At 36.4% G+C, this 144,179-nt stretch overlaps 3 protein-coding genes across 3 annotated transcripts; 2 read left to right on the plus strand and 1 right to left on the minus strand.

Annotated features, from left to right (window-relative positions):
- Positions 1-7,558: 7,558 nt before the first annotated feature.
- Positions 7,559-26,808, plus strand: LOC137404380 (rho GTPase-activating protein 20-like). The gene is made up of 8 exons (XM_068090579.1): positions 7,559-7,782; positions 11,270-11,333; positions 14,316-14,477; positions 18,122-18,231; positions 21,206-21,346; positions 23,746-23,930; positions 24,908-25,014; positions 26,113-26,808. The coding sequence occupies exons 1-8, from the start codon at positions 7,661-7,663 to the stop codon at positions 26,284-26,286; spliced, it is 1,065 nt and encodes a 354-aa protein (XP_067946680.1). The 5' UTR covers positions 7,559-7,660; the 3' UTR covers positions 26,287-26,808.
- A 5,341-nt stretch (positions 26,809-32,149) lies between these two features.
- Positions 32,150-60,161, plus strand: LOC137404954 (tubulin--tyrosine ligase-like protein 12). Its single transcript, XM_068091180.1, has 12 exons — positions 32,150-32,281; positions 35,929-36,047; positions 39,447-39,648; positions 40,916-41,075; positions 43,322-43,461; positions 45,213-45,403; positions 47,175-47,369; positions 49,570-49,727; positions 51,458-51,563; positions 55,340-55,490; positions 57,725-57,863; positions 59,745-60,161. Exons 1-12 carry the CDS (start codon positions 32,150-32,152, stop codon positions 59,897-59,899), a joined length of 1,848 nt encoding a protein of 615 aa, XP_067947281.1. The 3' UTR covers positions 59,900-60,161.
- Positions 60,162-60,923: 762 nt separating this feature from the next.
- On the minus strand, positions 60,924-104,709 carry LOC137404955 (sodium- and chloride-dependent neutral and basic amino acid transporter B(0+)-like). Its single transcript, XM_068091182.1, has 14 exons — positions 104,574-104,709; positions 101,057-101,188; positions 100,296-100,445; positions 88,794-88,958; positions 82,229-82,442; positions 77,016-77,149; positions 75,668-75,771; positions 75,082-75,346; positions 74,446-74,558; positions 72,202-72,430; positions 69,388-69,551; positions 67,460-67,636; positions 61,983-62,082; positions 60,924-61,268 (listed from the first exon to the last, which is right to left on the minus strand). The coding sequence occupies exons 1-14, from the start codon at positions 104,707-104,709 to the stop codon at positions 60,943-60,945; spliced, it is 2,409 nt and encodes an 802-aa protein (XP_067947283.1). The 3' UTR covers positions 60,924-60,942.
- Between the last annotated feature and the right edge of the window lie 39,470 nt (positions 104,710-144,179).

Consider the following 144,179-nt stretch of genomic DNA (forward strand, 5'->3'; position numbering starts at 1 on the left):
ACTACTACATATATCAACTAGCAATTTATAACTACTACATAGATCAACTAGCAATCTATAACTACTACATAGATCAACTAGCAATTTATAACTACTACATAGATCAACTAGCAATTTATAACTACTACATATATCAACTAGCAATTTATAACTACTACATAGATCAACTAGCAATTTATAACTACTACATAGATCAACTAGCAATTTATAACTACTACATAGATCAACTAGCAATTTATAACTACTACATAGATCAACTAGCAATTTATAACTACTACATATATCAACTAGCAATTTATAACTACTACATAGATCAACTAGCAATTTATAACTACTACATATATCAACTAGCAATTTATAACTACTACATAGATCAACTAGCAATTTATAACTACTACATAGATCAACTAGCAATTTATAACTACTACATAGATCAACTAGCAATCTATAACTACTACATAGATCAACTAGCAATTTATAACTACTACATAGATCAACTAGCAATTTATAACTACTACATAGATCAACTAGCAATCTATAACTACTACATAGATTAACTAGCAATTTATAACTACTACATAGATCAACTAGCAATTTATAACTACTACATAGATCAACTAGCAATTTATAACTACTACATAGATCAACTAGCAATTTATAACTACTACATAGATCAACTAGCAATTTATAACTACTACATAGATCAACTAGCAATTTATAACTACTACATAGATCAACTAGCAATCTATAACTATTACATAGATCAACTAGCAATCTATAACTACTACATAGATCAACTAGCAATTTATAACTACTACATAGATCAACTAGCAATTTATAACTACTACATAGATCAACTAGCAATTTATAACTACTACATAGATCAACTAGCAATTTATAACTACTACATAGATCAACTAGCAATCTATAACTACTACATAGATCAACTAGCAATCTATAACTACTACATATATCAACTAGCAATTTATAACTACTACATAGATCAACTAGCAATTTATAACTACTACATAGATCAACTAGCAATTTATAACTAGTACATAGATCAACTAGCAATTTATAACTACTACATAGATCAACTAGCGATTTATAACTACTACATATATCAACTAGCAATTTATAACTACTACATAGATTAACTAGCAATTTATAACTACTACATAGATCAACTAGCAATTTATAACTACTACATATATCAACTAGCAATTTATAACTACTACATAGATCAACTAGCAATTTATAACTACTACATAGATCAACTAGCAATTTATAACTACTACATAGATCAACTAGCAATTTATAACTACTACATAGATTAACTAGCAATTTATAACTACTACATAGATCAACTAGCAATTTATAACTACTACATAGATCAACTAGCAATTTATAACTACTACATAGATCAACTAGCAATTTATAACTACTACATAGATCAACTAGCAATTTATAACTACTACATATATCAACTAGCAATTTATAACTACTACATAGATTAACTAGCAATTTATAACTACTACATAGATCAACTAGCAATTTATAACTACTACATAGATCAACTAGCAATTTATAACTACTACATAGATCAACTAGCAATTTATAACTACTACATATATCAACTAGCAATTTATAACTATTACATAGATCAACTAGCGATTTATAACTACTACATAGATCAACTAGCAATTTATAACTACTACATAGATCAACTAGCAATTTATAACTACTACATAGATCAACTAGCAATTTATAACTACTACATAGATCAACTAGCAATCTATAACTACTACATAGATCAACTAGCAATTTATAACTACTACATAGATCAACTAGCAATTTATAACTACTACATATATCAACTAGCAATTTATAACTACTACATAGATCAACTAGCAATTTATAACTACTACATAGATCAACTAGCAATTTATAACTACTACATAGATCAACTAGAAACCCTCATAAAATATAAAATAGGCAAACTTGATGATCAGTTACTTACTCATAAACTGAAACATTGAGTTACCTAATTTGAAATTATTTACTGTCTCAAAGCTGTTTAAGGAAAGAAAACAAGACACTGAGAATCTTACTTACAACAGGAAGTAGCACGAAGGAGACATTGTACTATGGGAATGACCTAGTATGCATCAACGCTTATGTGGCGAGGTACTCAACTTTATTGATCAGAATCTGCCTGAATTGTTTAGTAGAAGTCTTTAAATAGCATTACGTAATCAGTAGTGAGTCGTCTGTGTGAATTCTTCTCTGCATCAACTTTAACATTTTTGCTGCTTAGAACAGATGAAGCAAATTTTCCGACAGTATTTTGCTGTAAAGAGAGTCAATGTATTACCACCGGTGAGGTTAAGTTACTAACTTATAAGCTGGGTCAAAAAATTACTTGTTAAACTGTTACATGTTAAACTGTATTAGAATATAACAACCTGTAAGTTTATGACATGTTACACTTTGTTAGAATATAAAAACCTGTGAGGTTATGACATGTTACGCTTTGTTAGAATATAACAATCTGTGAGGTTATGACATGTCACACTATGTTAGAATATAACTTTCTGTGAGGTTATGACATATTACACTATGTTACAATATAACAACCTATGAGGTTATGACATGTTACATTATGTTAGAATATAACAACCTGTGAGGTTATGACACGTTACACTATGTTACAACTACAATATAACAACCTGTGAGGTTATGACATGTTACACTATGTTAGAATATAACACCCTGTGAGGTTATGACCTGTTACACTATGTTACAATATAACAACCTGTGAGGTTATGACCTGTTACACTATGTTACAATATAACAACCAGTGAGGTTATGACCTGTTACACCATGTTAGAATATAACAACCTGTGAGGTTATGACCTGTTACACTATGTTACAATATAACAACCTGTGAGGTTATGACCTGTTACACTATGTTACAATATAACAACCTGTGAGGTTATGACCTGTTACACTCATTTAGAATATAACAACCTGTGAGATTATGACCTGTTACACTATGTTATATTATTACCATTTGTGAGGTCGTCACTTCTAGATAAAGAGGTTTATACACGATGGAGTGTTACAAGACCATTTCACTGATATCTGGTCAGTTTATTCTACTAAAATTCTGGAATACCACTCTGTCCGTCACCCATGATGAACCAACTCCAAATTTTTAAGGATCATAACAGCTATGATTAATTATGATCAGTTGAAGTACTCCAATGCCATTGTTATTGCAGCCAGCCTGCGTTCTGTCAAATATATTAGCCATTAACCTGATTGAGGCAATGCATGCGTAGACCAAATTAGCAATTGGCACGAACTATCGGCCAAAATTACGTCTACGTACACATGAGGTCGGCTATTCCCATAATTGGCAGATGATCCGAAATGCCATGACTAAACATTAACATTTTTATCTAGCAGAATATCAAAACAAGAGATATTTGTGACTCGCCAACAATGCCAAACAAAAATCTGACTAATAACTACAAAATGCTATTCTGCTCTTTGTCAATGACTTCCTTCTGTAAGAGACTCGGGCTACACATCTAAGATACTCGGGCTACTCATGTAATATATGACTCCGGGCTACACATGTAAGATACAATTCGGGCTACAAATACAGAAAATAAATTTAGTTTATTTGAATTTATTATTAAATGAATATACTTAGGAATCCAACATTGGCAAGAATAGGGTTAGAAACCTTCTACATATAAGGCAGAAACAAGAATGATTGTTATTACTCTGTTTGGTGTTTCTACTCAGAGCTTCATGTACAGCTGGCTACTTGTGCTCGCGATCTGGATTGCTAGACTTGACAGAGTGAGAGAGCTGATGAAATAAATCACAAAGGAATATAACAATAGAGTTAAACTGATAGTGAACTCATATACACTGTATGTGATCAATACGAGGGCGATGACTCTGCTCAAATACTTGGCAGCAGATCTTGATGGGGCATAAGCTGAATTGAGAGTTACGAATAGGCAGACAGTTAAGGAAGGGGCTGACAATGAACAGAACATTGCACAGACACTATATTGTTAACATTATTATTGTTATAGTATTAGCATTAATATTAGTACTATTATTATCATCTACAAGCACTATATTAAAGGTAAGGCATAGAGGTAAAAGACTAACCATAAACACACCATGCAGAGGGTCTTATGGTAGACAGAAGACACTACACAATGGTTGAATATAGCAGACTGGATAAACACACCATGCAGAGGGTCTTATGGTAGACAGAAGACACTACACAATGGTTGAATATAGCAGACTGGATAAACACACCATGCAGAGGGTCTTATGGTAGACAGAAGACACTACACAATGGTTGAATATAGCAGACTGGATAAACACACCATGCAGAGGGTCTTATGGTAGACAGAAGACACTACACAATGGTTGAATATAGCAGACTGGATAAACACACCATGCAGAGGGTCTTATGGTAGACAGAAGACACTACACAATGGTTGAATATAGCAGACTGGATAAACACACCATGCAGAGGGTCTTATGGTAGACAGAAGACACTACACAATGGTTGAATATAGCAGACTGGATAAACACACCATGCAGAGGGTCTTATGGTAGACAGAAGACACTACACAATGGTTGAATATAGCAGACTGGATAAACACACCATGCAGAGGGTCTTATGGTAGACAGAAGACACTACACAATGGTTGAATATAGCAGACTAGATAAACAGACCATGCAGAGGGTCTTATGGTAGACAGAAGACACTGCACAATGGTTGAATATAGCAGACTGGATAAACACACCATGCAGAGGGTCTTATGGTAGACAGAAGACACTACACAATGGTTGAATATAGCAGACTGGATAAACACACCATGCAGAGGGTCTTATGGTAGACAGAAGACACTACACAATGGTTGAATATAGCAGACTGGATAAACACACCATGCAGAGGGTCTTATGGTAGACAGAAGACACTACACAATGGTTGAATATAGCAGACTGGCAGAAGGAGACGGATAACAGTATAAAATGATTGGTACAATTCGGTAAACATCTTGGTTTACATTGGTAAATATATTAAAGCGGTATGAACTCTGCTGGGTAAAGAAGCGGTATTATAATAAATCCAAGAACGCTGTAGAAAATTATGAAGCAGAAATATTACGATTATTCAAACAGATCATGTGGCTTATGCCAGATAGATAAAGGGCTCGACAAAGCTGGTTATAGGAAAGCCAGGAACATGGAGTTAGAAATATTTCGTCGTTACTGCAAGAGGATTAAGTAAACTGCAGAAACCCCCATAAATGTAATAATATAATAATATAATGCCTATAATTAATAATTAGAAAATGTTGTGTTGGAAAATAAGAATGTGAAGATCAGGGTTTCAACGTACACACTGACAGGGTCATAGAGGCTAGGAGACCTGAAGTTGTGGTAGTGGACAAGCTGAGACCAGAAACACCGATTGTAGGTATTTCCGAGTGAGGGAGGAGTTGAAAATGATTGGGAAATATCAGGACCTGGTATTGGAGGTAACCCGGATGTGGAAAACAACAGCGCAAGTCATCCCATCTTAGTGGGAACTCTCGGTGTCAAACATTGGATTACTGATTGGATGGTTCTACTGAAAGTTAATGCGAGGAAATCCACCTTGCTACACCAGACATCCGTGGTAGAATCGGCTAACATTCTTAGAAAGGTTTTATCCATCCCAGCCTAATGGAACTAGGTTGATGACAATAAATAACACCAGCTTAAACTGTGATAAAACCAGTAATAATAATAATAATGAAAGTGAAGCTGCTATGGGACTTCAATGTGCAGACAGACAAGGTTATTGAAGCTAGAAGACCAGACCTGATGCTAATAAATAAAGAAACCAAACAGTGTCAGGTCATAGACATAGCAATACCTGGAGACACAAGGGTAGTACAGAAGGAAGATGAGAAGATTGGTAAATACAAAGAGCTTGGACTCGAGATAAACAGACTGTGGAAGGTGAAGACCGATGTGATACCAATAGTAATTGGTGCACTCGGAACAATATCAATGAGGCATATATCATACTTGGCGGAGGCGGGAGTGAACATGTCTTTTGAGACTATACAGAAGACGGCCATCTTAGGAACAGCTCACATTTTGAGGAAGGTCCTCTCTTAGTGGAATTAAGGAAGATGTTGGATCCTTTGGCCTTTTGTTAAGACCCGGACTCAATATGGACTACAACCCGTCATCTACCACCACACGACTGTGAAGAAAAACTTTTATAATAATAATAATGCAGTGTCTAGGAAACTGTAAGAAGTGTGAAATTCAACTGAATAAATTAGACATTGAGCAGAGGATCAAGAACATACAATTTCCCACACTTTCGTAATGTTATCAACAATATTATTATTTTCTATTATTTTACCATTATTGCGTTGTAAATCACTTTTGTGTTAATTTTCAACATTATAGCCACACAGATAAATTATTTATGAATTTTCTTAAAACGAGTAAAAATGGACTTGCCAATATCATAGTATTATGATTGTACAATTATTGATGAGCTCATTAATGACAGGTTTGTGAGTTTCGCTTAGGTCATTCTTATACCCTTAGTTTACATCTACAGTAGTGCACGCTGTATCACAGTATGTTGGAGTTGTCCTCTCACCGAATATTCATAGACCCCTGGGCACTGTAGACTGATGGCATCACCGAGGCAACGCAGACATTACAGTTGTCAAACTTTTTTGATATTTCACAGTGTATCCACAGCAGTCTGTACAATGTGCAGCACTTTGGCGATGGTGATTGGCTGTCGCAAATTGCGTGACCTATATTTCCCCTCACGATGGTTGCTGCGGGACTAGTATTTCAACAATCGCTACATATAATAAGCACACTGGGTCACAGACTACTCATTGATGTGAACACAGAAGGGTTTGTGATAGTGTAGACAATAGTATCATAGCCGATCACCAATGCATTGTAGTATTATGGCTGATAATACCGAAATGTGAGATTATGGCCGATATTACCGATATGTGGGATTATGGCCGATACAGTGTGTACCAGACCTAAGTCTCAAACCTGTATATCATGATTACAAATACATAGGATATATGAACAACACTCCCATTACAACTTTATCATTGCGCGTTCGGGCTGCCAACTCAATCTGGAATCTTTTAAGATAGAGCCGAGGAGATTGGATAGATAGGCTTAGCAACTTTATTTATGAGATTCAATTAATATAGCCGTACATATATATATTTAATGGATGCATTGCCATAACGCCAAGGGATGGAATGTAAATGAGGAAAGGTTGTATGCGTAGGCACATAAGCATAACCTGAGTCCCACCTATGCCTGGATGCAGTGATTTGCGCTTCCAGCCTCACACAAGCGCCCGCTTCGTTTTACTGACTAATTAGGAGTCAGCATTTACTCTCAATAATCCCGAGTTCTGTCTGGCTTCATTTATTGACTGCCTGACAGATGAGCTGCATCTAGCGGGCCATCTTCACGAGGCGGAGAATAGTTTTCAGCTGTGAAGTACCGTCGAACAAAATCATCAAAAGATGGGCTCTGTGACACACTCAGACTGATTAGCAGATGTTTGATGATGACAAGACGGAATCGATCACGTTCTCTGACAACTAACATGCCTAGTTTGAGAGACATCGCGGTAGATAGCAGCTTGGTCATGCTCGCCTTTCTCAACAATGATCAGCACAAAGATAGGTAAGTTGTGACTGTGAAAACTTGATAAAATCAAACGCAAACAGCTTTTATTAATTGGATAGTTAGGTTTCTGTCAAGAGCACTTCCAATCCGTGTTGAAGTGTGACAAGGAAGTTGGCCTATGTGTGATTCTATGTCGACATCTCGTATTCAGTTTGAGATGCCAACATAACGTGATGGAAAGCTATCTGACTGTATCTCTATCAAAATTATTAATGCTCAAAATCTTATGCTATCTTTCAAATGGATAAGATCTGCCAGTTTGAACACGTGACAGCAGGAGCAGAGAAAATGTATCCACCCTTTCAGTCGTTGTTAATAACAAAACTTTTCATTGCTTTTGCCTGTGAATTGCTCTTGAAAGATTACATGAAAATTGTTAAATTGTTTTCAACAGTTGTAAGTTTCTGCAGAAACTTTTAAACTTTTCAAAAGTTTAAAAAAGAGTGAAGTTGAACATTTAACTATGTATAAGTTAGATATATGAGTTACGGGATATTGTTTTAGTTTTTCAATCCAAATGCATTAATTTCATGAAAGCTTGCAAGATCATCTCAAACTAAATACAAAATTTTCTTCATTTTTTCGATGAATTTTTTAGTTTTATAATTGTTATATTCAGAATTTAGATGTAGATTGATGATTCGCTAAAATAAACCTCTACAAGTGCTACGAGTCGACGTTGAAAGCTGAGATGGAAAATGCTTTCCTCACAAAACGGTTGTCTATTAATCAGCAACTGACATTCGCTTGAAGGCCACCCAAGTTTTTACTATAATAAAAGGCTTATCTGGCCGTCTGTCCGTTCGGAGCTGCACTTCAAGTTTAAAAAAGACTGCTTTCAGTGGGATTCAAACTCATGACTTTGAGCTTGATAAACGAACACTTTACCACGTGTATTGATGAACCACCTTACAGCATTTTGGAATAATTGTGTTGTTAGTTGATACATGTGATGATCTCACACGGCAGACTAGATTGCCAGAGTACTATTCTTTACCACAACAAGGGCGGGGTCTATTCCAAGCCACAATAAGAGTGTTAGGAAGGATTGAACCGTATAGAAATCAAACCCGGATATTCAAATGCTGCCATCTGCGGCACTCGACCATCCTGCTGCATCCTGGAATAATTATGTGCATAGTTACAACACAAGATGATCTCTCACAGCACACTAGACTGCCAATGCTAATTTTTACTATAATAGGAGTCGTGTCTATCTGCCTGCCCAAAGCAACGATTAAAAAAATATAATTGTTTTCAAAAGGATTCAAACTCATGACTTTCAGTTTAGTAAACAGTTACCCCATACCTACATCAACCACTTTGCTACCCCATGCCTACATCAATCACCTGTTACTCCATGCCTACATCAACCACCTGCTACCCCATGCCTACACCAACCACCTTGCTGCCTCATGCCTACATCAACCATCTTGCTACCCCATGCCTGCATCAACCACCTGCTACCCCATGCCTACATCAACCATCTTGCTACCCCATGCCTACATCAACCACCTTGCTACCCCATGTCTACATCAACCATCTTGCTACCCCATGCCTACATCAACCACCTTGCTACCCCATGCCTACATCAACCACCTTGCTACCCCATGCCTACATCAACCACCTTGCTACCCCATGCCCACATCAACCACCTTGCTACCCCATGCCTACATCAACCACCTTGCTACCCCATGCCTACATCAACCACCTTGCTACCCCATGCCTACATCAACTACCTTGCTACTATCTGGTATAATTGTGGAGTTACTTATCACACTTGACGATCTCTCACAAGACTACTAGGGTACTAATAACACTAGTACGCAATACTGCTACAATTAGAATCCTGGCCAGCTACCGCATAACATCTACACGTAAAAGTAGTTGGAATAGTCAGCGTCTGACAGCGCTATGAAAGGGTTAATCACTCCATGGTCAAGTAACTGAATGACTCCACGACCATTGTCATTATAGCTGCCGGTTTTAACTAGCCATTAGCTACCAGTGCTGACGTATCATCCATAGAAAAAAGCATTAACTGAGATATTATAGTAATGGCGCCGTCTAGCATCTGCCAATTCGAACGTATCAATTTCGGGTTCATCTGGTTTATTAACTCATTAAATGTTACATTTTGCGTATTGAAAGAGATTGTTCTTTATTAAATAGGCTTGTGGTAGATACTCTAGCCGCTTGCCAACTGCTAAACAACTGTAAAAACGCAAAAGATGCTGCAGTTGATGCTCAGATTTTGGCAACAAATCACTCAGACAGATGCTGCCGGATGGCATTACATAAAGCTTACAATTATGAAGAATATTCCTTATATTATAATGATGATAATATATAATATGATAGAGACATAGATCTTGTTATCAAGTACATACACTATAATAACATGTTATTCGACCGAGGTTTTGGCAGATGAAATATTGAATTCTGGAATCCTGCAAAAGAGATCTTCACACATTTGAAGACTATTATGCAAACATCGAGAGGCGGCTCTCTCCATAAGTGTTTATACTAGGGAGCTTATCTGCCGAGCAATTGCGTGAGTGAGGGCATGTACATGACTTGGAGCGGTTATTTGTGTCTAATGTATAGCCCAGTAGAGAGCCTTTAGGACTTAGAGAAATATGACATTAACCGTATTTTCATTATAAACAATAAAAAAGACTTTATTTACACATATTTCATAATGATAGGAAAACTCTAAAAATATAGTTTATTGATATTCTCCGAGTGTTGGAGAGCTGATCACAAGCGAGCATAGCTCAAATCACCAACATTTCACTAAAGAGGGATATAGCTCTATGATTATATCTATTATCTCATTAGGCTTTAGGGATGATTTATGCTTGGTTCTCTAAGCAAAGGTAACGCCCACTATTAAAAGACTTGATAGGGATTACTGCACAACCTGTGGTGGTATCAGACGATAAAATGACCAAGAAGATCAATTTATGGACAGAGTTGCTAGAGTCTACTGACTCAGAGTGTCCGGCTGTGACTAGCAGACTAGTTTAAACCCCGGGGAAAGCCACGCGTGGTAGCAGACAATGCATCTTTTATGACACCACAGAGCAAAACTTTTCCTTTTTTATTTATTCTTTTGTGATATCATATAAAAAATATAAAAAAAATATCCACGGAATGCCAAACAAAAGAATATATATAATACATATATTACAATGTATAAATTAAAAAATTAAATGTATTATAATATAATACATATTATGTTATATAATATATTTAACATAATATATTATAGGTATATTATATATAGTATATTATGTTAAATGTAATATGTATAATCTAATACATAAAGTGTAATATTATAATATTACATATAATAATACATGATAAATATAATATATTATATCTAACCTTATTGTATCAACAAATGTGATTAATTTACTGCCTATAATAGGAATAGGTTACATGATAACGAGGAGGAAGTCTTATTTATGAACTGTTGTAGACTGTGCTTTGGTGAACCTCTGAGCCTATCCTTTAAAGGTGATACAATACCAACACAACTATTGGTGAGTAACTTAATTTTATATTTGAACATTCTAGAATAGTTTGTATTCTTGAATTTTGTGAGAAATCTTTGAGGATGCATTACTTGGTGGGTTGGGGTTAGCCTGGGCAAGGCTCTCTCCCACCCCCCAAGAGAACCATACCCAGGCTAGGTTAGGTTGGTTTTGTGAAAACCAAGTCACGCCTCTGGGAACCAAGGCTAATCTTGTTAGTCATGATATTTATGATAGGAATACGATGAAGGTTTAATAGCCATGTTTTATGCTGTCTATAGGATTAGTTATTCCTTTGCTTCCAAAATTAGGAATTACACAAACATGTGTAATACGTTTGATGAACTTGACATTTTTATGCGATGAGTTGAGTCGTCTAATCCAAGCTATATTAGTACATAAGTAATAGTGCATTGCGAGGATGGCAAATGAGGCCCGGCTTGATCTGATCTATAAATAGGCAGCAGTGATTAGCCCAACTGCTGCCTCGCTGACTTGCTGCCTCGCTGACCCGCTACTCTTCAAGCATGATTATCCCGTCTGTACTGATAATTGTCTGTTGAGACTGTTAGACAGTCTAGTCGGTAGTGCGAGGCATCCCGTGCGTCTGTCTGTCTGTCCCGTGCGTCTGTCTGCCGAGTCTACCAGTGCACTTCTCAAGCCTAACAGAATGGATTAAAACCAACAAAACAATTTGCTGCTTTGCTTTCATTTTAGCTTTGGTTTCCATGTCGTAACTCAACCTTAGACATAGATTCTACCCTCACATACACAAGTGTCAAACACACATAGACTCATAGACACATGTTTTAAACTGAAGATATGCAAAACCTTGTCAACGCATGTCTATTGCAAAGACTTATACTAAAAGTATAGATATGTATAAATAAAATGAGAAATAAAAGTATATATCTACTTTAAATATATATTTAAATTTATATATTTAAATATATATATATAAAGCTAGATGATTTTTATCACTAAGTTTTATCATAATTAACCTACTTTTAAATGACATATACATGTATATATAATATATATTGTGGCGGACGTTGCATTTACTTTATTTACTTCTATATGCCTTATACTCTCTTGTCCTTTTAAATATCGTGATTCGTCTCCCCTGTCTGTTGTATATGCTTATTTCTTATTACTCTGTACTTTTTTAATCGGCGATGCCAATAATTATTTAATCATACTTATACTTCTTTTTATATTTTTATTATATTCAGTTTCGACCGTGTGCCATGTTTTTACTTGTTTTTGTACATATCCACCTTCCTTTTATATGGTAGTAAATTGGGTGACTTGGCAAGATGGGCCAGGCTCCCAGTGGAGTTGTGAATGCCTCTGTTGTACATTGATTGTGGTGCTTACAGTCAAATACAAACTTATTCACTTTGAACTCATACAAACTTTCTCTGCCTGAAACAGGGATGGATTGCAGTAGCCAGTTAAGGGAAGGCGCTTGACCTTAACAATATTATATGTATATTATATATACAAATAATATATATATACAATATATATGCTGATTATATGTAGTATATGTTGTTTACACTGTAAAATAAAGGGCTCAATAAATGAGTCAATCAGAGCTGTGTATAAAGTTTATTAAAAGCTACAGATTAAAATCATTACTACTAATAGTTTCATGCAATTGCATGAAACTATTAGTGGTAATGATTTACAGAGCAGATTATATGTATATATACTGCTCTGTTGTAAGCCTGATCATAAAAGCAGCGCATTTTAAGTGGGGTTGCGCTATTGTTTTAATATTTTAGCCCACGAAACAACAGTGAAGTGATGTTTTGTGTGCATAGATTACAAGCATCATGAGCTACAACATGTACATCTCAACTGAAGTCAGCAACACTTAAAACTGCTGCCGCAGCACTCAAAACTGCTGCCACAACACTCAAAACTGCGCCGACAGCGTGTTACCTGTTTCTGATTCACAATTATTTTGATCATGTTACTTTTGAAGTTACAATCAGACATTAGACTTAGTTTCTGCTCACCAAAGGTGAATACTAGTAGCTTTTAGGAAAAGATATAACGTGACAGGAAGTTGTACGTGTTGCAGCATAGCTATGGGCAGTAACTGGTGGCGGATGCGTACTTTATTGATTGTAATATTCCAGACCTGATTAGAAACACAGTTAATCTAATACATGTCCAGATTATTGCCTACAGAATAAGATATACTGTTGTTTTAGAGCCAGTCTTCAAATGCCTTGAGGTTTATCGTCAAGCTCTGCCCACAACATTTCAGACAATAAAAATTTATGGATACTTTCAGAGTTTCTTTAAGCTCTGCCAGAGCGTAATATCAAAATACTTAATAAAATTACAATATTTTAGAGATCTAAGAGACTTAAAAGAAATGTTATACGTGTGTCGTTACTACTGTACATTTCAGAGATACATACATATACATGTGACATACATGTATACCTATTTTTTAATATCTTGTTGTGGTACCATACGTAAAAGATTTTTTAAAAAATTATTATGAATGAAGGTATATGTAGTTAGTTATCCTACGTCATGTTCACAAGGAATTCTATGGCTAAACATAAATTTTATAGATATATAAATATATTATATATATTTATCTAGATATATTATACATTATATATTTATTATATATATTGGTGATAGTAGTTAGTTATCCTACATCATGTTCACTAGTAATTATATGACTAAACATAAATGATATAAAGTACAATTCAAAGCTACAAAAACTCTACACTCTCTGCAATGAGTGGAGTAGTTGCTTAGACTAGAATTCATTTTTCATCAATGCAAATCTGTTTTATGGTGTCCCCCCTGTGCTATGTGGTGGTATGTACGTACCGTACATGTATATACATGTATATGTACAGGTACATGTATATATATGTATGTATATATTTTGTAAAATGAATTTATACTTTTTTTTTGTCTTTCCCGAGTCGATTCGGTAAATCTACCATGTTTGTACAGAGCTTACTGAGATACATGAATGACAACGGCGTCGACATCCCTGATGTCTTCCGACGTCCTGGCAACACAGTCGAACAGAAAAGGCTTATAAAAAAGCTTTCCGAAGGCAAACAAGTGAACTTCTCTGACTACAACTTCTACACAATTGCTTCAGTTTTGAAGGTGGGTCGTAACTTAAAGCACCCGAAACTTTCGTATTAGCTCTAGATTTTTAATAGTCTAGTTCAAAGTCAAGGTGCTTCTTGCTTCAGTATAAGTTGATTGTCTAAATATTTCTGTTAGGAGTTACGACTAGAATGAAATGAAAGTTGATATTCTGCTGAACCGGCCAATTACTACAACAAAAAAACAGGAGATAGAATCAAAAATTTTATAGATTAATCCAGGAAGTGTAGACCAACACAGCATTTTAATACCTTTTTCTATCACATAACAATACAATTTACAAAACTATGTTCTTTAGTTGCTGTGGTTGTTCTGTTATGCTGTCGTTCTAAGCCATGCCCTGATATCTACCAGAGCTTTATATGCGGCAGCAAAAAGCAGGAAGAAGAAATGCTATAATTAACAGAACTGTAAAATATAAATCAAGGCTGAAGTAATCTTAAATATTTTGCTCAGAAAGTATTCGTATGTTTCTATCATTTGCGATTGTTTTTGATGTTTAAGGTGATCTAATATTCAAGATTAAAATCGACAAAACTTCATGGCGATTAAAGCGCTCAGATAAAGTTAAAGTGTGATTATGATAGCTATATATAGTTGCAAAGAGACTGACAACAAAGATGCGTAACGTTGCAACGTGAACACAATAACCGATATCAACCATCGCAACAATAACAACAAATGACGCTATTTTTCACATATTTTTCTTCTGAGTGTTTTACTCGCGATCAAGTTTTATCGATTTTTATTTAGACACATTTTAGCAATCAGGTCACCTTAAACACTTAACAAATTGCAGATGATAGCAAAATATCGATACTTTCTGAAAAAATTTATAAAAAAATTGTCTAAGTTCTGATTGAACATGTACTTTAGGATTTATGATTACTTGCACCTATGACCGCGTCTAACCATAGTTTATTATGAATTAACTGTATGGCTCTATGTATAACAAAGAAAGGGATAATTCACTAAAAACTTTTCGCACCAGATCCTACACCGAGTAAGCTTGGCTGCTAAGTTTCGTTTTTTTTAACTTTCAGTTTACGTAGAATAACAAAACTTTGGTGGCTTTGTGGGTGATAAACTTTTAGTATAATTTCAACGTCTCATGTTGGTTGGACTACTAATTTTTGAGATATCGTCAAAATACTGACGGCATTTCTAACCGATCGAAAAATAAAAAATGGCTGCTACCAGAACATTAGTTTCGAATGACACATGTATTAAAATTTTTAGTAATGAAGGATAAAAAATAGACAAAGCTAGAAAGCTTCTTATCATCAAGAGCTTTATACTTGAACATATTGTTTGTCTACTCATAACAAATATACACACTCTATCAGACTCAGTGTACTACAATCATTATCCTTCTTCAGCTATCTCTAGAATATCAGTTCTTTGAAAGAATGCAAAATAAATTATTTACTCCGTTTGATTTCAGTTTTTTTGTATTGAGTTTGGAAAGCTAAGAGACAAGCTTTGATACTCCATCTAGTACAGTGGTTCCCAAATGGTGGGGAATTCCCCCCAAAGGAGGAAATTTTCATTTTAAGGGAAAATTCTGGCCTTTATTTATAAATTTTTGCAGATACAATGTATTTGCAAAGCTGTGCATTATAGTTACATGCTGCATATTGTTGTTTGTTGTTAATAAACTGGGTGTTTAGTACATTGTGTACTGTCTTTTCATTCATAGTTTCATCATACTTTCTATAACTTTGGGGATTTTCCTTTTCTTTGTCACCAATAATATGCTGACCAGACCTTTATAAAGATAGTTAAACTACTAAATGCTGTGATACTTAATATTTGGTGCTGTGGAATACAGAAATGACAAAGTTTGAAGAAGTATGCAGATTGAAAGCAATACGAAGCCTGATAGAACAGGGGGAATAAAGTTTCCGTAGTCTGGAAAGGGGGAATCCAGCGAACCTAATTGGGAACCCCTGATCTAGTGCAATCGAGTTAACTATAGTTCACATTATAGTTCACGTCTCTTATTATAGTAAAGACTAGTACTCTATTAGTTTAGTTTACCGTAGAGATTGTCAGGTGTAATAACTGTACGTACAATCAATCAAATACGACAGTTGGTGGTCGGCTGGCACATTTGTTATAATGTCGGGCCACCATGCTAAAAGTCGGCGGTTCGAATCCTTAATAATGCAATCTGGTTATTCCAACTTTCAAAAATGGCTTCGAACAGCCAAACATGGCTCTTGTTAGTCATTATAGTAAAGACCCTGTAGGCTTTGATAAACAACAGAAATGTTTGGTCACAAGTCCAGCTTGTAGTCTCATAGCTTGCTTTTTATAAGTTTGAAGTATTGTTGAATTAATGTCGGGTTCACCCCCCCCCCCCTTACGTGTCATGTAAGATAAAACAGTAGGTATTGAGACATTCACTATGCACTGAGGTGCTGACAGTAAGTTTCATACTAGTGAGGAAGTAGTGATCAGTACAAGACTGTAAAACTAGATTAAAATACTAAAAGTCTGGGTAAACTTGATAAGTAGCCAGGTTACCTCAACATATAAGAAAAAGTGGCTTAGGAATGCATGAAATAGATACCATGTGTCTTTATGCATCGAGTTATTCATTGCAAACATATTAACTTATGAGCTGTTTGTCGGAACTCACATACGGTGCTTTTATGAAAAACTCATGTGATCAAGTGAGTTCTTTATTTTATAGGCTATCATGGGACAAAACTAGCATTATATGTTGGTTACTCTATGCTGTGCCCTAGCTTTATGCTGTCACTGAAAATGAGACAACTCCAACTTTTAAAATATTCAACTCTTACACTACCAATGGTCTAAACTCTAAAGTCTATCTGTATACTTTCTATCATTGAGTTATTGTGTTTTGCCAGTCTCTATCATTCACCTCGACAGCATTATTAGTCAGCGCTCATTATTCTTCTGATTAAAATAATGGTGGTAGAAAAGGAAGTCTAATTGACTTGTATGAGCGTTAGTATCGTCATTTCACAACAATAAGTCAATCCATCGTACATCCATTGTACATCCCTAGACCAGAGCTGATAACGTTGAAAGGAAATGGCTACTTTGCCAAAAATGTCGATGAGTCAGATAGTGTTGGCTTAACTTATTCTGCATGAGGCTAGACCATGTATGCATGTAATAATAGCGGAAGACTAGAACGTGATGTATGTAGGTTTAGGGAAAGTCTAGAACTTGACGTTTGTATGTATATATGTATAAAGAGTGTCTGAACATGATGTATGTATAGGCAGAGGCTAGAACATGATGTATATGGAACATGTTGTATAGGTTTTCCCCTATATGGACATATAGAGGAAAACTAGAACATTAGGTATGTGTGTATCGTGGGGGTCTGAATATGGTGTACGTATGTATGTATGTATATATGTATAGTGTGAGTCTGAATATGATGTATGTATCGTGGGAGGGAGTCCGAACATTATGCACGTATAATGCATGCCTACATTTACTATAAAATTTTATATAAAGCTTGGCATGGTAGAAGTATGTAATTGACATGCCTTTGCCATGACCCGTCTTCTAATAAAACTATATTGTTGTAAACAATGTTGTCAACACTTCATGTTGACAACACTAGAAGTTAATGTTGTTATTTTGTACCTCTTTAGCGATTTCTTCTTTGCATTCCCGGCGGCATCTTGGGGGAGGAGTTAGAGACCAAAGCACTGACAGTTTTATACATAGAGAACACAGTACAGAAACTGGAAACTCTCAATGAGTAAGCGAAATTTCCATTTGCATCATGTTACCTGATGTCATGATGTCACCTGATGTCATGATGTCACCTGATGTCATGATGTCACCTGATACAAAAAATGCAAGATCCAGAATTTCAATGCTGTCTCACATCACACATGTAGTTTCCTGTATTCGATTTCCTCAGAGTACTATTGCGTTGTACATATCATACTGGAATGCCAACATATGCTCACACTACCATGTCAACTTATTACCACATCTCCACATTAATGGGTTATTAACATAGGATCATACGACTATCCCACCGTAAAGGTTGACTTGCAACAAAATTCACATTACAGTTATTTGAGATGAAAAGATTCACCATGTCTTACTCTGTTGTGTTGTAGGTGCAAAATATGTGGAAAGGTGATTACAAGCTCTTAAAAGCTAAAAAACGAACAGTTAATCACAGCAACACAAGACCGCCGTAGTTTGGATTCGCTTTACAAAACGCCTCAAATGTGACGTAATTGTGGTAGATGGTTTCTGTTTATACTTTCATGCAATCTCATTCGTCGAAATATTTTCACAAATATACTTCACGCATTCATTAAAACTATGTCTATTGTTCTTACGCGTCTATTTTTTCGTCATCGTAATGCTGTCACTTTTAGCAGTGATATCCTATAACTTACCGTAAAAATTTGTTTAATTTTGTAGCCTTAGCTTGAAGGAGTACATATCATTGTCTGATAATCATGACGAGCCTGTTGAGCACCTGTGATAATCAAAAGTGCTGCAGAAATGATTTGCGAAGTATTGGGTCACATGATTAGATTACGACTTGCCGATTAGTTTAAGCCGAAACAAAACTGTAAAGTAGCGAGCATCTATATTTGATACGGGGTCTTCAGTAAAACCCGAAGTGTTTGTCATAAACTAGTGCTACGACAAGTTTTATATCAAGCTTTCTATTAGCCTTTCAATTCACGAAAGAACAACATGTGACAAGACAAAAACCAAATTTCATGACTACGTCATCGAAATAAAGAGATTCCAATCTATGGCGGCTTTTTGTTTTTGAGCTTTTAAGAGCTTGTAATCACATTTCCACATATTTGGCACCTACAATACAACAGAGTAAGACATGGTGAATCTTTTGATACCAAATAACTGTAATGTGAATTTTATTGCAAGTCAACCTTTAACAGCGTATCTCCATATTAACAAGCGTGTTCATTCTGTAGAAGATCATACATATCATGCAGTAGCTATCAGTTTCGCACTTGAATGTCATATCATATTACGCTAATTAACCTCTTTTATCTAGTCATGACTAGGTTTCCATTGAGCGGATGACGAAGATTTGGAGTTGTGCACACGTGGTGTTACTGTGATGAGTGGTTAAATTCGCTTGCTGCAGATTAACGTCAGCGCTTTGTTAAAAAACTAAAGAAATTATACGCCAGAAGTCATAGCGGCACAATAGTGTCTCACTTAGGAGCACGCTGTCTTGAAGGGTGGAAATGTGAACGTGAAATTTTCCTGCGCATCATTCGCAATCATGAAATATTTGATAAAAATTTGCAAGTACTAAAATTTGCTTGACTTGCGGGTTTTCGCTGTTTCCAACTTGCTGATGATGCAAACTTGCAGATTGACTGTGTCAAGAAAACCTAGGGCATGAATCCACATCTTAAACTATTACCTCAAGATCAACTGGTTCAGCATAGCTACATAAAGGTTCCAATATGGAGGTCTAGAAACATTCCCCGTCAAGATATCTTCATTGTGAACATTTGCTTTCTCAAGTTAATGTAAAATGAACATCACCAAAGGTCTAACTTAAGAAAATAGAATAATGCAGCTATTGTCTGCAAGTACAAGATAAAACATTTCATTAAATCGACCTTTTTGACACAATTACATATTTAATGAATCGTAAACCAGTAAAAAGTGCAATGCCTAAAACCTCTAACCAATCAAGTACCTGTGACAAGTACAATACCTAACACCTCCAACCAATCATGTCACGGTAAAGAGTGCAATGCCTAAAACCTCCAACCAATCATGTATCTGTAAAGAGTACCTAACACTTCCAACCAATCAAGTACCTGTGAAGAGTACAATACCTAACACCTTCAACCAATCATGTACCAGTGAAGCATACAACCCCTAACACTTTCAACCAATCATGTATCTGTGATGAATGCAATACCTAAGACCTCTAACCAATTGTAAGCTAGTAAAAAGTACAATGTAGAACACCTTCAAGCAATCATGTACCTTTGAAGAGTACAAAGTAGAACACCTCCAATCCATTGTTTATCGGTTAACGAATTGGCTTAACGCATTCCTTAGCATGGCTAAGGAATGCGGCAGCAAGCTATATCATCCAAGCAGCGACTCATTACAAAGGACTCCTCATTATCCCAGTGAGATTGCGCAAATGAGACAAGATGTTTGCATTGTTCTTTTATCAATCTCTTAAGACTCTTAATGCTAATCAATCTCCTGATTAGCGTTAAGAGTCAAACTAAATGCACATCTCATCACAATATAAGATTTTTCCCCGAATAAATTAGCTGTCAATTATTAGCTCTAGTCATGGAGAATCCTCACTGATGAGATGAAGCAATTTATTTATGACTTTTGCTTGAGGCTGCTGCCACTGATGCTGCTCAACCCTAAGTGATTATTTGTCAACTATGTGCACTGTAAGTCATCAACTATGTGCATTATAAGTCATCAACTATGTGCACTGTAAGTCATCAACTATGTGCACTGTAAACTAAAAACATCACCGAGCAAACGCAGATATATTAGGAAACATTGCAGCTGCAAAACTTTGGTGAAATAAAAAAATAGTTATAAATGAAACAAGACATTTATCCTAGAGATGCATCCAATATTGAATAGTATATTTATAAAGTTATGAAGATAAGAAATCGTTACTCCTGCACCAAAGAAATCTATACGAAAAGGTAAACTATCATCATTTGTTTTTGCAGTGTCATCAGCTGTCTCCCGACATCTGTGCAAAACTTCCTCACACTCCTTTTTGGTCTGTGGTATCGTGTGGCGCAAAGGGAACACATTCACCAGATGTCAGCTGAGGCAATGGCAAAGAGTGTGACAGGCAGCATATTTGTGTAAGTGATAAGAACACCTTTAGATTATATCAGATGATTATCGAACTGTTGGATGGGCTTAAACAGTTGCCAAGGTACCCATCGCGTTCATTTTATTTATACAGCAATAGACTGGCTTATGAAAATCACTTGCACACCGACATAAACCTCTCCTAAAGTGCCATAGATATGAATAAATATGATGCCACGCATTGTCACTCGTCATAGAGGCATGCCAACGCATGTCCGAGATGTTAGGTGAAATATTTGACAACAGTAGGGATGTGGTGATCATAACCTGATAGGTAGATATTAACTTTTAAATGTAGCCGTTTGTAGCAAATCAGACCATAAAACCAAAAATAGTAACGTAAATTATGCTTGTTGAATGAAGAGCTCTTTTTGCATAACACGATTCTATAATGTGGATTGGCAAGGCCTTGGTGTCTGGTATAAGGTGTAGTGGTTTCTTTAGGGAAGTAGGAATATTATAAATAGTCGGGCAGATTGGAAATATGATCTGAGTATTTTTGACAGCAAATACTCAGATCTACAGAGAATACAGTGATTCTGAACCTTTTCACCAATAAAGCATTCGAGTTGTCAGTTCTATTGGTGTCTGGTATAAGGTGTAGTGGTTTTTATAGAGAAGTAGGAATATAATGAATAATCGGGCAGATTGGAGATACTGAGTACTGAGTATTCTGGACAGCAAATATTTAATACAGTGAAACCTCGGTTCTCGAATGCTTCGGTTCTCGACCAAAAACTTGAGATTTGTTCGTCTCGGATCTCGAACATAAATTCGGTTCTCGACCAAACCGGACCATGCGCATTAGAATTAGACGTTCGGAACGGCTCCGGAAACAGCATGGAAATATTCATTAACAAAGGGAGAAGCAAATAATGTTTCATAAATTCTTTACAAAAGGAAGAAACCATTGACCGAAGAGATTTGCTAGGGAGACAACTCTTCTAGTCGAGTTACCCTAAATTGTTTTGGAGGAGGATTCTCCTTCAAATATTTGAGGTAAACGTGCCATTGTTGTTTATATTTTCTTTTTCACACAATTTTTGATGTAACTGATCTTAAGTAGTATACATTACAGTTTATAGTGTAAAATGTTAAAAAAATACTTTACCAAAGTTGTTCTCCGCTTGGAGCATATTAAAATATACATAACACATATATCAATTCTAATGTGAATAATTGTTTCGAATCTCGAACAACTCTATTTTCGAACAACTTTCTGGAACGGATTATGTTCGAGAACTGACGTTCCACTGTAACCCATTTAGCTCCTCAGCATTAAGGGCATTTAGACATTGGTCGTAACTGTCCATATCAGGTAGCATAACCCTAAAGCATAATTTTTTGAAAGCGTTATAATTTTTCTTTATCAGTTTTTGATACGAAGGATACCAGCTTGGAGCAGTATATGACAAAATGGTAAAAGAGTAATGGGCCCTTTTGTTTTAAAAACTAATAAAAATTGCATTTTATTAGTTGCTATCATGTGATCACTGTCATGAAAGTCATTGCTTTGAAACCACGGCTCACGCGTAGTCACTCCACCAACATTCGCTGTTTTACCACATTCTGTAAAGAGCTATAGATACAGTTTTACCACATCCTGTAAAGAACTATATATACAGTTAAAACATACTGTAAAGAACTATATATACAGTTTTAACATTGCAAACAAGATGAACAATCATAACAATGCTAACAGATTTGAACAGTGAATAATGTGAAGCAATTAGTATTTACTAAGAGTAGCTGCAGGTAACTCATAGAAAGGCTGGTACCTCAGCCTCGAACTAGCCTAGATATTCTATCAACAACTATAAACAATCGGAAAAACTAACTATTTATAGTAAGTCATAAAGTCTTAATTAAGCTCTTGATACAGATAAAACACTCAAGGTTATTCCACTCACTTCCCTCTACATAATTGCTCGGCGAATATAACACGTGGAAATGGCAAAGGAGACCATAGTGATCTTGTTATCTCAACGACGCCACTTTAGTGTATCAAACTTTAACAGTGATTGCTGACTTTGTTGACTTCGCTGACTTTGCAGATTTAAACAGGAAAAACAATCGAGAGTAAACTTCGAAGCACAAGTTTTTATGTAGAGGCCAGATGGCTACTGTCATCAATATCTGTATTCAGATTTCAGAAAAGAAATTGATGAGCGACTTTTCAAACAGTAGTACAGTGTAGTGTTTTGACAGCAGCAGACAAATAGCTATAAGTTTTTATCACCGAAACCAATTTATTCGCCAATCTACTTGTCAACAACATTATGTGTAGCCATAGGAGTTGTTGTAACATGAATTTAGATTAGCAGCGTTATTTCATGTAACAGATTAGCTATATTTAGCCTTTAATTAAATTGCACTTTTTATATTTTAGTAATACTACCAGCGATCCAAGGCTAGTAAAAAATGCTGCCAAGGTGATGGAAATTATGATAGAAAATTTTACCTGCCCTCTTTTATTTGGATATAGCAATCTACAATTTTTTTCTGATGAGACGTTTCATGGAGAACACAATGAAATTTGCTCCCTTGACCAGCAGCTAGCTGAGCAAGTACAAGGTCAGAAATGAATCATAACTTTCAGGTTTAATCTTCTTTTATACATCTTGACAATTAAAATATTTTAAGATTTTAGTTTATCTCCAAATTTTACCACTTCAGAGCTTTTATGTATTGCATGACAATTTCTGTTTATTCATTAGCTCTACTCTTATATTGATTTTTACTTGGTGAGATTTATCACTTCTTTAGATATTCTTGAGAAGACAACTCTTAATTATAACACACAGGTTAAAATGAGGAATTGTTTGGCTAAGGTCATTTTGTAAAATGAGTTAAATATAACCAAAGTTTTTAAAATTGTGATTTCTGTTAATTTAAAGTTTAATGCATTTGTTTTGCAGTTCTCTTTTACTATACAAAAAACTTACGTAATATATAATAATTGTATTATAATATAAAAGTAAGTTATCACATGATGAGAGCATATCTATATCTGTTTGAAATAAATTGGTAGTAGCTGACTAACAGTTAAGGTTCTTTATATTTTATACTATATTAAAGTAATATAAATATATATTCTATTTATAGTATTTATATTACATATACTGAAGTAATATGTAATATTTATTATATAAAATATAATAAAAAGAATATAAAAAAGTATAAAAAATACATATTGACGATTTAGACTAAAAATAAAGCGCTCAATGTGTTGTTTTCTATCTTATCTATATTATACATACAATATACATATATATATAATATTTATAATATACATTTATATTTATATATACAGTATATATATTAGGTTGAATCCAGTTCAAAGCAGCTGTACAGAATCAGTGGTGCAGGTTATGAGGTCAAGAATTTCACTAGATTAGCTCTGATTTCCAAATCAATAGATACAATCAATAGATCAATAGATACAATTCAATATGTTTTCTATATCTTAACAAACTCAATACCTCTAACTGTTGTGTTAGGGCCTTAGCAAACAAGCGTACAATAAAATGGATGATATGTTGACTATTTAGGACAGCAAGAGAAAGTCTGCAATAAGACATCTGACCGTCCCGTCAAATCAGCAACCCTTCCTCATATTGATGAAATAAAGCTGAGACAATTAGACAGACTCAAGCGGGTAGGTAACCTTAGCTTAAACTTTATTTTGTCTATTGGGGTGCCTTTTTGCTTTTTCATCCTGGCTTTGGTGTAACATAGCGATACCAGCATAATGCAATAAAAACTAAGTTTATATTAGTCAACAAAATTGAGCAAATTTTTGACATCATGAATACTAGCTGTGCTACCCGGCGTTGCCCAAGTATTAAAAATCAGCTTATAAGCAATGAGAGATAATGAGAGTTGCCTGGCACTTACTGTTAGCTTGGTACATTGCCAATGGCTAATTTGAGTAAGCTTACTAATAAGAGCTACCCATTCTCATGAATTTGTGTCGTGATTTGTAGCGTATTTGCTCTAATATAACAACATATATCGCCCAAAGAATCCATCAAGTTAGTGTCACAGAATTGGTAAGGTGATGGACCGGCAATCTAGATGGTCCGAGATCAAATCTTCTGCGATACGGATTCGCTATTCCAAGATTTTAATAGTTTCAGCTGGAACTACACCCACACATAAACTTTGAGAAATATATACATGTATGTAACTGTATGATTGTAAACTGGTAACCTTGGGAGTGTTAGTAGCATCTCAATATTTCATTGGCAAGTTTTTACTGTCAATCCTAGCGAAAACAAGAGTACCCAATAAATAGTGTATATTTCTTAAGAATACTTTTGGTGGCAGACGGAGTGTCTACAAACCTTACTTATTAAATATATAGAGTATGTATAGTCTGAGATAGTAAAGTGAGTTTACGCTATAAATAGCAAAGAAGATGAAAATAATTGCTAGGTGGTCCCATAACTATAATCACCATGAATGTACAAGTAAATTTTGTAGAAAGCAAAATTCCATATTTATTTTTCATTAATTATAAAACTCCCCAAGTATGTTTGCACAAGTTTAAAGTGAAGTATTAGATGACTATTTCAAGTCACGCTGATAGAGATTCTTCTGCACTTCTGACATCGTACAAACGATAAGCTTCTTTACTACAAAGTTTTATTTTATTTTTAAGCAACAGAAGAAACTTTGGCTATCTGACACAAAGTACAGGTTTTGCTAAATTTCATAGAGCAACGATTCAAGAATTACTTGTATCTATTTGCAGAGAACGGCATGGTTCTTGTCTAATAACAGATCCACAGAAAATTCACCAAAAGCAGCAAGAATTCAGCACAGTTCAAAGGCATACAAAACTCGACAAACAATTGATGTCATCCCGCATCCACGAAAGGACACAGAAAGTGATAATTCTACAGACACTGAAGATGACAAAACATAGTTTTATGAGTGCATATAATATATTTAAATATATTACATATATATTATGTATATCATATAATGAGCACAGCTATTATTATGTTTAGTCTATAAATCTAACTTGTTAACTCTATGAGAGTAGCCTACAACGCTAAGAATAAATATGTTGTTAACTCTATTAATATTTTACATGTCATAGCTCTATGAATCTGCCTTCTAGTAGTAGTTTAGTTAATGCAAATGAGAGAAGCATTATCTATGCCATTAGCTCAATATGTAGTAGATGTACTTATAATACTATCTTGAGATATGCCATTGATAAAACTAGTGCAAACCTCAATATCAACATTTATTATTTAACATTACGTGATGCAAACGGTATGAACGTACTTCCAATGCTAGTCTCAGCCCTGTAGGCTTTATAACCAACTACTGGTATATTCATTGCTATGATACTATAACCTACCAAGTTTAACACTTTTTTAAAACTATAAATGGGATTTTACATTGAACACATGCGAATATCTTGCACTTACGACAAATATACTGCACTGATGATCTATCCTTGCTCTCTGATAAAACCGATGCTTTAGGTTTCTGGGACAGAAGTCACAACTTGCCCTGACTGCAAGGGGTAGGATTTATGTCTACAGGTCAAGGTCATATTTCATATTAATGCATTTTACTTTGACAAAAATGTGCTATGTGATGCACAGTCAGGCAGAAATTATATCACACAACAGACTTTATCTCGTATGGACAGAAGTTGTCACTAACACTGAACCTCAGAATTCACATTGACGCACAACGGGTGCATTGACCTGCAGGAATACAAACTGCTAGACAGATAGTACCAAAACTCTATTGTAGCATAATTTCTCTTTCACCCTATATGCAGAGGAGACAATTAAAACCATTACCCAAAGGTTAAAATTCTCTTGTACCGTACTTCACAGCTTATGAATAACACTTGTACACAGATAAGACAACTCCCAGATACTCAAAGTGATTAAAAATTAAAACCAATTTCTATAACTTAGCTCTAGAAGAACTGCAGCACATAGGTAAATATACATGCTCTGGTAGATAGGTACACAAACAAATTGTTCGTACAAACAAATCCTGTTAGGTCCAATACACCTTCACATAGGGCAGGGGTCAGCAACCTGTGGCTCCGGAGCCGCATCCGGAGCCGCTCCCTCTGACTTTGGAATTTCCTCCTTTTTTTCCCATATGCCAAGTAATTCATAAAAATATAGAAGTTTTATCACTAAATTTTGTAATATAATTTAAAAAATTGTAATTATGGTGATAAATCAAACATTGTCGCTTGTCATGCGTCATTATTTATGAGCCAAGAAAACCGTCAAATTTACACCAGCCGGCACGACACTTCATGATTTTTTTACCCCAGGGAGGCAAACTATGGCAAATACTAAGAAAAAAAGTGGCAGAGAAAAATAGAACATTTAATCCTACATAAGCTGATTCGTTTGCTTTCACTGCTGATGAGATAGTTCACCGGTTTGCTTAATATGTAATGAAAAATTTGCAAACAACAAAAAGTCAAATGTCGCAAGACACTTTTAAAATAGACATGTAGCCTTTGGTCAAAAATATTCAGAGGGAGATAAGAGAAAAAGGCTGTTTCGGTACTGATGCATAAGGCTAATTTGAGCAAAAATCATTTCAAGAAGTGAAGTCAGCAAATTCAGCTACATATGCTAGTTTTGTGGCCGCTCAAGAAACAGTCAGGCATGGAAAGCCGTTCACCGACGGAGAATATATAAAAGAATCGTTCATTAAGATTTCTAAGCATCTGTTCACAGACTTTAAAAATAAAACTGAAATTGTGATCCAGGAGCAGAAATCACATTAACCAAGTATAATGGCTTAATATTTTAATTGGCCATTTTGCATATATTCATATTTTGTCATTGTTTGAATAAATTGTCTTTTATTATTCATGTTGACAGCTTACTCATCGTACGCGCCAAATGACAGCATGCAGAAGAAACTTAGCACATTTGCTGCAGTTAGAATTTAAGTTCGATGTTTTGTTAAAAGAAGGACTGAATTAAACATGAAGTTGCAATTTTTCTTGAAAGTAACCTTAAAAACAACATAATATTTTCACGTTACGTTCAAGTTACTATTATCTATTTTATTGTTCTTTGCAAAGTGTAATTTAGTTTTCTCAGAAGTTAAATCATTATACATGCCACACCTTTTCGTTTTATGGTGTAAACATTATATGAGAGCAGTAAAAGCTAAACAAAAACGTTACATGTGTTTTTTTTTAATATCAAAGGGGCCACTGCTTTCTTTCCTGCGGAAAACGAGTCCATATGGCTCTTTGAGTGGAAAAGGTTGCATACCCCTCACAGGGCCATTCAGATGGAAAGGCCCTGAGTCACCTGGAGAGGCCCTGAGTCACCTGGAGAGGCCCTGAGTCACCTGGAGAGGCCCTGAGTCACCTGGAGAGGCCCTGAGTCACCTGGAGAGGCCCTGAGTCACCTGGAGAGGCCCTGAGTCAGCTGGAGAGGCCCTGAGTCAGCTGGAGAGGCCCTGAGTCAGCTGGAGAGGCCCTGAGTCAGCTGGAGAGGCCCTGAGTCACCTGGAGAGGCCCTGAGTCACCTGGAGAGGCCCTGAGTCACCTGGAGAGCTGGTGTGTGGCAGGTAAGTATAGTAAGTTGGGCAAGTGTACGGATTACAATTATTGCTGGTAGGTAATGTGGGAGTGTCACAGTTTGAACACTTATAGGGCCACTCACCGCAAATTTTAAAATAGCTTTTCAGAAAGTATAGATATTTTTCTATCATCTGGGATTTCATTTGTATAGCGATACATCTAGGATTATATTCAAAGTTTTATTCCAACAATTATAGCGAATAAAAAATAAAATATTTGTCAGTGGAGACGCATAACACTGTAACTTGAACGCAATAGCGGATCTCATAACGGGAGGGACAAATGGGTAGTAAGACTATTGATGTCATTTTGGAAAAATCTTTTTCTTTGAGCATTTTAACTAGGATCAAGCTTTTTCGATTCTAATGTTAAAACAACCTAGCAGTCCAATTCCTTAAAACAACAAACAAATTTTTAAATGGCCGAAAAATGTCTATTTTTGACAAGGTCTTAAAATTTGACTGGAGTGAACCTTTCACGGATAAAACTATTTGTAATTATCTTATCTGCAAAGTCATCATGCTGGTCTTGCATTAAACAAGCACTATTTTGATATTAGATATTAGTATGTCATGAAGATCTAGCTTGATCCTCACCAATAGTTAACTAGTCCTCTGGAAACATTATCTTGCATAATCATTATTTGTACAATAATTTCAGGACTCTGCAAGGTGGTGGAGTGATGCATTCAGTAGCGCACCTGGCTAACAAAGTTGTATGTCCAAGTTCAATCCCTGGGTAATGCAATCTTTTTTTCTGAACACCCCACAATATGTATGTATGTGGGGCATTATTCATCCAAGAAAATCACTATTTACTGCAAAGCCCAGTTCACCTGAGATTATCCAGTAATAAAAAAGCTGGCTTGCATAAAAAGCCAGTGGACTAGCTATCAAGACTCGCTCTATAAACAACAGCGATCCAGTGATGTAGGAGCGAGACAACCAGTGAAAGAGAACATGTAAATTGTGCTACTGAGTCTACGTACATTTTTCTCCAGCTCTTCAAAAACTCCAGCGGGTGGCCCAGGCAGACAGGGGCTATCAGAGGTCAGCAGAAGCTGGTAAGCAGTTATGGTTTGCGCACATGTGTTGGCAGTAGGGACTGTCGCATTGCTGTAAGGTCAGTTTTAGCTATCGGTGAAAGCTGGTGGCAAGGAAGTGTCATCGCTGCAGTTTAATGCTGCATAAGAACATGTTGTATTGCTGACATTGTACAGAGACTGCTGTCAGAGGCAGCGTTGCTTATATAGTCCAAAATTTAATCCTTGGTCTCAAACTCTCGATCCTGTTACTTATTTAGCTCCAATTTGAATTCAGCAAGTTATGAATTATTAAGTTCTTAATTACAAATGGAAGCAGCGGAGGCCGAGTTTAAACTTGATCTTCCTCAGGTATAATGCTGGCAGCTCATATAGCGGCAAGCATCCCCTCAATCATTACTGGTTTTAAATTTGTTTAGTCGAGTAGGATTACAGTTGACTCACAGTTACAATCTCAAAATGAATACGATTGTTACTTGTCAAAACGAATGCTATTACTGCACTGCATCCTGGTGGTTAGACCTGTTTCTTGATTTTCATGAGTTTTGAGGACATATATAAGACTTTTTAAAATACCCGCTGTCATTTGCCAATTATTAGCCTATAGTAAATATATGAGTGACACGGCAATACATGGCATGGCAATACAGCAGTTTTTGAAAATGTGAAAGTTACTGTTAGTATTACGACAGGTATTGCAATAATAAACGACTCTTATAAATAGCTATATATATACATGTATATCCAAGTGTTTGTTTGTTGGTTTGTGGTGTATCCAGTTATAGCGAGGAAATACACATGCTTGCACTGCCTGCAACTCACCTAGTAATAGCATAATATTGCAAAGATAAGCATATTAAGTATAATACTGTACTAACAAAGAGTTTAGTTCTTTCCTGTTGGCTCTAGCAGTGTGTACCACAAAAAGCATTTGCTTCCTCACATTCTGTTGGATTCAGCAGACAATAGTGATAAAGCAAATGCTGCAATCTGTAGGAGTTGTCACCTCACTCATACACTAGGAAGTTTCTACACACTCTTAGGAGCTGAGGTGAAAAAAATAGGTACATGTATACACCAAGCAGCCCTACCCGGATCTACGAATATACTCCAGAAGGTACTGTCTTTTCCAGCCTAGTTAAACTGGGTCGATAGCAAGAGTATATACCGGCTAATGATGTGACATTAAAAATATTTATAAATGATTTAAGATATCTACATATGCAGTAGATGCTGTAGAAGATTTTATATGTCTCAATCATGTACCAACTCTTGTGTAAAGAGCATTTATTCGCTTCATCTGCTTAGTTATACATAGCCAATTTTCTCCCTGTCTAGCTTTTTGTATACATGTGATTATAATCAGGTGTGCTTTATTCAGTAGGATTGTATGCAACCTGCTACTACCTGCCACTACCTCCTATATAAGTCGATGTCAATACACACAGTGGGCGCCTTCTGTGATTTTCTGCAACAATTAATACAAGTTGGAAAACTGCCAGCGTACTCTACCTTACAAGAAATACACCAGCAACAACTCCATTACACACGAGCACGTCATTTGCATGAGCAAGTGTTTTGCACCAGCAGGCAGTGACATCATTCGTTGGTAGTAATTAGTATTGGGACATACGTTGCTCGTATTACCCTCCCGGTAGCCGTTGTTATTTCCTCCGGTCAAACTCTGAAAAGTAAGATGTTCTAACAATTCTAACAATTTCATTTGGAATTGCTCTCTCTTTCCTTCGGAGAGACAATAACTACCAAATTAAGAAGAATATACAAGTCCCCCTTCCAAATCTGACTACAAATAAACCACCATAAATGTTACTCGAGAAGTCAATTCACTTGCAATCTACTTGACTATAACTGATATAATTTTATGCAACTACAGCAAAATCAAAAGTTTCTGATTTGAGCATTTATTACTGACGTGATTAGTAATGTAAACAAGTTTTCACTCATCTTTCGCCGAAGTGCCATCAGATTTTGCGAATGGCCGTGACCTAAACGTGATTTCGTGAACGAAACGCTCGTTGTCCAACTATCGAGTTACGGTACCTTAAATTAACCCACTCGGGCTTTTGTTCACAAGTATTAAGGAACGAAGTCTTTATTCAGTATTTCGTAGGTACCCATGTGCTATTTATGATGTCGCCTCTAAATCCAGTATCTGCTGGCGGAATTACATCTGACTTCTTAAAAGCGCACGAGCCTCAACTAAAATCGAACGGTATACCAGAGCTCTACTGGGAAGCTTTGTGCTACAAGCTTAAAAATGAGGTATAAGTGGTCAATCCAACATGTTCAAATTTAATCAGCTGTTGGGAACTTTTGTAGGTTGGTAAAACCAAAGCACTGCTGAGTACCAAGTAGGCAGGATACTCAGGCTGGATGTGTGCACTTTTGTTTGATCTAAAAGCTTGCACGACAAATATTTTTTAAACTATGGGTACACTTGTAGTACAAATGTTTTAGACGCTATACCAATAAACTTGCCATTCTAATATTTGGTGTACACGTAATATCATCATAGTGAAAATTACTTGACCGTAACAAAAGCCGTCACATTTTCAATGAGCAGTTGTATAGCCTATTATAGGTATAGCTTCGTGTGGGCACAGTTGTTGTAAGCATGATTCAAACAATTATTTTACAATTTGTTTGAAAGATAGGTAGAAGCATGGGCTAGCCTAGCCCCGCACTCAAGGATTTCCGCCACATCCACCAACCCCACACACACTTAACACACTACATAAACAACAGGGTATACTCCCTAATCACGGTCTTCCGCACAAATATTCAAAAATACCAAAAGATGTCAATTCTATCGGCCAGACACAACCTACTAATGGATGAGCAACCTATTAATGTATCCAAATACCTCATACAAAATAGGCCAACCAAGTTACATAATGGGTAATACCCATTTTTTTTTCTGGAGATATACCTGCTCGCGATTTTTAGCCAAGAATAACCATGGTTCATCATACACCAAAATGTCTCTCACGGGTTCCGGAGGTAGCCCGTACTGTAAATTAAGTTTGGGTGTCCATATAAACACCCGGCCCCGAATAGAGGCTACAATGTAAGCCAATCACAACACAGTTTAACAACCATACAATACCCACGTGCTAGTTGTAGTAGTAGTGGAGTGGTAGTTCATTTGTGTGATCATGATTTATTCAATACATGAATGAGGGAACCAGAAAAAAATGTTCTTATTAAAGCCAGTGAGTTGAATTTGATTGGGCTTAAAAATAGTTTAAGTTTCGGTACAGGAGCAATGGCCCACTCGATAATGCCAGATAACAGACTACTTCCGGAACCCTTGAGAGCCATTTTGGTGTATGATGAACCCTGGTTATTCTTGGCCAAAAATTGTGGGCAGGTATATTTCCAGAGAAAAAAATGGGTATTAGCCATTATGTAACTTAGTTGGCCTATTTTATATGAGGTATTCGGATACATTAATAAGTTGTTCATCCATTAGTAGGTTGTGTTTGGCCGATAGAATTGACATACGTTGGTATTTTTGAATATTCGTGTGGAAGACCGCGATTAGTGAGTCTACGCTGTTGTTTATGTTTTGTGTGTGAGGGGTTGGTGGGTGGGACAGAAATCCTTGAGTGCGGGACTAGGCTAGCCCATTGGTAGAAGTATATGTTTAGTTTGATGCATAATAATTTATTAAATATTTATTCAAATAAAAAATCATTCATAATTGTTATATTTATAAAACATAGTAATAACAATATCAAACAACCTAATGTGAGTAATGTCACACAAAGGACATGAAACAACTTGCAAAGGTACTCACTCAGGTTGACTTAGGTTGACTTGCAACAAAATTCACATTACAGTTATTTGCTATCAAAAGATTCACCGTTTTACTCTGCTGTGTTGTAGGTGCAAAATATGTGGAAATGTGATTACAAGCTCTTAAATGCTCAAAAACGAACAGTTAATCGCCACCATCACGAGACTGCCGTAGATTAAAATCTATTTCCAAAATGGCTCAAATGGGACGTAGTTGTGCAAGATGGCTTCTGTTTACACTTTCACACAACCTCATTCGTCGAAATATTTTCACAAATATACTTCACGCGTTCAATAAAGCCATGTCTATTGTTCTTACGCGTCTATTTCATTGTAATGCTGTCACTTTCAGCACTGATATCTTATAACCTACTTTGAAAATTCGTTTAATTTTTTAACCTTAGCTCGAAGGAGTACATATCATTGTCTGATAAACATGACGAGCCTGTTGGTCACCTGTGATAATCGCAAAATGCTGCAGAAATTATTCGCAAAGTTTGGGTCACATGGTCAGATTACGACTAGACGATTAGACCAAGCCGAAACAAAGCTGTAAAGTAGCAAGCATTTATATTTGATATGGGGTCTTCGGTAAAACCCGAAGTGTTTGTCATAAACTAGTGCTACGAGAAGTTTTATATTGAGCCTTTTATTGGCCTTTCAATTCACGCGATAACACCGTGTGTCAAAATAATAACCAAATGTATTGCCTTCGTCAGAGAAATAAACTGATTTCAATCTACGGCAGTTTCGTGATGGCTGCGATTAACTGTTCGTTTTCGAGCTTTTAAAAGCTTGTAATCACATTTCCACATATTTTGCACCTACAACACGGCAGAGTAAGACATGGTGAATCTTTTGATACCAAATAACTGTAATGTGAATTTTGTTGCAAATCAACTTTTAGGGATTTTTTATCTAAGAAGTAAAATCAGGGCAACTCCCGAACCAGGCCAAACAGGAACTGAGGCTTGGGTATAGCAGCTTAGGCACCTTCAATTTAACTACACTTCCGTCACTGCCAGCGTAAAAGCCATTAATACAGACTCGCTATCACACAACCGATAGAAGACTGTGGATATGCCAACGCAACACCCTAATCCTAACACAAGAGCTAATCAATCAGACTCTGTATAACAGCCGATAGCAAACTGTATACACTAGCGCAACCCCAACGAGAGCCGATAATACAGACTATATACTATAGCCGATAGCAATCTGTACATATACCAGCGCAAATCTAGTAAAAGAGCCGATAATACAGACTCTATATACTACAGCCGATAGCAGACTGTACTTCTATCACACCTTTTAAGCCAAGCTGACTAAGTTACAAAAGAAGATGTGTTGTACTTGAATAAATTTATTGTGATATCATATTATGCCTCACCATACTAGCCAAGGCTCGACTGCCCTTCAAATGCAAAACAACTGTTTATATAAGCGAGCAGATGCAAACGGCTTATGTTTGGTGGTTACGGATAGTTGAAATTTGTTGGTCAAAATGGCAGTTATTTTTTAAAAGAACAATTGCTATTTACAAGTAAATACATGACATAAAAAATGCCTTTTGTAATGCCTTAGTTAATATGGAAAAAGAGTTAGAATATTTGTTGATTGTTTGTTTTATTACTTTCTCTACTTTTGAGTGATTTTCTACTTGTAAGTCCAAAAAAGCGGGTGCCTTATACTTCTTACGTTCTTATTCTCGAGGGCGCCTTAAGGGAAACACGTTATTAGCCCATACTTAGCCGATTAGCATGATCACTTAGCCGATTCCAACGTTAACCGTTGGAACATGTTATTATCTGAATTCTTTAGTCAAATAAATAGCCTCAATTGACTCGCTAGTGCTTTTAGCCTGTGCTTCCATTCTTTCTTCGGCTCTTTTCCGTGCCGCCAACATTGATTGAGAAGTCCTTTCGCTGTAGTGGTGGAAAGTATTTTTCGTAAATTTTACGCAAATTCACTATATCTATATACTCTTTGAATTGACTGATTGTAAAGAGTTTTATGCAGAATAAAAGGCTGTTCACATTGATCACTCAAGTTGCACATAATGTTTCACTGTTAAACCTGAAATATTATCACGTAGCACTTATTTATTATAGATATTTGATGCTGGCCTGCATTTCCAGCTTCAACAAGTACAATATGAAGATAGTGATGAAACTGGATGGAACGTAGCTGTATCTAATCCTGATGGCGTACTTCAGGGTGACAGCAACAGGTGATAACTGACTAGGAACTATATTCAAAGGTTGACTGATAGAATTTTCAAATTACATATATCTTCTATATATATATATATATATATATATATATATACATCTCAAAGTCCGTCTTTCGGTTTGTCCAGCTATAGCTATCCAAATCTAGGAATGCTGGATTTGATCTCGGAACCTCCCGTTCACCACACAAAAACCTAACCAATTAAACTATGTGAGGTGCAATGAGTTCATTAGACGATATGAGTCGTTATGACGGTTAAAATAAGCATAGCTCTTTGTGTTACGCAATGTCACTAAAGTTTGCTCACACGGCTATTATTAGTAAGTTGAGCAGTACAGATAGTAGCTTACTCAAATTAGTCATTGGCAATGTGCCAGGCTAATGGCAAGTGGCAGGCAACTACATTACCTGCCATTGTTTATAAGCAGTTTTTTAATGCCTGTGCAACGCCGGGCATTCGGCTAGTATATCTATACATTTAAGTATTTGTTGGTCTGTCATCCGTATGTCCAGTTATAGCGATAAAGTTATACGTAGAAACGAAAAAATCTGCTTCAAATTGAAATTCAACTCTAAAACTCCAGTTTTGCAGACAGGTGCGCTAAACATTACGTCGCGCTGCCACCTTGCCATATTATGGAATAGTTGGGTGCATGCTTATTACGCCTTGCAATCTTTTATGGCAATTAGTTAAAATATGCACACTTCTCACTTCAGCTAGCACACTTGAACTACTAGAAGTAAAAGATGTGCCCAGATTTTTCCAAAATGCCATAAATATATGTAGGCCTATATATAATATATGAAATATATGAAATAAACAAACACCATTTAAAAGTTACAATGGTTAATGTTACATGTGTTGACTGAAAATAAATTTTTTATGCAAAAAACCTTTTTATTACCCATTCAACGCCGAGAATTCAGTTGTCTATTTATAAAAAATAATTGTGATATCTAGTTTCGTAGCAATGTTTTTGATATCGGTAGAGCGAAAAACCGGTTTTGGAAACAAAAACACTCTAGATGCAAGCTCTTAGTCGTGACATAAGGAGATCGTTTTGTTAGCAAACCACAGACATGCATTACGATGTCAATGTCAACAATTAGTCAACATGTGAATGCAGGCAAAAACACTTCTGCTGGCCACCATTCTTGTACCCTTTCTTCTTCTGGTCGCGACGCTACATCATTCCGGTTACCCACCATGGCAGCTGATTATATTGGAAAGTCGAAGCAGATTTCACAAATACTTAACAAATCTGCATTATATTTGTTTATCCCGCATTAATTTGTGAATGCTGGTTATAGAAATACACTAATCGCTTTGTGGATATCATTTCATGGAGCAAGAACTTCTTCCTTCACATAGATTGGAAATTTGAGAAATTGTCCATAAAGGTTAGCTGCTTTTTGAGGTCTTATGTTTGAAAGTTGTCAACATGAGCTCTGCTTTCATGAATAAGGCATTTGAATGCACAATTTGTGGATGTTCTAATTCAAACAAGAGCGACTTTCATATGATTGTATCGCATTGCAGCCGTTTCCAGTCAACATTTTACAAAGATGTGAATCTTTCTGTCCATTTTCCAGAGTTTGAAGTATTGATAAACCTAGTATTAGGTCAAAATTACATAAAATATTTTTCAAACCTGCAATAGAATAAATCTGCAATATCATCTGCTATTGTTAATACAATAATATTATGTGCTGTTAGTGAGCATGTTAGCAAAACATCATGTCCGGTTTAGATTATCTTTGTGTGTAATTCTTGGATGAAGCTTGTCCCATCAATCTGGTTTGTACTGAGGCCGGCCGACTTGAAGGAGAGTGAAACTGCGACTCTCCTTTTCCATTTAGATCAGTAGGCAGTTTTAAACATGCCCTCATGGCGTATTTGGTGTATTTAGTTTACCGTTAGACAGAGGTCCAACTCAAAATATCGTTGAATCTGCAACCCACCCGTTGGTGTCAAACACTGCTCTTACCATTCAGGTCCAGATAACCTCACCATCTACACTCACCCTGACACTAGAGTTTTGTTTGAAGCAAGTCTACACTACATTTGCATGTTTTAAAGACTGGTCCTCCTTAACATACTACTAATACTACCAATATTTGATCCTTCAACAGCATCCTTTTTATTCGAAGTGAACCTTCGGAAGAATACTTCGTTGAACGGGAGCAACCTGAAAAGATTTCATGCGCACCTATCGTGACCATGACCGGCACGCATGAAATGCGCTCATGATGGTCAACCAGTTAATCTGGTTGCCCCATTTCTGGTTGACCCATATCTAGTTGACCCATTTCTGGTTGACCCACACTTAAGACACACTTAAAGCTAAGTTTTAGTATGTACTGTTCATGTATTTTCAACTATTTTACTGAATTTCAACTTTTTATCGTTAAAATTTTATCACTTATTAGTTTTCGGCTTCGTTTTTAATGTAATCGTCGCCAGTCTCATTAAAACCAATTTCAACCTAGTTCGACAAGAAAGCCTGAACAACGCTGTTTTCGTAATCAAATGGATTTTGGTTAGCAGGGTAAGAAAAGTTGTCTGACCGCTGACCCTTCTTTCTGAAGAGACAGCAACTTAAATTTGCTACTAGTTTCGAAGGGAAATATTACCATTTCACCCACGAGAATTGCTGAACTGAGAGAACTGTTTTTGGCGAACAGCATTTTGGCGTCTTTGTTACTTTGACATACGTAATAAGCACACTGACTGATAAATTGAACTCAGGCGAAAATTTTGTTGAATTCGTATGGTGAAATAAGATTCATATGGTGAGGTGTAAAAAATTATGTTCCATTTCGTAAGGTGAAAAAAGCGTATATCAGGTTAATCGTAATCCTGAGGGTGCACTGTATCTGATTGACCCATATTTGGTTGACCCATTTCTGATTAACCCAAATTTGGTTGACCCATTTCTGATTAACCCATATCTGATTGACCCATATCTGGCTTGTGCTCACGATCGATCGCTTATTTTGGTTTATATCAGTGTGTTATTATAAAGTTAATTTAAACTAATTCAATTTTATACAAAATTACTACATTTATAAAACAAAAAACCTCATGAAAGGTTTACTGACATTGTAAATAATTAATGACAGACGGAATGAATAAGTTGGCAAGCGTCATAGCATGTAATATTTACATGTTAGTTTATTGGCTTGTGAACCTGCTTCGATTTTGACATTAGAACTCAACTAGGATTCATGACATTCTGTTCCGCACAATCTGCTCTAACTGTTGCGCAACTTGTCCAATTGCGTCATCAAAAAGTCACCTTCAGAGCATGAGAAACAGTAATTCTCGCTTGTTAGCTGTTGTTTCACCACAGAATTGAGGAACGTCTCCTAGAATCGACTTACTGATTGCTTACAGTATATTCCTCGTGGATCATGCGTGGACATATGACATGACGAATGCACATACAATGCTCTCTAATGTTGATGGACTCGCGGAAAGAATGTGTCAACTCATGGATTGTGAGGCAGAGACTGATGACAAGGAGGCTAAAGTGAACAGTGTGCTGGAGAATATGTGGCAATACAACCAGACATACAGCTTCTCCGGCTTCCAAAGGGTAACGTAATGAATGATTAAACAGACTTGCTGTATGACATCAACCCTGGCATACCTGTACGTCGTCTGCCATATACAGTCATTAGCTATAACCTTAACCCTTTCGGCCGAGGGACTGCCATAGACGCATTTTTGCGACTTTCCCAGCAATTGCATTGTAACTTGATTTTATTATTCGTTGACAACATAACCCACGGCCTTTAAGACTTTTATGAAATTGACAGTGTTGTCCGAAGATTTCTCTATAAAATTAGCCTAAAACAATGAGGCAATTTTAAACTTTTGTTTGAGAATTTTAGAAAACAAGTCAGAAAACAGGTAATTAGTTATGTGGATGACATTATAGCCAATTCAGATTCAGATTTTTGTGATTATACAGATAATTAAAGTAGCAGCACTGTCTCTGATAATGGTAAAAGTAATAGTTTTGTAAGAGTAAGGAACATTGTGGAGGATCCTTTTAGCTTTGCATCGATCGAACTTCGCATAGCTTTATCATCACACAAAGTATAGATCCATTGAATTTTTGTATAGCGGTGTTGGTTACAATGTTGGCAAAATAAAATATGTAACAAACATGTTCTAGATGGAGATTGAAATTGAAAAAATACTGTATACATATCATGAAGCAATATCGGCAGTTTTCGGTAAAATGACTGGTACTAGGCCGATAGCCATATTTGTACATGGATGGCAGTGAAAGGGTTAAAGGCTCGTGCACGCTATCTCTCAAATCAGTGTTTAGCTGTGCGATGGACTGCAACGATTAGCTACTATGACGTCATCACCAATGATAAGGTGTACACACTATGAGTGATGAGCTGTAGGTGATCGCTAACTAACAACCAATTAAAAATTACGAAATTGCATCGGTGTTATGCGGGTTTGTTACGGGTTGTTTGTTGCGGGTCTTTTTGTTATCTTTTAATTAGCTGATCATGCAGTTCATCACGAGTGTAGTTTTTCGCCATGCTTGCGAATCTGAATTGACACCAATTTTCACAACTGTTGAAATTGGATCCGATGCGGTCAACAAACACCCAATCAAGATGCTAACAGTTGCGATCATCGGTGTCAAAGTTCAACATGTTGAAAGTCCATCGCATCGTCGCTAGCAACGATTAAGTTGGCGGCTCATCGCAAAATGACGTCATAGCAGCCCATCGTTGCGGTCAATCACACAGCTAATCGTCGATTTGAGCGATAGTGTGCACGGGCCGTAACGCTTCCCAAGGAATCGAATTTATGAATAAGCAAATCTTTTACAGGACGCCGCTGAGGCAGCTCCGGTTTGGTACGTTTTGGATGAGTTCGGGAGCCGCATACAGCACTCCGACGATCCTAGCATTAAGATGGTCCCATTCTTCTATGCTGATACGAATACTGCTTACAGCGTCTTCTGGCTTCTGAGGGATTTACGGGAGGAAGGTATGTGCTGGCCTTGGTTCTAGTTTATGAAGGCAGGGCTTGTTACTAGTACTCCAATCCACTTTATAGAATATAGAACAGAGCAAAGAGAGCTTTCTCTTTTTATAAGTATAACTTTAATTTACCATTCTCTATTTTATTCTTAATTTATTTTTGTCTAATGATCTAATTTGGTTTGAATGGCCTTGACCAGTGATGATAATGTTCATATATACATGTATATCTAGAAATAGCTTATTTTCATTGAAATAGTGAAAACTTTAGCTAGAAAAATAGAAAATTTTGAGAAGATTTGAGTCATAGAAGATCGTGAATGTGATGTAACAATGGACATTTGACCAATCAAAATGTGTAATAGCACATTGTTTGAGTTGCCTTACTTCCGATAGGGACAAATATATTGAGGTGTCACCAGCTTTTATACTGCCATCTGAGGCTAACAGGGCTGTAGAGGTTTTATTAAAATATCAATGATCTGCTTAGGAATAGGGCAGCTTAGGTGATGCTTGGAACACATGGTTGGATACAGTCTTGAAAATCATACATGTTTCTTTGTTCCTTTTTAGTTTAAGTTTCCTTCCTTAGTTCATCAGGAAGAATGGATGTGAATGCTTGAAACTAATTATCTGAGAAAACGAAATGTAAATTCAAAGGGTTACTTGCATCAAATTTTAAAAAGTTTTATCGGAAAATTTAGATGTCTTTCTATCATGTGAGATTTCGTATGTTGTTTTAACAGGGCAGTTAGAGGTGATCAGACTGCCAGGATGATTCAAGATTAAAATCGACAAAACTTGAGAGTAATTAAAACGCTCAGAAGAAATAGACACCTAAAAATGTCGTCACTTGTGTTTTCTGTTTGTCCTTCTCATTATGACATCGACCATTGCGGTCAAATTGCAGTGTTAAGTCTTTCTATTGACATGTACTTTATTTTGTATTTGCTATAATTGTTGGAATAAAACTTCAAATATAGTTTCAGAGACATTTTTATAGATGTTTCAAATAATTTAAAGATAGGTTAGTCAGAAATCATCCCATTTTTTCTCTAACTGCCGTGTAAACATATGTGTGCCGATGAGACCACACATGATGTGTTTATCACCTACAAACATGCACAACTATTGACTTTATCTTTGCCGAAGTCTGGGCACAATTTTAACTGCTATCAATTTTTACCGATTTTAATCTTAAAACATCCTGGCAATCAGATCACTTCAAACAACATACAAAATCTCAAATGCTAAAAAGATATATAAACTATCCGATGAAATTTTTTCAAATTGAAGCTATGTATCTGTAAATGCATTTTTAAATATACACATCGTGCCAGTAACGAGCCTTAAAGGTTGGCTTGCAACAAAATTCTCATTACAGTTATTTGGTATCAAAAGATTCACCATGTCTTACTCTGTTGTGTTGTAGGTGCCAAATATGTGGAAATGTGAATACAAGCTCTTAAAATCTCAAAAACGAAAAGCCGCCGTAGATTGGAATCTGTTTATTTCTCTGACGTAGTCATGACAGTTTGGTTATTGTCTTGTCACGTGATGTTCTCATGTGAATTGAAAGGCCAATAAAAAGCTCAATATAAACTTATCGAAGCACTAGTTTATGACAAACACTTCGGGTTTTACCAAAGACCCCGTATCAAATATAGGTGCTCGCTACTTTACAGTTTTGTTTCGGCTTGAACTACTCGTCAAGTCGTAATCTGATCATGTGACCCAATACTTCGAAAATAATTTTTGCAGCACTTTTCGATTATCACAGTTGACCAACAGGCTCGTCATGATTATCAGACAATGATATGCACTTCTTCGAGGTAAGGTTAAAAAGTTTAACGAATTTTTACGGTAAGTTATAAGATATCAGTGCTAAAAGTGACAGCATTACAATGACGATAAAATAGACGCGTAAGAACAATAGTCATGGTTTTATTGAATGCGTGAAGCATATTTGTGAAAATATTTCGGCGAATAAGGTTGCATGAAAGTGTAAACAGAAACCATCTCTCACAACTACGTCACATTTGAGCCGTTTTGGAAAGAGAATCCAAACTACGGCGGTCTCGTGTGGCTGCGATTGACTGTTTGTTTTTTGAGCTTTTAAGAGCTTGTGATCATATTCCCACATATTTTGCACCTACAACACAACAGAGTAAGACATGGTGAATCTTTTGATACCAAATAACTGTAATGTGAATTTTGTTGCAAGTCAACCTTTAAGATCATGTGTCATGGTAGATGAGGTGACCAGAGACTTTATGCCACACATACCTCTCACTGAAACAATTTCCAGGCAGGCCCATCTCCTGCCCTGGATGCACTATGACTTCTCAGAAGCCAATGAAGAGGTCGAGGAACCCGGAGCTGACTATTTCAAAGTATGTAAAGAACATAACTTTAGCTGAAAATAGCAAATACTTGCAGAGTCTTGTAAACCTTTTTACCACAATTAACTTTTTCGCTACTAAATTAATTTAATTATTTAATTAATTAATTCCTTCACCAGGACATAATTACATAAATTACATATTCGGCAGAACCTAGTATTTGACAAGGGCGCATTTAAGTTGCCATAAATTTTGAATCACAGTCTATAAAAAATATTTCGATACCAAATTAATCAGCACAACATTTTACATGAGCCCATACTATAAAAAGGCTACAAATGTGTTGCAGAATGAACTTTTTTTGCCATTTCCGCTATTACTGTGATCATATTCTGAGTTGGACGAGTTTTCAATATTATTACAGCTTACGGGGCATTATTATTACAGCTAAAAATAAAATAATCACTTTCAGTAAAACTATTGTTCAATAAAAATCACCCAAGGTTTAGTGATCTACAATTAGTGAAACCTTTGTAGCTGCAATGCGTTCGACTTGAATCATTGCCAAGAAAAAATTGAGATAAAAAAGTAAAGATTTTGTGCCGCAAAACTAAGCTCAAGATGGGCTGTAAATATATTGTCTTTCAGTTCAGCGCATGGTTCAGTTCAAACACAGTGCCAAGCCACACCCGGTTTTGGTACATGTAGAGTTATGAATTGTCACAGTGGTCATCGAGCTTCTATCTTTAAGCCCACTCATATGGAATACCACTACAGTTGAACCTCGAATCAGGAACAATCGTAAAATGAAATAAATATTTTTCAAAATGCAGTTTTTCTACAGATCAAAAATTTCGCAATATTGTAATATTAAAAGAAATGCATTATATATGGGAAATATATATTATAGTATGGGAAAAATAAACTGTGTGTCACATGACCTACAAGTTGAAAACAGGTGAATTGTGGAGAAGTAACCGGTATGTCACATAGTCATTACTCTAGAAAGGCTTATTTATAATTTTTATATTTTTATGGTTCACTGCTTTCCTACTGTTTTCTACTTTGACTCATTCCTAGTTTTTGCTATCTTCTCATCATTGTTATTGTTGCTATCTTCCCCTCATTGTTATTGTTGTTATCTTCCCCTCATTGTTATTGTTGCTATCTTCCCCTCATTGTTATTGTTGCTATCTTCCCATCATTGTTATTGTTGCTATCTTCCCATCATTGTTATTGTTGCTATCTTCCCCTCATTGTTATTGTTGTTATCTTCCCATCATTGTTATTGTTGTTATCTTCCCCTCATTGTTATTGTTGCTATCTTCCCCTCATTGTTATTGTTGTTATCTTCCCATCATTGTTATTGTTGCTATCTTCCCCTCATTGTTATTGTTGCTATCTTCCCCTCATTGTTATTGTTGCTATCTTCCCCTCATTGTTATTGTTGTTATCTTCCCCTCATTGTTATTGTTGCTATCTTCCCCTCATTGTTATTGTTGCTATCTTCCCCTCATTGTTATTGTTGCTATCTTCCCATCATTGTTATTGTTGTGTCGCAGAATGATGGTGAGTTGATGCACAGATTTGCCTAATCACTCTACCCATACCTTCTCAGTTGTCTATTGGAGACACTGATTTCTCCACATTGAACTCTCTACATTGACTTCTTCGCATTGATATCTTTACTTGATATCTCCGCATTATCAGCTTTTTGCACAGCTAGTTTTCAGGTTCTTTTCACTTGAACATTTCTGCGTATCTTAATACTTTGGTTCTCATAGTTATCTACTGCGTTTCAGCTCTCAAGGTTTGGGGGAATGGATTTCACACTAGTGAATGAGGAGAAGAGTTTGCCGACCGATAAACAAATACTTGTCTGGACGAACCACCATGTGCTTGTCGAGTATCTCACACACGACAGGTTTAAACTAACTGACTGCAGAGAGGAAGCAGATATTATATGGCAACTGGATTCCATCAAGGACTTCAGGTATCCCTCCTCTCTTTTGACTTGCTGATAAAAACTTTATTCTAATTGGTAAATCTCTCTTTTTTTCATTCCAAATTCAAAAGCAATAATCTAAAAACAAGTTGTCTGCTCTTGGTAAACTAGTTGCATGAGTAGACAACTCTTCTTGCAAGCTTTGAACTGGTTCAAATTAATAAATCTGTTGTGCATAGTGAAAGTAGGTCATCCAGATGGTAAAGACAATTTAGTCGACATAAAACAACATAGATCAACATAAACTTTTTTTATGGAAATTCCACTTAACGTAAAAAATTCATGTCAAGTTTTTGCATCGTATTATGTAACAAATTCCATTTAACGTAAAGTGTCAAGTTAGTGCAAGTTCTCAGATTCGATTCAAATAACAAGAATGTCATAGTTAGCCTTAAATGTATCGTTTTTCTCTGTTGCCACGCTTGAGAGAGAAGATGACGGATAGAATCATTTGAGGTATATATTATATACTCAGGTTTTTACTTTATTTTAGAAATATGCTATATTTTTCTTATTTTCTATGCAAAACAAACATTGCTGCGGAAAAGAAAGGAAAAAATTGACATTAATTGGCATTGAAGGTGGGCTCTCTCCTTAACTTAACGTAAAGTTACCGTAATAATGGACCCGAAACCAATTGTAAACCGAGTTGTCAATACAAACCAATAATATCACAGTTACTGTACATATAATGGTGGGGCTGCACTCAGCATTTTTCTGAAATATACATTAATTGAAAATTATATTATCTGCATTGCCTTAATGTTTTGGTGGTTGCATCTGTAAGTATGACTCCGGTGCAGACGACACTTTGCAAGTATACTTGTGGGACAGACAACTCTCTCTTAATGCCGATCATTTTCTCATTGTATAAGTTTTATTCTCTAGAACGATCTTCCTTTGACTCAAATCTACATATTTTACATGTTGTCTTCCCTTGACTCTTTAACTACAAAATTCATTTTTACCAGGACACAATTACATATATAGTAAAACCTAATATTAGACAATGCCCCATATAAATTGCTATAACTTTTGAACCACACCCATCTATAAAAATATTTTGATACTAAATTAATTAAATTTTACATCATCCGATGCAAGTAAAATACCATGAATGTACTGCAGAATGGGCTTTAATACTTTATTGGAATTTATTGCTACTACCATTTCCATGTTTTGAGTTGGACGAGTTATCAATATTATTACAGCTTGCAGCATTATTATTACGGCTAAATATAAAATGTGCCATATAAATTTGTGCCATAAAAATGCCACAAATGTGTTGGAGATTGAACTCGGACATATTTTCAGCCATTTTTGCTATGACTGTGAGCAGGTTCTGAGTCGAGATGAGTTTTCAATATTACTACTGCTTACGGGGCAAGTCTATTGATCTACAATTAGTGAAACCTCCATAGCTGTAATGTTTCTGACACGACTGGTCATTGCTAAGAACAAATAGTGACAAAGAATAAAGTTTTCATAAAGCGAAACTGCGCTCAGGATGTAAACATATATTCTATTGGCTCAACGCATGCAGGTGTGTTGAGCCAATAGAATACTGCACACTTTGTTGAGCCGTACTACGCGGCTCGTGGTACGCAAAGAGTTAAAAGATGCTATGAAGTGCAAATCTTTGAAGCATGAGCTCAGCCAGTAATGGCAACATTCTGGCTCCTGCTGGTTACGCTATATGATTGATTGAGAGTCGTGTTCTCTTATGTTTAAACATTCCAAGCCGACTACATTTATGCAGGGATCTGAGTGAGAGGAATGTTTTCATCAACCAGTTTCCGTACGAAGAGCTTCTAACAGTCAAGGACCTGCTTTCAATAGTGGCCAGAAGAGCTGCGAGAGGTGACAACTCCCATCCCAGATGGTTCCCCACCACATACAATCTCAACACTGACTTACCAGAGTTTATAGCCCACTTTCAAAAGAGAGAAGAAGAGTAAGGCAAAAGCCTCTACTTGTAACAGCCTATTATCAAGCTTTATTACTCTATTGTTTAGGATTATTAGCCTTAGTAGGAGTCACTCTTTTACCGGGCTGTTGTATGGGCCCTTCAGCAATGATTTATCGTACTCGCTTGCTGTCAATCAATCTACTCTATGACAAGAACCTTTTCTACAATCAACCACTTTGTGTAGTCTATTCTTTTTATGGTTGTTCTTTTATAAATATCTCATCAATGGTAATCTAGTTTATTTCATCATACATGTAGATATTAGTCTTTGCCAAAAAATCATTATGGTGAGGCCACTCCTCTACATATTTATACTACATTATATATAGAGTATAAATATAGCATATATATAGTGTGTATGTACTATATACCAACATACATAGTATATATTATTTAATATGTCGATATATAATAAATACCAAAATATATAATTATGTTGGTATATATTATACATGTATATATACCAACATAATTATGTTAGTATATATAATACATACCAACATATATAAATATATTATATAATATATTTATATAGATATATAAATATATTATATATATTTATATATCTATATTATGCAGTATATATTTATATACGTTTATTATATATATATTGGTTATAGTAGTTAGTTATCCCACGTCATGTGCACAAGTGATTCTATGACTAAACATGAATAATATAAAGTCAAAGCTACAAAAGAACTAAACTAATAGTAATGAGTAGTTTAATTGTTTATATTAAAACTTATCTGAAATCCTTTGAATGTTTGTTGACTACAAATCTGTTTCATGGGGTCATCTGCCTAGTGTTTTTGTTTGAAGACAAATAGATGTAGTGAAGAAAACTTCGACTTTCTAGATAAGTTTTAGTCTCTATGTATTACAGACTAATAAGTCTTTGGAAAGTCAAATTTATTATGAATATATATTTATATATGTATAATAATATATATATTTATATATGTATAATGATATATATATATGCTCTATAATCCCACGACCAAACACGAGCGAAGCGATTGGTTTGGGAGATTTATGATAAATGCACATGTGCACACAACTCCCGAAGAATTATCCGTAAACGGCCGTCCCCAATCCCTTGTAACGAAATCTTATCAACAAATTTAACCATTTTTCTGTAAAGTTGTTTAAGTATAATAATGATACAAAACGCATATAAACCTATTTAAAAATGTTACCAAGCCTTCGAAAGGTTACCGCAAATTCCTAAAACTAACCTATCTGATCGGAATATACATAAATAGACAGATTTATTTGGCCAAAAATCGTTATTAAAACTTGCTAAGCCTCACTTTTATCAAAGTTAAGACCGGAAATTAAAACGCCGAGCAACAGAGAATAGAACAATTGAGTCGTGCGCATTTCACGGAAAAAATAACGTGCACATTTCACCAGTCTATAGCATTGCCGGAGGTTTCTGTAATTAACGTAGAGTACTGAAATCGTTTCATTTTTGCCGATTTCAAAGTAACTGACATTTTGGAAACTTTTGAGTACTTTGGAATTCTAACTGATGTCCAACGCAGTGTAAGTAAAAGAAATGACGATGATATTTTTTCTAACGGTTATGAGATTATTACAATAATTAATTATAAGTTTGGAGGACTACAGAACGATGACTACGTAGTACAGATTTTATAAAAATCGATTTTATAGAAAAGATTTTATAAAATATATATCGCAACTTCGTGATATTGTTAGCCATGCCGTTTTGAAATGTAAACCAAATTGTGCATTAGTTTTATATCATTACTATATTAATAATATTGGTTATTCTAATAATGTCAGTGCATTTTACTTCTAATATTGGCCAATATTACATTTCTCCTATTACAGGGGGAGAGATAAAAACATATAATCTTTTCCTTTCATTATTGCTATTTGTTGTACATAATAACACCCACACCCAGTACATTACAGCTACCATTGCAGTTATCCTATTGCACTGCAGTGCCATTTGACTGCTAATATTGCATTTCTCAACCATCAGTACCCTTTCTTTTTTTCCAATATCACTTTGGTCATGGGCTGTATGACAGTGGAATTTCTAGTATATATATATACATATATATTTTTATGATCTATAATATATATATACATATATATATATATTTATGATCTATAATATATATATGCATGTATATATACGCTTATTCATCGTTTGTAGAGGGGCAGACAATCACTGGATAGCTAAGCCATGGAACATGGGCAGAGGTTTAGGGCATGTAATAACTAAGAATGTCAGCTGCCTAACAAGGCTGCCTGAGGCCGGTCCATTCATTGCCATGAAGTACATAGAGGATCCAGTGCTGTTCTACAGACCAGGTTTGATTCAATGTACCTACACTTAGAGTTGTAGCTTGGAAAAATTAGCATTAGCAGACTGCTATAAGTAAACAAGAAACATAAAATACTTTGTTGAAGGTACATGAAGGGCCACGATTTTAAGTGCGTGTTCTTTATTATAAGCCTGAAGTCAACCATTTTATATCTGTTCAGTTTACGACAGTTTTGACTTGGAACTGGCTGGTCAGAGCTGATTTAGGTTCCAACTTAGATGCTGCTTGTATAGGGCCACTTTGTGATAATTTCTGAATAAGAGGCCACCATCTTGTTTTACTGATATACATGTACGTTGAACGTACATGTACATGTATATCAGTAAAAAAGTACTTTTTTATAAGCTGTACTTATACAAAAGTACTTTTTTGTAAGTACAGCTTATAAAAAGGCTTATTCTAGTTATAGTCAACCCTTTCATGTTTACTGTATAACTAGCTATAGTCAACTCTGTCATGTCTACTGTATAACTGGCTATAGTTAACTCTGTCATGTCTACTGTATAACTAGCTACAGTCAACTCTTTCATGTCTACTGTATAACTAGCTGTAGTCAACTCTATCATGTCTACTGTACAACTAGCTGTAGTCAACTCTGTCATGTCTACTGTATAACTAGCTATAGTCAACTCTGTCATGTCTACTGTATAACTAGCTATAGTCAACTCTGTCATGTTTACTGTATAACTAGCTATAGTCAACTCTTTCATGTCTACTGTATAACTAGCTGTAGTCAACTCTGTCATGTCTACTGTATAACTAGCTATAGTCAACTCTGTCATGTCTACTGTATAACTAGCTATAGTCAACTCTTTCATGTCTACTGTATAACTAGCTGTAGTCAACTCTATCATGTCTACTGTATAACTAGCTGTAGTCAACTCTATCATGTCTACTGTATAACTAGCTATAGTCAACTCTGTCATGTCTACTGTATAACTAGCTATAGTCAACTCTGTCATGTTTACTGTATAACTAGCTATAGTCAACTCTTTCATGTCTACTGTATAACTAGCTGTAATCAACTCTATCATGTCTACTGTATAACTAGCTGTAGTCAACTCTATCATGTCTACTGTATAACTAGCTGTAGTCAACTCTATCATGTCTACTGTATAACTAGCTATAGTCAACTCTGTCATGTCTACTGTATAACTAGCTGTAGTCAACTCTATCATGTCTACTGTATAACTAGCTGTAGTCAACTCTGTCATGTCTACTGTATAACTAGCTGTAGTCAACTCTATCATGTCTACTGTATAACTAGCTGTAGTCAACTCTATCATGTCTACTGTATAACTAGCTATAGTCAACTCTGTCATGTCTACTGTATAACTAGCTGTAGTCAACTCTATCATGTCTACTGTATAACTAGCTGTAGTCAACTCTGTCATGTCTACTGTATAACTAGCTGTAGTCAACTCTATCATGTCTACTGTATAACTAGCTATAGTCAACTCTGTCATGTTTACTGTATAACTAGCTATAGTCAACTCTTTCATGTCTACTGTATAACTAGCTGTAGTCAACTCTGTCATGTCTACTGTATAACTAGCTGTAGTCAACTCTATCATGTCTACTGTATAACTAGCTGTAGTCAACTCTGTCATGTCTACTGTATAACTAGCTGTAGTCAACTCTGTCATGTTTACTGTATAACTAGCTGTAGTCAACTCTGTCATGTTTACTGTATAATTAGCTATAGCTATATTTTAGATGTGGGAAAAGTCAAATTTGATTACCGGTATGAAATTCATCTCAAAAGTGTCAAGCCACTCAAGATGTCCTGTAGAAGAACGTTTTTTATTAGATTTGCCAACAAGTAAGTTACAGATTCTCATAGTGCAGTAGATGCTCCGATAACATAAACTTTATATAACGTAAATTTCAGTAAACGTAAAGAATTAATGTAAAGTTTTTGCTTCGCACTATGTACGAAGTTAATGTAAAACATCAAGCCGCTACAAGTTATCAAATTTGATCAGAATACGAGAGTCGTGTGGTTAGCCTTGAAAGCATTGTTTTCTCTCTTGTCACGCTTGAGAGAGAAAATGATACATAAGGATATCTCTATTATTGTCCTTATTATTCTTCCTATTTATCGTTCTCTTTATGACTGACAATGGATGTCGAGTATCACTACTCTTCAACTGCCTAATTTAATGTGACGTTAATCAGTAATAAAAACTATTTAACAATCTTGTCATTAATTTGGTTTCTAACATGTCATTTAATTTTTATGTAGTTTTAGATAATACTTTAGTTTTAATGCTTAATATGGCTGTGTGAAGTATCTATCATAAGACTATGATCTTTGGTACGAATTAAATGAAATATAAGAATAGGCCGATACAGGTAGGCCGATAGTCCTCATTTAATGACAGTAATTCGCTCCAGCAAACCCATTGATAAACGAATTCGTCATTACATAGGTTAAGCCCTTTCATCATCATACGGCTATATAGTATCTTTTACCTTTTCCTCTTTTATATATATATGAAAGTCTTACATACTGTTTTGGTAGTACAGTGCGCCGTTGTCATATGATTTCAATTTATTCCAGGGTTGGCATCGTATAGCGAATTGTTGTATAGAAGGGTAAATAAACCAATAGTAATTATATAATGCAAACGTCTCCTGGTAAAAATCATCAAAATTTTATATAAATACTGGTACATATTAAAAATTAGTAACAAAATACCGGTAGTATGTTAATTTTAGTAACTTTAGTGTATTTAGTGGTTATGATCTGCAATAGGATGTAACATACAGTGCACAATGTGGAGTACGTATCGTAGGGAGTTCTTACTTTTGAGGCAGTCATATAACAATGTTGAATTTAACATAAATGAATTTAGTTTACTAAACACACACTTTAAAAGTTGACTTGCAACAAAATTCACATTACAGTTATTTGGTATCAACAGATTCACCATGTCTTACTCAGCTGTGTTGTAGGTGAAAAACATGTGGAAATGTGATTACAAGCTCTTAAAAGCTCAAAAACGAACAGTTAATCACCGCCATCACGACAACGCCGTAGGTTGGAATCAATTTATTTCTCTGACGTACTCAAACAATTTGGTTATGCTTTTGCCTCATGATGTTATCACGTGAATTGAAAGGCCAATAAAAGGCTCAATATAAAACGTCTCATAGCACTAGTTTATGACAAACACTTCGGGTTTTATTGAGAAGCCTGTATCAAATATATATGCTCGCTACTTAACAGTTTCGTTTCGGCTTGGTCTAATCGTTTAGTCGTAATCTGATCATGTAACCCATACTTCACGAATAATTTCTGCAGCACTTTTCGATTATCACAGGTGACCAACAGGCTCGTCATGTTTATCAGACAATGATATGTACTCCTTCGAGCTAAGGTTAAAAAATTAAACGAATTTTCACGGTAGGTTATAGGATATCAGTTCTGAAAGTGACAGCATTACAATGACGATAAAATAGACGCGTAAGAACAATAGACATGGTTTTATTGAATGCGTGAAGTATATTTGTGAAAATATTTTGACGAATGAGGTTGCATGAAAATGTAAACCGAAGCCATCTTGTACAACTACGTCCCATTTGAGCCGTTTTGGAAAGAGATTCCAAACTACGGCGGTCTCGTGTGGCTGCGATTAACTGTTCGTTTTTTAGCTCTTAAAAGCTTGTAATCACATTTCCACATATTTTGCACCTACAACACAGCAAAGTAAGACATAGTGAATCTTTTGATACCAAATGTGAATTTTGTTGCAAGTCAACCTTTAACATGTTTAAGGAAGTTTTTGTATTTCACTAAACTTCAACGTTCAAACTAAAATTTTATCACTTATCTTTTTTCGAATTCATTTTTAACGAATAATGCTGAACTGAAATGGCTAGAAACGTATATCTCTTTCAGGCGTTGTGGAAGGGATTTCGGTGAATAGCATATCGACATTTTTGTTGTTTCGTCGTAATCAGTACACCGACTACCAAATTTTAATCTCGAGAGAAATTTTTGTTGGTATCGTATGTTGGAAAATGAATTGGCCCTAGTATGGCGAGGACGAAAAAAAAAGAATCTTGTTTCATAGAGTAAGGTGGAAAAAATGTTATAACAGGGGCATCGTAACCTGTGGGCGCGTGTGCATAATTTAGCGTGTGCAATCGCGAAAAGGGTATACAGTATATGGTAAAAGCATTGAAGTGGCAAGAAAGGCATAGCTTTGCGGTTAATCGCGCTTGTCTGCAAACTTGTGGTATGCAATTTTCATGAGTTCAAATCCAGTCAGAAGCCATTTTAATTCCTAGATTATAATCGCTACAGCTGGACAGACGGACAAACATTGTGATTTATCTGTATAGATTAACACTTAGCTTCAAGTGTGTGTTTAGTAAGCTAAATTTATTCAAGGTAAGCTCAAAGTTTCTATTACGTAGCGTCATAAAAGTATCTCAAGTCTCTCAGACAGCCATTATTCACGTCTGTCTTGAAGGTGGGAACTGCTTATGATTGCAGATCATAACAATTAGATAGGTATTTGTTACTTTATTAGCCTAGGTACTAAATTCAGCAGTTGAAAACACACTTTTTCACCGTAATATCCTGTTTAGGTAGGTGGCTTTTCCATAATATGGTAACGGATTAATTTGTGGGTTGTTATTTTATGTAGGAAATAGTGCCTTGAGATACGAGAATATTGACCTATGAGCTCAGTCATAGGATGCATTAAGCTCGTATGTCGAGGTATGACTGACTGTACAGAAACCACGTTAAATTTGGTCAACTTAGTTGATGAATATAAACTTAATTGTTAGGGGATTTGTTGTCATAATGCACCGATACCGCTATGTTACACTAAAATGAGGGTAAAAAGACAAATATTAATTGATATTTAATAATATTCATGTTTAGAACATGAATATGGATTTCTTAGATATGTATATCCTTAGCTTTCTATTGGTATGTATATAGCCATAATTCCTCAAATAAATACTTAACAAACTATGAATTTTAACAAATAATGTGTTTATTTTTAACGGTCCCATAATTACAATGACCTCTATACTTGTGTATGAAATATTCCGTTCTCAGCAATTAACTTGCCTTGTCATCAGTAGATCCCATCATCCAAAGGGTAGACCAGGGAATGTTGTATTGTATATCATACTGGATGCTGTCATGCACACTCCACTAGACACTAGTTCTTCAATGTACTGAGCATTGTAGCAGAGACTGCGGGGTACTTTATTGTAGGCAATACAATAGGCACTGTATTGTAGTGGACACAATAGTGGGCAATAGTGGACACCATACTGTTGTATACACTATAGTTGGCATTATAGTGGACACCATACTGTTGTAAACACTATAGTGGGCACTATAGTGGACACTGTACTGTTACTAGTGGTCATTATAGTGAGAAATATATAGCGGGACACAATAGTGGGTAATATAGTGAACACTGTACTGTAGTGGGCAATATAGTGGACACTATAGTGGGCAATATAGTGGACATTGTACTGTAGTGGGAATTATAGTAAACTCCATATTGTAGTTGACACTGAATAGTGGACACTAGTGGATAGTGTATCATCTCATGGTACTTTCAGGGCCTACTCCCTTGACTCCTTGCATGTCTATGAGAAACACTTTACGGTGCACAACTACAGCTCTCCCGAACAGCTACTCAATATAAACTGCGAGGATTTTGTACCAGAATGGGACCGACAATACCCATTGTATCCTTGGGCCGACATCGAGGTGAGGAGAAATCTATCAGCCAATAACCTGGCTCGCTTCTTTATAGCAGCTCCTATTATTTAAGTTATTCTATGATATGCCTCTAGGATATGCTGACTGATGGATTGTCCAAGGTTCTCCATAATAGTGATACATATTTACGCCTGTCTAATGCGGGTCATTAGCCTGTCTAATGTGGGTCATTTACAATGCGGAGGAAACTAGGAAACTAAATAACACGGTGCTGTTTGTCTAACAACACGGTGCTGTGTGTCTAACGACACGGTGCTGTGTGTCTAACGACACGGTGCTGTGTGTCTAACGACACGGTGCTGTGTGTCTAACAACACGGTGCTGTGTGGCTCACAACACGGTGCTGTGTGTCTAACGACACGGTGCTGTGTGTCTAACGACACGGTGCTGTGTGTCTAACAACACGGTGCTGTGTGTCTAACAACACGGTGCTGTGTGTGTAACAACACGGTGCTGTGTGTCTAACAACACGGTGCTGTGTGTGTAACAACACGGTGCTGTTTATCTAACAACACAGGGCTGTTTATCTAACAACACAAGGCTGTGTGTCTAACTACTCGGGGTGGTGTGTCTAACAACGGTGCTGTGTGTCTAACAACACGGTGCTGTGTGTCTAATAACACGGTGCTGTGTGTGTAACAACACGGTGCTGTTTGTCTAACGACACGGTGCTGTTTGTCTAACGACACGGTGCTGTGTGTCTAACGACACGGTGCTGTGTGTCTAACAACACGGTGCTATGTGTCTAACAACACGGTGCTGTGTGTCTAACAACACGATGCTGTGTGTGTAACAACACGGTGCTGTGTGTGTAACAACACGGTGCTGTGTGTGTAACAACACGGTGCTGTGTGTGTAACAACACGGTGCTGTTTATCTAACAACACGGTGCTGTTTATTTAACAACACGAGGCTGTGTGTCTAACTACTCGGGGCGGTGTGTCTAACAACACGGTGCTGTGTGTCTAACAACACGTTGCTGTGTGTGTAACAACACGGTGCTGTTTGTCTAACGACACGGTGCTGTTTGTCTAACGACACGGTGCTGTGTGTCTAACGACACGGTGCTGTGTGTCTGACAACACGGTGCTGTTTGTCTTAACAACACGGTGCTGTGTGTTAACAATCCAATAATTTTGTCAAAGCATGTAAGTAATTTCCAGAAGTTGTGGAAGTTTCGCTCATGCTAGATTGTCTATAATCATTCGCTATAATTTTTTATAATCACAAAACTTTTGTGACTAAAATTTTGTGTATCAGATTCACTTGGTGCTGTTAAAGAGCAGCAATTGTTTCGTAAATGCTCAACATAAACAGCTCCTGTTAATTTGTAGTAAATTGCTGATCTCAGCAGTCAGTGACAAAGTTTAAGCTAGTTCCTAAATCGTGTACATTTCAACTAAGGCATATCGACGAGTCCTTTGTGTTGGAGAAAATACATTTTGTTGTTTAGAAGTTGACTTATTGATAAGCTTTAGAGAGTTGGTAAACCATTTAATTTACATAAATATTTCAAGTTTTCGTGTGACAACTAAACTTTGCTTCACTGCATATATTTTGCAGTTTGCCTTTTCCATCTCGTTGCGACGTTACGTGACAATTAACATGCAACTAGGATCTCTTGTATCCTACAACTAAATGTGGTTAGGACTAATAGTTGTATTTAAAGGTGAAGAGTACTATTGTTCATAGTGGAAAATTACCACTCTTTGAGTTGTGAAATATTTGTAATTGTATCCACTCAAGTTATGCGCTGCAATGCATTGCATGATTCCCATAATGCACTCAAAAATTGTATTGCTAATTCTTGTAATCTTTTGTCAAAAGAGATAGGATCAATAACTAAACTTAGTAGTATCAAGTCTTATATAAATTTTTGTTTTTGCTTGTATGACACCACATGGCAATATCTTTTTATTTGGTTTTTTTTGTTTATTTTCTTTGTGGTGGCACTTGAAAGCTCAACCATTGAAAGAAATCTTTAATTGGTTAAATTTTTTGCTGATTGTACAATCAACTTTTTAGCATCATCTGTTCAATTAATTGCTATCATATGCATAGATTTCGGTGCGAAAACTTCATAATGTTGTGTTTAAATTAGGTGTGCGTGTGAACATTACTTGCCAATGACATAGACAGCAACAGGATCAAATGACATTCAGGCATGGCTGAGCTCAAAGCATAGACTACGGTAACATCTGAGCATTGTTTTCTTCTTGTAGGCGGATACCATGCAGTGTTTGAAGGAACTTTTTGAGGCTGCCACAAGCAAAGATCCGCCGTATGGCGTGCCAAACTATGGCCAATCACGAGCTTTGTATGCCATCGACATCATGCTCAAGTGGGACACAGATAGCAAAGGTAGTTTTGGTTTGAGTTCTGTTGTACGCTAGCTCTGATACCAGCTGATAAGTTTTCAGGAATAATGAGAGAAGTCATTGTCTGAGGATAGATAACTGCTAACATAAACCTATTCCTTGTCCAGCTGGCAAGCGAATTCGACAATCGAGTTGTTCTAGTACTGAATCGACTTCCCCGATCAGAAAAAGGGGTATCGAATAATGCGTTCCTAGACGTAATATAATGGATATTTCCGGCCACTAAAGAAAGAATGCATTATTTAAAACATAATGTAAACTACTAACAGTCAATTATAAATGTGAAATTATTTTGAAACTTTTGCTATTATCTTCTTTTTAAATTCAGACGTTCGAAATTTTAAAATTCAGTTCAAATTTGGTTTTCAGTCTTTTTTTTGACTTCTCATCAGTGCTGACTTTCTAGTGAGTAATAAAAATCTATCACAAAAAAAGTTTTAAATAAAATTTTTGCAAAAAGCATAAGTTTATCCTCATTCACAAGCTGACTCAAATTAACGCAAATAAAGTTTGCCTCCCGAACACGTGTACAGTATATGGAGGAATTCTGAGGATAAAATATTCTTTAATTTCTCATTTGATATTTGAATGAGAAAATAATTTGAAATGGAAACTTCCAAGTTTTCATTGCAAATTATTTTAATCTGCAAATTATCTGCATCTTATACTCAGTAGCTTGAAATGTGTGTTTACCTCATTGTGTATGATTTAGTTATCCAAGGCATATATGTTGTTATCGGTTGCACAGGTTTTGATTTTTGGATATACAGTAGACGCTCCTATAACGTAAATTCCAGATAACATAAAAACTTTCTGTGACGTTTTTGCTTCCTACAACGTAAAAAATTCCATATAACGTAAAGTGTCAAGTCGGGCGAGTTTTCAAATTCGATCTGATTGTTAGTTTATTTCGCCGGAATCGCAAGAGAAAAGACACCTTCTGTATATCGTTATATATAACGTTCGTGACATTCTAGTTTGTTGTTGTAAATCGTTAAATGTGTCAACAAAAAGGCGAATAGGATAGCTGCGCATCGTTGATAAATACAAAGACGATCAATTGGTTCAGGTGTTACAGCGTCGGTGTACCAGTCTTAATGCCACAAGTTGGAGTATCGTCGAAAAATTAATTTTATCCTAACCTTGACTCCTGGATAGGGATAGACGCCGAACAGGTAGAACTGTTTTTTATAGTAAAAAGATTTTGTTGTTTTGTCTTATTGCAGACGTACAAAATATTGGTTATTAGTCATGCTTTGCAGAATAGACTGCTGTTCAGAAAAAATAAGCGAATCATTGTAAATGAACGTCGAAAATGTCCCTATTAACTTGTAAATTTACCGCAGTCATGGTCTATAAAACTAGTCAGATTGATCATAAAAAGGAGAAAAGTTGTTTATGCAAACTAATAATTCTGCAGTTACAGTACAGCTCACAAATTAAAAGAGTTAAGTGAAGATTTTCCTTCCAGCATTGCCAAAGGGGCGAGTTTGAAAAGATCTTGGAACAGATTAGGCAATTTACATGTATTTTACTGTTCTCATAACATAAATTCCCTATAACATAAATGTTCTTGGAACGGATTGTTTACGTTATAGGAGTGTCTACTGTATTGTAAAATCAGATGCTTGTTTGTAGGTAAGAGCTCATACTGACTGTACAATTACTTGTTACGCTCATATATACAAGATGTTATCGTCCTCCATTGAGCTGCTCGTCATGCTTACATGTGTCTTATTATATCTAAGATCTCCACACACACACACACTTGTCCTTAAGTTTAGGTTCATCACGTACATCTACCTTTCAATATCTTACCGATGATGGGCAAAACTAGCCGACTCATGTTTGATTGCACTTGTAGGTCAAAAGGTCATGGTGCCGCAGATTCTCGAGTGTAACTTCACACCAGACAGCAAGAGAGGATGCAAGAATTACAATGATTACTTTAACCACACATTCAAAACTTTGTTCCTTGATGATTCACCTGATCCTGACGGTGAAATCATCGTGTCGTGACCCTTGTATCGGGATGGTTGACCTTTGTTGCAGTATTTTGTCACTATAGTCGTACCTCGACATACGAACTTAATGCGTCCCGGGAACCAGTTCTCATGTCAATTTTCTCGTTTTTAAAGCATATTTGCAATATAAATTAACTAAATGCAAATTAATATGTTCCCATTCTCTGAAAATGTTACCTAAAACTGGATATTACGATAGAAATTGTGTTTTAATTGTACTAATTGACTACCTGTACTCATAAAGTAACAAATACCTATCTAGTGGTTATGATCTGCAATAGAGTGTAACATTATAATGTACAGCACTGTATGGAGTTTTTACCTTGAAGACAGATATAGTGGCTAATGGCGGTGCGATGAGAGACTTCACGGCAACATGTTCGGTATGCTACATTTTGGTGTCGCTACGTAATACAACATAAAATTTAAATTTAACTCAAATAAATTTAGCTTACTAAACAAACACTCAAAAAAGTTTTAATCTTATACTAATCGTAATTCTAATTTTGTTTTTATTTACATATTTTGGTCTTGCGGCATATCGCTTTTTGCTTTGTTTTTGGCCGGCCTTTTAAAACTTCAAAGTGATCCTAAGCGAAAGACTGCTGTTCTCGAAAGCGGCCTCTCGCATACTTGGCCACCGAGCGGTTGCTTCCAGAATTGTCTCGTATGCTCATATCTCAAGCCAAGATTTTACTTGAAATTCTGCTTGTATCACAAATTTATTGCAAATTCGGACACTCGTATGTCGAGTTATAACTGTACGCTGAGTTTTTCAGCGTATTATTTTGATTGTGAGGATACGGATAACTTATCAGACACGCTTTCCAAGTTATGTGAAAACCTTAATTGAGCCCAATTCTTATTTGCATATATATTACAATACCAATATATTACAATACCAATATATTACAATACCAATATATTACAATACCAATATATTACAATACCAATATATTACAATACCAATATATTTCTGTCAGACAATTTATTTCACTTTGAAGTTGCCATTAGAGATTTACTGCTAAATATGAATATTCATTCCAGATTTCCTGAAGTTGTCTCTCGTCGTTTCATTTTATTACCTCGCTTAGGGCGCTTGGTTCCTCCCAAATTACTGTGCCGCGATGCTGATTTACGGCTTTGTTGCGATTTCTCTCGTTTTATGTCGGAATGCTTGGGCTGGAGGCTTTTGGGCATGTTATCGCTGTCGTCATCAATCGCTACTTCATTCACGGATAGACCCCGCCTTGGTGAACTCGAGTGGGCCTTTCTGGAAAGACTTTTCTTTGAAACACTCATCTTAGAGAGGCTTTTATGTGTAGGTGTTTCGCTGATAGCCTCTTCGCTGGGCGCCAATTGTTCTAAAAACATAGAAAAATCGTCATGACAGGATATAGCTAGTCCAATCCTAAATTGAGATTGACATACCGCTTCTGCTATAGAAGTAGTTTACTTAGCATGTGAGCTATAGATCACTCATGCTAAACTTGACAGGCAGTTGTAAATTCACAGTAATGAGTATTAGTATAGTTTTCATTTTAAGGTTGCCTTTTCTTTTCCACCTATATCCCAAAGCTATTCTGATAAAAATACTTCTTTCCATGAGAGAATAATTGTTTACACGCTTTACATTAGAACTTGATAATAATGAGTAAATGCCATTTAGCTAACTGAGTGCAGTCTCATCTTTGATTTTTCTATATGAATCATAAAATGGACCAATCAAGCGTAAACGAAACTCACTGTGAATCAATCATGGTTTGATTGAATTTCCAAGGGAGCCAATCAGAAGCAATTGCTCCAGCATCAATTTATTCGCTTTTTCACTTGCTCAAAAACTAATCTGGTTGTACAAAGTCAGCAGTAGTATTAATTTAAGCTTGTATCTTTTCTCCAGTTTATGGCTTGCTTTACATTTTTACATCAAAGATTGGTTATAGTTTCACTGTACAAAAACAGCCAGTTAAACATGCATGTAGAGGACATACACACTACATCGTGTAAAGTGTTGAGGCATGCTAAATATTAATACACCTCATATTACATTTAAGCAATTGTACTTGTGTGGACCTCACCATTTTCACCATCCATAGCTCTGGTAATCCTACTCAGACGCTTTTCTAGGTGTTTGTGTACCTCTAATGCTGGCCCCCACAGTCGCGTTGGTTGGCGTGCCTACAAATGTGTCAAGGGATTCTATAAGCATTACATTGTTTAACTACTGTAAGTTCTGGGCTTTGATACCATTTCACCAAAGTTAACATAAGTTAATATTTATGAACATGACTGTATATAAGTTTTATAAGCTGTATATTATATGTGTAAGTGTGAGTGTTTGTCCATCCAGTTATAGCGAAAAAGTTTTACTAATGAAAAAGCCGATTTGCAGAAGATTCGTTCTCGTAACCTTCTGTTCCTCATTTAGCTTACCTATCAGACTAGGCCTTCAACTGAGTATAACGATCCATATTAGTGAAGATATTTATTACATCAGTTAAAATAACAATCTTGCGTCACACAACGATTACCAGCTGACCTCACTAGGCGAATACCCGGGGTTGCATGGGTAATAAAACAGCTTATACATACAGTGAAACTCGGATAACTCGCACTCGGATATCTCGAACACATGGGTAACTCAAACGGATTTGTTTAGTTCGTTCCCACGCAATGATAAATTGCTTTAGATAACTCGACCTTAACTTCGTTAACTCTTAACAGTTTTTGTGGCTACCGAGACGGTTGTTATTGCTTTAGAATATCACTTTATTCCAAGCCATTGAGATAAACAACTTTTAGTAGTTCTTAGGCGTCATTATTACCACTGTCGGCAAAGTATTTTCGTTAACGACTTTTCTAAAGGTTTGCAAAAAATCAAATTTTACCAAATCCGCTTGGGGATAGCCTTCCACAAGCAAGGAGAAGCGAAGTAACCTTCAGATAAACTTTAAGAAAAATCAGCAAAACCGGTTTGTTGTTAAAACGCTCAAAAGGAAAATATGTTTTTTTTCTGAGAGTTTCAACCGCGATCAGGTTTTGCCTATTTTAATTTGAAAACGTCCTAACAGTCACATCACCTAAAAGAAACAAACGAATCTCAAGTAATAATGGAAAATATTTATACTTTCTGATAAAAATTGTTAAAACACTACACGAGAGGTCCCTTAATTTGCAACAAGCAATCAATGCTTTTGATTTATATATAGTTTGTATATGTACTGATAAATACAATAATACATGCACTTGTGACAATGTTCTCATAACTTGAACTCTCTGATAACTCGAACACTTTCTCTCTGTCCCGTGAAGGTCGAGTTAGCCAAGTTTCACCGTATATGTTGCAGGTAATTTCGTGTAAAAGTAATGTATGTAGGTAATGTAATGTTTATAAGCTGTTTTTATTACTCGTGCAACGCATAGCATTCATCTAGTACATTATATATGTATATTATATATATTTCAGTGTTTTCCATTTGTCTGTTGGTATGTCCAGTTATAGCAATAAAGTTTTAGGAGCATAGAAAAGTTACTTCGCACTGGAATTGAACTCGCAACCTCCAGTTCTGCAGACAAGCGTACTATCCACTACCCCACACAGCCTACTTTCCATACAATGGAATACCTGTGCACATACTTATTACACCTGTAATCTTTAATGGCGGTTGATTAAAATACTTGCGTTTCTCTAATGAAGTAATCTAGTTACTAAATTAGTAGTAATGCAGTTAGTAACTTAGCTTGAACTAATTTTCTAGAAAAAAATTTTTACTAAAAGAAATATTTGTGCCTAGACTTTCCCAAAATGCAATAAATATGTGTATATATAGCATAAACCTAATTAAACATATAGCACTTGCAGAAATAAATAAACACCTTCATTTACAAGTTAGATGGTAAATAAACATCGATTTTTCTGTGCAAAAGATTTTTTACCTGTGTTATCCCAGGTGCAGAGCTACCACATTGCGAGTGATCAACAGTATAGAGCTACCACATTACAAGTGGTTTCCAGTACAGAATAGCCACATTACAAACAGTCCCCAATACAGGACGACCATATTACAAATAACCCCGAGTACAGGGCTGCAAAATTACAAATAGCTCAGAGTACAAGATGAATGCATTACAGATCGTTCCTAATACAGTAGATGCTTCTATAACGTATACTTCCTGTAACGTAAATTCCAGATAATGTAAAGAATTTATTTGAAGTTTTTGCTTCAGACTACGTAAGAAATTCAATAACACATAAAGTGTCAAGTTGGGCAAGTTCTCAAATTAGATTTAAATAGTGATCTATCTCCTCGCACTTGCAAAAGAAAAAAATGACGTGTGTATATCGTTATATCTATTATATATAGAACTTCCATGATATTTGAATTGTCGTGATAGGTCGTCAGATGCGTCGAAAAAACAGAGAATAGGTAGCTGTGCAATTGTTCACAAATACTTGAAGGTGGTCGATTGGTGCAGGTGTTCGATCTACCAATGCAGCGTCGATCCACCAATAGGAATGTCACGAGTTGGAGTATCATCGAAAGTTATCTTTTATCTTAACTGTGGCCCATGGATACAAATAGACGACGAACAGGTAGTGCTGTTTTTCATGGTAAAAATATTTTTTGCTTTGCTTTATTGTAAAAGTATAAAATATTTGCTATTAGTTTGACTTTGCAGAATAGACTTTGCTGTTTAGGAAATATAAGCAAATCGTAAATGAACGCCGAAGATGTGTGCTCACCATCAACTTATTGTAAAATGACCACAATCACAGTCTGTAAAACCAATAAAGTTGATCAGCAGAGAGAAAAGTTATCGATGCAAACCAATCAAAACCAATCAAAAAAGTTGTTGATGTAAACCAATAATGTTGCAGTTACGGTACAGCCTACAAATTAAAAAGTTTGTTTTTCTTTTTGTATGACTAAAGGGGTGAGTTTGGAAAGAACGGAGATTCTACAATTCTACCAGTCTATAGTAATTAGGTCGTCGAGTCAACTTATTTCATCGCAGTCTTTGTATGAAATAAGTTCTCAGTTGCTACCAACTCTGAAACTAGCTACTAAATAAAATAGACATGCCACCATCTTTGAAAAAAATGTTTGATTATAAAACGAAACCAACTGAATCCTAAAAACTTATGTATAGTCAAAGTTGTCTAGTCATTATTAGTATCAATTTGTACAAAAAAATGAGCAAATCGCTTTAAATGAACGTGAAGATGTGAGCTCCCCATCAACTTATAGTGAAATTACAGCAATCATGGTCTATAAAACCAATAAAGTTGATGAGCAAAGAGAAAAAAGTAGTTGATGTAAACCAATAGTACTGCAGTACAGCTTAAACAGTTAAGACTATCATTTTTTTTGGAATGGCCAAAGGGGTGAGTTTGGGAGGATCTTAGAGCGAATTAGGCAATTTACATGTATTTTACTGTTTGTATACCGTCCCTATAACGTTAATGTTCCTGGAACGGATTATTTATAGTTATAGGAGCGCCTACTGTATAAAACTACCAAACTATAACTAGCCTCCTTTATACAGGCGAGTAAATGAGAGAACAAAATGACAGCATCAAGAATGTTGAAAACAGCAGAGGCAGTTTATTAAAATGATTTAGTTTTCTGATTGACAAATCAAGATATAGTAGGAGTACATAGGGAAGGTATTGTTGCGATAAGGAAATTCATGACCTATTGATAAAACATTCGAGCCAAACCATTTTTAGGCTCGGTGAGTGATCACGGTCGGTTCAGACGACACAACGTAATGATTTAGAAAATATAAAACAAAGACTTGTCTTCTTTTATTTTATTTCAACCACCATTACAACATGGTCAGACAACTTCTATTATAACAATGTGAACCAACAACTTATGCCATATTTTGTTGTAGCTCATTGAATTTGAGTACGTAATTCTCTGAACAATTATTTTAATACACTTTCGGTTGATGTGTTTGATCATAAAATTACCTAATAATGCATTTTTTTTTATTCAAAACAGAGTTCACAATAAAAACTTGGCTATCTAAAATGTTTGGTACAGATATTAAAATATTCTACCATGTCATCTAACATATACATTGTATATGTATAATAATATTATTATAAATATTTATATTTAATAATTTTTAATAATTTTTAATATAATATTTATATACTAGAAATTCCACTGTCATACAGCCCACAACCAAAGAGATATTGGAAAAAGAAAGGGTACTGATGGTTGAGAAATGCAATATTAGCAATCAAATGGCACTGCAGTGCAATAGGATAACTTCAATGGTAGCTGTAATGTACTGGGTGTGGGCGTTATTATATACAACAAATAGCAGTAATGAAAGGAAAAGATTATATGTTTATATCTCTCCCCCTGCAATAGGAGAAATGCAATATTGGCCAATATTAGAAGTAAAATGCACTGATATTATTAGAATAACCAATATTATTAATATAGTAATAATATAAAACCAATGCACAATTTGGTTTACATTTCAAAACGTCATAGCTAACAATATCAAGAAGTTGTGACATTTATATAGGTTTTTAGAAAATCTATTTAAAAAGTGTTTGGTCATGACAAACAGCAATAATGAATTGAGAAGATTATATATTTATATCTTTCTCTTTGCAATAGGAGAAATACAATATTAGAAGTAAAATGCAGTGATATTATTAGAATAACAATACTATTAATACAGTAATAATAGAAAACCAATGCACAATTTTGTTTACATTTTAAAATGTCATAGCTAACAATATCAAGAAGTATCAAGAAGAATATTCAAACTTATAATTAATTATTATAATAATCTCATTAGAATCGTTAGAAAAAACTATCATTGTCATTTCCTTTACTTTCACTGCTTTGGACATCAGTTAGAATACCAAAGTATTAAAAAGTTTCCAAAATATCAGTTACTTTGAAATCGGCAAAAAGGAAACGATTTCTGTACTTCTATGTTAATTACAGAAACCTTCGGCAATTCGACAATGCTATAGACTAGTGAAATGTGCACGTTGTTTTTTCGTGAAATGCGCACGACTTAATGGTTCTAATCTCTGTCGCTCGGCGTTTCAATTTCTAGTCTTAACTTATATTAAACCAAGCTTTTCAAGCGTTTTGTGACAATTTTCGGCAAAATTAATTTGTCTATTTGTGTATAATCCGATCAGATGGGTAAGTTTTAAGAATATGTCGACACTTTTCAAAGACTTGGTAACATATTTAAATAGGCTTATATGTGTTTTGTATTGTTATTATACTTTAACGACTCTACAAAACAATGGTTAAATTTGTTGATGAAATTTCGAGACAAGTGTTCGTCTCATTGTTGATGAATAATTTTCGTAAGTTGTGTGCACATGCATTTATCATAAAAACTCTCAAACTTCCCTTCCGCTCGTTTGGTCGTGGGATTATATATTATTATATATCATAATAATATTATATATTATACAATATTCGAATGTAAGAACTCATTGTCTCAACTTGTGGTGTCTTGGAGTCAAACAAACCTATCAACTGCTGTGCTGCTTGCAGTGCCTTACCTTGGTGAGGCTGCAGTTATGGTTTCCTAAAGCTGCCAGAGCTCCAAACAGAATGACGGTCAGCACTAAGACAGTGATAAACCATCCGAGTATTATAAATCCTCTCTCATATATGTAGTCACCCTGCTGCAGCGCCGGCTTGCTGCCGTACTCCACAAGTGAGCCAATCATTAGCATCTGAAATATTTGCTGCTGCTGATAATAGATCTACTCAACCTCTGTTTTCAGTTCATACGAAAAGGATTGTGGGTATTTGTAATAGCGTTCAAAAATCAGGACACACAACAATCAGAAAAAGGGGAGTCAATATAACAAATTTCAATGCAAAACGTTTGCAGCATGGTTATAGCTGTGTAAGTTAAAATACAGTATACGAGTACGCCGGCAGTAATAGCTGTGTGCACAATTATTCTGCAAGACTGTGAGGTGGCTGAGTGGTGAAGTGGTTAGACCGTCGAGCCTAAGAGTAAAACATCTTGAGTTAAATTCCCACGCAATGCATTTTGTTACTAACACTGCGAGCGTAGATTTAGACAGATGAACGACGAGATATGTCTCAAATTATAGCAAATATTTATATGGTAATTCAAAGACTAACAGTGTGTTTTCATTCACGGAAAAAACAAAGTTTAGTTGTGTTGCGTAAAAACTGAGGTCTCCATGAGTTACAAACGTTCCTTCTCAGAACGTTTGTAACTTATGGAGACCTCGGATGATTTGCATAAATTATTCTAGAACATCCGTTAGTTTCTCGTAATAAATCACATAAATGCTCATCAAAAATCATGGAATGAGGGAGTTGAGGTCTTACTAGCATAATAGTTCATATAGGGCTATGATACTTACTAGCATAATAGTTCATATAGGGCTATGATACTTACTAGCATAATAGTTCATATAGGGCTATGATACTTACTAGCGTAATAGTTCATATAGGGCTATGATACTTACTAGCGTAATAGTTCATATAGGGCTATGATACTTACTAGCGTAATAGTTCATATAGGGCTATGATACTTACTAGCGTAGTAGTTCATATAGGGCTACGATACTTACTAGCGTAATAGTTCATATAGGGCTATGATACTTACTAGCGTAATAGTTCATATAGGGCTATGATACTTACTAGCATAATAGTTCATATAGGGCTATAATACTTACTAGCATAATAGTTCATATAGGGCTATGATACTTACTAGCATAATAGTTCATATAGAGCTATGATACTTGTTGAGCGAAGCAGCCACTTATAAAACATGCATGTACCTTGTTTTTGTTTTTCAATTATTACTCAATTTTTTTTAAAGTTTAGTTTTGTAAAATGCAAAGAAGTTGGAAACTTCTACAGCATTGTCCGCTAGGTAAGTACTTAACAATCATAAATTCATGATTTCCAAATATCACCAGATGATTCGATGATGCAAGTAGACGAATTCGCGATGTGTCGCCATATTATGATTGTGTAAAATTTTGTTAGTATTTTTTTGTATATTTCAACATAGAAAGAAACTGTTTTGTGTTTGTGATAATTACAAGCATTTATTTCATTTATGTCATGTCTGTCTGTCTGTGTGCGTGGAAGACCATGGAATGAGCTAATTATAAAACTAGAAGGCCCGTGCATTTTAGTTCCTGTATCACTCACTCTGAAAATCATCAGGTGTGAGATAAATCGACATTACACGACTATATCATTTAAACGATTGGCGATAATCTCTTTAAATTGTGGCAATTTTTCAATCATCTACCTTGTAAATCACCGCTAAACAGTTCAATCCAGACAATTAAGCCATATCATGACCTCTACTCAGAGAGTAAAAATGCATCTGTAATTATGTTTAGTTGGGAGTTTCCACTACGATTACCGAAGATATGGCTTCATTACAAATTTGCCTAAAAAAGGCTTAGTATTCCATCTTTACACTTACCAGACATAAGATTGGTGTAACCAGAGCCCACATGAACAGCCAAAACCATTTGAGCATCTTCCAAGGCAAATAACAGAATTTGTGAGTTCCTATCATCAATTGAATGTCATCTACGAATCTCAAGGGAGACTCCCCTTTTGTCTTTACCGACAGGGGAGCTATGGCTACAATCCGGAAACAGGAGAATCAAAATAATTTCTGAAACCTGTAAATTGTTGCGATTGATTTTGCAATGACCTGAAAAACATTAAAAAGTTTGTCAAATAACACGTGTGACCTTAACCATTTTTGGCATGCAGTCGACAGTGCATTCTGAGAACTAGAAGAAAAGCCCTTTTGCTCAAATTCAATCATGCCTTAAATGGGGGGGGGGGGGTACTGCTTTTCATGTCAGTGTTGTCATTGAAGACTGTTTCCATACACCAATGTACATCTACTCTAATATATACCATTGCTCTGTGTTTCCATACACCAGTGTACATCTACTCTAATATATACCATTGCTCTGTGTTTCCATACACCAGTGTACATCTACTCTAATATATACCATTGCTCTGTGTTTCCATACACCAGTGTACATCTACTCTAATATATACCATTGCTCTGTGTTTCCGTACACCAGTGTACATCTACTCTAATATATACCATTGCTCTGTGTTTCCATACACCAGTGTACATCTACTCTAATATATACCATTGCTCTGTGTTTCCATACATCAGTGTTCATCTACTCTAATATATACCATTGCTCTGTGTTTCCGTACACCAGTGTTCATCTACTCTAATACATACCATTGCTCTGTGTTTCCATACACCAGTGTACATCTACTCTAATATATACCATTGCTCTGTGTTTCCATACACCAGTGTACATCTACTCTAATATATACCATTGCTCTGTGTTTCCATACACCAGTGTACATCTACTCTAATACATATATCATTGCTCTGTGTTTCCATACATTATCTAATAATCTATTATTATCTATATATTCTATATCTTCTATCTTCTATTTTCTATATACAGTATATATTTCTCAAAGTATGTTCGTATGTTTGTCTGCATTCCGGCTATAGCTATTATAAGAATAACTGTAGCTGGATAACAATGCTGACAGAACGTCAAGAAGTACAGTCATTAGAAGCCTAGCGGCTTACTGGAATTTTCCATTGGCAATGTGCCAGGCTAATAGCTTCAAAGTTACAGTTGTTTGACAAAGTTTTAAAACCTTTACAGTTGTTTTTTACTTTTCTTTTAATGTATTTCAAATACACAAAAAGCTTCTCTCATGACAGGTAGTTTGAAAGCTAGAATGGGAAATGTTGTTATATGTTAAAAACAAATCAATTTTCTGTCCAGACTTTTTTATTACCCGGGTAACGCTGGGTCGTACAGCTAGTTTATTTATTTATATATATCAATCTCAGTGTTTGTTTTTTGTTGATATGTTTGCTTTCATCCCCGTGACCCAGTAGCAAGATCTGAAATCCGAGTTCAACTGTTATTCAACTGTAAAGCCTAGGTTAACTTTGCTGCCGAATACTTAACTTTGCTGCCGCATAGTTAACTTTGCTGCCGAATAGTTAACTTTGCTGCCGAATAGTTAACTTTGCTACCGAATAGTTAACTTTGCTGCCGCATAGTTAACTTTGCTGCCGAATAGTTAACTTTGCTACCGAATAGTTAACTTTGCTGCCGAATAGTTAACTTTTCTGCCTAGGTTAACTATTCAGCATCAAAGTTATTCAGATTTGTTAAAACTGATCATTTCGTACTAACTAATGGAAAATGAATTTCTTTCCAAGGAATTTCTTGTGTTACTTGAATTCCTTGTGATCAAGGGTTGATCGCTGGATCATGTTCGCTTGTCTGAACAGAAATAACCTGAGATGTTGAATGGTCTAGCATTGATAGCAACCTGCATCTATTATCTTATAACCTGCAGGTTCCGACTCACAATAAACTCACACTATGGTGAAACACTTGAGCAGTATATTCCATATAAATAGTATATTTACTTTTATATGTTATAAATATATGTATAATTATACTTATTATATGATTATTATCAATTGTTAATATATATAGATTAAGTCTTATTGTTATGAACTATACATACATAATTATACAATTATATATAATATGAATATATAATCATACACACTTTGTTTATGTAATTATATATGCTATAGTTATACAATAATATAATTATATAATGTTATATATAATAAGATATAACATTATGATGACCGATCGTCAAGACTAGAGCCGGGTCAGAGAGTGAAGCCGATCTCGAGACGACTGACACCACAACCGAGTCGAGCCCTGACTCAACACACGAGGTGTCCCCGGTAATACTTCCACTCAGCGGAGGGTCGGCTGCAAAGTTGACCACGCTACCGAGAAACGGAGTCAAGCAACCAGGAGAGGCTATGAAAGATACTGCAGAAGCGACCAAGAGCAGAGCACCTGGAAGTTACTTATATGCTTATTGCATATTTAATTGTACCGCTATATATTTGCAGACAGATATACCTCTATATATACCGTATATTCATTTGTCTTGCGCTCTAGTGGTCGTTTTCTTTGTGGAGCAAATCGAGGAACTCGGTCAGTTTCTTTACAACATTATATATAGTGTTATATATAATATTATATAATGTTACATACAATATTATATATATAAAATCACATATAATATTATATATAATTATATAAAACTATATATAATTATATGTAATATTATATATAAATGTACATATAATTATATATAAAATTATGTGAAATTATGTGACTCATATGTTCCTACTCACAGTAAAGCCAGGCTATGGTGAGACACTCGAGAACCGCTATGAGTAGAACATTCCAACCAGCTCCAAATGTATCGAGTAATACGAGAACATACAGTCCACCACTGGTGCACATAGACAGGCCAACTAAGTAAAAGAATACGCATAGCACCCCGATCACTCCTGTTTTGTAGGATCTCAGTCTAGGTATTATATCTAAGATGGCTGTCAGAATTGTTTCCATCAAGCCAAACTGTAAAATAGAACAGTTAAATATTAACTGTAGCGAAATTACTATTTTTGATTTATGAAAAGATTACTGTCGTCTGAAGTGGCTGGGCTTATGCAGGAGTATGCATTAGAACAACTGTTTCATAAATACAAATGACACTAAAAACTGAAACATTTTTGAGTAAAATACATGTACATTTTATTATGGCTCAATGAAAACATAGTAATAACAAGATAATATGTTGGTATATATAATATGTCCTTGATACTCAAGGACCACCTCACAGAAATACTCTTTTGGCTTCAAGCTTTGCTACAAAGCACAGCAGACAAACCACGTTGAGGCACGTACATAGTATACAAGTGATAGATGCTTGAAATCTGGATGGAACTGTTTATACTGTTTACAGCCTTGCATTGTACTGCATACGAGCTAGGAGGTAGCTATTGATTGCATTACCATTACCTGCAGCGTCAAAATAGCAGAAAGTTTGTGGTTTTGTCAAAATATGGTAAATGTTATTGGTTGTCAGCTGTTATTTAAGATACATGTGTACTGTTCTGACACTTTGATCTTTGTAGGACATGTCTGGGTCCAGTCAGTGGCAAAGGAAGTTTAACGACTGGAGAGATACCCAGTTGCAGAAAGCAATTTTAGGTTGGATGTCATTTTTGCCACCCTAAGTGACCTTTTTAGGAATTGAACCCCAACCTGTTGTTTGCAGGTCAGACAATCTAGACCACTAGGTCACAGCTGCTCCCAAGACCACACAGCCATTGTTTGTATAACAATGGCTCTTAGAAAAGACAGGCGCAGCTTCTGCTTGCAGTAAGCCAAGCAGACGTTGTACTCGACATTCGAGGGATTGTTTACACACTCTCCCGGCAAAAAAAAAAATAATTTCAAGAAAACAATTTCAAAAACTTTTTTAACATGATTGAAAAAGAATTTTAAGTCTATGTTTGTCACATATCACGGCCAAACACTGCTAAAAATATTCTTCAAATAAGCGATTTAGAAATTAACTTGGGAAGGGTATCAGTTCTACGATAACCTGGTTTGGTACCATTCTATATCCTTTCTAACAATATGTAAGTTATTTATGTTCATCCCTTTGCTAAGATATAGAGATTGACAGCCGCGGCCAAAGACACATCACTACTACATGTACATCACTGCTTGCATATTTTACATAACATCATCAGGATTAGACATGGAAGGCTTAGACGGCCAAAAGTATCCAAAAGTTAACAAAAACTGTTGAAAGGGGTTTTAGGCACGACAAGATGAAGTATTCTTCCTCACAAATAAAGTATAAAATACATGTTTAGTTATCAAGTAAAATGCTTATTAATAGAAACATATTTGATATAAGTTTATATAAATATTCTTTGTCTTTGTAGAGATTGTTTAAATTCAAAACACTTATTGTACAAACATGTTTAACAAGAAGCTAAGAGGACGAAATATTACAAATGGTTGTGGAAACCAGTTTGACATGTTATGATAGTAAAACTGTGGCCTTGGAACAACACATCTTATCCATTGTTTATTTTTATTAGCTACCCTCCGTTGGTGGTTTACATTAGATTTCATCTATATGCCACTATTGGCAAGAAATGAGCTTCTCATCAACTTAACAATTTCAATCTCCACCTCCTAGCAACTGAGAATAGGAAAGGCAGTCTCAGGTTTTTTGGTAATTACCGTAAAACCTCTATTTGAGCGCCATGGTGCTTTTTTCTTCAACTCTTTTCAGACAGCGGTGTCAGAGGTCAGAAGTCGTATTCACATATAGAGTTGCACTATGTTTTTAAACTAGCTGATCAGAATTTTGGGAAGATAAATTTAACCTTTTACGAGCAAAGTGACATTTATGTCACCTATATTTTGCAACTTTAATATAGGATGTACTTTTTTCAACTGTGGCTTTGGTTTGATGTAAAGATTATATTATATCCAGTATAATTATTAGTATTGTTAAATATATTGGATGTATTATAGTAAAGATTAGTGAATTAATATATAAGACTTACCTCGCTGTCGAGACCCAGGGTCAACAACATAATAAAAAAGAGCACAGCCCATAGTGGCTCCGGTTGGATGTGTGTGACTGCCTCTGGATACACTACAAATGCCAGCGCTATACCTACAATTCAGTCAGAGGTTTGTGCAAGCAGTCGTTCTCTCCTGAAAAGGTCATTGCAGATCAGAGTGATCGCACTAGTTATGAAAAGACACCACTTATACATAAAAATTGTCACGCTAAACAATTTGCTATAAATGAAAGCTCAGAGATTTCTATAAAACTTTTCACTAATTAAAACATAACCAAATCAATATATTCCCCAAGATTACTTGTTGTGGTCCGAGTGCGCAAGTTTTTAAATTCCAAAAAGCTTCATCACTAAAAAAAATTTAATTTAAAAAATTGAATAAGATAAATTTTTAGTATTTCTTGTGCTTATTTGAGTAATTTAGCAATTTTCATGAAATTTTCTTGAGTACATGCATCTATACATAGTAACCAACCAGATATTGTGTTTTTGTATCACATTTCTTGGTCTTTTTACGATTGCTTTCAAATATGTAACTCATTGTGATTAACACATGCGTCTATCATACATGAACATACAATGATTGGTTCAATCTTTATATAGTAACAATCTTACCGCTGTCAGTCACCTCTGACACCCTCACACCTAGGTTCTTAGCCAAGGCACCGAGAAAAGAAAAGATAACAAATCCGGAAAAGAAGCTGGTACAAGTGTCACCCAGAGTAAGTATGACTGTATCCCTGAGAACGTTGTTGTTGAAGTTGTTATAGCTAGCAAGTGTGATAAGACCACCATAACACGTGGACAGCGAGAAGAACGTCTGCTCGGCAGCACTTTTCCACACCTTTAATAATAACAGTCTACCTGAATTTCGAATTATCTGATTTTTAAATACATATACCAGGCAATGTAATAACCAAGGTAATCAATGTATTTAATACAAATTTATATGGACTATTATTGCATAAAAATTATATATGCATATAAAAATTAAATATATAGATATAATTTAAATCAATCTTAGAAGTGTTCTTTTACAGCGAGCTTATAAAGTTATTATCAGGTTTTTTCCAAGGCATTATAGATGAATTATGGAGGAATAAAAATTTGGCAGGCTCACATCAATGCGTCCCAATTTTTTCATGTAAAACTTTGTTGGGTTTTCTGGTATTTCATCAGGATGGGTTCCATATCCTCTGACATAATATAGAATTCCTTCAAGAGAGCCATCCATTAAAGCTCCCCGTATCAGCAAAGTTAGCAGAAGAATATACGGGAAAATTGCGGTGAAGTACACCACTTTTCCTTTAATAAAAATCACACATATGTAAGGTTTGGCACTCATTCCTAGTTTTGTATTTTTGAAAAGCAAACAGTATTATATTCAAATGAACTGTTCTAGATCATTAATAAAATCTTCAAATAAGAGGTAAGAAAGTTTTGGAAAATCACCAACGATAAAAGCACATAGATCAACTCTTAGAGATCAACTCTTAGAGATAAACTCTTAGAGATCAACTCTTAGAGATCAACTCTTAGAGATAAACTCTTAGAGATCAACTCTTAGAGATCAACTCTTAGAGATCAACTCTTAGAGATCAACTCTTAGAGATCAACTCTTAGAGATCAACTCTTAGAGATCAACTCTTAGAGATAAACTCTTAGAGATCAACTCTTAGAGATAAACTCTTAGAGATTGGTAGAGAGTCGATCTCTAAGAGTTGAACTCTTAGAGATCAACTCTTAGAGATCAACTCTTAGAGATCGACTCTTAGAGATCGACTCTTAGAGATCGACTTTTAGAGGTCAACTCTTAGAGATCAACTCTTAGAGATCAACTCTTAGAGATCAACTCTCCCGGCAAAAAAGAGTATAATTTCAAAAAAAAATTTTAACATGAGATTGGAAAAGAATTTGAAGTCTATGTTTGTCACATATCTGCCAAACACCTAAAAATGTTTTTCAAATAAGAGATAAACTCTTAGAGATGAACTCTTAGAGATCAACTCAGTACAAAAGTCTTTCTAGATTTTATCAGAGAGTATCGGGTTTTTATCATCTGCGATTGTTTGTGATGTTTGAGGTGATCTGACTGCCAGGATGCTTCAAGATTAAAATTAATAAAACTTGATTGCGATTAAAACGCTCAGGAGAAAATGCATGCAAAATGAGGTCACTAGTTCTTATCGTTGCTATAGTTGATATCGGCTATTGCGTCCAAGTTGAAGCGTTACACGTCTCTATTCTATCAATTTTTTCCAATTATTGACATCGTAATCTCACCTTTGCTTGATCTAAGCATTTTAATCACCGACAAGTTTTATTAATTTTAATCTTGAAAAATCACCTCAAACATAAAGACAATCGCAAATGATAGAAAAATAATGATAATTTCTAATGAAATGTATTAAAATTTTGTGTTGGTTCATCTATTGCTTATTCTAAAAAGACGGAATGTAAATACTCGAGGAAAGAAGCAAAAGCGTATGGAAAATGAATAACGTGTAAGAACTCCATAAAGAAGCGAGTTGAGTATTTTAGACTCTCACCAGATGATTGAATGCCTTTGATGAGAGAAACAAATACGAAGAACCAGGCAACAAAGAGCGGAAGGGCAAGGTCCCAATGTAGAGTTCCAAGGTCTGCCATTCCTGTGCTTAGATGGTTCCTCAACACTTGCCGTCTGAAATACATCGCGACTTGTTGATTACATTGGATGCTATAAAGGATATTTACTATGTATGGTGTTTTGGTTAGATTGCTGCATTTGCTGTTGCATTATTACAATACAGCAAGGCACATAGACATCAGACTCACTTATATTAAACAGTCAATACAGATTCATACATAGACATTAGACTCATTCGTGTTAAACAGTAAATACAGGTTCATATATAGACATCAGACACATTCACGTTAATACAGGTTCATACAGATTCTAACAAAGACATCAGACTCATTGATGTTAATTAAGCAGTCAATACAGATTGATATATAGACAGACTCATTCGTGTTAAACAGTTAATACAGGTTCATATATAGATATCAGACTCAAAGTGTATGAAGGTATTTACTAAGTTTCTGTAAAATATCGTAAAGATTTAGTTAGAATGGAAATGAATAAGTGCATTGAAGATTGGTATGTTGATGTGTTAAAGTTCTTAAATTGTAATCTATTGAAGAATGCTGTAGATCAGTGTAAAGCAAAATAAGGCAGTGTATATGTAAATACATGTATATAAATATCAGTGTTTGTCCATCGATGATTCGGTCCGTGATTCTGTCTGTCAAGTTATAGCCATTAAAATCTTGCAACAAAGAACTCATATCACAGAAGATTTGATCTCAGAACCATCCGTTCTCCAGATGACCAGCTAACCGTGCATGAAGCAAGGTTAGCAGCACGATGCATGGATCCAAGCAGAATGCATGGATTCATTGGGTGATATAGGTCACTATCTAGGTTAAAATACTCATAGCAACTGCATTACGGCGTGACGTCACTAAAATTTGCTCTCAGTGCTCTTATTAGTAAATTTAGCAATACGGATACTAGTTTGTTCAAATAAGCCATTGGCGATGTGCCAGGCTAATGGCAAGTGGCAGGCAACTACATTATCTGTTACTGTTTAAAAGCTGTTTTTTAATACCTGTGCAACGGCGAACATTCCGCTAGTATATATATACATTATATATACACACTATATATATACATTATATATATACATTATATATACACACTATATATACACACTATATATATACATTATATATACACACTATATATACACACTATATATATACATTATATATACACACTATATATACACACTATATATATACATTATATATACACACTATATATACACACTATATATACACACACTATATATATACATTATATATACACACTATATACACACTATATATACACACTATATATACACACTATATATACACACTATATATACACACTATATATACACACTATATATACACACTATATATACACACTATATATACACACTATATATACACACTATATATACACACTATATATACACACTATATATACACACTATATATACACACTATATACACACTATATATACACACTATATATACACACTATATATACACACTATATATACACACTATATATACACACTATATATACACTATATATACACACTATATATACACACTATATATACACACTATATATACACACTATATATACACACTATATATACACACTATATATACACACTATATATACACACTATATATACACTATATATACACACTATATATACATTATATATACACACTATATATATACATTATATATACACACTATATATATACATTATATATACACACTATATATACACACTATATATACACACTATATATACACACTATATATACACACTATATATACACACTATATATACACACTATATATACACACTATATATACACACTATATATACACACTATATATACACACTATATATACACTATATATACACACTATATATACACACTATATATACACACTATATATACACACTATATATACACACTATATACACACTATATATACACACTATATATACACACTATATATACACACTATATATACACACTATATATACACACTATATACACACTATATATACACACTATACATACACACTATATATACACTATATATACACACTATATATATACATTATATATACACACTATATATATACATTATATATACACACTATATATACATTATATATACACATTATATATACACACTATATATATACATTATATATACACACTATATATACACACTATATATGTACATTATATATACACACTATATATACACACTATATACACACCATATATACACACTATATATACACACTATATATACACTATATATACACACTATATATATACATTATATATACACACTATATATATACATTATATATACACACTATATATACATTATATATACACATTATATATACACACTATATATATACATTATATATACACACTATATATACACACTATATATATACATTATATATACACACTATATATATACATTATATATACACACTATATATACATTATATATACACATTATATATACACAGGTATATATCTAAACTATTTTCTATATATATAAATCTCAAAGTTTGTTTGTCTGTACAGTATGTCATTTGGTATGTCCAGCTATAGCTATTAAAATCTTGGAATTAAAATCTCGCATCCTGCTGGATTGAACTCATGAAGATTGCAACCGCAGGTTGGTAAGCCAATTGTCTAATCACGAGTCTACGAAGGCTCTTACGACTCATAGTTCTCACTACATACTGTATACAATCTATTCTCAATTTCACAGGCTGATGTATTAATGATTCAAACTCTAAGAAATCAATTAATTCTATGATAAACTATGCTTTTTCGTGTTTTCGTGAACTTCTATTTCCGGTTTTCGTAAGGTTCAATTGCTAAATCGGTCAAGGCTAATACTTTTCACGCGGATGGCAATTTGTTGGCATTTTCAATTTTTATTTCATTCTAAAGTTGAAGACATATGTATATTTTTACTTTATATCTATATTTAGCGATCTTGCATAAAAGCTCATTGCACTCACTGATATGTTTACTACAATCTGCGGCCAAAACTAGTTTTTATGCGCAATAGAAGTGGAGCTACATGTATGAGCATCGATCCATTGTAAGTTGTGTTAAGATAGCCGCAAAATGCTATTAAATAACATGCTATAAATCTGCATATTTATAAGTTATACAACAATAATCTATCAAATGATACAAATAAATATTCACGAACAAGTGACATAAACGAACCACACTTATATTACATACAGAAACAAGAATAATTTAAAAACAAAAAAATCTTTCCATTATTTGCTCGGGTAGCTGCATTCTAGTTGTTGCTTTCGATAGAATGAACATCTTCTAGTTGTCCAATACCTTACACAATATCTTCTGGCTTCAATTCTTCTTTTGCACTGCTGAACCGGTTTATATTAGCATCCAAACAATTTTTTGGCAGAGCAAAAATTTCATGTGCTGCATTTAGCACTGATGCAGTGCTAAAAGTTTGTCCGCTAAACGTATAACCTTTGGTCCAAAATTTGCGAACCGGTTTTTATATGCATGTCCTTTGAAGTATTATGACGGCGTTAAACAAAGAACCACTATTAGCATGAGATAGTTAGTAGTTATTTCTATGGCGTTGCTTTCCAAGTCCCATCTACCATCGTAAATTAAGCCGTTTTTTATATACAAGGCTGTAGATAAATTCAAAGTAGAAAGACCGCGTTAAACAGATAGCTACTACTAGCCTGAGACCGTTATTGATTATTGCTACGGTGTTGCTTTAAAAGTTTTAATGAAAAAAATAAAAAGCTTTGGAATTGGACAACAAGAGAATTAACTACTATGGATATAGACGATTCATTATTAATAGGATTTTTTTTACACTTTTCTACTGATCAGTTGATAACATGGGCTCGGAAAGATAAAATAGTGTCAAAGTGGTGATCAAATGGAAGTTGAGTTCAATTGGAGAGCGGCAGGTCTATTTTTCAACCTTTCTCTCAGGATGGCGATCAATTGGAGGTGGCGTTCAAATAGAGGTGGCATTCAATTGGAGGTTTTACGGTAATTGTATCATTACCAAATCATCTTTTATTGTAATCGTAGCAAAACAGACTTAATTTAGCAATTTCTTGATAATTATTTCACATTTACATTTAAACACTTTTATGTTTGTTTTCTTTTGTTTCTTAATTTATTTGACTTGCGCAAAACATTTTCCTCGTGATATGAAGTTTAAAAGTTAGAATGGTAACTGTTGTTACATGTTAAATAAAGATTTTTTTCCTGTGCAAAAACTTTTATTACTTGGTCAACGCCGGGCATTCACCTGGTATATACATATATATTACATACATGTACGTAGGTATATATATATACTATATATACATGTAGGTATATATATATATACACTATAGTGTAACTTGGGCTAACCTAAGTTACTAGCCTAAGTTACTAGCCTAAGGTACTAGCCTAAGGTACTAGCTTAAGTTACTAGCTTAAGTTACTAGCTTAAGCTACTCAAATTAGCCAATTTGGCTAATTTTGCCATTGGCTAATTAGTCAACTTTGTCAATGAGAGCTACATCACCTGCCACTGTTTATAACCTGTTTCTATTACCCGTGCAACGCCGAACATTCACTTAGTACATGCAGTGTGCTAGCCGAATGCCATCCACATGTACATCTACATCACTAGTACATGTAGTGTATGTATATATATTGTTTATTGTGCGTCTCCTTTCTTATACTTACCTTACACGCCCATTCTTGCGTTCAGTATCTGTCTTCGCTATTGCGTTGAGCACCAGCCTCCAATCTTATGTTTCACTTGAACTTCCTTCGTGGCGTTTTGTGCTTACATACTAAACTGCATTTAGAGACATCTCTTTTCAATGTCTATCGCATGTAAACTTTCCTATATCTATTGCCCATTCCCTTTCTGATGTTTAGCACACGCCCCCTCTTGTATATTTAGCGCATGACCCCTTTCGTATGTTTAGCTCATGCCTCCTTTCCTCTCCTCAAAACTCAATATAAACAAGCTAATTCATAAAAATTAGAAACACAAGAAAGCAAGATTGAGGACTATACAAGTTATAATATATATCTTACCTACATGAAATACTCAGCAGCCGCCCCTTTTCTGACATAGCCATATTCTGCTGCAAGGCTATCATTCCAGAAGCCCACTAAGCCAGTAGTGAAGTTTGAGCCAGCTATGGGATAAGCGTGGTGCTTCAGGATTGATGGATGAAATGCTTCTTCCGACGTTTCAGTGTCGGCCCAGGCTCTATAACCGCCTTCATAGATGAACGATTCCTCAGATGACTCTGTATAATATAAAAACTAGGGACAGAATTATTGTTGTCGAATGTGATCCACTGAGAGCCAAGCTTAGGGTTGAGCTAAGCCGTGCCAGGCTGTGCTCAGTCAGGCAAACAATGAGGTCAGAGTTTAACCAAGCCAGAACCGTGCCGAGTCAAGACTGAGCCGTGCCAGGTCCAACCAAGTAGAACAGAGGCGGAGCTTACTAGCTATATAAGCTCGAACATTTGTTTAGAAGAGAAGAGCTGTTCTGGGCCTGTTCATTGTCTGTTACTTGATCATTATTGTACAACTTATGAACTAAGCAAAAATATATGTATAAACTCATGCACCGAGTCTTGTACTAGTGGAGGAAAAGTGAAGGTCACACAAAACCTTTACACTGGTAGCAGCAGTGGGATCGCTGACGATCCCAAGAACTCCACCACAGGACTCGCATCAGGATCACTGGACACTGGGAGGATTACTGGACTCTGGATGAACTGGGCTGCATGAAAAAACGGCGACACTGCTCCTACTGGAAGAACATCCTAACAACAGGAGGAAACTCAAAGAGAGCTGTGGAAAGCCCCGCAGTAACGGACCCAGTAGATGCACGGCTCCGGGAGCAGAAACCTACTGAAGGCTCTGACAGGACTTACCTGAGGAGGCAGCGTGCTCCTACTGGAAGAACTGCCTATGGGAAGAAACCCAGAGAGAGCTGCAGAAAGCCCTGCAGTATCGGACCCAGTGAATGTACTGCTCCGGGAGCAGAAAACTACTAAAGGCTCCAACAGGACTTGCCTGAGAAAGCAGCGAGCTCCTACCAGAAGAACTTCCTACAGGAAGAAACCCGGAAAAGAGCCGACAGCCACGAACACATTAGAGGCACTGCTCTGGAAAAAGCAGAAACCTACTGAAATCCAGACATGGCCAATAGGAGAACAAGAAGTGCTGACACGGGACCCGACCGACTAGTCGAGGCACTAGAACGGGTACTACATGTACTGATGCCAAGGGTTCAGGAGCCGGCACCACGTTTTAGGACTCGAGGAAAATTCGTGCACAGGAAAGGCCTGTGAAGACACGAAACTACTACCAGTCCTTGAGTGAGCCAATCTAGACATTCCCACTGTCCCAGATACCGCCTACACCCCTCCGTGCGAACGGCTGAGACATAGCTCGAAACGAAGGAGGGTGACCCCCAAATCCCCTCCACCCCAGACAGCGAGAACTACCCCCACTGGACCGGATGGTCGGAAGCCTGCCTTAAAGGCGGCAGGGCTGACCCTTTCTCTGCCTTGGGAGATGGCAATCACAGGAGCCGAGGGTCTAACCCGGACGTAGGACGGCCAGAGGGATTGACCCCGCCACACCGCAGAAAGGAAGGCTCTCAGGCCTCTCGGAATATGTCTTGGAAGACACCTCTAGGGCACAAGCCCTCAGCTGACCTCATTCCACCAGCTATTTCTTCCCAGGAAGAGTGGAAGGGTGGCCCATCCAGTTTCTTTTAGACACAGGATGCATCACAAACCTGATCAATAAACAGGTTTTTGACCAATTACTAGGAGCCGTACAAGACCAACTCAAGAAGAGTGACAGCCATGGACTACTGGCTGACGGAACACCGCTCTCCTTCTACGAGATAATCCGTCTGGCCATCCGCCTGAAGGATGTAAAGACAGAGGAAGTCTTTGTGGTTAGCCGTCTAAGCGAGGATGCCATACTCGGAATGCCATTCTTCATGGCCCATCAGTGCTCTCTCAAATTTGAGCACCCGTTGGCTCGAGTGGATGGTAGACGGCTAGTCTGCATGGATCGACATGGGCGGCTGCTACAGAGCAAGGTACAGGTGATAAGGGGGGGGGGTAGAGGTTCACGCCCGGACAGAAATGGCAATACACTGTCGCATCACCACGCGAAATTACTGCCCCATAAGACTGATCGAAGGATTTCCTGACGGACCTCTGATAGCAAGGAGCTTGAATCAGCCAGGACCCAAGGGACAGGTCATCACCCACTGCATGAATGCTATGAAGCAGCCATTGACTTTCCAGTCCGGAGCCACTATCGGCATTTACACGGGAGTGGAGACTCCGCAGATCGAAGAGGATGATCCCTTACTGTGTGATGCCAGTCCGACTTCAATCAATGGAGTGCCGGCTTACCTTGAGGAACTGTTCCAGGCAGCCCAGCCAAACTGTGAGGGAACGGGTCAAACGGCGAGATTGGCTTCCTTGCTGAGTCGATATGTCACCGTGTTCGGTACAGGTGACGACGATGTAGAAAGGATCACCAATGTAGAACATTCCATTCCACTTAAGGAGGGCACCCGGCCAATCCGGTAACCCCCCCACAAACTCGGACCGGAGGAGGCCGAGGCCAAAAGGCAGGTCCAGGATCTGCTCAAGCGGGGGCTGATCGAGCCAGCCGGATGAGCCTGGAGCTCCTCCGTGGTGTTGGTCCGGAAGAAGGATGGAAAGTGGCGCTTCTGCAACGACTACCAGTGTCTAAACGCCGTCACCGAGCAGGACGCCTACCCTCTACCCAGGATTGCCAACAGCCTGGAGGCCCTGTTCGGCAGCCACTATTTCAGCACGCTCGGCCTGGTTAGCGGGTACTGGCAAGTACCTCTGGATGCAGAGGCGCAGGAGAAGTCGGCTTTCTCGACACGGTTCGGATTATGGAAATGGAAGGTGTTGTCTTTCGAACTGATATTCGCCCCCGCCACCTTCCAAAGACTTATGGAACGTATGCTACACGGCCTCCACTGGAGAACACTGCAGAATATCTGGATGATATTATAGTCATCGGCTCGGACTTCGATACGCATCTGCACCGACTGGAGGAGGTCTTCTAGAGACTCCACAAGGCCAGACTGAAGTTAAAGCCATCCAAGTGCAGACTATTGCAACCCCAGGTCCGCTACCTGGGCCACATAGTAAGCCAGGACGGAGTCTCTACAGACCCCGACAAGGTGAGGCAGTCATGGAATGGCCGAGCCCGCGAGGAGTGAAAGAACTCCAAGGATTCCTCGGGACGGTCGGCTACTACTGACAATATATCCCGCAGTTTGCTACTATAGCGCATCCCTTGCACCGACTGACTGCAAAAGGAAAGCCCTGGAGATGGACAGAAGGGGAACAGATCGCCTTCAACGCACTGAAGGATAGTATCAGCACCGCCCTGATCTTGGGCTACCCGGATCCCCGAAGGCAGTACATCCTGGACACAGACGCTAGCGGATGTGGAGTGGGGGCCGTGCTGTCCCAAGTACAGGAAGGCTGCGAGAGAGTCATTGCTTACTACAGCAAAACCCTCACCCCCCTCGGAACGCAATTAATGCGTCACTCGATGGGAGCTGCTTGCAGTGGTAAAGGCAATGAAGCACTTTTGGCCGTATTTGTATGGCCAGGAGTTCCTCCTACGCACGGACCACACGTCACTCCAGTGGTTATGCAGGAGGAGGGAACCCTCGAACCAGGTAGCCCGGTGACTAGAGATTCTGGCTGAGTTCTGCTACGTCCTGGAGCATCAGTCAAGGACTCGCCAGGGAAACTCAGATGGATTGAGCAGACAAACCTGCCGGCAATGTGCGAAGATTGAGCAGAGGGACGGGGGCTCCTCAAGGAAGGAGTACCGACCAGTTGTCTGGATGGGACTCCCACTCTCGACAGGGCGGGATCGACCCTGGGCAACGTCACATACCCCGGAGGACCGGCCGGCAACTTGCACGAGACTCCCGCCCAAACAGTGGCGAGAATGAACCTGGGTGTCGGAGGTTCCTCCGACACCAAGGGGCTACCGGCCACACCAAGGATAACAGGACCAAAGGGCGAGCTGGCAAGGACACAGGCCACCGGATAAGGACTCGTGGCCATCATGTATCGTGCCATCGCCACAGGGGAAAATGTGCCAGCGGAACACCTGGAAGTCGGGAGCAGAGAGCCGGATATCCTGCATCACATGCGAGGTTCTCTGCCCAAATGACAGGACGGCGTGTTGGAAGCACCATCTAGCGTGGCCCCGCAAGGCATTGACTTCGGTCACAACTAGCTTGAAAGAAGCTGAGGAAGCACTGGGTGCACCGGAGCCGGTAGGTGTGGCAGCATCCAAGGGAAATCAGGAGTGGGAGGAGACGACTGCCGAGGCCAACACGAGCTGCCCCGGAGAAGATGTCTCCGAACCAAATGATGAGGACCTGGAAAGAACCCTGACAAGAGAGGAGGTCTGCCAAGTGGGTACCATAAGCTCTCTCCCAAGGTCTAGATTGGAGACCGTGGTCACCAATAGAGGGGAGAGTGTTGTGGGATGTGATCCACTGAGAGCTGAGCTTAGAGCTGAGCTAAGCCGAGCCGGGCTGTGATCAGTCAGGCAGATAATGAGGTCAGAGTTTACCCAAGCCAGAGCCGTGCCGAGTCAAGACCGAGCCGTGCCGGGTCCAGCCAAGTAGAACGGAGGCGGAGTTTATTAGCTATATAAGCTCGAACATTTGTGTAGAAGAGCAGAGCTGTTCTGGGCCTGTTCATTGCCTGTTACTTGATCATTCTTGTACAACTTATGAACTAAGCAGAAATATATGTATAAACTCATGCACCGAGTCTTGCACTAGTGGAGGAAATGTGAAGGTCGCACAAAACCTTTACATTATTATTCTATTCAAGCATTAGCACAAGAAGGTAGTTATGGCCTAGCGGTCTAGAGCGCTTGACATGCAAACACCTAGCCTGTTTTGACAAACTGTTGTTTTTGCGGAGTTGTCCCCCGTCGAGCGGGCGAGCAACACAACAGCTTGTCACAAGGCGTACTGCACCTGATGCGTCAGCTGCACTTATAAGGAGTTGTTCTCCTCTATCTATGCGGCTTGGTTGCAATATTATGTTGGTCGCCCCATTGGTAATCAATAACGGATTTCACTCAAAAATTTATGTAGAAAAAATCAAGATTACAACGTTTAACTAGCGACCAGTCTCTGCAGTAAACTTTAGTAGAACTTGAGAACTTAGGCAACAACAGCGACTAAACATGTTGTTATTTGTGCGCTCAGTCAGTTTAATTTTTATTTTTGTATCGGTCAGTTTTATTTGTTTTTATGTATTTTATTTTTAATTTATTTTATTGTTAAGTTCTTCTAAAGTTTACAACAGAGTTGTAAACAACCAACAGTTTTTGGTTAAACGTTGCAATCTTATTTTTTTCTAAATAAATTTTTGCGCGAAATCAGTTATGATTACTAATGGAGCGACCGATATAACATCGCAACCAAGCCACATAAATGGAAGAGAACAACTCTCTATAAGTGCAGCTGATGCATCAGGTGCAGTACGTTTTGTGACAAGCTGTTGTGTCGCTCGCCCGCGCGACGGGGGACAACTCCGCAAAAACAACAGTTTGTCAAGACAGGCTAGCAAACACCAGACCAAGGTTGAAATCCCAAAATGGCGACAGAAATTACATCCAACCTTAAATTGCTCTACGCATAGACCTATTAACTATACTGTATAATTTACTAACTAACCGTATAGTTAATAGGTCTATGGCTCTACGCAACTGAAAATGTCTACAGTCTTTGAGGTTCTTTGGCTATGAGACTCAGACATGTCCACCCAAGATCACACGACCATTGCTCAGCTTGCCGTAAGCTAAAAGTCATCATGCTCAATCTTGGAGGGATTGCTCTCAGAATTGATTAATAACAACATACGACATAACTTGACAACTTAACTTTTGACAAATCTAAAAGCAAGTTACTCAATAAATTACATGACCATCTATATATATGTTTCTCAGTGTAGGTATGTGTGTCCCTCCAGCTATAGCTGTTAAAATCTTGGAATAAAAAATCTGTGCCGAAGAAGATTTGATCTCAGAGCCTCTGTTCACCACTTCGACTGCCATACCAATTAGGCCACAGAGTTTGATTAATTTGCTAGCCGATATATGTCGCTATATGGGAGCAAATACTCATTGGCTTTGCGTACTACGCAGGCTGATTGCGTAACGTCATGGAGACGAATAGCTCTCGTTAGTAAGCTTGCTCCAATTTTCCATTGGAATAATAGCAAGTGGCAAGCAACTTTCATTACTTCTTATTTTATAAGCCGATTTTTAATACTCGGGCAACGCCGGGAAGCACAGCTAGTTATTGTTATATAGAACATGCATCTCGCAAGGCGTAAAAAATGTCTAACAATGACAGAGATTCCACCAATGGCAGCTATTTGAGCAATGGTATTGATTCTAGCAGCTACAGAGATTCCACCAATGGCACCAATGTTAGAAATAACATCAATTTGAGCGATGACAGGTATTCCAACACAAAGGTTCCATACATAAGATAATAAACTCGCGCACTTTACTAGTAAATATAAACTTACTGTCTGACTCTATAAACCAGCTTGAGTTTGTCTCCTCCTTGAGCATGCCAATACACAGGCCATTGTGAAATGGTATGTAGCTGGCTGTTGGCGAATCATATCCTACAGCTTTGGAACAATTCTGGGGGCTTTCAGAAATATTCTTCCAGATATAATCTGCGCAAACTGTAAGTAAATAGATCTTCTAATGATATTGTTTGTCTGCGTGCATAAAGGGGCAAAATAAATTACTATGATAAGCGGATTATATACTACTAGTATCCTGGCATTTCAGCGCACTGTGGGAGATCATCATGTGTAATAACTGCGCACTTATTCCAAGATGCGGCAAGGTGCTCGAGTGGTGCAGATGGTGCATTACTGTCATTTATAATGACACTAGCTGTGCCTCTCGGCGCTGCCCAGGTATTAAAAATCAGCTTATAAACAACTAGCTGCATTACCCGCCTACAGGAACAGATTCACGTGCAGTATAAGGCTTATTGAGAGTTGTCTTTCATACTGTAAAGCAACTCCAAATATGCAGTCTACTGAAATTGTTGTCCTGATCAGAGTATGCTTGCACATATACATGTCAATGTTGGGCAGAACAATGGAAATCTGCAATGTGTTTTACAGCTAGATGCGTGTAAAATCTAGTAAATATTCTAGATTCATGTGTCTAGATTCATGCATCCGTTCATACCCGTCTATATTTGCAGTTGACGATCACGTACTTCTGCTGCTGAGCCCCCGCCTCGGCTGACTAGTCTTTACCCGCCGAGCAGTTGACAATCGCCTCGCAATCAATCAGCCCGCACCTGCCTCGCAATCAATCGCCTTGCACTCTCCTCGCAATCAATCGCCTCGCACTCGTCTTGCAATCACTTCCCACTCACCGCACAATCAATCGCCTCGCACTCAATCCCCTCGCACTCAATCGCCTCGCAATCAATCGCCTCGCACTCAATCCCTCGCACTCAATCGCCTTGCAATCAATCGCCTTGCAATCAATCGCCTCGCACTCAATCCCCTTGCACTCACCTTGCAATCAATCACCTCGCACTCGCCTTGCAATCAATCAACTTGCACTCGCAACTAATCGTCTCGCAACCAATCGCCTCGCACTCGCAATCAATCGCCTAGCACTCAATCGCTTTGCAATCAATCGCCTCGCACTCGCCAACTCATTCATCCGGAAAGCCGTGCCTGGAGACTCTTGCTGTACTCAGGGCGAAAAAAGTCTCCTGCGCATCCCCAAGTGAGGCCATGGCCTCAAGCCTAGCTGTGCTACTCGGCGTTGCCCGGGTAGTAAAAAAAGTATTTACACACAAAATTGATTTGTATTTAACATATAACAACATTTGCCATTCTAAATTTCAAACTACATATCATGAAAGAAGTGTTTTGTGTAGTTGAAATAAATTAAAAAAGAAAATAAAACAACTGTAAAGGTTTTCAAACTTTTTCAAATAACTACAACTTTCAAACTTCATATCTTGAAGAAAAGGTTTTGTGCAGGACAACTGATTTAAAAATAAATAAAACAACTGTAAAGGTTTTCAAACCAATGTAAATTTAAAATTTCATAACTTTCAGCGACCTATATATTTTGATACGTATAGTTGAACCTCAGTTCTCGAACATAATCAGTTCCAGAAAGTAGTTCAAAAACCGAGTTGTTCGAGATCCAAAGCAATTTTTTCCATTGAAATAAAATAATGTAAATTTTAATCCGCTCCAAGGCGAGAAAACAACTTCGGTAAAGTATTTTTTCAACATTTCACACCATAAGCTGTACTTGTACCCCGGTAATAAAAAAGTCTTTGCACATAAAATCTATTTGTATTTAACATATATAACAACATTTGCCATTCTAACATTCAAACTACATAGGTAACATGAGAAAACATGATAGGTAACCCAGCATGAGAAAAGTGTTTTGTGTAGTTAAAATAATTTGAGAGAAAATAGAAACAACTGTAAAGTTTATCAAACTTTGTCAAACAACTGTAACTTTCAAACTTCATATCATGAGGAAAAGGTTTTCTGCCAGTCTAATAAATTTAAAAAAAATGAAACAATTGTAAAAGGGATTAGATGTAAATTTCAAATAATTAGCAAGTAATAGCTAAATTAAGTCGGTTTTGCAACAATTACAATAAAAGATGATACGGTAATGATACAATTAATACAAACTGAAAAAACAAAATAAAATTCATGAATATGTTGAATTAATAGTAGCAATTCTTGCATAAAAGTGTGTGGGTATAAAAAGGTTACCGTCCCACCATCAATTCTTTGAATACGACGATACTAAACAATATGACAGAATATCATAGTATTTTGCAGTTTAAATTTTATTAGAACAATGTCTGCCAAAAATGGTTGAATAAAATAATAATATTAATAATAAAGAATGGAAACTAATCAAGTAATAATAACAGTGATAGGAAAATGAACAATGTTTAAACTTCAAACACGATACTCAAACTATGTTTAAAAGAAAGCAAGTTGAAATAATAACAACGATGAAACCAACTTTAAAAAACTTATATTATAAACTTCAAAAGTCATAAGAAGTTTATAAATTTAATAAGAGAATTTAAATTTATATATCTATATATATTTTTTTTTTTCAAAGTATGTAAATGTATGTAAATATAAGAGAGTGGAAAATAACTAATATACTTGCAATCTTACACGATAAATCTTACAGTAATCTTACAAATGTGTACACATTTTAAGTAATCTCAAAATGTGAAATTAATTACGAAAAACTAATTGGTTAGGTTTAAACGGAAAGATGTGTAAGCTAATACATCTAGCTGTACAACCCAGCGTTGCCCGGGTAATAAAAAAAACTGAACAGAAAATTGATTTGTATTCAACATATAACAACATTTGCCATTCTACCTAAAACAACTGTAAAGGTTTTCAAACTTACTTTGTCAAACAACTTTTAAACTTCATATCATAAGAAAAATGTTTCGTGCAGGTCAAATAAATTTTAAAAATAAAACAACTATAAAATGGTTTAGATGTAACAGTGAAATAATTAGAAAGTAATAGCTAAATTGAGTCTGTTTTGCCACGATTACAATATGAGATGATTCGGTAATGATGCAATTAATACGAACTGAGAAAACAAATTAAAATTCGTGAATATGTTGAATTAATAATAACAATTCTTGCTTAGAAGTGTGCGTATAAAAAGGTTACTGTTCCACCAACAGCTATCCATCAAAACTCTGAATACGACGATACTGGTACGACGATATGTTATGTAAAAATAAAATATTGTATTGTCTTTGTCTGATCAAAGGTGAGAGAATCTAGATGCTATTCCTACTCAAGATGGTGCAATTGTCCGCGTGAAAAGTAGTGACCTTAACACCGATTTAGCAATTGAACCTTAAGAAAAGCCAGAAATAGAGGTTCACAAAAACGACATCGTGTTTCATAGAGTTAATAAAATTTAATCGCCAAATTCTAATATCGAGAGAGTCTATTGTCGATATCGTTTTACCGAAAACAAAGTATCCCTAATACATCAAGGATAAAAAAGCATCGCGTGTCATGAAGCTAAAGGAAAGCCATAGAATTGTACTTATTACGTTATTTTTGTGTGAAAACGGCAAACGATGAATAGGTTACCGTATGTATAGAGGCGTGTACTAACCGGAAATTCCCGTTAATGTGCCCTAGAGACCTAGTAGCGGCTAATAGTCCGAAAAGTACGGTACTCTATAAGGCGGACAGACAACGATTGCCGTTTATATAGTAGATGAGAAGTGATGAGATTTGCTTACCACTTGCTGGCAAGCAACTCTCCAGCAAGTGGCAGGTGGCCTGGCAATGACAAAAAATTTGCTGATTTGTGGTGGGAGCCAGCCGGCCCCGCAAAAGTTTTTTCCCCAAACAGGTTTACCTATCGCAGTAAAATCTTGGCTCCTGATTGGTTCACAGGTATACCCGCATTGAATATTCATGTTATAAGCTCTGAAGGTAGTACTGCTCGCACGCGTGGACTTCTATTATGTTGTGTGTGTACTGTATGTATACTGTGTGTGTGTGTGTACTGTACAGCGCGCGAAGCATAGCTGCGCTGGCTATTAGTTTAATCTTTACCTGTATTGTTGTTGAGCAGTGGGGGCGACTACTACAAGTTCAACTCAGTGCAATTTATCTAAAGAAGAGAATATCGATGTCTTGAAGAATCAACAACACTTTTATATAAGTATATTATATCTTGGAATAATACGTCGGACATTGCTTAGGGCCTGAATATTCACTACACGTGTATCTGTGAACCAATCAGAAGCCAAGATTTTACTGCCGTAGGTAAAACTGTTTGGGAAAAAATTTTCGCAGCCGGCCTTGTGTCCAAGCCAAGCGACTCTCTGCCAGACTGCAGATGGTGATGGACAAGACGAAAAAAGAGACTGACCTGGCTGAGCTTGCTCCGCTAGCGAGCATATAAAATGGGAGCAGCACATACAGAGAGCAAGAGCACATTTGTGCCTTTCCCATATATCTCACTGTGTAGTCGATATATACAAATATTTAGGTATATACTGTATATCTAATATCTTCCATTGCTAGTTATTCTCAGATGGTGCCAAAAGGAGTTTGACTTCCTTTTCAGTTTAATGATTAAACTAACTTTCACTATAAAAAAACAAAAACATTAAAAACAGAAAAAAGGTTTTTTTAAAAGGATCCTGCAGATAAAAGCTCTAGAATTAGACAATAGAATAAGTGGCAGCGAGGAAATGCTTGCAATGGTTCAGGTAAGATACAGAAGTTGCCGAGCTTTGCTCACACTGGTAAAAAATATTTTATAATTATAAAGATAGGCGAATCCTAACCGGATCCAACTAAGAAAGGGGCCAAAAAGTAAAATTGTTTCTCAGCCTTTGCTCACACAATTTCCTTTAAATTAAATTTTAGCATTACCTTTTAGTATAGAATAATAGTTAATAATAGTATTAACAGTATAATAGTTAATAATAGTATTAACAGTATAATAGTTAATAATAGTATTAACAGTATAATAGTTAATAATAGTATTAACAGAATAATAGTTAATAATAGTATTAACAGTATAATAGTTGATAATAGTATTAACAGAATAATAGTTAATAATAGTATTAACAGTATAATAGTTAATAATAGTATTAACACAAAACAGCACATTTAATTAAAAGGTATTCTTTAAAAATAGCACAAATAAGAATCAAGAATAGAAGAACAGAAAATATTTTTAGCAGCTTGTTGGAGTTGTCTGCTATTGGTAACAAAACCTGTAGCTGTCTTCATATCACTATCAAATGCTCATGGTGATTGTAAAATCAACACTTTCAAATAAATGAACAGTATATTTAAACAGGCTTCAAGTGAGCCAGACAAATACGTATATAGCATACAAATTACTAATACTACAGATAGCAATCAAATGGCATTAGTGAAAACTGTCTTGTATAAACATTTCAAAAAGGCGAAACATAAAATATGCAATTTAATAGACTAGAGCTTGCTGAATTGTTTCAATTCTCTTGAACATAAAATTACCTTGTATACTGTCAAATTGATGCGTATATAGAAACTCAATGTATTATGCTTGAGTACGGTATATATTGAATGAATACAAGTAGACTATTCTTGACAACATTGGGATATTAACTGAGGACACATTTCACATAGGATGATAAAAACAACATGATGAAATAGGATGTGATACACCACAACTAATGACCATAGTTAACCCACCAAATGACCATAGCTAAACAATGTTAGCTGACATCATATTATGACATCTCCTTTTTTTACCAAAATAAGACTTGTGGTTGGTTGCGTTGTGAGAAAATTCAAAAGCAATATCCACCCAATCCAAACAATATCTAAGCAATGGTGTCTGTAAGCTAAAGATAAAATGAAGCTAAAATAACACATGAACTTGTTCATGCTGCTTGCGATCTACCCTACTACAGATATAATATATGATAGCAAACTCCATGCATAGTAGCAATAAGCCATATTAGCCATAAAATATGTTAAGCAAGTATAATATATATGACATAAAACTTCATGCATATGTAGCTAGACAAGTAATATCATAATTTGAAAATGTCACATGAAATTGTGCAGGATTTTTCATGAATCATTGCATTTTTCAGAGCAAGTACCAGCTATTTGAAGTAAACAATTGTATCCTTATATTTGGATGGCAGCCTATGTTCACGTTGCGGTCGCGGAGAACGAGGGGGATCTCGGGCAGCTATATTTTCTGGTGGTACCACTGCTGGCATCTCTTTAGCACTTACCTCCTCACCATCCAGATTTACCTCACCTGCATCACTAAACACATCACTCTCACTTACCTTTCCAGCTTTACGAATATCTTTTCGATTTCTCCTATACTCTGTCCCACATGCCTTTCTGACCAGATATGAACGCTCGCTTACCTGACTACCTACTTTTCCTCTAACCCACGGTCCATTGGCCATTTTAAAATAGCAATCTTGCCCCTTGTTCAACTGCATCTTTTCGTTTCCAGCCCGACTGTCAAAGTAAAACTTGTCTCGCTCTTTTTGCTCACCCAACTGCTCTCGTAGCTTCATTAAGTCATATGGCTGCACTGCATATTGTTTAGCAGCAACTGGTATTTTATCCCGTAGCACCCTACCTTGCAAATACTGAGCGGGTGATCGCAAGCCATTTGCTATGGGAGTGTTCCTAATAGCCAGCAACCCATCGACCCAATTGTCACCTGCACTCATGCACTTTTTCATCATTGCCTTGATTGTACCTATAGTGCGCTCAACTTGGCCATTACCAGATGCATGTAAGGGAGAGCTGGTCCTGTGCATTACACAATATTGTGAGCAAAACTGTTGGAACTCTAAGCATGTAAACTGACTGGCGTTATCACTTATCAATTTCTCTGGAGTACCCCAATCAGCGAAAATCTCTCTCAAAGCCTGTATCACACACCTACTAGATGTTGCCTGTCTCAGGGCCTTAACAATGGGCCATTTAGTCAAGTAGTCTACTGCCATAAGGTAACTATTTCCATTTACATGGAACAAATCAACACCCAGCGCTTGGAATGGGTATTGTGGTATTTCCATTGGGATCAGTGGTTCTTTCTTACTTTCTCTAGCAGTGCGCAAACAAGCATCACACAACATACACTTATCCTCCACATGTTTTCTCAAACCCGGCCAAAAAACACTACCCTGTGCCCTCTGCAACATCTTGGTTATCCCCTGATGAGACGCATGCAATTTTTGCAACACTTCAGTTCTAAGGGATGCAGGAATGACAACTCTTGAACCATACATTACCAAGCCATTTACCTCTGACAGCTCATATCTATAATTGTAATACGGAAGCGCCAGACTGGAACAAGATTTACGAGCATTTGGCCACCCTTGTCTAATGTATTTGAGCACTACAGAAAGCTCATTGTCGCACTGAGTAGCCCCAGTGTATTTCCTCATTGCATCATCGCTGCTAATTATCACCTGGCACACTTGTAACAATGGGTCCGCACCTAAATCATCATATGCATCAATGCCTTGTGGGCACGTGCGAGATAGCAAATCAGCTACTGTCATGTCTTTGCCTGGTGTGTACTTGAGCTCTAGTGTAACTGGATAGGTCAGTATTTCCAACCGCATTTGAGCTAACCTAGGAGACAGCTCACTGATAGGCTTAGCTAGCAATCCTAATAGAGGTTGATGATCAGTCTCAACAGTAACAGTGTCCCTACCCCATAAATAGTACTTGAATCGCTTGCATGCAAACACAATTGCTAAAAGTTCTTTCTCAATTTGAGAATATCTCTGTTGTGTCTCAGTGAGAGACTTGGCCGCATACTCAATAGGCCTACCCTCTTGCATCAGAACAGCCCCTAAGCTATGTGCGCTACTGTCGGCTGAAACCACAATTGGCTTGTTTGTGTCATAGTAGGATAGCATAGGTGCATGAGAAACAGCATTTTTTATTTGGTCAAATGCATCCTGCTGTGGCTTTTCCCACATGAATTGGACACCCTTTTTGCACAATTGTCTCAGAGGCATGGTCATTTCCGAAAGATTGTTTATGAACTTAGCCAAATATCCCACAAAGCCAAGAAAAGATTGAACAGCCTGTTTGTTTTGTGGGACCATCATATTTTGTATAGTGTCTATTTTGTCCTTGTGTGCACAGATACCTTCCCCAGATAGTTCATGGCCCAGAAAAACAACCCTTTTTTGACAAAAAACACTTTTTGCTTTGTTCAAAGTAATGCCAGCTTCTGCAAGGCGCTCCAGAACAGCTTCCAACCTTGCATCGTGTTCATCTAAAGTTTTAGCATGAATCAGCACATCATCAATGTACACTTCTACACCGGCAATACCTTTCAGCAAGTCCACCATCAGTTGGTGAAAAATTTCAGGTGCATTAGTGATGCCCATTGGCAATCTCAGGTATTTAAATTTTCCAAATGGTGTTATAAAACATGTCAGCTTAGATGACTTTTCATCAAGAACGAGCTGGTGAAAACCTTGCTTTCCATCTAGACATGAAAAGTACTTAGACCCATGTATGCGGGAAAATATTTCTGATTGAGTGGATAAGCAGCACTGCGTTCTTACCAGCTGTGAGTTCAAGTACTGAGGGTCTAAGCACAGCCGGATGGAGCCATCAGGCTTGTTCACTATTACTGATGGACTAAGCCATTCTGATGCATTGTTGTCTCGAACAATAATTTGTTCTGTTTCCATCCGTTTAAGTTCAGCTTCTAATTTGCTACGTACCTTGTCTGGCACCATTCTCGGTGGTGATGCTTTAGGAACTGCGCCCTCTTTGAGTTGAAGCGTAATAGGTTTAGGGTACTTACCTAGACCATTGAACACATGCTCATATTTATCAATCACACTCGCACCTGACTGAGCTTGAGTACCTACCTGGCCTATGTTGGCTATCAGCTGCATAGCATTTATTGCAGGCATTCCTAACAGTGTTTGGGAATTCTGCTCAACCACATAAAACACTTCCTTGCATTTTCTGAGTCTGCCAGCATGCACAACCGAAATGGCAATCTCTGCAGTGCCCAAAAGTGGAATTGATTTTCCAGCATAGCCTGTGACAACTGCAGTTGATTTTTTAACACGTGTTACGCCCAAACTCTTAGCAGTGGTACGAGACATCACCGAAACCTCTGCCCCGGTGTCAACCTTAGCCTCAAATGTCTGGTTATTTGCTCTGAGTTTAATCAACCACTTAGAATTACATTCAGCAGCTTTTGTTTCATGTACAAAAAGACATAATGTATCTAGATTCAAATATTGAGCATTTGACTCACGCTCTTCGTGCTCATTAGAAACATCTACAGCATGCATTTTTCTTGGATTTGACTGACAAACAGAATAGAAATGATTGAATCTCTTACAGTTTTTACATCTCTTTCCGTACGCGGGACATCGTCTTATTGCATGAGACCCTCCACAGTATTTACAGTTTTTGATAAAGTCACTTTGCGTCGGCATCCTTGAGCGATCAGGCTCAGCACTGCTTCTGTTCTTGTCAGATTCACCCTTGCTGAGACCCCTAACCAGGGACTTTTGGGTAGTCGGGTTGCTTCGCCATTGGAGAGAAGCCACTGTTTTCTCTCCATCTAACTCCAATTGCTGATTTCGTAAAATAGTCTCTTTTGCTCTCATTTTTGCCTTAATTGTGTCCACAGTTACATCTGCATCAAGTTGTAATTCTCTCGAAAGAGCTTTATCCTCCATTCCAGCCAGTAATCTCATTTTTAGCATAATATTTTGTTGTTCTGGACTGAATCCGCACTTACTGATTAACTCATACAATTCACGGATGAATTGTTCATTCGTTTGTCCCATAACTTGCACACAGCTGCCAAAAATAATCTGATAATGAAGCGTATTGCTGGTTGGATTGAAGTAATTGTTGAACGCTTCAACTGTATTGTCATACAACTTACTTGGGTTGGCTGTTGCTTCTTCTGTAGATGGTGTTAATATTGTCAGTTGTGCGAAAACCTTTTCTGCTTCGTCTCCCATTACATAGATTAAAGTGTCTACTTGTCTGCTGGCACTTTTTTCATTTAGTCCACTGGCTTGTCTGAATCTTTGGAATCGTTTGATCCAATCGCTCCAGCTTTCCTGAGCATTGGTGAAATCCAGCGGGTCAGGATGTCTCACTCCAGTCGCCATACTTGATATTTGACTTGAATATATCCTTGGTGATATTTTACTATTTTCTGAACAATTTTGTCTGTGGTATTCGTATCCTGCCTACGACGCCATGTCAAATTGATGCGTATATAGAAACTCAATGTATTATGCTTGAGTACGGTATATATTGAATGAATACAAGTAGACTATTCTTGACAACATTGGGATATTAACTGAGGACACATTTCACATAGGATGATAAAAACAACATGATGAAATAGGATGTGATACACCACAACTAATGAGCATAGTTAACCCACCAAATGACCATAGCTAAACAATGTTAGCTGACATCATATTATGACATACCAACTATATGGCATGCAAATTACTAATATTAAAAAGAGAGCAAAAAAAGGACGAATGTGAATTTAGTGTTAAATCAATGATATACAGCCCCCCCCATATCATTGGTATATCTGTATATATATATACACTGTATATATCTATACAGATATACGTATACAGTGCTGGGGGGCTGTATATCATTGGTTAATTCTTGTAAAGCTGTTTAGTTTCACATAGTTATTGAAAACCTTGAGTCTTTTTCTAACGAATTATAGATTAGCTTAAATCTTCTTTAATATTATATTAGTATAAAAATAAGTGAAAAAAGTTAGTTTCGGAGTTACTTATTCCTTTTACATAATTTAATTAATGAAAAAATACATTTTAGTCAAAATTATTGTTACCAAGTACAGAATTCAAAAACTTGCAATAATTACCTAAGCTGTCTTTTTTGCATACTTCAGCTGCAATCACTCATGTCAAGTATCAAAGAAGCTGTCAATAGAGTCAGCGGGTCAGCATGAAGTCATCACGCACAGTTTCGGCACTGAGCAACAACGAGTTTGACTAATGAGCACAGAATGTACAGCGACTGAACCATTACTATCGTTTTTTACGTCATCACCCTGTTAGCACATGCGCTCGTCCACGGAAAAGCCGCCATCTTTGTAGAAAACGATCGTCATTTTTTTATTAATAGTATTTTCGGTGCTGTTCTGATACTAAAATAAAAACAAAAGCATTGTTTGCAGTAACTAATTGCAGAAGCTTCATGTTTTTAACGATAAAATTTGTCCATAAAGATGGCGGACAACGATAGAATGACGTCATGAAAAAACGAAGGTAACGAGAAAAACTACCTAGATAACTAGACAAAACTGTTGGTAAATAAGAGCGAACTTAACCGAGGCATTTGGAGGCTGTGCATGTACTTATGTGTCTAAGTAAAAATCGTCTACGTGCTTCCATATTTAATATAACTCACATATAGTAGCCCATTTTCTGTTGCAATATCTCCAAGGTAATGAAGGAAGTGCACTGAATGACGCTATCAGGTAGTGAAGAGCCCAGGCTATGATCATGTTATAATATACCGCAAGTACACTTGACACGACGAGCATCGCTGCCCCTATTCCTGTAACAAATATCAACATAATGTTATGGTAGTTGGTAGAATCTCAATTACTAGCAGAATGTAAAAACGATTGCAATTTAAAACACATTGATACTATGGTAACTAGTACTAAGGTGTGTATAGTTTGATACTATGGTAACTAGTACTAAGGTGTGTATAGTTTGATACTATGGTAACTAGTACTAAGGTGTGTATAGTTTGATACTATGGTAACTAGTACTAAGGTGTGTATAGTTTGATACTATGGTAACTAGTACTAAGGTGTGTATAGTTTGATACTATGGTAACTAGTACTAAGGTGTGTATAGTTTGATACTATGGTAACTAGTACTAAGGTGTGTATAGTTAGATACTATGGTAACTAGTACTAAGGTGTGTATAGTTTTATACTATGGTAACTAGTACTAAGGTATGTATAGTTTGATACTATGGTAATTAGTACTAAGGTGTGTATAGTTTGATACTATGGTAACTAGTACTAAGGTGTGTATAGTTTGATACTATGGTAACTATTACTAAGGTATGTATAGTTAGATACTATGGTAACTAGTGCTAAGGTACTAGTGGTACTATGGTACTAGTTACCGTGTAACCACAGTATCAAAGTTTACCTTGCGCTATAGGAGCCATCCTCCAGCATGTTAGTGGACCAGAGCTGGTAAATTGTCCAAGGGAAAGTTCCAGAAAGAACATTGGCATTCCAATAAGTAACAATGCAAAGGCATACGGTATCAGAAATATCACTAAAAACAATAATGATTTGTAAAGCTAGAACTACAAGGCTGAAAAACATTCAGAATGGTTGCAAATAGGCTCTTGGATAATCAAAAATAATTATATTTCTCTTATGGGCAAAACAACAAAAATGTTTTACCAGCGCCAAGCTGCAACGATGGCACACCAACCTCTCCTTTGCCACCAGCCTTCACCGTAGGCTGTAGGGCAATAGCTACAGTCACCCTCACGCAGATACAGTACTCCCTACAGCTAACACCTGCGTGCAATCCAGTACCCTACAGCTAACACTTGTGTGCAATCCAGTACCCTACAGCTAACACCTGTGTGCAATCCAGTACCCTACAGCTAACACCTGCATGCAATTCAGTATCCTACAGCTAACACCTGTGTGCAATCCAGTACCCTACAGCTACCACTTGTGTGCAATCCAGTACCCTACAGCTAACACCTGTGTGCAATCCAGTATCCTACAGCTAACACTTGTGTGCAATCCAGTATCCTACAGCTAACACCTGTATGCAACCCAGTACCCTGCAGCTAACACCTGTGTGCAATCCAGTATCCTGCAGCTAACACCTGTGTGCAATGTAGTATCCTACAGCTAACACCTGTATGCAATCCAGTATCCTACAGCTAACACCTGTGTGCAATCCAGTATCCTGCAGCTAACACCTGTGTGCAATCCAGTATCCTGCAGCTAACACTTGTGTGCAATCCAGTATCCTACAGCTAACACCTGTGTGCAATCCAGTATCCTGCAGCTAACACCTGTGTGCAATCCAGTATCCTACAGCTAACACCTGTGTGCAATCCAGTATCCTGCAGCTAACACCTGTGTGCAATCCAGTATCTTGCAGCTAACACCTGTGTGCAATTCAGTATCCTACAGCTAACACCTGTGTGCAATCCAGTATCCTACAGCTAACACCTGTGTGCAATCCAGTATCCTACAGCTAACACCTGTGTGCAATCCAATATCCTACAGCTAACACTTGTGTGCAATCCAGTACCCTACAGCTAACACTTGTGTGCAATCCAGTACCCTACAGCTAACACCTGTGTGCAATCCAGTATCCTACAGCTAACACCTGTGTGCAATCCAGTATCCTACAGCTAACACTTGTGTGCAATCTAGTATCCTACAGCTAACACTTGTGTGCAATCCAATATCCTACAGCTAACACTTGTGTGCAATCCAGTACCCTACAGCTAACACTTGTGTGCAATCCAGTATCCTACAGCTAACACCTGTGTGCGATCCAGTACCCTACAGCTAAAACCTGTGTGCAATCCAGTATCCTACAGCTAACACCTGTGTGCATTCCAGTATTCTACAGCTAACACTTGTGTGCAATCCAGTATCCTACAGCTAACACCTGTGTGCAATCCAATATCCTACAGCTAACACTTGTGTGCAATCCAGTACCCTACAGCTAACACTTGTGTGCAATCCAGTATCCTACAGCTAACACCTGTGTGCAATCCAGTACCCTACAGCTAAAACCTGTGTGCAATCCAGTATCCTACAGCTAACACCTGTGTGCATTCCAGTATTCTACAGCTAACACTTGTGTGCAATCCAGTATCCTACAGCTAACACCTGTGTGCAATCCAATATCCTACAGCTAACACTTGTGTGCAATCCAGTACCCTACAGCTAACACTTGTGTGCAATCCAGTATCCTACAGCCAACACCTGTGTGCAATCCAGTATCCTACAGCTAACACTTGTGTGCAATCCAGTATCCTACAGCTAACACCTGTGTGCAATCCAGTATCCTACAGCTAACACTTGTGTGCAATTCAGTAATTGCTAAACAGCCTCTGCTGCTACACGAAGGTCTTGTCTGCCCAGACCACCACGCGCTGAAGTTTTCTCGTCAGTGAAAAAGAAGAATACAGCAACTTACTAGCACAGTTCACAAGTTTTGGTCTTCCTCACAAGGCTCATCGAGCACAGACTCGCTGTCTAAATATAGCGAGTCCTGTTAGCCAGTTTCTTGGCTTTCAAAGCCAGCATATTACTGGCTAATCACAGGGAAGCCTCAGATAGTCACACAATATCCCACAATTTCAGCGCATGTTTTCAACATCACATGGTCCTCCAACTGGCCTCTAACCTCGCCTATTACCGCCCAACTTATCGGTCAAGTGAGGTCCTGTGCTTTGGAATGGCAATAGAAATTGCTCTCGGTTTTTCAAATTTATTTAGGCGATTGGAACAAGATGAACGATGAAATACCTTTATTCACGGCTCACAAGGTTTAGTTACTGTTTTTAACTAGTAGAGGGTTATTATGCTGATGTCTATGTATTTATGATCATATTGGTTCAGGCAGCTCTTACATGTATTTGAATTCTTAAGCTATGGAGTCTGTACTCCGATTAGCGCTAGGATAAGAGAGACCTTACATATGCTGTATCTGGAATGTTTTTAGTAGCTAGTCTATTGACAAAATATTGACTGTATGCTAATCTCCTGTTTTATTATTTTTGTTTAAAGAATGGTAATTGTTTGTTTTATTGGCTATCTCCCACATCGTTTCATGGTGTTCTAATAAATCTATATATCAAAATCTCAAAGTTTGTAGTCTGTTCATTTACAGCGATTCAAATCTAGGAATGAAAAACTGCATCGCCAGAGTATTGATGTAGATCCTAATCAGTAGATCGGTGATCTAATCCACTACACTATGATAACCAAACTATCAATGCATGTTAGCACATTCACTACATTGGTTGAAATAATCACCAATGCCAAGTGCAGTACCAACTGTGCCACTCAAACACCTTGCGACATCAAGAAATAACTGTAAACATACTTATTACACATGACAATCTCTTATGGCACTCAGGACTGCTGCCGTACTAGTTTTCATAATAAATATTCAACGGTTTAACATTATTTGCATGAGATGAATTGGTTGTATTGACTACTAGACATGATCATATTTACATCTGAAGGGAGAGCAGCTAAACGAACAGAAGTAAATATGCCCACTCACATAGTTGTCATAAATACATGTAACTCTCATATCTTTCTCTCAATACTCCTTTAATTAAGCATGTCAAGTTAAGTACAATACTATGTCAAGGACATCAACAGTATCATTTATTTAATCTATGCACATTGCTCAGAAGAGATTAATATGATTTGCAAAAAGATCACATCGGTAGCCAACTGCAAGTTTTTTATGAATTTAGGATTTTAGGTTAATTGGGCATCATGCCCTGACTATTCCTGCATAAAGGAGTAATAATATGTTGTTCTGTCGGTAAAAGGAGATAACTCCATTTGGTGCTCTGCTGGTAAAATAAGATAACTCCATTACAGCACCATTACACCATTATACTTTTGTAACTATTTTGTAATATTTGTTCAGCATTTACCTCCTCCGTAGAAGTAGGCCAGGTAAGGGAACCTCCAAACATTACCCAGTCCGACAGTGTAGCCCAAACAAGATAAAATGAAATCGACCCTTGAGGACCAGGTTCCCCGACCTTTCTCTTCATCTTTGGCAGACATTATCTGTATCAGATATATTCCTTGTGTTTGCACCATAAGAGGCTTTAAAAAATATACTAAAAAATACATACATTCAATATGTTTGCTGGATAATTTCTAAGTTTGAAGTTGAATGGACTATTACTTCTTGAGATATTGCTAAAAATACTGAGGGCATTTCTCACCGATAAACAAATAAAAAATGGCTGCCAACAGAACATTAGTTTCGAATGACATGCTGGTTGACATTTTTAGTAATGAGGAATCAGAAATAGACAAAGCTAGAAAACCTCTTATCATCAGCAACAAGAACTTTACACTAGAACCATTTGTTTTTCTCTTCATAACAAATATACACACTCTATTAGACTCTGTGTACCGCAATCATTGTTTCTTCAGATATCTTTAGAATATCACTTCTTTGAAAGAGTGTGAAAACAAACTATTTACTCTATTCAACTTCTGTTTTTTTCAATGAGTTTTATAAACTTAGAGATTCAATACGAAATTTGCTTCAAAAGGAATTGTGCTATTCTAAGTACTTGCACAGTCGATGGAAAGTTGTTGATACTATCTGTTCATCAAGTCTATATATACAGATATATAGACTTGTTATAGCTATCATTCATACTACTACTATTCATATTCAGAAGTATCGTCTCCCCGCACTTACCTATCAAGCAGATCAGGTGGGTTACAGATTAGGTATGCTGAGTAAACAGGCCACATTGTTTGCATGAGGCTAGTTCTCTTATAGCATTGTTGAATGTTTCACAACGCTCTACTATCTCTGTTGACGGCACTCAGCTGTTCCATTTAATTTCTGTTTATTTTAGCTGTTCCTAGTTTTCTTTATTTGCTCTTCAACAACTTTGACATACATTTTAGTAACAACAAGCAATCTACTCAACAACAAAAATTAATAATAACAGTTTTATCTTATTTTTTTACATTGAGAGCATAACTCCCAAAGCTTAAATCTCTACTCTTTTGTAATTTGACATAAGCTCGCGTTTCAATTAAAATATATATCATTCAAAGTATAACATCAATTAAAGACTATAAATATATAAAAAATTGCTACAACACCTTATATCACAGCTACATTCAGTGTTTCCTACCGCGCATTGGTCAAATGTCAAGGTCTTTTCTTCTCAGCCACTAAACTGAGCAGTGTATGAACCAGCAAATTGGCTATACTGACTGTTATAATAGAGGTTGGTTAATATATTTGGTGTCTGCATATGGCTGTAAGTCCAGGCAGCCGACGCGGCAAGCTGTTGATAATAAGAACCATACGCTGCCTTATAGAGCTCCTCAGAAGCGTGCTGACTTGTATCGAAAGTGCTAAAGAGACAAGTGTTTCTAGGACGCCAATAGCAGGAAGCTGAAAGTCTAGGCGAATTATGCGGGGTTGTATGTCCGGTTGAATGATTGCCATGACAGCTACCGGTACTAGCGCCACCCGGTGATTGATCGTGGGTGGTATGTAGCCCTCTAGAGTCATAGTACGAATGCTGTGCAGTGTGCTCGGGAGATTTAACCTCTCCATGTAAAGGCCATTTGTTTATGTGTGGCTGCCATATAGGACTGATGCTGACTTCCCTGCTTGGCACTGCTTGAGCTGTTGGCATATTGTTAGGAGATTCTTGTAAATGGCTATAAGGAGTTTTGCGGGGCTTTGATCTGTGCTGCTTGACCTTTAGGTTGCCTTCATCCGATTTCTGGCTTGTCAACTGCTCTTCATGAAGCTGTAAACTTCTGGATTGAAATTCACTGAAATATATAACAGAATCTTCTACAGCGGTTTGCAAGTAGCTGCCCTCACTGGAATTAAAAATTGTGGCTATAAAACTGGCACTGTTCTTTTTCCTAATGCAGTTGAGGTTTTTTTAAACACATGACTATGTTAATGGGAAACCAAAACTAAAATAGGGTAATTATTTTTACACGTACTTACAGAGATAATGTATGAAACATACGTTTAAAAAAAGAGAAAACAGAAATCTTTTTTTTCAATATATCAACCTTGTAAAAATCAAATATAATGTAAATAAAAGTGTAATGTTGATGAACATAACAATATCCCTCAGTTTTGAAGTTGTTTTTCTTATAGTTTAGAACTTAGCCTAGATGTTTTTTTACTCATATAACCAATCCTGGTCTCTAATTCAGTTTGTTTTCAAGATTGATGTTCCTTAGAAAAATGATATCCAAATATGTCAGTGTGAAACTGCACCCTGTGGAAATTCAGATGAAGCTATACATATATACGGAGTTGTCATCTCATGTTTCTACATAAGATTTAAGAAATATGCCAAACTATTGAAAAATTAATTTTATTTGCATCTTATTAAAGAACTTACTGAGATCTTATTGAGTTAATACAAAATGCTTCACAATGAACAAAATCCTTTGAAAGGCAAAATTAATTTGAATAAGCGTATGGTGGCGCTGACTATAGTCACTTATGCTCACGGCTTGAGCGACTATTATGTATGATTGTAGCATAGCTTTGTATCCACACCCATCCTCCTGATTTGGTCATGAATCTATAGTATTTTTTAGTAACTTGCCCCTTGAATAACACTGAAACACAAAATGCTTGGGTTTACATTTAACGACCATAGCCAACATTGTAGTAAAGTTGCATTGCTCGAATGGTTGTATTAAATCTCGCAACAAGTTCTTATAAGTTCTATAAAAATGTTAGGTAACAATTACTTTCCCTATACATGTAAAAAGTAAACAAAATAGTGAGTGAAGTCATAGAAGAAACAACCTTTAGTTGGCTATTTGCAAAGTAAATATTGTGTTGCCAAGATAATGTGGTTTATTTATTTCACTTTATTGAGTATGATAATGTTTAAAGATGTGTCAAGTTTAAATAGGTCATGTCTTTGACCTTCATCTTTCATAACATGAGTCATACGATAACATGAGTCATACAATAACATGAGTCATACAATAACATGAGTGATACGATAACATGAGTCATACTTTCACATTTGAGTGACACTTTCACTGTCATACTAACAGACATACTTTCACATTTATATATATAGATTTACATATATATAAATATATATATATTTATATATACATGTATATATCTGAAGGATTATCACATTGTTTGAAAAAGTGCTCAATGGTAAAGCTAAAGCTGACTAAAATCAAATTTGAGTAAAAGGTTACCAAAATGGCTAAAGCATTTTATTACTAAATAGTTTCGTGCATAAGAGGCGCACTCTTCAGGTAAAATGACCAAAGGTTGGTAAAATGTCTACAACGCAAGCTGAGCAATTATAGGTTTAAAATAAATAGGATTAAAAGACATTATAAACGAATATTGTATGGTAACATAATTCATGTAATGTGACCCAGGGTGTGCTTTCGTGCATGTCAACATGTTGATATAATTTCTACTCTGTTGTTTAATGTTGATAGCTGTGGCTCGTGAACTATATATAATTTTTCCAATTGACAGAGATTGCAGAGTTTTGTAGACGGATTAAAAGAAGATGCATGCTTGAGAATTTTCCAGCTTATGTTATAGTTAATGTCACTCGCTTTCAGCCTCCATATGTATTCGCTGAGTTTGGTGGAGTTTTTCTTGTTGGCAGAATAGAAGGATGATTTGTGGTTAGATTATCGTTTCTTAAATGGTTCTACTTGTATCTGTTTCACAGGTGAAAGTATGTTAGGCTTCTACAGGTAAGTTCAATTAAAATTGAACTCAATTTTTGTGGATTTTATCAGAAAGTATGGGTATTTTTCTGTCAATTGCCACTGTTTTTGATGTTTGAGGTGGTCTGATTGCAAGGATGTCTCTAGATTAAAATCGGCAACATTTGATTGTGATAAAAATACTCATATCAAGTGAAAGTGTGATTATAACACATATAGTTGCAAAGAGACTGACAGAATAGAGACGTGTAACGCTGCAACTTAGAAGCAATAGTTGATACCGGCTATAGCAACGATACCAACTAGTGACGCCTTTTTGCACTTTTGTTATAAATTTCAGATCTAGCTCTGCCTGTTAAGCATAAACATGTGTATTGTTCCGGGGTGACTATACCTTCAAATTTGCTCCCGGTTCATTACCACCTGTTACCACCTGTAATGGTCATGGTCATGGTAAATACAGAGGCCACTTATGTCATTCGGACAGCTACTCTGTTAATTTAACGCAAGCCCGGTTTTGTGTCCTTGAAACAGATATCGGGTGGTGTTCTGGTAACCACCGGGTAAACTGGATAAAGAAACAAGGCAATTTGTTGCGGCCAAAAGATATGTATTTATGATACGGTCTAATTACAACTGCCCTCTGTACAATTCAGACTCGGAATATATGACATTTAATTTTGGGTGAAACCCGGGTAAAAACTTGCCTGGATGCGGATAATAATCAAAAAGGGGCTGTGCCGACCATGATCCATGTTTCAGGTATGGAAATGGAGTTCGCCCTGGTTAGGGGTGGATAATTCCCACTTTGGTAATTGTGTCCTTTTCCCAGTGATTATCTAATCTTATTTATCTTAAAAGCCTACTTTAGAGATTCGGTAGCAATAATCAATAATCAAGTAATAAGACCACAACTATAATCAGGACAAATTAAATTATTAGTAAACACCCGTAAGAATATAAAGGTTATCTTACTTATTGTAATCACCAAATATCTGTTAAATTACAGAAATAAGTTAATACAAGTAAAAGATACTGAGTCACAGTATCAATTGAATGCGCACTTTCTGTCGACAAAAAAACATTTACTCGACTGCCAAGCTATTAAAAAATAGAACACAATCCTAATAACAACAAATCAGTCCTAGCTTTTTGTGAGACATTTTTGAGAAAGCTAGCCTTGGTGCAAAAGCAAACTACTGCGGGGATAGGGTCACCAACCAGTAGTTGTAGATAAATCGCCAGCAAGCTACAAAACCGAATCTCATTGACTCGCTAAATTCGGAACACCATAAGAGTAGACATACAAAAATATCATTAATGCAATATAGTCCTACAATTAATATAGTCAATATAATCTCGTGTAAAGGAAACTGCTCATTCTTTTACCCTTCACAAGAAAGTCAATCAATTGACCCACCGAGTGGTAGTCATCAGTATATACTGTATATTTGTACATATATATATATTTTTATATATGAAATATATAAATAGGAATATTTATATATATAATATATATAAATAAAAATGTTTGTCAATGCCATAAACAAAAGAGCACGCATGCAGAGGGCGTGTGCGCAGTACTACTCAGTTGAAATGATCTAGGCAAGTTGTTTTATGTGAACTCCTAATCTTAGGCACTTCCCTTTTCTTATCTGTTTCCACTATCTTTTTTGTTTTCCCTCAGCCTGCCAAGTTGACTCACCTGTGATCATAGACCTATTAACTATACTTAATAGTTAATAGTATAGTATAGTTAATAGGTCTATGCCTGTGATGTCGTCTCCTCTCATGATAGGGAGACTCAGCTCGGCTATGCCGGTGCTTGAGAGGTCAGCCCCACAGGCTCTGGTCACAGCCCCACAGGCTCTGGTCACAGCCCCACAGGCTCTGGTCACAGCCCCACAGGCTCTGGTCACAGCCCCACAGGCTCTGGTCACAGCCCCACAGGCTCTGGTCACAGCGCTCAGCTGCAACACTTATGCATGCAATTTAAAGATGTGATTGCGTCAAATCTTAGTTGATGTTAACAGAAAGTACTTATTTTTTTCTATCAGTTGATATGTTTTTTGTTGTTTTAGGTGATCTCATTGTAAAGATATTTGAAGATTGAAATCGACAAAAATTGATGGCTGTAAAAACGCTCAGAAAAAAAAGATGTGCCAAGACTCGCCCAAAAATGATGTGTATAGTGAGACAGCCTCTCTATATCTCTTGTATTCACATTCGATATTGCGATAATAGTCTCGTCCTGCGCAGCTTTATTGGCATATATTTTATTTTGTATTTACTCATAATGGCTAGGATAAAATTTTAAATCTAGTTAAAAATACATTATTATAAATGTCTCAAACGCTTTAAGTAAGGGAAATAAAAAAATTGTCATATTAGTTTCCTCTAAATGCTGTGCAAACATCTGAGTTTCGACTACGATTCTGCTGGTCTATGATAATTAGGTCATCAAAATAACTTATTTCATCTCGGCCTTTGTGTCAGCGAAATTCTCAGTTGCTACCCACACCGGAAACTAACGTAAATACTCGCATATAAGACGCACATTTTCCTAAGAAGTTGACCTAAAAACCCAGGTGCGTCTTATTCATAGATGCTTTTAGTATAACCATTATGCATTTATCGTGATATCGAAAATTAATTATACAAATTTAAATCTTACAATATTGACCTTCGAAGTCACCATTCGCAGATCGTAGGCATGTCAACTTTCCTCATGTTTGCTCCCATGTTCCGCATGTTTGTTCCAGTATGTTCACCATTAATCATCCATTCTTATTCTTCTTAGGCTTTGTTCACTATGACATCCATCTGTTGCAGAATACTGGTCACGCTGCAGAGGATGTAGTCGAGGTCTGTATTGTGCCACACTGCCACTTCAATTTTGATTTAACATTGTTGGTTGTATGGCATTGGAAGACGTCTAACATCAGCACCGATTGCTGTCACCAATCATTCGACATGACGACTGTCGAACGATTTCGTGAAATAATTCGCCATTCGTCGAATGATTTTACAAAGATTTATATAAAACACCACCGGTTCTATAAAAATTAATGGAAATTTAGGACTAAAATTAGGATACACAGTTTTTCCATCATTTTTGGGGTCAAATATGCACTGCGTCCTATACATGATATCGTCCTATATGCCGATATTTATGGTAGTTACTAAATAAAATACGCAAGTTGCATCTATGAAAAGAATATGTTCGAATATATATGGCGAAACCAACTGCATCCCTAAAATATTCAGGTATGTGGTCAACGTTACCTAATCATTATTAAAATTTGTAAAAAAATTTTATTGGTCTTATTTGATTAGCTGATTTAAGTACTAAACACATGGTTTCATGAGTTGATCGAAATAGTGAACACAAAACAACGTCAATTTCTCTGAAATCAATTAACGCACCGATTCTGGCAAAGGGGTAATAAAGCCATTATTGCGCCTGGTTGGCGGTTTTTGGCCCATTTTCCTTTAGTAGCGTTTTCACCCAGTAGCATCCTATGCCCAACTCGGTGCCACACAGCTGCACTGAGCTGGGCATTGGATGCGTTGGCCTTCACCAAAAGGTATTACTGCTTGTTAATACAGTCTGTCCTTAGCCAAGGATACCAGATCACACCTGTGATAACACGTAGGTGGTCCTTGATGCTTTGGCTTGGCTGGCTTTGCCTGGCGATTTCATTGGCTGATGGCAGGTGGTGTCTCCATTGGCATTACCCATTAGCTCGGCTTTCTTCAACAGTCTTTTTAGAACCTTCTTACTGTGTGTCATCTGCATTACACTGCATTGACACTTTAAATTTTACCATTTATATCAGCAAGCTGGAATGGCACACCAAAGACTCCCGGGTAGTTCAAATAATAAGCAAATGTCATTAAACAATATGGCTGTTCAAGCTGCAGAGTCTGAAGTCCTTGTGTTTTCAATTGTGGCTTACACAGTTCCTCCATTGACTTGGGTTTGATTATGTATATTTGGGCTGTATATTTGAGTATATTTTAGCTGTATTAACTATTGAGCATCGATTATGCCTGTTTAGGTCTACTCTAGAAGATATAGAACAGTAACTGATGCTTTTTAAAACTTTCAAAAGTTTAATTCTTGTTTTTGCATGTATTGTTAACTTTGTTTATGTCGCTTGTTTTGAATATATATATTTATAGCATTTAATAGATTATCTCTACGTAGCTAATAAAACTGCAGACTTGTAGCACGACATATGATAACGCCATGACCGTTATACAAACAGGGTTTTCGATAGATTGAGGCTCATAACTCATCGTGTAATGCATATAAACAGCCGGTATTTGCTGCAAACTTTGGCAAACATGAATCTGTGCAATGAGGTTTTATACGACTTTACTAAATATATTTATTTAATCGATAAAATGCATTCAAATTTAGCATTTAATAAATTATTTAGCAAAAATAAATTTTAGCTCAGATTGTAAGATCTGCGGATGCTAACTGCAAGTAAAGTATAGCAGCTCGCAGAGAACAGGGTTGTCACTGCTGTCTCCTATTGTTTGTGATAGAGCTACTGGTAGCCAAGTACCTGCTTGTAAAAATAGGGAGAAAGGAGGGACAGACCTCCAGCGCATCATCAGCTCTAGAAGAGGTAGGTGCTCAGTCAACTCTAATGTGCCCTATTATGTACCATTTATTTACTTGAAGTATCGTTGTTAGCATTTTAGATGTAAATGTCTGCAAATATTAAGGCTCACCAAGTTCTTTTCTCATGAACTTTTAGCAACTTCGAAGGTGTTTTTCTCACTGATGTTTCTACCGGGTTAATGCTATTTTCCAATGGTATTGGGTTTCTTCCATGATTAAAATATTATTAACCCTTAGTAGATCTGAAGAATTATAAATGCTTTGTATGCTTTGTTTAAAATTTAGTTGTCTGCGGTATGTCTTCCAAGCAGGTGAAGTACATCGCTGTATGCATATACATTCATACCTCTCTGAACCTAATCTACGACAACTGAAATTCTCTATCAACCGAATCAACTAGGCTGGTCTTTGTCATAGACTGAAATCTTTTTAATCTTTATAAATCTGCTATATAACTACTAACTATTGACCAGAATAATTACGATACAATCTGTCTTACAATTTCAAGGGTAATATTTTAGAGAGTTTTAATCCGCGTTAAATATTGTTTGCTTGCTAATATCAACTAGTTTAGCAATGCAGGAGATTTCAAGTCAGAAGACAACTTTCTTCTAGATTACATGCTCTAGGAGTTATTTAACAGCAACTGATGCTCTCTAAAATTTATGTTTTTGTTTCTGCATGTATTATAAACAATGTTTGTTTATGTCAATTGTTGTTTATATATTAGTAGCATTCAATAAAGTATCTCAATATAGCATAAAGGGTCAGAGTTGTGGCATACCATATGATAATGCCATGATCATTATCAAAATTGGGCTTTCGATGGATCGGGGGCTCATAACTCATCTTTTATTGCATATAAACAGCCGGTATTTGCTGCAAACTTTAGCAAAGAATAATCTGTGCAACGAGCTTTCACACGACTCGATTAAATATATTTATATAATCCACAAAAGTGCATTCAAATTTAAGCATTTAAAAATTTTTTTTAGCACAAATACCGTAAAACCTTTATTTGAACGCCATGACGCTCTATTTTCCAAACCTTTCCTTAAAGTGGCGCTTTATTAAAGGTGGTATTTAAATAAAGGATGGCGTTGTATTTTTAAACACTTCGTCATTATGTTGAGAAGCTAAATTTAACCCTTTCACAGGCGAATCGATCGTCGTCCATATTAGGCACTCTCCTTCTGGCGGTACACCATTAACCCTTTTTTGATGTGAGACATTGACTAACTTACCTCCAACTTATCCTATATTGTTTAAACCATAACTGTCACAAACAACTTTTATTGTATTTACTAGGTAAATCAGACACACTGATTCCGATTTTGTACTCAAAATAAAGATTAGTCCACTAACTTTCAGAGTAACGAAGGCTTTTTTATAGCGTTTTAATATCGGTCTCGAAAACAATACGATAGGCATAACAAGCTCCGCCTATAAATATGTGACGTAAACTAGCTTTTTAGGAACAGAAGTTACGTTGGAATTTTTAGACCGATTTAGAATAATAGAGATGGGTGTTTTAAAATCCATTAATATCTAAATTCAGCCTTATAAATAATATCAGTCTTTTCTGAAAAGTAGATAACCTATTTAGCATTGCATATTTAAAAAAGCGCAATAACAACACTAGCTTGTGATAAAACCGCGCTTTTTGAGCTCATTTTTTCTCGGCGTCCAGCCCATTTAAACGTCATGTAACAAGCTACGAGCAATTTTAAATAGTTTATGTACTTTTTTATAAAAAACTTAAATTATTTTACAGGCTGGATTTAGATAATAATGGGTTTTAAGACACCCCTCTCTATTATTCTAAATCGGACTAAACTTTCCTAACTTCGGTTCCTGAAAAAGCTAGGTTTCGTCACATATTTATGGGCGGCGCTTGTAATGCCGATTGTGTTGTTTTCGAAACGGATATTGAAACGCTTTAAAAAAGCCCAAATGACTTTGAAGGTTAGTGGACTAATCTTTATTTTGAGTACAAAATCGGAATCAGCGTGTCTGATTTACCTATTAAATACGACGAAAGTTGTTCGTGACAGTTATGGTTTAAGCTTGTCGTACTTCAACACTATAAATAAATGTGCACGATGAAGCTGAAACAGGCACGTTTCTACCAGCTATTATATATGTTATATTATATTATTATATTATATATACCAGATATCTATTGCTTGCAATTACCTCTGATAATCTTACAGCCAGCATTGCAATTTTTGGAGGTTTGAAATTTTTTCATTTTAAATTTGAAGACATATCTTCATTTTATATTTATATTTAACAGTGTTGGATAAAAGCTTATTGCACTCATTGATACGTTTGCTACAGTTTGCAACCAAAACTGGCTTTTTACGTGCAATAGAAGAAGAGTTATGAGCATCGATCTATTGTAAGCCGAGTTAAGATAACTGCAAGGATGTTATTAAATAACAGGCTATAAATCTGCAAATTTATAAGTTGTATGATGACAATCTATCAAATGCTACAAATATATATTTACAAACAAGTGACATAAATGAACCATAATTAACATTTTAAAACAAATATTAACATTTTTTAAACAAAAATATGTCGGCTTGAAACCATATTCATATTCTTCTGGCTGTTCATTACTTTCCGCAATGTCTTCTGACCTTAACCTGTTTTTTTGCGCAGATGAGCTAGTGGAATTTGACATTCAAACATTTTCTTAGCAGAGCAAAACTTTTACCAATGCAAATTTGAATAGAAACTTTTAGCGCAAATAAAGAGAAACCGTGTGTACTCAAAATAGCGTTTTGGGTAGCACCTTTTCCATTGTAAATGCGAAAACCGCTTCCCTACATACATCGAAGTGTCAAGACCGCGTTATAAAAGGAACTACGATTAGCCTGATACAGTTACCAAATATTTTTATGGTGTTTCAATTGAAGTATTTAACATAAAAATCTAAAGACTTGGAGTTGGAAAACAAACTTTGATACGAACAGACACAATGAACGAATTAATTGTTATCGATGTAATCGAGTCAATGTTAGTACAGTTTTAAGTACACTTCTACTGAGCACTTGCTATTATGAGTTCGTAAAGAACAAGGATGTCAAATAATATCTGTCAAATAGCAGTAACGTTCAAATAAAAGTGATTCTCAATTAAAGGGTGGGACTCTATTTTTCAACTCTTGTCAAATAGTGTCGTTCAAATAGAGGCGGCATTAAATAGGTTTTATAGGTTTTACATAAATAGGTTTACAGGTTTTAAACAGGTTTTACAGTAAACTGTAGCTTATATCGTAAGATCTGCATATGTTAACTGCAAGTTAAATATAGCAGCTTGTAGAGAAATTTCTCAGCTTTCGAATGCGTACTTATTTATGGCTCTTCAACAAATCAGAGGTACTAAGTTATAGCAGGTTCATGCAGCCACCTCAAAGCCACCATTATGCCACTAATTGGCCTGCTATTTTAGGTACTTGAGAGCCGTGAGCGCAAGGTCGGGAAAGATTAGCCAGACGAGTAGAGTGACCGACAGTGCTCAGCTGATTTTTAGTAAAAATTAGCAGTTGCTCCTTAGATGTCGCAACAATATTGAGACGCTACTGTAAAAACATTAAAGACAGACTTGATTCATTTAGGCACAGGCTATTATTAAATTATTCCAACAAACTGAGCAGCCGTGCCTGACTCTAATAAATCTTTCGATTGAAAGCTCAGAACCGCAGGCTGCGTATCACGTGACAAGAAACGGTAGGCGATTGAAAACGCAGCTGTGCAGCTGTGTTTAAGCGCGCTCGAGTCATAGTTATGAGAGCAACAAAGAAAAAAACATCGTATTGAAACATTGTTGAAAGCCTTTGACATGGTTGACAAAGAGACTTAAAATATTGAGATCGCTGCTAAGATCCAAGTTTCGTCTACTACACTCCGAATTTGGATTCTGGAAAAACCGCAGGCCCTACATACACAGCCGAAAACAGGTAATATATAAAAATTAAACGCTGACAAATTTGAAGTTGGATTTAGTAAAAGGCATACTTCCGCTTAGCTTTTAGCGTGCTTATTTAATAAACTATTCATTTAAGTTGAATTCGAATTTTATGTCACGTGGCATCAAAAGTCTAGCATATCGAATGCGTTGCTCACTCCGCTGTTAGTCTGTCTCAAAAGTAAGAACTGCATAACACTACATACTGTACTTAGTAATGTTACCTTTTATTGCAGATCATAACAGCTAAATGGGAAACGATGGTTATACTTTTTTCACTACTTTTTGATATTTACGTAAATACAGTACGTTAATAAAATTTCAACGCTCTTACCGGGCGGTTTGCATTAGATACTTTCCTTAGCACGCGTCGCTAAGTATGAATTTGTCACAATACGCACTGTACCTGATGCATCAGCTGCACTGAAAAGGAGTTGTTCTTTTCCGTCCATGTGGCCTGGCTGCGATATTATTTCGGTCGCTCCATTGGTAATCATAACTTATTTAGCTCGTTTTAAGTTTATGTCGAAAAAATAAGATGCTTTGGTCTAACCAGAGTTCAGTTTCTCTGTGTAAAATATGTGTAGTCTTAAAAGAAACATTGTGTTTAGAATTATATGAATCGTTTCATTTTTCATTGCAACATTTTATCAACAAATTATGAAAATGGCAAGGTCAGCCTGTAAGGAAGTCAAGTGTTTGACATCGAACAATGTGCAACATGTTTTATTCATAGCTGTTGCTAATAACGTATTGAAGAGAGATACTCATCTGCGTATTGACAATGCATATGCAACTTACAGTTCATTAGCTTTTGTACAGAAAACTTCACGAAAACTACTATGCGGGCTACTTTGTAATAATATAATTAATGTGCTGTGTTTGGTCCACTCTTGTACAAGATTGAGAGTGTTAGTAGTATGCTAGCTCCATCTTTTAGTTGTGACTTCTTCCGTGTGTCAATATTTTTCAGGGTTTTCCACCACTCACACCTTCCTGCTATTGGCAACATTGTTGTCACCAATGAAGACTACCTATGCTTACATGGTGAAGAGTGTCTCTATGATACTGTTATTAACCTTTATCTGAAGTACCTTACGGGCCAGGTATGGGTTAAAACTGCATTGTTGACGATAGATAGTAAGCCATATACAACGATTAAGAACAGTTTAATGATATAAAAATGTGATTAAACCGCTTCCTATCAGTTTAATCATGTTTCTATATATTTTATATATCATAACATATATACAATTGTTATTATAAATTATACATTGAAAGAGTTGTTGAATCTGCGCTAGTCTTTATTTTACATGTTAGTTCAGCAGCTTCAAAGGAAATGACAGTAACAATTTGCAGTAGACTGTTGCATCATTTCCTGTTATTGCTACTGGTATGTTATTCTCAATATGATTTTCTGCAGCAGTTAGATCCTGGCAAAGCAAGCCGGTTGACAGATCCGGACACAACAGCTTCCAGTGGAAGCATTGAGAAGTCAAATGACAGGCTCATCCTTCCCAAACTGATGCCGCTGGCACTAGCGAGGATAGCACTGCTGCCAGTTCTCACCTTCATGCAACAATAACTCTGGTACGGTAGACTTTTCTCAGCATCTGTTTGATGTGCATGTGTTTAGTGTGAAGAATTAGGTCTTGTGTTGCTTAAACATTCTAAAAAGGAATACCTGTGTCTTTAATAGACAGTCTACGAAATAGTTGTATTGCGATAGGTCTATCGCCATAGCTGCTGGTAACATAGGTAGCCTTGTTTTATGACAGTACTTTAGTTTTTTCAGTACAGTTACTGTTTTTTTGACAGTACTTTAGTATGCCTATCATGGACAGTAATAGAATAGTTTTACTCACTTTAGTATGCCTATCATGGACAGTAATAGCATAGTTTTACTCATTGACAGTACTTCGATTTCATTTGGTTAACATTGTTTGCTGACAGCTTCTCATGCTGACAGTCCGACAACTTTTATGCAATACCTTCACGTGATTGGATAGATTAACAAGAAAACAGAATAACAAACATTAGCTTTTGGAGTTAAAAACAGCAACAATTGATAAATTAACTTTTATGGGTGTAACCAAGTCATTATTAGTACTATTTTGTGGACACTTCTGCTGATTACTTACTATTATGGGTTCCTAAAGATCAAAGAATGTCAAGGTGACGGTCAATAAGAGGTAGCATTCAATTCAAGGGTGGCACTCTATTTTTCAACTTATCCTAGAATGACAGTCAATTGTAGGTGGCGTTCAAACAAAGCTGGCTTTTAAATAACCGCTTCATGGTATCCCATATTGACTTGGAAGAGGTTTAATTTGAATAAAATTGCAACAATTAACAGATGCTGCAGTCAATAATAAGTCTATATTTGCGATGCTCGGCATTGCTCTGGTAATCAAAAAGTTTTTTCATAGGAAATTTATTTTTAATCAACATGTACAACATTTATCATTCTAACTGTTAAATGAGGGTGTTTGTTTAGTTCTGTGTTTTCTGTTTATCTCTGTGTGCGGTGTTTATCTCTCTGTGCGGTGTTTATCTCTGTGTATTGTGTTTATCTCGGTGTGCGGTGTTTATCTCTGTGTATTGTGTTTATCTCGGTGTGCGGTGTTTATCTCTGTGTGCTGTGTTTATCTCTGTGTGCGGTGTTTATCTCGGTGTGTGCGGTGTTTATCTCTGTGTGCTGTGTTTATCTCTGTGTACTGTGTTTATCTCTGTGTGCTGTGTTTATCTCTGTGTGCTGTGTTTATCTCTGTGTGCTGTGTTTATCTCTGTGTGCTGTGTTTATCTCTGTGTGCTGTGTTTATCTCTGTGTGCTGTGTTTATCTCTGTGTACTGTGTTTATCTCTATGTGCTGTGCTTATTTCTGTGTACTGCATGTGTTTATTTCTGTGTGCAATGTTTATTTCTGTGTGATGCATACTGTACCGGCTGCAGTGCCTAGCCAAGTTTTATACCGACTCCGAGTCTTGTTGGCATGTAAATTTAAGCGTTTTTTATCTTCTCAAAAGGGCATGTATTTTTCTTCTGGTCTGGCTAAAGATACGGCCACTCGTGTCAATTTTTTCATCGGTTCTGACCAAAATCGTGAAATGAACGAAAATCAAAGAATTATTCGGCTGACATTCACAGAATTGTAATACAATGATAAGCCTGTCTACAGAACTGGAGGTCCTGAGTTCAAACCCAGTGTGAAGTGTATTATTCCAAAGCATTCTTTTGTTTACAGATTTAAGTGATTTAAGTATTAGTGCAGCGAAAATTGAACAGTATTCGACGAAAGGTGAATTTTTTTTGCAGATCTTTCCACTATCTAGATGACAATGATCCGAACCAACAAATAGATCTTGTTGTGTTTAATGGAGCCGATGAGAAATGGTAAGCAATAGTTCATTGTGGCATAGATCAATGCTATTTTTACGCCTCCTGTGTACACAGGTTGGTGAGAGATAATAGTAAAGTGAACAGAAGAATGAGAGGCTGGTTACCTAACGCGAAGGCTGTCAAAGACAATATTTTTCTGATAAATACATTGTAGCGCACTTTTGAGACAGTCGGGTGTAAAACATGAGAACAAGTTTTCTTATATAAGTATATAATAAGTTCCTTTATAGTTCCTTAGTTCTCATGGAAAGAGATCATAAACAAAGGTTTGTTGACCATCTTTTATTTTGCTAGATTAAATCGCCAAATCATGTTGGTTTTACGGCATGTGTCCATTTAAATGAGCTTCTCGACCACCTATGTATTAGTTTCCTATTAAATTATTTAACATTTTTCACACGTGGTGCTGAGGTAAACGATAAAAACCATGTTGAATGTTGTGTATGTATTTTAACAAGGAAACGTTGCGCTTAGCATTATATGAATCGTTTCATTTTTCATTGCGATATTTTATCAACTAAATAAAAAATGGCAAGGTCAGCCTTTAAGGAAGTCAAGTGTATGACAATGTGAACAATTTGCAACATGTTTTATTCATAGCTGTTGCTATTAACTTATTGAAGAGAGATACTCATCTGTGTATTGACAATGCATATACAACTGACAGTTCATTAGCTTTTGTACAGAAAAATTCACGAAAACTAGTATACAGGCTACTTTGTAACAGTATAATTAGTATCGTGTGTTTGGTTCTCTCTTACTTGTACAACATTGAGAGTGTTAGTAGTATGCTGGCCCGTCTGTTAGTTGTGACTGCTTCCGTGTGTCAATATTTCTCAGGGTTTCCACGCATACCTTGCTGCTATTGGCAACATTGTTGTCACCAATGAAGACTACTTCTGCTTACATGATGAAGTGAAGTACCTTACGGACCAGGTTTGAGTCTAGGTCCAGCTTTGTTATTTTAAACTGTTTGCATAATGGAGAATGCAAAAAGCTTATTTCTAAGCGTTATCAAAACAGTTTTCTTCTGGTGTTCAATTAATCTAATTATAAAAACTGTTGAGAGTCTTAGCGGCTTTAAAAGTCCAAAAGTGTCGTGTAAAAATGTGATGCTGCCTATAAGGCTTGGTAGTCAGCATTGCCTCACATTGAAAGGATCATTTGTCATGAATAGTTTATTAAAGGTGAACTGACAACACACATTTTATTGCATTATAACAGTAGCACATAACATTACATATTGAAGTTTCAATTATTTTTTGTTATAATTTTAACCAAATGACGGGTTTTATGAACATTTACAAGTCGTAAAAATGAATAAAGATTCATGATCTTGGTAAAATGGCGACCAAAGACGGCTGCGACGCTATGTACTTATCACACGACCACACAAGAGCAAAGCGATTGATTGGAAGATAAATTCACATGTGCACACAACTCCCGAAAAATTATCCGTTAATGGCCGTCACCAAACCCTTGCAACGAAATTCTATCAACAAATTTAACTATTTTTTAGTAAAGTCGTTTAAGTATAATAATGACACAAAACACATAAACCTATTTAAATATGTTACCAAGCCTTTGAAAGGTTACCGCAAATTCCTAAAACTAACCCATCTGATCGGATTATACACAAATAGACAGATTAATTTGGACGAAAATCGCCACAAAACGCTTGAAAAGCTTGGTTTATTAATAGTTTCGACCGACCTACGAAACGCCAATAAAGCCGTGCGACAAATAGTAGAACTATTCAGCAGTGCGCAATTCAGCACGAGAAAAACGTGCTCATTTCACCAGTCTATGGCATTGTTTAATTGCCAAGAAGGTTTGTGTACTGTTTGAGGCGTAGACGGATTTACAGGTACGAAAATGTGCTACACAGTTTATCAGCCTACGTTTTTGTCCAATTACCGAAGGTTTTGCAAAATTATCTAGAACATCAGCCCGATTTCTTTACATCTTATCTACAAGATAGGGCGTTACTACAACGCTCTTTTATGACAAGAATATTTCTTTATTTCACTCCAGTTTGCATAAAACTTCCAGACGCGTAAATGCCAACGTTTGCTTTCTGTAACATATCGCTGTCAAAACCATTCTACATTCACAACACAACCAACTTTCAAACTGTATATTACACATCGGCTTGCCGTTTTTCTTTTAATATTGCATTTCAGAGATATAATAAACATATTTCTTTATTGTTGTTGTTAGTTAAATTACGTACAGTAGGTTGGGTCTACAGCTTGAATTAATATTTATTTTATTATTGTAAAACATAAGTTTGAGATAGTTGAATATTTATTTTATTAATATTTGTTTCTGTTACATATCACTGTCAAAACCGTTCTACATTCAACACAACCAACTTTCAAACTGTATATTACAATATATTTTACTTTGAATATTGCATTTCAGAGATATAATAAACATATTTCATTATTGCTGTTATTTAAATTACGTTCAGTAGTTTAGGTCTACAGCTTGAATTAATATTTATTTTATTGTTGTAAAACATAAGTTTGAGATAGTAGTAGATTAGGTCTGATTTTTATACAACCTTTTGTTTTGCATAATTGACCTTTTGAATTTCATTTAAAAACTACTTGACAACTACCATGGACATACAACCTCCCAGAACATTACGTTTTTAGAGTCGTGCTCCCTCAAATTTATTTTATATCATCAAACAATTCTCATTTACATTATACTCTGTCAATTCCTGCTGAGAACTACTTTTTCAACAACCAACAGTACCCTTTCTTTTTTCCATTATTACTTTGGTCGTGGGCTGTATGACAGTGGAATTTCTAGTATTAAAATTGCTCAATTTTTTAACTAGATTATTTAAAATTGTCTGTCCACAATCCGTATTCTAAAAAGCAGAGCATGCATTTATATATTTCAAACAGATCAGTTGCAAGAATACCCAACTTTTACACGCATTTGTGAATTTCATATCTGTGTTAAGGAATAATTCTGTTGCAATTTGCGCTCCACATGATGTACGAACACATACGCTCTACATGATATACGCTCCACACGGTGTAGGTTCCACATGATGTATGCTCCACATGATGTACGTTCCACACGATGTCCATTCCACACGATGTCCATTCCACACGATGTCTGTTCCACCCGATGTCCGTTCCACATGATGTATGTTTCACATGATGTACATTCCACATGGAGTACGTTCGACATGATATACGTTCCACATATTGTACGTTCCACATATTGTATGTTCCACATGTTGTACGAACTTGCCAGGGGTTAGAATTGTGGCCTGAAGTGCTTTTTTGTGTGCCTCCGCATTGGCCAAGCATGGTGTTGACACGGTAATTCATTAGGCTGAAAAAAATGGCGCCTTGAACAAAAACTGTATCAGTTCCTTACAGCCGTCCCTTGATACGCGTGTGCCTCGACATGTGAACACTGAAATAAGAGCAATTTTATGTGCAAAGTTATCTTTAAAATACAATAATCCTTTGAGATACGAGCATAGAAGCCAGTTCTCGATGGCCACTATGCGAGTAGGGTGGTCGTTAAAAACAGTTTTGGTTTTCCATGGCCACCATCCGAAACCAGCCTCCATGTTATATAATATCATTACCATGTAATATCATATATTACCTTTTTCATGTTATATATAATATGGACTTTTTTGGAGTTTTCTAATTCATTCATGTCACAACACCGCACGTTTACTCATGTTAAATTGAAAGCTAGGTGCTGTTATTCAGTTTATGAGGGTTTTAGTCAGAAATCATAGGACAATATGTACTTGAGAGGTTTTTGTATCACACCCAGTGTTCTTGGTTTCTGTTTATTCGGTTGGTCAGATCTATTCGCTTCTTGTTACATTGATTTGAAGATTGCATTTTATATACTGTTCTCTTAGTCTGTAGCCTAGGTTCCTGTGATTTTAATGAAACTAGGTCTTTTGTTTCCGATCTTACCTTGCATAGTTGTCCTAGTTGCTCTTGTAGCAGTAATTATTTTGTATAATGTTTTGTGACAAGCTGTTTAAATTACAAGAAAGGGGATGACAGAGTGTGAGGGGATAAAGGCTATCTATTATGCCTGTGTATTCGTGCTTTAGGTCATATGGGACGAGCAGCCTCCATGGCATGTCTTCCGGAGTCGACAACTTTCTCCAAAAAAGTATCTCCGCTGTCACTTTTAACGGATATCTATTTCTGCCACGAGTCTTATGTTTATTATAGATACGCTGTCGTGTGACTTGTTCACCGTACCAATTATCGGTCATCGTCTATCTTTGCTTTTCAAAAACTCGGGCAGATCCAGGTTTGTTGTTATTATTATTATTTTATAAATGAATTCTTAGTTATTGATTGGCCAACCTCTTTCTTTAATAATTTCTATAGTTTAGGCTACAGCTCTCTGACACACAATTCTTATAGTTATTCTCAAATTCGTTAAAATTTTTCACATTTTTTCCAAAGCCTGCTATAGATAAATGTTTTGAAATATATTTATGTTATTATACTTGGTTAAGAAGTCATTTAATTTTATGTTAGTGTATACTAGTTGTGTGCATGCTCCAGAGTTGCTTGAGCATTCAAAAAGAAAACCTGTTTTAGTAATAGGTTTGATATTATTCAACTGTTGGTTGGTTACGAAAGTCAAATGTGTGGCATTGCAATAACGTGACATTCAGTTGTATTTGTAGCTGAATAAAATAGCACAAATATGTGATTAGTAGGTATACAGCCTCAATTCCTGAAGCCTTGGAAATAACTACAAATTTGGCTGTATTGTATGAGGACATCATTGTGATGTCATCCACTTGGTCAAACAGGTTTGAAAGTGTTAAACCTGACTTGGTTAATTGAATTGACTTTGAATTGACTGACATACTTAAAACTGCAATGTTCGGCGATAAATAGTGAACTGTTCATATGATTAGATCACGTTTCTATAGTGTATTTTTAGTCTAACAAATCTTATTAGTCTCAAGAAAGTTTTTCTACGTAGCAGTTATATCCTGGCAGAGCGATCCAGTTGGACAGCCTTGGATGCAACAGCTTCAAGTGGAAGCATTGAGAAGTCAGATGACCGGCTCATCCTTCCTTAACTGATGGCACTGGCACTAGCGAGGATAGCACTGCTGCCAGTTCTCACCTTCACGCAACAATAACTAAGGTACGGTAGACTTTTCTCAGCATCTGATTGATGTGCATTTATATTAATGCAAAGAATTAGGTCTTGTGTTGCTTAAACGTTCCAAAAAAAGGAAAACCTGTGTTTTTAATAAAGCTGTTCAATGTCTACCTGCACTATACATTAAATTTCAGAGTTGTTTTCTCCTAAAAACTGAATGAAACTGAATCTTCATTTTTTACTTCTGTTTACTCATATTGGCATTATGAACTGCATCGAACCGAGATTTGTATATTTATTAATAAATAATAAACTAATAATTAATATTTGCTAAAAATGTTTAAGTAATGGTGACATTTTCAATTATATTAATATTCATCAACCAATACAATTTGAAAAATGTTATCCTCTTTAAAATTTAATGAATAAACATCAAATTAATTAATTTAAAAACAGTTGAATAAACATAAATAAAAAAATTACAATATGCTCAGGACAAATACAATCAATGAAGGTTAATACCATGAGATATTACAAATATAAGTCTCTTAGCTACAAAACATCACATCAGTTAATTTGGCAAGAGTACTACTGCTGCAACGTGGATGAAAAAAACTCTAAACACGTTTGTTGACTGATCATTGATTTCACGGAAATTTGCTTAGGAAGCTGCTGCGTGGGCATGCTCAAACACTAAATCGAATCGTGATGTAAAATTTGGTTTATACGCAGTTGTCTTCTCCTTCTGAATCGATGAACCGAGAGAGAACAACTAGCGAAAAACCGAATGCACTCGAATCTTTATCCAGCACTAGTTTTTAATACAGTCTATCTCATTCTCGACATAGTTGGATGATGATAGGTTTATCGCCATAGCCGCTAGTACATTTTGTCAGCCTATGATTAATGCACACCCCCTAACAGCCCGTGCTACTAGTCTGAATAATTGGCATATGAGTTGTTAGATAATTACTATTTTGTATATTTCAGCGTGTCTGACATCATTGACTAAGGACAAAACTGAACTGCCGCATAAGCGCTTGCCACACTATAGAGGGCTCAGTTGGAGTCGTCTGCTCTTTCTTTTAATACAATCTTGTAAGTAACATGGGTGCCCTAAGAGTTTTACGAGTAACCAATAAAGTGAATTCACTGATCATGTTCTTGTATTGCAATGAATGTGTTAGTTTCTACTCCGTGTCACATTATGCTATTCATCTAGGATGCTTATCTCTCATTTGGATAGCCATAGATCCATCGCTATAGCTGCTAGTAACATACTAATTCAGGCTTGCTTTCTTGTGCGCAGTAAAGGGTAGTCACCTAGTATCAGTGCTGCGTGTCAGTGGTTGCTAACAATCGGGAGGAATCTGCATGCAACCTAACATAACTATCAGCGTTTTATTATCTAGGTACAGCAAATAAATTTCCCGGTCACCCTGTTCTAAGGTCAGTTGAGAGACTAAAGTTGGAGAAAAGAGACATGGCTGTAACAGAAGATGGACAAACTTATTTAATTGTCTCCTGCCCAATCTTGCGTCAGCTCAGCTCATGTAGCTGCACTTCATTTATCACTTCACTTGTATAATAAGGACTAAAAATTAGCTTTAGGTAAAAAGTTTGTATTCAAAATGGTTACATGTGGAATGTTTGCCCTGCTAAAAAATGTTTTAATACTAACATGGGCTAGATAAGCATTGCAGAGAAAGAGTTGAGAGCAGACAGTATGGAACAGTCAGCAGCAGACAGTATGGAACAGTCAGAAGTGTCGCAATTAAGGTTAAAATCAAAAGACAGCTGGCCAAGCAGATGATGCTAAAGATTGAATTTGGTTTTTGTATTTGTTTCTGTATTTATAGTAAACATTGTGTGACATTTATGTCACATGTTTGTAAATATATTTGTAGCCCATGATACCATTTAATAGGGTCATCACCGACTTGCTAAACTCTGTTTTCGACGGATCACTCCAACTGACTTGCTGTTGCTTATAGCAGCCAGTTTTTATTACCAAATAGCAAACATCAATGGTTGCTTCAAGCTTTGGTTGCACAACTACGTGCTAGCTTCAATAAATTACAGCTCAATCAAAGCTATGCTAAAGGTGCAATAACTTTCTATTTTCTCCACATTGCTATAGCATGGTATGTCTCAAATACATTTATGAAATACATGTGTTTATAATACAAATCTTGAGTAATAACATTGTGATGTCTCCAATAAAATGCTGTTCAAGCTAAAATTTCAGTTTGCTGCTCACACCTGCAGGGCCTCTGGCTTGAGAGGTAAGTTGCTATAGTAACTAATGCTTTTATATAGCAGCGCCGTGTTCAGTAAACTGCGATGTCCTGAATGTTTCAACTCCAAAGTTGATCTCGTAAAAGACCGCGTTGGCGTTTGTATTGATGCTATTAAAAGCGTAAGATAATTTTGTGCAAATAATACATGGCGAAAGTTTCGAGTTAAACTTTTCTAAATTACCGAATAGCATCTTGTGTCATGGCAACTCGAGAAACTAACGTCCGATGGTGTTGAAAGTAAGTACGGCGTCACCGATGCAATTATGATAGTGTCATCCGGTTATTTCGAAAACGACGTTACTGGTACAATCGTATCGGTGGCGTTATATCCGGTTATTTAGAAAACGGATATGACGTCACTAGTACAATTATATTGGTGACGTCATCCGGTTTCTAAACAGGATATGACGTCACCGATATACATATTTGTGACGTCATCCGGTTATTTAGAAACCGGATATGACGTCACTAGTGCAATTGTATTTGTGACGTCATATCCGGTTTTGAAATTACCGGATATGACGTCACCAATACACTTATTTGTGACGTCACATCCGGTTTCTAAATAACCGGATATGACGTCACCAATGCAATTGTATAGGTGACGTCATATCCGGTATTTTAGAAACCGGATATGGCGTCACAAATAAGTATATCGGTGACGTCATATCCGGTTTCTAAATAACCGGATATGACGTCACAAATAAGTATATCGGTGACGTCATATCCGGTATTTTAGAAACCGGATATGACGTCACAAATAAGTATATCGGTGACGTCATATCCGGTTTCTAAATAACCGGATATGACATCACAAATAAGTATATCGGTGACGTCATATCCGGTTTCTAACTAACCGGATATGACGTCACAAATAAGTATATCAGTGACGTCATATCCGGTTTCTAAATAACCGGATATGACGTCACCAATGCAATTGTATAGGTGACGTCATATCCGGTTATTTAGAAACCGGATATGACGTCACCGATATACTTATTTGTGACGTCATATCCGTTTTCTAAATTACCGGATATGACGTCACTGATACACTTATTTGTGACGTCATATCCGGTAATTTCAAAAACATGTGACGTCACTGATACAATTGTACCTGTGTACAACTAATGTACCATTGTTAATATAACCAGATCTACGGTTATTCTACCGTAATACCAATATATTGTATCTTCAATTACAAACTCGAGTTTGTAAATACAACTCGAGTTACACAGCTCAAGTTGAAAACACGGAACGCGAGGCACTGTAAGGCGCCATATCTAAGGCCTAATAAGTAAAATATATCACTAATATCAACTACTAATAAGTAATATTATAAATTTTTACTATCATGTTCATAACTTTTTAATCGTTACATACTGTTTATCGTTTCACCTGGCTATAACATTTGCTTAAGATCTTCTTTGGCATTTTTAGCTAGTAAATTAGATTTATGATTAGAATTTATGTTCTTGTCTCACTTGTAGAAAGTGAGGAACATCGAGTGATCAATGCTCATCTTCAGCTCTCAGAAACAAAGCTTTGAATTATTGGCTTTGCGTATTTATGCTTTTGTTAAATATTTATCATTTTGACGCTCGCAATCTATCTAACTCTCAAATTGAAAGCTTTCAGTAGATACGCGTTAGAACGACATGATACATATATGAATGACATTTGTTTTATTGTTACAGGATGTTCACGTGGTTCACTAAGGGAGCAGTTGTGTCAGTCTAGAAACTGCTCTAAATGGGAAAGAGAGACACGAATGTGTGCTGCACAAACCATATATTTTGTTTAAGTTTGCTGCAGTAGATTAATTTTCCTATTATATGAGCTGAAACTATGTGGATGCAACGACTTGAATGGACGGTTTTAATAAAAAACTATATGCTGAAATGAAATTTTTTTTTGGGTGGTAAAAATTATATAATAAAATAATATTGTTGAAGACAATGCAAAACATGATTTGCAGAACACATTGAATACATCATAGCCCTCCTGCCATCTGTGCTGAAATCTTCTCTGATAGATGGATTTATGAAGTGTAATCAGAGTTGTAATGGCAGCTACTTCTGCATAGCTCGACTCAATTCCAATGGACTAAATATTACATTCACAAAATGTTATGCTTCACCCTACTAAGTGAAAACAGGTGAGTCCACAAATCGCCAACCTGGTGCAAAAATGGCTCTAGTAATACTTTGCCAGATTAGGTGGGTTAATTGATTTCAACAAAATTGATGTTGTTTTACGTTCACTATTTTGGTCAACTCATAAAACTACTTGTTTTGTACTAGAGTTAACTATCGAATGTGACCAGTGAATCTTTTCTACAAATTGATAGTGGTAATGACTAAATACTCATATGCAGGCATACATGTCAATAATGTTGGTGGGAACAGTGGAAATCTGCAATGTGTTTTACAGTTAGTCTCAAAAGTATCAGTCTCATGCTACTCAAGTCGGAGTTGCCCTGTTTGTATACAGATAATTAATAATGAAAGTGATATTACTAGGCAAACTGAAGTTCTTTAAACTGACAGTAAAGAAACAATTTTTCTATCGCTGTCAAACCTTATGGTAATCTGACACATCAATAAATTTCATAAAATTATCATTGGCCACGAATTGCTGTTAAAATATGTCAGATCATGATACTTCATGATTCGACGCTCCGCTGTTAAATCCTATACCAATCTGACACCTCAAAAAATTTCATGAAAATATCGTTGGCAATGAATAATTTTTAAAATATGTCAGATCATGATATTTCATGATTCTATGCTCTGCGGTCAAATCTTATTGCAATCTGACACGTCAAATAATTTCATGAAATTATCGTTGGCCACAAAATCTGTTTGAAATATGTCAGACCATGCTATTTCATGATTATACGCTGCACTGTCAAATCTTATGGCAATCTGACACGTAAAGAAATTTCATGAATTTATGGTTGGTCATGATATCTTATTAAAGTATATCCGATCCTGATATTTCATTATGCTATGCTCCGCTGTCAAATCGTTTTGCAATCTGACACCTTAAGAAATTTCATGGAATTATCCTTGGCCATGAATTTTTATTAAAATATGTCAAATCATGATATTTCATGATTATACGCTGCGCTGTAAAATTTTACTGCAATCTGACACGTAAAGAAATTCCATGAATCTATCGTTGGTCCTGAATTCTTATTAAAGCATGTCCGATCATAATATTTCATGAATCTACTCTTTGTCAACAAATCTTATGGTACTCTGACTTACCAAGAAAGTTCATTAAAATGGTCATGAATTCTTATTAAACCATTTCAGGGTAGGATACATCATCATAAAACACTTTCACCCGCCCACCAGAACAGATTGCTTCACAGCGAATTCAAGTTCTATTGAGAGTTGTCTTTCATACTGTAAAACAACTCAAATTTGCAGTCAACTGAATTTTTTTGCGCTGATCAAACTATTTATACTCATAGGCAGTCATACATGTCACTATTGTTGGTGTGAACAGTGGAAATCTGCAATGTGTTTTACAGCTAGTTTCCAAAGATTAAGTCTCAAACTACTCGAGTCGGAGTTGCCCTATTTGTATACAGATAACCAATAATGAAATTGATATTACTAAGCAAACTGAACGTCTTCAAACTGACAGTATTGGAACAATTTTGCCACTTTTATCAAATCTTATGGTAATCTGGCACATGAAAAAATTTCATAAACTTATGCTTGGTCAAAAATTCTTATTGAAATACGTCAAATCATGATACTTCATGATTATACGCAGCACTGTCAAATCTTATGGCAATCTGAAATGTGAAGAGATTTCATGAAATTATGGTTGGTCACAATTAATTATTAAAATAAGTCAAATCATGACTTTTCATGATTCTACGCTGCCCTGTCAAATCTTATGGCATTCTGATCCGTAAAGAAAATTCATGAATTTATGGTTGGTCATGAATTCTTATTAAAGTATGTCAGATCATGATGTTTCATGATTATACGATGCGCTATCAAATCTTATGGCAATCTGACACGTAAAGAAATTTCATGAAATTATGGTTGGTCACAATTTCTTTTTAAAATATGTCAGATGATAATATTTCATGATTATATGCTGCGCTGTCAAATCTTATGGCAATCTGACACCTCAATAAACTCCATGAAATTATGGCTGGTTATAAAATCTTATTAAAATATGTCAGATCATGATATTTCATGATCATACGCTGCGCTGTCAAATCTTATGGCAATCTGCAACGCGAAGAAATTTAATGAATTTATGGTTGGTCATGAATTCTTATTAAAGCATGTCCGATCATGATATTTCGTTATGCTACGCCCCGCTGTCAAATCTTTTTGCAATCTGACACTTTAAGAAATTTCATGGAATTATCCTTGGCCACGAATTTTTATTAAAATACCCTAGGACACTTATGTATTCGCGGCATCTAACTTTCACGTTTTCGCGGTGTCATCCTCTCGCAAAAGTTTCATGTGCGAAACTAAACTATCATAACGAGCGAAAAAGCGAAACTAAATAGCTTTGTTCATTGATACTGTAGAATGGAATTTTATAACGACATTTATTTTAACATTTTTAACAACCACTATAGCATTGTTAAAATATATACCAACAAAATAATTTGACTGTCAAAGTTTATTACGTTATTATTTTTCAATTATGATTATTTTCCCATTAGGAATGATTTATAATGATAGGAATTTGATGTCAATGCACACCCATTAGTAGCGTTATCGTTTGCTGGGGACATCAATCAATGCAGTGAGCACCGTGTGTTGAAAGAAAATAAGACACACTGACACTCACAGTACTACATGAGCAGTATGGCTCTGGAAAGGTTTGGATTCACCACTGACACCTCTTCAATAACTTGTAATTTTTTGAGATTTGTTTTGTTTTAAGTGATGTGACTGACGAGACGTTTTTAAATTAAAATAGGCAAAACATGACCGCAGTTAAAACGCTAAAAAAAAGACATCTTTTTCTTTTGAGCGTTTTGACAAAGATCAATTTTGCGGACTTTATTTTAAGTTCATTCGGAGGCTTTTACGCTTTCGATGGGACATGACCAAGCGGGTGTTTGATAAAACTTAATCTTCTGCAAACCTTTATAAAAGTCATTAACAAAAATATTTTTCAGAGCTGATGATGATAATGATGCCTAAGAACTACTAGAAGTTGATGTTTGTCTCTATGGCTTGGAATGAAGTGATATTCTACAGCGATAAAAACCGTGTCCATGGCCGTTGGGCAAATAACTTTTCGAATAAATGATGTTGAGGTTGAGTCATCTGAAGCAATTTATCATTGCGTTGGAACTGACCAAACAAATCTGTTTGAGTTAACCTTGTGTTTGATATGAAATGTTACATTTTATCTGAGGGTGAGTTATCCGAGTTGGACTGTACTTACTGCAAAAAATTCTCAAAAAGTTGGGGCAGCTCAGCCGGCCAGCTGCCCCAGTAAAAACGGGTCTGTTGATAGTCCAAGAAACAAATGGCAGCAAGCGATCAAATTGCATTATCGACCTTGCCCACACCATTCTACCTGCGGGTCACAATTACAAACTAGTCGCAAATTGAAATTTTTTTATCGGTGAACTTGAGGAATCTAATTATGTTTGTTCCACTGCATTTATTTTCACATCACTATATTTTCGCACTCATCAGAGCTGCGAAATTAAGTTGCTGCGAAATTTTACTCTGTGAGCTACTCACGAAACTAAATACTAGCGAAATATAAGTGTCCTAGGGTATGCAAGATCATGATATTTCGTGATAGTACGCTGCGCTGTATAATCTTATGGCAATTTCACATGTGAAGAGATTTCACGAAATTATGGTTGGTCACAATTTCTTATTAGAATATGTCAAATCATGATATTTCATGATTCTACGCTGCGCTGTCAAATCTTATGGCATTCTGACATGTAAAGAAATTTCATGAATCTATGGTTGGTCATGGATTCTTATTAAAGGTTGGCTTGCAACAAAATTCACATTACAGTTATTTGGTATCAAAAGATTCGCCATGTTTTACTCATGTTCGCCATATCAAACTTATCGTAGCAATATTTTATGACAGACACTTCGGGTTTTACTCAAGACCCCGTATCAAATATAGATGCTCGCTACTTTACAGTTTCGGCTTGGCCATTCCGTTCGACAATTCATGTCTGAGTTGCGATCATAGAAAATGTCAAATTCTGAAGAGTTAAGACCCTGGCGTTTCGAGTCTGACGCTCTATCTGAAAAAGATCCTCAACAAAATCAAACCTCCCAGCAAGTAAGCACCGCCATTAGCCAGCTCTTATGTGCCAAGCTAGTTAGTAGTAATAGTTTTAGCTTGAGAGTGATAGAACGAATATTATTATTATATACATGCATATGATTTTAATGATGATAATTATCGCTTCATATTGCGAAAAAATAATTACAGATTTTTCTCGAATGACGACATTAACAATTTTAATATTTAAATCTAGTGCTGCACCAATATACTGTTGGATAACATCGACCTGATGTATTATGGTATGGTAGCTATGGTTGCATAGACATAGCTGTTCATTTCTTTAGGAGCTAATACCACCGGCTACAGAGTGGTGTGTCTGCAAGCGCGGTCAAGACATGCCATCTCTTTCTGAATGTTTGTGCTGCCATGATGCTGAGTTTGCACATCGTCTCTATGACCGCGGGGAGCATGAATGCCTGTGTATGCATCTTGGTGTGGACGAACTTGTGGCGCCTGCACCCCTTGAGTTGGGGTGGAATAATTACCTGCGATATCATAGTGAGTTGGATTTTCATTTAATGCCAATAACACCAAAGCTATGCTAATGTGTCATGCATTATCTACAATTCTTGTGTTACACATTTAATGCATCGGTTGAACACACATATTCTGAACTCGTGGAACACAAGGAGAATTGTTATATTTGGCTTGTACACTAACTACAGTAGAGAGTGTATTAGTTTTATGATTTTATTATATAAAGATCGAGATTATTTTGATGATCAGCAATTATTGTTTTTCAATAATTGCTTTGGTAGATAATCTATTCCCATTTGGAGAGCCATCGCCAAATGCTCGGAAAAGGTTGTGTGCATACCGCAATCTTGTGTTTTGGTTTATGCCGCAAATCTTGTTTGCAAGTCTGCAAACTCTTCTTCATCATCCGTTGGTGGGAAAAGAGCCTGAATCTTAAACACCAAACAGGCAGGTAGAGGCCGTCGCTCACCGCGACGAATTTGCGGCATAAGCCAAAACACAAGCTTGCGGTATGCACACAACCTTTGTAACAACATCCGTTGTAATGGACCTCACTCTCAGGCCGTCGGAAATTATATCGGACTGGCATCGCTTGAAGCCTTCCAGCTCCATGGCGTTAGAGCTGGTGGTCTCCGTTGACTGCAAAGTAAAAAAGTTACGACCAACAATCACTTTCACATTATTTGAATGAATTATTTAGCTAGATCAGCAACTTCGTGTTTATGTGTGTGTGTGTGTGTGTGTGTGTTTTATTTCACCTTTAAAGATTACACAATTGAATTAATACTCGAGACAAAATATAATTAACCAATGCGTGAAAAAATAACAATAAGTAAGAAATGATGATGGGGCCCATTGCGAAATGGCAAAGCCAGTGGTACGCGAGCCCGAGTCAGCAGCACAAAAACCAGACCGTAACACTCACTCTCCAGACTGGAGATGGTGCCTCAGTTCCACCTTATATTTACCGAGACATTTTATTGATCTTATTGAATTAGGTAGTCGATTCCACAGCGCAGGTGTTGCAAAGTTTGAGGATCGTATTAATAACTACTAAAAAATTTCGGTTTTTGTCAGGCTGTGAAGTAAAAACTGTCAAAGTTTTACCTTGACAAGATGGCTGCTAACTATTAAACCACAGCTCTGATCCATCATAGTGTAGGCTCGTATAGTGTGCAATGCACCGGACTATCACATCTACTGTCACCTGCCAAATCAAGCTCCCAATCGATTGCTGCCATCAGTCCCTCATTATGCAGGGTGTACTGCTCAGCAATACACTGTAAAATATTGTAAAACTTCATTATAGAAGATTAATTTGTATCATTATCATTAGTCTAAGAATGTAGAATCCTCTTCCCCCTTTTTGTGTTATATTATGATGAAGAATCAGAATTTTAAATTATAATATATTTCGCTTGAAGGATGACATATTTTCATTTCAAGAAAAAAATTGTTTCTAAATGTCGTTATTCAATTAGTGTGCCTAGCTTTTACTCACATTTTCCAAGTTTATGGGTAAATATTAACACTCACACCATGTAAGTATTCTCTTTGTTGGTAGAGGCAAACGCTGTGGCTTGGTATCGCAATGTTCAGGAGCTACAGAAAACGGAGGTTCTGCGTAAGGCATCCGCCAGAAAAGAGTGATGCAGCTGCCAGCAGGGGGTTGATGACGTGAGCTCTGTTCACCCTGGCAGTTGTTTCCCAAGTGTACGATTGGTGACAGGAGGCACATGTAACCTTGAACTCTACCCTTCCACCTTCTCGCACCATCGTGAATGAGCAGGGGAGGGCGCAGCGTGACAGTGAATTAGTCGCTGGAGTGCTGTCACACTTACTATTATTTTCTCCTCTTTGAAGGAGAATTCGGGTCTGAAATCACAACACAATAGTTGACTTGCAATGAGATTTGCAATGAGAAATATAATAACATTTCCTGTTATTATATCATATTTGCTTGATCAGAAAAAGAATAAATATATAGCCTAGCCATGCAATCATGACACAGATTTTTACAAAACCTTTTCAGAATCCATGATATTGTAAACATAAAAATGTGAGTAATAACTCTGGATATTCTTTATATTTTGTCAAGTTTGGTAAATTTTGTCAGCTCTATCTTACATGTAATTGGAGAGCGTTTGACGCTGGCCAACATAGCGCTCAAACTCTTCCCAGTCTTCAGTGGTTGGCACAAACTCTAATACTAATAATAATCATCTAATAATACTAATATTCTATTAACGATGATGCCAGTAAATGACAATAACTATTTTATATAACATATCTATAAGTGAGTGGGATTAAGAAATTTGGCGAAATTAATCGTGAAACTTATAACACTATTTTATCAATTATAGATCAATATATTACGTTTTACAGAAAGATATGCAGTATGAATTAGTTTTGTTATTATAATAAGAATAATACACGTAATTAAAAAGATAAAATACTAATAATATCATATTACAATTAAATGACATTAATATTGTAGTAGTACTGTAGTATTAGTATTGTACAGTAGTATTAGAATAATACTAGAAAATAACCCGAGTTACTACTACTAATACAAGTGGTTCATAAAATAAATTACTCACGTTTTTTGGTGGTATGTGGAGTATGCAAACAGGTTAGAAAACATGTCGTCTTTGAAATGGCGAAAACAAAGGTAAGAGTAAGCAGGCGAATAAATAAAGTTTGTCACATCCAGCCTCACCCAGTTGCTCCACGCCTGGTGAAGGTCTGGTCTTTTCTCTGCTCTTGGCTATGAAAAAAGGTGCTTCTCAGCTTGCCATCTACACAAACACGATGTGGCGCGTTAGAGATTATGACGAATTGAAATTAACAAGTTTAATACGAGAAAGCGTATCTGTTATTTGCGATAGATCAAACTTGAACTGAAACTAACGTTATCTGATCATGTGACTTACAATTCCCGCCATATGGCGCGAACAAATTCTACAGCATTTTTCGACCATCATAGCAGACCAAAAGGCTCATCATTTTTATCAGAGGATGATATGCAATCATTCAAGCTAAGTTTAAAAAATTAAACATATTTTTATGCTATGTTTTGAGATATCAGTGCTCAAAGTTGCAGCATTACGATGCCGATAAAATAGACGCGTAAGAACAATAGACATGGTTTTTATCGCGAGCGCGAAGTATATTTGTGAAAATAGTTCGACGAATAATGATGCATGAAAGTGTAAACATAAACCATCTGGCACACATATGTCACATTTTAGCCGTTTTGGAAAACGAATCCAAACTAGGGCAGTCTCGTGTCGCTGCGATTTTCTGTTCGTTTTTGAGCTTTTAAGAGCTTTTAATCACATTCCCACATATTTGGCACTTACCACACAACAAAGTAAGACATGGCGAATCTTTTGATACCAAATAACTGTAATGTGAATTTTATTGCAAGTCAACCTTTAAAGTATGTCTGATCATGATATTTCATGATTCTACGCTGGGCTGTCAAATCTTATGGCAGTCTGACACGCAAAGAAATTTCATGAATCTACTAGCAAAGAAATAGGTCATGAATTCTTATTAAAATATGTCAGATCATAATATTTTATGATTATATGCAGCGCTGTCAAATCTTATGGCAATCTGACATGTGAAGAGATTTCATGAAATTATGGTTGGTCACAAATTCTTATTAAAATATGTCAGACCATGATATTTCATGATTCTACGCTGTGCTGTCAAATCTTATGGCATTATGACACGTAAAGAAATTTCATGAATCTATGGTTGGTCATGAATTCTTATTAAAGGATGTCCGATCAGTTGATAGCTATAGTCAACTTTATAGTGAGTATAGAGTTGATAGCTACAGTCAACTATATAGTGAGTATAGAGTTGATAGCTATAGTCAACTATAGAGTGAGTATAGAGTTGATAGCTATAATCAACTATAGAGTGAGTATAGAGTCGATAGCTATAATCAACCATAGAGTGAGTCTACAGTTGATAGCTATAATCAATTATAGAGTGAGTATACAGTTGATAGCTATAGTCAACTATAGAGTATAGAATTGATAGCTACAGTCAATTATAGAGTGAGTCTACAGTTGATAGCTATAATCAACTATAGAGTGAGTATAGAGTCGATAGCTATAGTCAACTATAGAGTGAGTATAGAATTGATAGCTACAGTCAACTATAGAGTGAGTTTACAGTTGATAGCTATAATCGGCTATAGAGTGAGTCTACAGTTGATAGCTATAGTCAACTATAGAGTGAGTATAGAGTTGATAGCTACAGTCAACTATGGAGTGAGTATAGAGTTGATAGGTATAGTCAACCATAGAGTGAGTCTACAGTTGATAGCTATAGTCAACTATAGAGTGAGCATATAGTTGATAGCTATAGTCAACCATAGAGTGAGTCTACAGTTGATAGCTATAATAAACTATAGAGCGACTCTATGGTTGATAGCTGTAATCAACCATAGAGTGAATTACAAATCTTCATGTATAGAAATATTTCTAAACATTTGCAAGTGTAACTTCATATAACCTGAAAGTCCAATTGTTTAATCTATAAAGACATTAGTATAAAGACATAGTACTTACTCTTCTGTATTCAATCCATGAGAGCTTATCATCAGCAGCATTCAGATTCTCGAACCTTCGCACAGTCACAGCCATGCCTTTGTATGAGAAAGAAGCCTCACGGCCATTTGGAATGTTACGGTTATACAAAGTGTCTAGCTGACGGAAAAGTTTTCTTTCTTGATTCGTTGGCAATGGTTCTCCCTTCATGTAAGAACCTCTCAGAGCATCGATTACTTCAGAAATAGACATTTTGGTCGACCTATAATGACAAAATAAACTAGTGACTCTTACACTCGAATATTTACACACTGGCAAGTAAGCAAGCCTTCTCCGTAGCAGAATTCCTAATGTTCAAGTATAAGAAAGTTGTAAACCTAAAGAAAAACACATAAAAATAATATACATTGCATCCTGAGGTATTTCTTTTTTAAGCAGATTTACATGAACCTCCACCTAAAGATTAAGTCTCATGTAAATGCTAACTCATTTAAAGTACTCTATGCAAATGAGCGAATGACAGCTTGCCAGTAGAATATACTAATAGGGATGTAATTCTATTGTTTCAATCAAACTATTATAATTTGTGTTTACAAGATAAAAAAATATTCTATTTGTATTCAAATTAGGCCGTCATGCAAAAATGATTGTTCATCTTGGTCTATTCCAATAACATCCTTTACGTCCTTTACGTCCGATAGCCACTGTCTGCATATTTTTTTCAAGGTGTGTTTAAACTTCATCTAGGTGTTCCGCTAATTATCTAGTCTTTTTTTAAATGTGAGTACATTGGAGACATTTTAAATTCAGTTGATATGAATTTAAAATGGTGGCTTTGAGTGGTGATATTCCTTTCACCACCTCAAGATTAATCATCGCATCTCTTCTTGAGTTTCCCATGATTGAACGTTTCACATATAACTTCAGTCTATCAGATGGCACTCTGTGAGCAACCAATGTTCTTGCATTACTCATCAAGGCAGCCAGCTACCTATGAACCTGGCAGTCACTATGATTGAAACATAATGGATAGCATCAGAGTTAAATATTCATATATTCCACTAGCCTTTTTCATTCCCAGTAAGATCTCATCAGCTAGTGTACTTTGGAGATAGATAAAAGATGCTCCCCGCATCACTGCAGATCAATATAGAACAAATTGTGTGAAAATCTTAAAATATTTGCAAATTAGTAATAAATAAGCTTTCTTTTTCCCTTTTTCCCTTTCTGCCAGAGATTCACAAAGTTCAGAAGTTGAAAAATGATACTTTTTCCCAAAACTACTAGGTTGCCCTGGCAGCCTAGTAGTTTTGAGGCCTTTCCTCCTGACAGTAATCGAGAGCAAATTTTTTTTAGTGTTGTACGAAAGTGTTGTATTTTTTAAAAATAAATCTCCAGAATTGAAGAAAAGGCCAAGTCCTAAAAAGGTTTGTGTATGATAAGCAGGCATAAAATAATTAAAATCCTATTTAACAATAGAAAAAAGAGATAGGACACAGTTAACATCAAGTTCATGTAAAAATTTTCAAGTTGTTCTTGAATGGGTTCTTCAATCCCGATAAAGTATGACATGACGTTCTTACACCAGACTGAGATTAAACATATAGAACATATGTTCACCACAGAGAAGTAAACCAAACCTGGATAACATTCATTGATCAAAATACATGCCAGCAAACTTTGAAAACGACAAACTTTCTGGCGACATGCATACCTTACATATTGAGCCATGCTAAAAAGTTAGGAGAAGCTGCAAAAGAACCACAGAGAGATGGGAGTCTCTGATTTGGTAATGAAGAAGGCAAAGCAGTCAATAACTTAACGAGAGTTATCGACAAGAATGCACTACAAAGATAATATGACCCAAATAGACCTGTTATTATTAGTCGTGATGTCAGCACCCAAAGTCTTGGCACCATAGCAATGCTGAAAGGGAATGCATATATAGTTTGTTTTTAAGATACTGACCAAACAGAATAAAACAGACCAGAAGTATCATCTAACCTGAGCAGAAATGCTTAGCTGTCATACTGGCATGCAGCAAGCTTGATCAGTATGTATACATAAAAAAGCATCCAACTTGCTTCAAAATCAAAAATAAAACAATCATTTCTCGGACTGCCAAAGACGCTATTCTCCTTATTAAAATTTGAATCTAACTTAGAATACTCACCAAAAACTTTACAAATGGTAGCTGATGTATCACAATCATGAGTGTTCATGAAAGAAATGTGCCCAACTGCTCACCATAGATCAACAATATCTCTAAAACAAAATAATTGACAGATGTTAACTGATGAGAGACTCAAGAGAGCCAAGACCTTTGGAGCAGAAGCTAAAGGCTAATTCAATTTAAAAACAAATGATAACAAAATGGCTAAATATAAAGAGCAAATGTGATGAGATAGCCAAAGAATATTGGACATTTAGAGAGAGACTGATAAGTAAGTAAATAGTAAGTTTACTAAAGTAATAGACTGGTGAATATGTAAAATATGACTAAAAAGGTTGCTCAGCCACTTCAAAGAACCGATCAAGGTGTTGATAATATGATGATCAGAGTGGATGATGGTCAGAGTGAGAAACATCATTTGTAGGGCTAGAATGTTGGAAGACCAACAAAAGATGGTAAATCCATTTAAACCATACCCGTTAAATTTAGACACTCAATGAAAAAAACCCCATCTCGACACAAGAAGTATAGACTCAAAAATTCACAAAAGTAGCATCTCGATACATGAAATATCTACTCAAAAATCCACTAAAAGTTTAGGAGTTGAAATTATATGTCATAATAATAAAATTTAAAGCACCAAATACCGTCGTTGATGGTTGCAAAAAGGTATTTGCTTGAAATAGTGTTTTTAAATAGTTCTCAGCAATAAGACAGTTTACTACCTAAGCACAAAGTTTAAAGAAATTGATCCAGTAGGAAATGTAAGCATACCACATCGTTATTTTACTTTTCTAGTGGTATAGCAGAATCAGCTGCAAATATTGTCAATAAGATATTGAAGACTACGGCGGATCAATTAAAAGTAAAACAGGCACAATGACTTAGGATGATGGTACAGTGGCCAGAAGAAACTAAGATGGCACAAACTTTCCATTCTAATGATATAGTTGTGACACAAGGACAGAAACAAAGCTCATGACCCTGTTTTTGCCAGAGAATTCAAAGTTGGAGCTTCGAACATGGACAACCAATACTGTGAGTCAGGTGAACGACAGGGCTGTGAATTAGAGGTCAAGTAACATATTGGAGCCAATTTCCATTAAATCATGTTTTTGCGGAATGACCGAAGGAACGTTGTAAGAAAGAACAGAGTAGACACTCAAGCACCACTACATCCCTAAAAATAACTTACTGGCCAACACCAATCACAGGTCACGACGAAAACCAAAAGGAAGCTTTTTCAAAATTTCTCATGAGCAGAAACAAAAGCCAAGTGAGGCGATCGAATTGTCCTGAGTTCTAATACTATTGAATGGGAGATGTGGGAAGAGCCATTAAGCTTGTATTCCATTGTTCAGCAAGTTAAGCCGAACCGCTATAAATATGTTATATGTGATTCAGCTAATTGGAACAATCTACTTACGATGTTCAGCTTATATTATACACATCATCGCCAAAAACACCTACAGCTTCCGACACTTACATTACATACATAAAAAATAACCCCTAAACTAAATTCGATCGAATAGTGAGAGGAAATAATAATAACCTGTAACAAGAGGGCATGTTACTTTTAATACTAAAGTGAAGTTAAATGCTACCTCTAGATAAAACAAGTTCTCTAGTAATAATGACCAAAATGAAGGCTTCTACTAAACAAGCAACTTTAAGAATCCAACCCAGCTTTCTATTGTGATTAACTTGCTAAACTCAACTATTTCTAATAGCCTTATGCATCAAGCTGTCCTGGGATTAGCATAGTAATATGCAAGCCACCTTTCATGGAAAGCCAATGGACTATCACATAATACTATATATAAGGATATGTAAGCCAGTGTAGAACAAAACGGATAAGAATAAGTAACGAAGGAAGATACACTAGTGAGACAGAAAAACAAAGAGCACGAGATACTGTCTACAAGCGACAAAACTATATATAGACATTTGTAGATTATTTGAACATTAACTCATCTCTGTGCAGCTTTAGCTTGCGTTAATAAAGAGCCATACTCATTCACCAGTCATCTTGCATGCAACAATTACAGTTGCGCAAGAGAGCTAATACTTATTCAGTATAAGACAACTTGTAACCAGAACCCACTTAGTAGTGATTGCAAATGCCGTAAGTCGCTATATTAGCGAGAAAAAAGCACAAAAATTCAATACATTGGTGGCAGCAGTGGGATATCTGTAATCCTGTTACTACTAAAAGTTTAGCTGTACACACAATCTAGTAATTGTTAAACAGCTCTCTGGAGAGAGATGGCTCAAGGCAGAGACTCCAAAATTTCTACTAATCCATTCCTGCCGATCAGTAACCCATTCTTGGACGCAGCTAATCTATTTGTTGATACTGGGAAAAACAACCAATGGAGGTCATGCATTCCGATACATCAGTACACATCGATGCGGCAACCTTCACTGACGATATGTACCAGAAGTATGTGCTGGAACTGGAGGAGAGACAGGCTGCCAGCAATCGCATATCGTCTCCAGCAGAAGATGAATTAGCTGGGCGTCAACAAGTACGACCACCAAGAGATCTCCCTAAAGTTACCAAAATAGACAGTTTGAGCAGTGTTAGCTGCCAGATTGCAGAAAACTACAATGAGACAAACCTGGCTGATGCGCTACGTTTAATTTCAATAGAAATGGCTAAACAGACCAAGCTGATAAAAGATCAGTCTGCCAGAATTGCTGCTCTGGAGCAAAAGAGACAAAGCGATAACAAAACCAATGGAAAATCTTGAAGATTGAAATGCTGTTTCCAGTGTGGAGACAACGCACATCTAATAAGGAGTTGTACGGTACTAAAGAAAAGGTCA

The sequence above is a fragment of the Watersipora subatra genome, chromosome 9 (assembly GCF_963576615.1).
Source record: "Watersipora subatra chromosome 9, tzWatSuba1.1, whole genome shotgun sequence".
In the NCBI taxonomy this organism is placed as follows: Eukaryota; Metazoa; Bryozoa; class Gymnolaemata; order Cheilostomatida; family Watersiporidae; genus Watersipora; species Watersipora subatra.

Excerpts from the sequence above, each read along its gene's own strand:
- LOC137404954 (XM_068091180.1), top strand. The coding sequence starts at position 32,150 with ATGTCGCCTCTAAATCCAGTATCTGCTGGCGGAATTACATCTGACTTC. Across the intron at positions 32,282-35,928 it reads GCTACAAGCTTAAAAATGAG|ATATTTGATGCTGGCCTGCA; the intron begins GTATAAGTGGTC and ends TATTTATTATAG. Across the intron at positions 39,649-40,915 it reads GCTTCTCCGGCTTCCAAAGG|GACGCCGCTGAGGCAGCTCC; the intron begins GTAACGTAATGA and ends AATCTTTTACAG.
- LOC137404955 (XM_068091182.1), bottom strand. The coding sequence starts at position 104,709 with ATGTCTGCCAAAGATGAAGAGAAAGGTCGGGGAACCTGGTCCTCAAGG. Across the intron at positions 75,347-75,667 it reads TTGAAGGAATTCTATATTAT|ATAATTCGAAATTCAGGTAG; the intron begins GTCAGAGGATAT and ends TTTAAAAATCAG. Across the intron at positions 69,552-72,201 it reads CACCATAGCCTGGCTTTACT|CCATAGCTCCCCTGTCGGTA; the intron begins GTGAGTAGGAAC and ends TCCGGATTGTAG.
- LOC137404380 (XM_068090579.1), top strand. The coding sequence starts at position 7,661 with ATGATGACAAGACGGAATCGATCACGTTCTCTGACAACTAACATGCCT. Across the intron at positions 7,783-11,269 it reads AATGATCAGCACAAAGATAG|ACTGTGCTTTGGTGAACCTC; the intron begins GTAAGTTGTGAC and ends GAACTGTTGTAG. Across the intron at positions 11,334-14,315 it reads CAATACCAACACAACTATTG|AGCTTACTGAGATACATGAA; the intron begins GTGAGTAACTTA and ends ATGTTTGTACAG.